General features: G+C 48.1%; 12 protein-coding genes, 1 long non-coding RNA gene and 2 pseudogenes across 16 annotated transcripts; 10 read left to right on the top strand and 5 right to left on the bottom strand.

Moving 5' to 3' along the window:
• Positions 1 to 8,405: 8,405 nt before the first annotated feature.
• LOC112896321 (NAC domain-containing protein 43-like) lies at positions 8,406 to 11,186 on the bottom strand. Its single transcript, XM_025964255.1, has 3 exons — positions 10,612 to 11,186; positions 10,024 to 10,304; positions 8,406 to 9,682 (listed from the first exon to the last, which is right to left on the bottom strand). Exons 1-3 carry the CDS (start codon positions 10,781 to 10,783, stop codon positions 8,921 to 8,923), a joined length of 1,215 nt encoding a protein of 404 aa, XP_025820040.1. The 5' UTR covers positions 10,784 to 11,186; the 3' UTR covers positions 8,406 to 8,920.
• Positions 11,187 to 52,898: 41,712 nt separating this feature from the next.
• LOC112896814 (expansin-A23-like) lies at positions 52,899 to 53,514 on the bottom strand. The gene is given in 3 exon segments (XM_025964944.1): positions 52,899 to 53,168; positions 53,170 to 53,297; positions 53,355 to 53,514. Coding segments are annotated over 3 exon segments (558 nt in total).
• Positions 53,515 to 54,958: 1,444 nt separating this feature from the next.
• On the top strand, positions 54,959 to 55,860 carry LOC112896809 (expansin-A4-like). The gene is made up of 2 exons (XM_025964940.1): positions 54,959 to 55,112; positions 55,238 to 55,860. The coding sequence occupies exons 1-2, from the start codon at positions 54,959 to 54,961 to the stop codon at positions 55,858 to 55,860; spliced, it is 777 nt and encodes a 258-aa protein (XP_025820725.1).
• Positions 55,861 to 58,798: 2,938 nt separating this feature from the next.
• Positions 58,799 to 59,158, top strand: LOC112898498 (pollen allergen Phl p 2-like). The gene has a single exon (XM_025966834.1). The coding sequence runs from the start codon at positions 58,799 to 58,801 to the stop codon at positions 59,156 to 59,158; it is 360 nt and encodes a 119-aa protein (XP_025822619.1).
• Positions 59,159 to 63,265: 4,107 nt separating this feature from the next.
• Positions 63,266 to 63,625, top strand: LOC112898038 (pollen allergen Phl p 2-like). Its single transcript, XM_025966454.1, has one exon. The coding sequence runs from the start codon at positions 63,266 to 63,268 to the stop codon at positions 63,623 to 63,625; it is 360 nt and encodes a 119-aa protein (XP_025822239.1).
• A 1,791-nt stretch (positions 63,626 to 65,416) lies between these two features.
• Positions 65,417 to 66,124, top strand: LOC112897836 (pollen allergen Phl p 2-like). Its single transcript, XM_025966228.1, has one exon. The coding sequence runs from the start codon at positions 65,442 to 65,444 to the stop codon at positions 65,943 to 65,945; it is 504 nt and encodes a 167-aa protein (XP_025822013.1). The 5' UTR covers positions 65,417 to 65,441; the 3' UTR covers positions 65,946 to 66,124.
• Positions 66,125 to 70,169: 4,045 nt separating this feature from the next.
• Positions 70,170 to 72,921, top strand: LOC112897539 (annotated as a pseudogene).
• Positions 72,922 to 77,896: 4,975 nt separating this feature from the next.
• On the bottom strand, positions 77,897 to 81,156 carry LOC112897856. Its single transcript, XR_003229780.1, has 3 exons — positions 79,575 to 81,156; positions 79,179 to 79,306; positions 77,897 to 78,636 (listed from the first exon to the last, which is right to left on the bottom strand). It is a non-coding gene; the product is annotated as an uncharacterized LOC112897856 (long non-coding RNA).
• A 5,172-nt stretch (positions 81,157 to 86,328) lies between these two features.
• Positions 86,329 to 88,846, top strand: LOC112896340 (probable L-gulonolactone oxidase 4). The gene is made up of 2 exons (XM_025964283.1): positions 86,329 to 87,207; positions 87,442 to 88,846. Exons 1-2 carry the CDS (start codon positions 86,518 to 86,520, stop codon positions 88,534 to 88,536), a joined length of 1,785 nt encoding a protein of 594 aa, XP_025820068.1. The 5' UTR covers positions 86,329 to 86,517; the 3' UTR covers positions 88,537 to 88,846.
• Positions 88,847 to 89,188: 342 nt separating this feature from the next.
• Positions 89,189 to 93,106, top strand: LOC112897136 (heterogeneous nuclear ribonucleoprotein Q-like). 3 transcript variants are annotated; one of them, XM_025965346.1, is made up of 9 exons: positions 89,189 to 89,327; positions 89,642 to 90,046; positions 90,142 to 90,258; positions 90,356 to 90,496; positions 90,582 to 90,755; positions 91,692 to 91,896; positions 92,164 to 92,327; positions 92,421 to 92,506; positions 92,598 to 93,106. In XM_025965346.1, exons 2-9 carry the CDS (start codon positions 89,657 to 89,659, stop codon positions 92,707 to 92,709), a joined length of 1,389 nt encoding a protein of 462 aa, XP_025821131.1. In that variant the 5' UTR covers positions 89,189 to 89,327; positions 89,642 to 89,656; the 3' UTR covers positions 92,710 to 93,106. The 3 variants fall into 3 exon arrangements, with proteins under 3 accessions (XP_025821131.1, XP_025821129.1, XP_025821130.1); XM_025965344.1 differs by having other exon boundaries at positions 90,576 to 90,755; XM_025965345.1 differs by having other exon boundaries at positions 89,237 to 89,497; positions 90,576 to 90,755.
• A 475-nt stretch (positions 93,107 to 93,581) lies between these two features.
• Positions 93,582 to 95,409, bottom strand: LOC112896546 (endoglucanase 19-like). The gene is made up of 2 exons (XM_025964562.1): positions 95,161 to 95,409; positions 93,582 to 95,065 (listed from the first exon to the last, which is right to left on the bottom strand). The coding sequence occupies exons 1-2, from the start codon at positions 95,368 to 95,370 to the stop codon at positions 93,788 to 93,790; spliced, it is 1,488 nt and encodes a 495-aa protein (XP_025820347.1). The 5' UTR covers positions 95,371 to 95,409; the 3' UTR covers positions 93,582 to 93,787.
• Positions 95,410 to 102,685: 7,276 nt separating this feature from the next.
• Positions 102,686 to 103,979, top strand: LOC112896806 (annotated as a pseudogene).
• Positions 103,980 to 104,609: 630 nt separating this feature from the next.
• LOC112896549 (beta-carotene isomerase D27, chloroplastic) lies at positions 104,610 to 113,169 on the top strand. The gene is made up of 5 exons (XM_025964565.1): positions 104,610 to 105,384; positions 105,481 to 105,587; positions 112,586 to 112,681; positions 112,785 to 112,936; positions 113,010 to 113,169. Exons 1-4 carry the CDS (start codon positions 104,813 to 104,815, stop codon positions 112,829 to 112,831), a joined length of 822 nt encoding a protein of 273 aa, XP_025820350.1. The 5' UTR covers positions 104,610 to 104,812; the 3' UTR covers positions 112,832 to 112,936; positions 113,010 to 113,169.
• Positions 113,170 to 113,913: 744 nt separating this feature from the next.
• Positions 113,914 to 114,866, bottom strand: LOC112896550. Its single transcript, XM_025964566.1, has one exon. The coding sequence runs from the start codon at positions 114,421 to 114,423 to the stop codon at positions 114,064 to 114,066; it is 360 nt and encodes a 119-aa protein (XP_025820351.1). The 5' UTR covers positions 114,424 to 114,866; the 3' UTR covers positions 113,914 to 114,063.
• A 431-nt stretch (positions 114,867 to 115,297) lies between these two features.
• LOC112896547 (molybdate-anion transporter) lies at positions 115,298 to 119,242 on the top strand. 2 transcript variants are annotated; one of them, XM_025964564.1, is made up of 9 exons: positions 115,298 to 115,675; positions 115,779 to 115,923; positions 116,701 to 116,869; positions 116,960 to 117,206; positions 117,715 to 117,803; positions 117,937 to 118,119; positions 118,458 to 118,543; positions 118,622 to 118,706; positions 118,791 to 119,242. In XM_025964564.1, the coding sequence occupies exons 1-9, from the start codon at positions 115,459 to 115,461 to the stop codon at positions 118,923 to 118,925; spliced, it is 1,356 nt and encodes a 451-aa protein (XP_025820349.1). In that variant the 5' UTR covers positions 115,298 to 115,458; the 3' UTR covers positions 118,926 to 119,242. The 2 variants fall into 2 exon arrangements, with proteins under 2 accessions (XP_025820349.1, XP_025820348.1); XM_025964563.1 differs by having other exon boundaries at positions 115,301 to 115,675; positions 116,951 to 117,206.
• The last annotated feature ends 18,912 nt before the right edge of the window (positions 119,243 to 138,154 follow it).

Here is a 138,154-nt window from a genome sequence, read left to right as displayed (position 1 = left end):
CCACTCCGGAGCCATGAACATATATAACCGAAAAAATAAAAGAGTAACTAAATTCAGGACGTACCTTGATTGAGCAAGGCACATGTTTCACCACTCAAGAATCTAAATGACTCTGTTGACTAGAGTTCAGATCCTAGTGAGTGCCCTCAGAGGTTTTAGCAAAGCTCATATACTTAGCCTTCCATAAAGTCCTAGAGGTGGAATGGTAAGTATTACAAGCTAGCATCCACACCAAGCTAAACTGCAACAAAGTCACCTTGAGGCCAACAAATAACCCTGAAAAAATTCATTATTTTTAGCGGATCGATTAATGAAGAAGGTGCTGGGGGACTAACCAACCTCAACTAAACCACCCAAATTAAAAGAACTCGCTATAATTCCGCGCGCATTATTTTAGGCTCTATTCAAGACCGAACAGCACGAGGTTTGTCGTAATCGATCGGACCCAGCTCTTTGAATTCCTCTCAACCTCGAAGGCTGAATTAGGTCGCAGCAGGATGCATGCATGGTGGTATGGTATGGTACTCAGAGACATCAAGGCCCTGCTTGTGGCCCACACTTTTCAGCCACAAACACAGAGAGAGAGAGAGAGAGAGAGAGAGAGAGAGAGAGAGAGAGACGACTTCGTCCAACAATGCATGCATGCTGTCAGGCAGTTTTGTCCTTGGTGTCCCCATCTATCAGAGGTAAGAGGAGCGAGAAAGAGGCGGGGCCCGGCCTGCATGTGTTTGCATTGCACAGGACAGGAGGAGGTGCTCCCAACCCTAATAACACACATACTCCATGGAGCTAGCTGCATCGGCTGGACCTATCACCGGCTTCCTTGAGACCTAAGGCTGCGAATGGAGGAGGCCAGAGAACGTACGAGCACTCGCAACATTGCAGGGCCGGCCTCCGATCGATCGCGATACGCAACACATGCAGAGACATCGATCGTACAGGCCGGGCCATTGATGGATCTATCCCTACCCGGCGGCCTATCGTCGCCTGCCCTTCCATCTCCGGCATGTGCATGCATGTGTGTGCTAATAACCCATATTCATTAGCTGGAATATTAGCAGAAATTAAAGTAGTACTACTACGTTAATCATTCCGCATCAGCTTTATTTTGCTTGTCTCGTCGATCTCAAGATGACGTTTTAATTTCCTCGTATATATATATTCTGTGTGTATCATGCATGTTCCTCATCGGTGTATATATATATAGTGATGGCCTGATTCGAGTACTCGAAGCTCCCAAAGATTTTTCCCAAATCATGAATTGCTTATTACATGCTTAACATGTCGAGTGCGTGCATGGCGAGGGTGTCTCATGCATTTGTGTGGCCTATAATTTATGATGGGTACGTACAGGAGTGGCGACGTTGGTATTATACTAAAGTTAAAAAGAGCTTTGGAACTCTATGCTTTATAATTACACTAAGTAACTCCAATTCAACTCAGCACATGAACTCCCGATGTTGAATATCTGAATCCTAAGAGTTATTATATAACAGGAGCCCCTTCCTAGCGTAATTTCCATTCCTTTTTCTTTTTCTTTGCCTAGCTCCAGCTGGTGACTAAGTTTGTTCCCGAAATTTTTCTTCCAAACTAGATATTAAGTTTGCTTCCAAATTTTTTGCTTCGAAATTTTTGTTCCCGAAATTTTTTCTCCAAAATTTGTTCTTAAATTTTGTTTTCCAAATTTTTTCTCCTGAAATTTTATTCCAGATTTTTTTTGAAGTTTCACCGAAAGTTTGCTTCAAAAATTTTCCCAATTTTTTATAACTTTTTTGTTTCTAAGCTTTTATATAATTTTTCTCTTTCTAAATTTTTATCTTTGCGATTTGATCAAACTTTATGTATATAAATATTTTTATGTATATAGTTTCTTACCAAAATAGAAAAAGAAGAGGGATACGTGAAACTAGACATGGCTGTTCGGAAATCGACCGTGTGGAGCGCTCCGTACGTCCGCCCGTAAATTAGATAGACCCCATGAACTCGTGGTTTCAGATGCTTGTTATTTCAATGGTTGGTGATGTTGTTCTCGATAGCGAGGTGCATGTGATTCGTCGATCTTAACATCTATGAATCTATTTTTGAAAGGCATTCGTATATATAGAGGTAGGTAGTATACCCGTGTGTGTATAGGTTGAGCGTATGTTTATGTATGTGGAAGTCCATGCCGCGCCTATAGTGCTTGGGGAAAAGAAAAACACCAGCCCACTATTATTTTTTTCTAGAAAAATTCTCATCTCGAATTCGTGACTAGCTACTTCACCTATATTCGATAAAAAGAGGTTAAATTGACAAAAGGGAGATACGGTAAAATCGATCGGCCAACAGAAAGGGAGAGTGCGACGTGCATGATCGGTCGATGGATCGAAGCCCCTCCACCAACTTATGATTTATTGACTAATTAACGCCAAGTGTCGAGTCAAACAAACCCAGCACACACACACAGAGTGAGTGAGAGAGAGAGAGAGAGAGAGGCCTCGATGGATCAAGTATTTTCTTGCATGCAATTATCCTGCCGCGAGAGGCTAGGGGTCGATCCCGCTTTTCGCGCGGGAACGCCGGCCGGGCCATGACGACGACACAACTAATATAATTGCCCGCGCTTTATTTTATGAGATGCCACTATTATTTGGACAAATCGTGCACCCTTTAATTGTCGGCACATGAGCCTTTTTCCGTGCAGTGTGCGCGTGTGTGCGCGTGGGCCATGCCCATTCCATGCATCTCTCTCTCTCTCTCTCTAGAGCATGCATATATGTGTATATGTAGTAGGCTCCAAATTAAAGGATCATGCATATAGATCGACCAGTCTTTCACAACTTTAAGGAAATAATAATCAAACACAGGAGACAATGGAAAAAAGAGGAGAGACAGACAGAAAGTAACTAAGAGAGATCGATCGAGATCAAGGATTCTTAATTCGTCAGCTAATCAAGCTTTGTTTATAGTCAAATGAGAGGATGGATCGGACTACCACTAGTGGCTCTAGTAGGCCTATGTGCACGACGATCGCGGGCCTCGTGTGGTGTTGATTGTTGGTGAGTCGCTGCTCTGGAGTTTGGACGACAAATCATTGAGCGATCACAATAGACTGGATTAGTTTTCACCACCAGCAAATATATGGAGAATCTTCTTTTTACTATTTTTCATCCCCAACTTTTTTTGTAAAGTGCTTCGATTGATCGACCGACTGATGACCATGAGTTCATGACATATGCATACATTATACTTGATTTATTATCCAGTCATTAGTTTTATAGTACCAACATGTTTTATTTAATTAATTTGTGTCCATGCAATGGTGTATGCACGTAGTTTTTAATATTTCACCATGCAGTAGTGGTCCAGTGGAGCTCAATGGATCTTTGTTTGCCACTACCATGGCGGGGTTAAAAGTAAACACAGTGGGGAGTGCGTATGTTGGGCCTATCTGATGCCATGCAAGCATGCTGTGTGCGCTCAGTCAGGCCTATATGATGACCAGATTATTCACGCTGTTCGTTCACTCACAAATTAAATCTTGTGGATACCAGCGGATCCATGCATGATTAAATTGCCCGCCAAAACTTGATGCTTATTCGGAAACTGACATTCGTAGCCCACTAGCTAGAGAAAGGTCGCAAAGCTAGCTCATGAGCTCACCGGAATGGCAGGTTTGTGATCAGCAATCCCTGCCACCGCTCCAATTGTTAGCAGAGTCTATAGAGTGGTTGAAATAAAGCTCTCATGGAGCTTGCGATTATGAAATCGTGGTTGAAAGTTTCTTAAATTCCTTTTTTTTAGAAAAGCGATTTTCTGTCAGTCCGTAATGTCTAAATTAATGCTCCAGATTTTCTACTAATGCTTCAAAATTAATGCTCCAGATTCCAGTAGAGAAAAACATCAAGAGGGGAAAGCAAATCAAAGTAACAAAACAAATTAAATTAATAGCTAGCGGAAACATTGAATTTAGTGAAATTTAATTTGGCAGGAACTTTAGCAAAAGGGAAATTCATATGCGAACAGCGCAAGTATATGTATGTCCATTAAACAAATCAGGAGCATTTGGTAATCGCAGACCGGAAACAATGAGAAAGAAACTTTATCTTGTCCAACATGAGGAAATAGAGAGTCAAGGACGACGAATCGGACTTGGTCGTTACATATCTGCAGTACAGTCTGGCCTTTTGGTACAGACGCACTGATGCACATGTACACTTAACTTGTAGCTTGCTAGGCTTTCTGCCCACCGTGCCCGCAGCTAGGTACGTAGCTAGGTACATCTACACGAACAGTGGGCATCCGAACCAGTGAATGATGCCCCCAATTCAATCTCCTCCCCATGGGCCACCCATAGGATGGTCACACTATCACTCTCGAAAAATAGAGTACGTATTTGTCCGATGATGTTCCATTAAAAAAAATCAGAAGCATTTTGTAATCATATATCAGAAGTAAGATTAAGGTTCTGTTTGGATGAGCTAAAGTTGGATGCTAAATTTTAGCACCTATATCCATATATTATCATTCATATTCCATGCTAAAGTTTTTGAGTTTGGAAGAGCTAGTGCTAAACTTTAGCACTTTTGCGCACATTAGCACTTGGATCCAAACACCCTTAAAAAAAATTTAACTTGCCCAACACGAGCAAATAAGATCAAGGACGACGACGGATCGGTCTCCATCGGTTACATGTCTGCAGTACACAGTCCGGCGGCCTCTTGGATCACGTAGCTATTAGGTACGCTCTTGGATCGGATCCCGGCCCCTTTGCCATCCCTTGACCCATCTGCAGGCGAAAAGGCCAGCACCGTACCGCCGTGCCAACGTACAGGACCCATCGACAATGAAGAATGCAAACGCATGAATAATACAGAGAGGAGGCAGGGCAGATACCAGTCCCATCTCTCAAGTCTCCAGCATGTCACCTGCGTAATAACTAACTGCATCGTGTCATGTATGGATACCGTACCCCAGGTAGATCTAGATGGGCACACGCCGTCGTACAAGGAACAGAGACAAGCCTTGCACGCTAGCTACACACCAGGTAGCTAGTAGCCGTGGACGCAGCAGCAGCAGCAGCTCAGCTGTCAGTGATAGATTCTAGTGGTGAAGTTAGTGTAGTGTAGTGGTAGCTCGGCTGGTACAGATCGACACACTGATGCACATGTGCAATGGTAGCTTAGCTAGCTAGGCTGGGGTCCGGCCGGTCCAATTGACGCGGGCCATGGATCGGAGCCGCCCGGCCGGCACGGCACGGCGGCGCGCGAGCATCCCCGTACGGCCGGGCAAAAGCGACCGGCCACTGTGCAGGCACACAGAACCGTCGCGCTCGGCCTCGCCGGGTCCACGGCCACGACAAACTCATCCACATATGGTCCCGATCGAGGCCGATCGATCACACTTGCTGCTGCTGGCTATGGCACCGGCGACCGGTGAGGGAGAGAGGCGCAGGCAAGATGTTTTGGCGAAGGCGGCCTACAGTACAGCTAGCCTATGTGTACTGGCGCGCGCTGCGACGAACTGCTACCTCCGATCTCGGCTTCTCTCTTTCGCTTTCGTCGAGAGCAACGCAAGCGCGGCCAGCCACCGCTATACGTTATAGGAGTTCCCAAGCTATTGCAGCACGAGCAAAGCGAGCAGGATGCGCCTGCAGCTACCTGTAGTGGATCGGAGCACTTGGTCGCCGCGCATCGTTTTCCGCCTCATGGAATTGGCGTCACCACAACTGGTGGCTTAATTCCTCGGTCCTACTCGTACAGCATGGTAACATCACCTGCAAGCTAGCTAGTGTTACCACCATAAAAAAGGTCAACAACAACAACGGGAGATTATAAGCAAGCAGGGGTAGAGTAATCCGTGTCCAAGAAATTAGTGAAAAATTAGGATATCTTTTTACTGACGAGATTGTTAGTGAAACGACATCCGAATATTTCCTCTTAAAAATTAGTAGCGATATCGTCCCTCCGTTCCAAGTTACAGGCTATTTTAGCATTTCTAGGTGCATAGCAAAATTGCTATGTATATATCCAGATGTGTATAGTATATATATCTAAGTGCATAGTAAAATTATGCATCTAGAAATACCAAAACGACCTATAATTATAATTAAGGAGGAAGTAATAAGCTACACATACTGTAGCACCGTGTACGTACATATGGGTGGTGTGGCGGCGGCCATGCATGCATGGATGCGTACGTACGAGAGGGTGGTGGTGGTACATGGAAAGGGATCGGAGGTGCGTGGAGACCAGACCAGCTGCTGCTTTTGCCGCTAAAGACGCGCACAGGAGACCCTGCTCTTCCCTGACCCCCGGGCACTACGTTCTCCGGCCACACCAAGCATGCTCTCTCTCTCTCTCTCTCTCTCTCTCTCTCTCTCTCTCTCCCCCTCCCTCCGATCCCTCCCTCCCTCCCTTTCCCTGTCACTGATATTATCTGTCAACCTTTGCGTGTTTCTCTCTCTAGAAACAGGGGAGGAGGTGGGGAGAGAGAGAGGGATAGAGAGAGAATTATTGGGGGACCAAAAGGCCACTACGACATTGCACCACGGTACGTGCGCTGGGGACAGCGGCTAGCGACTCTCGGAGCCCACGCACAGTGCCCCCTTGTCGCGGCGGCGACTACCATTTCCAGCTTTTCCACTCTGCCTGCCCGCTGGGCCCATGCCATCTCGACCTTTATTTACCATTACCTCTCGCCGTCGCCGTCACACAGCTCGTCGTCTCCCTTTTTCCTCCGTCGCGGCAATGGAGGTGACGATCGACCGACATGTGCCTCCATCAAGCACGGCGTCGTCTGCATGCTGCGCCCCCCCTCCATGAAAGACAAGCGGAGCTCTGGCGTCCAGAAATGGAGGCGGCGAAATTGACTCGTCAGCTCCTAGCCTGGCCTCCCGATCGAGATGATCGAGAAAACCCTTGCTTGCGCTTCTAGTTATGTATGGAGTGGCGAAATCCAACTTAACAATAAGCCGACATATTTCTTGCAAGTTAATTAGTGTTACCCCTCATATACGATGCTTTTCTCCACCTTCGTTTTGGAGTTGTACGTGTCTCATTTTGACCGTCACTTAATACGCGTTTGGTTTGGGTACAAGGAGGATGGTCAATCTGCATGTTTGTTGTGAGATTCCCTTTAGGGAGTATTCCCTTGAGATCATACCATTCCTGTTGGATTCCCAACCAATCACCTTTAAGAACAGGATAACCCCTACAATCCCCACTACATCCTCCCCTAAACCAAACACATACAGATACAAATAGAACACAGGTATTGTATCTGTATCGCGAAATAAAACTGGAAATTGGCCTGAGGTGGCAGGAGCCCTGTGCTTTCTTAGTTGTTATGTTAGTTCTTGGTTTGTTTGAGTTCCAGCTTTTCTTGTTTTTCTTAATTGACAAAGCAGTGCTCCTTCATTTTACTTAAAAAAAAAAAGATTCAGCTGTGGCGGTGGCGGCGGCGGCGGTATAACGTTAACAAAACTTGGAAGGCGGTATGAAAGTTTAGGTGCTTTGGCAAATGATGGAGAGGCAGAGACGGCATTACTATTTTGTGGTGGCCCAATCTGGTCCCAACGAAGGGATAATGAGATGGGATTGTCTCCTTAGCTTCTTCCTCTGATGGAGATTTGGCCTATTCCCGGTCATGGTATTGGATCCGTGCGCTATGGCAGTAATAAGTTCTACGGTGGTGGTTTCTAGGGTTTCTACAAATTTTTGTGTCTCTTTATCAGAGGTTCAAGCGGAATTGGATCCATTTTGTTTGTTGCTTTCTGGTGGCATATCGATAGCAGAAGTGATGATGAAGATGGGTAAAAAAATTAAATGTATTTCTGTAGGGAGTCTGTGCTTCTCAAAGTTTTAGCATCTCCAAAATTTCATTCGTAAAAAGTGGTACATTGCATTGACATTTTTTAAGAACTCCTAACATCTTCAATCGTTGATAACGAACTAATGACAGGGTAAAAAACACCAAAAATAAAAACTTTACCAAAGGGTATACAGATAGTATTCTTAATTTTCTCAAACATTTGGCGGTAAATACTTGTTTCACCTCCCCCGGCCCCCCAACCCATGTCCTAGCTGTGACCAGCTTGGGTGCCCAGATCTCTCTGCAAGGCCAATGAGCATGCACGCACAAGTTTTGACATGATCCCTGTAAATTCTCGCGTCCAGACCGGCCAAAAAAGTCGAGGCAGAGGCAGCAGGTACGGAGGAGGAGGAGAAGCGCACGTACGTACGGCCATCAGGTAGAGAGAGATACGTACGGAGCATACCATCTAAATTCATGCACCGTACGTCCGTACATCCATACTGGATCCATGCACGTATGGAACCAATAATAATGCATGGAGTATGTAGATACAGATACAATACCTGTGTTCTACCTACCTATCTGTCTGTCTAGGGCAGTGTACTAGTAAGTTACCAAATCACCCCTCTCTCTATCTCTCTCTTCCTTGTAATTGATGAAAATGAACGATAGATTAGCAATAATAATACAGCGAGTGACAGGTACTAATAATGTTGTATCGATCGATCTAGTTATAAGTAACAGTCTTGCTATTAATGTTGTGATTACAACCATAATCGGGGGGGGGGGGGGGTTAATTAAACGGAGATCGACAAGGAGCTGGGCGTTTGACAGTGCCACTCCAACTTACTGCCACGCACCTTTAACCCAACATCCATCGCCCATTCCTTTCTGCTCAGCTCCTTTCTCTCTCATCACTCTAATCACCTTTGAAATCACTCTCTCTCTCTAGAGATCTTTCTTTCTTTTATTTTCTTCCCTTTCTCTCTTTTCTTCTTGGTGTTGTTGTTGGTGTTGCTTGTCTCTTTACTGTACCAAGGCAGCAGGGCATGCAGCTCGCCATGTCATCACGTAGCTAGCGGGGGGCTTTACGTATGTAGTAGCTAGGCCGGCGACGGCTGGGCGGCTACAGCGACACGTGGCTCAGCCGCTCCGTCGACGTGGCGGCAGCGGCCGGAGCCGACGACCGCGTGAAGCTCCACAGGTCGTCGTCGCTGGAGCCGCCGCCAACGCCGCCGCCGCCGAGGAGCCTCGTGGTGGCGGCGGCGTAGAAGGCGAGCCCGTCCGCGTCGTCGGCGCCGGGGCCGTCGTCGAAGCAGAGCTGATGGTGGCTCGCCGGCGCGGCGGCGTCGGCCGCCTGCCCGTTGAGGTGCGACGCCACCAGCCGGTCCATCATGGCCCAGTCCGTGATCCCGCTCGCCCCGGCGCCGTGGAGGAGGTCGTCCACGGGGGGCGCCGCCGCGTCGCCGGCTGCGGCCGAGAGGTGCGGCGGCGTCAGCGCGGCCGACGGGCTTTCCAGCGGGGGCAGCTTCATGAACCCGTGCCCGCCCAGCACGGTGTCGATGGGCCGGAGGTACCTCGGCCCCGCCCGCGCCCCCGGGCCGCCGCCGCCGCCCTGCGGCGAGAGGAGCTGCTCGTGCTCCTGCTTGCACGACCTGCCCATGTACTGCAGGATCTGGTCGAGCGCGTCGTCGCTGGAGGAGTACTGCAGGCCGTGGTGCGCCGCCGCGGCGGCCTTGCCGCCGTCGCCCCCGCCGCCGCTGCCGTGCCTGCCGCCTCCGCCTCCCGACTCCTTGTGGTGGTGCTTCTTCTTGAACACCCTGCACACCACCCAGCCGTCCTCCTGGCCGGCGTCCGACGACGCGGCAGCCGCTGCCGCCGCGGCGACCTGCAGGCCATCGCCGACGAGGATGCAAAAGCGGCCAGAACGTTAATGATTGCTACCTTTTGGGGCAGATGAAGCACATGGAAAAGTTTAATTATTGTTACTGGCTCTACTGCTCTCTCCACTCCACCTCCTCAAGCAAGAAAAAAGGAAAAGGAAAAAAAAAGAGAGGTGGATCAAATCAAGGCTGGTGCCCGTACTCCTATCATTGCACCACCACCGCCATATAATTGTTTCTTACGGAAATAATTAATGGTGGCGTACGTGAATCGGTGCAGAGATCATCGATTAGCTCAGCTAGATCGAGCCAGCTAGGGGGAGAAGAAGAAGAAGAAGAAGCTTACCGTGGCGGCGGCGTCGCCGGAGGCTGCCGGGTCGTCGAGGCGGTACTCGTGCATGATCCAGTCGGACTTCTGGCCGTGCGGGGCGCGGCCCTTGTAGAAGACGAGTGTCTTGCGCATGCCGATGCGCTTGACGGCGTTGTAGATGGCCTTGTCGCGGCCGGTGGCCTTCCAGAAGCCCGCCGCCGTGGCGCGGTTCGTGCGCGTCCCCGTCGGGTACTTCTTGTCCTTGTGGCTGAAGAAGTACCAGTCGTTCTGCGGCCCGGACCCGATCTTACATTTCTCTGCACACCATACATCATCATGATGAGCAATTGAGCAGCAGCGAATTGTTCTTGTTCGTCAGCAATTCATCATCTATCTTTAGTACGATCTATCAACTACTGATGACTGATGAACGAACAGGCAGGCTGCTAGAAGATGGCTAGCAGGCAGTCGCATTCATCAGGTCAAGCGTGCGTAATGAACCGAGCAATTGGTACAATTGAGCTCGCTGGCTGATGGCCATGGCGGCACTCGTGGTCACCGGTGCAGGTGGTGCAACAAGGCATGAGAGCATGTGATCGATCAGGTGAGGTAGTCTGTACGTACCTTGGATGTCCCATGGCTCTAGCTTGTTGAGGTCGACGTCGCGGATGACGTCGAGGTCGATCTCCTGGGAGGCGACCTTCTTGCGGAGGTAGTAGTTGAGCAGCTCCTCCTCCGTGGGGTGGAACCGGAACCCCGGCGGCACGCACGACTGCCCGTTCACCGAGATGCTCATTGATCCCTCGCCGGCGCTTCTGTACCTCGATCTCTCGCTTCTTCAACACACACGGCTCAAATTGGCCGAGCTGCTAGCTAGCTACAGGTGAGGGAGGGAGGGAGACGACGACGATGAGGAGGAGGGAAGAGAGCGATGGAAGAAGAAGCTGGTGGCAGGGGAAGAAAGGCGCGCACTTTTATAGTGGGGTGTGGGGGTTGGGGTACTTGCCGCCCAGCAAGGCCGCCGAGCGAAATTAGGGGGATCTCGCCTTCGCGTCGTCCATGTATCCTGGCCATGGACGATCCATCCATATGAATCATATTGCCATCATTCCATGCTGTTGCCCCTCTCTCTCTCTCTCTCTCTCTCTCTCTCTCTCTGTCTCTGTCTGTATAGCAGCTATAGCTCTTGCTACTGCAGCTGCTACCTCCCCCTCTCTCTCTACACTGCCCTTCTTTGTTCGATAGATCTTCTAGTAGGCAGGAGTCAGTGCACTGCAGCCGGGCGCTCGCAGTGGGGTTAGTTTTGCCACCCACCCCTGAGAGAGACGCATGCAGTGCGAGAGAGAGAGAGGGAGGGAGGGAGGGAGAAAGCTAGAGAGAGAGGAAAGGCCCCTCCTCCCTGCTAGTACGAGCAGTAATAGAATTAAGAGAGAGAAAGGGAAAGGACAATCCAACGGTTTTCATCTTCCCCCATGCATTGGGTCGATTGACGTGTACGCATGTACGTCTACACGTATCCATGCATGTATATATCGGGAATTCCTAATATTTACAAAAATAATATATTGACACGCCGATCCATCGATGGATCGATTTGATCAGCCATCAGCCTGCTGCTTGGAATCTTTTGGGAGGAGATCATTATTTTTGTTCCTGCGAATACCTGATGATGGAGCTATATGCTTGTCCTTTTAATTATTCACCTCGATCTATTATTTGTGTCCTTTCTCTGTTGCTTGGAATAATTACTCCCTCCTACTGGCTACTCCGCAGTGTAAGCAGCTAGCCAGATAGCTGGGTACGAAGCTGATCAATGATGCTTCTTCCATGGATGGATGGACCAGCTGTGCTCTCATCAGCTAATGCTCGTGTCGCCCTGTCACTGGCAACAAAGTACAATCACACACTGTAGTGTACATAACAACAAATTTCTTCAGAGAAGAGCTAGTGCAGTAATTCTGCCGTTTCCGTGTACAGCAACGACAGACAAAAAGCAGATGACCATCTCTACCCTTTCCTCTGCCGATCTTATCTGGGACAGGCCGGTATTTGCAATTCTGAAAGCCATCTCTAACATGATCCAGGAAGATGCCATCATGCATCCCCACGTGTGTATGCGTATCCATGCATTTCTTTTCCATTTCGGAGAATACAACCAGGGCTAGCTCAGCGTGTCGTGTCTATACCTGTAAAGCAATGCAAGCATGCACTTCGAGGAACGGTCACATCACAGCCATCCATCCAAATCCAGTGCATGCATGGAACGGAAGCAGAAACGAGAGAAGCAGGCAGCTAGCTAGATGGTGTGCAGTCAATCTCCTCCGTTAAGTCCCCCTCTAATCTCTTTCAGTTACCCATCGTGTGTACATGGATCCCAGGTCACTTTGATCTGCCCAAAGATTAATTAAGATTATATTCCTGGATGATGAATTAATCATAACGAGACCTAGGTAAGAAGTCGTGTTTATTAGCTAGGTCACAATTCATTATCGGCATGAGCGGTCGGATTTCAGACTGTAAATTTCACGAGTCGTACTGTTGTTTTCACTTGTTGCCGAGACATATAAATATGTGATTAAATGTCGTCCGGTGAAACTTATTCAAATCGGTGTCATGTCACAACTCGCAACCGATCGATTATTGTATCCTGACCGTGACCGGTGACAATCTATCGCAGTTAGTGGTGTTCGTGGTAAATTTTCATTTCTTTGCTAACTAAATCTTCTTCCCCAAGCTGGCAAGTCACTGTTCCCGTCTTTCTTACCCGGAAACTTTTACCGATCGATCGGGAGCAGCGTCATAGTCCGACTGTGAGTACTGCATGCCGAGTAGTAATTCACCCGTTGAAATCAGAATGGAACCTATAAAAATCCGTCATGTGTAGGTAATAATCATGTCACCATTAACAGTCGGCATCAACACAATACAAACGTAAATCTCGATGAGTTTTAATTTAATCAGCCTGACATGCATGAAAAGTCTTACGCCACAAACAAAATTCAATGTTACTGTTGATGATCACTAATTGCCAGGATCCAAGATATCGCGAAAATCGCGGTGCAAAGAGGCCATTAATCGTCCCCTAATCAGGATGGGAGCATGGCGAGCGGAGTGTCCAGGCTGAAAGCGTTGTGTGCTCCTGTGTGTGATCGAGCTTGCGCAAAGGGTTTGGTGCCGGACGGGGACGTATGATGGGAAAGCTTCGTGGTAAGCTAGCTAGCTAGTACCCGCAGTGAGGTGACGAGATCGATGGCAGCGCTGCCGACTTGACTCCCGTTGATTGGCCTGCAGGGTACCACGCTCATAAGGCTCCTTTTAAACCTCTACGGTAATCATCACAGGATGGTCTAAAAAAAAGACAAAATCCTAGAAATTCTCATAAATCAGAGACAACATCATGAAAATAGTCTGAAGTAGCCCCTAAATCTATATCTAAAATGCAACCCCCTAATCTTCAGCTAAATTATTTGCCTACGCGTTATAATAAATCTATGTATAAATTAATTACCTACATATGTCGTCATAAAAATATTCCATGTACACCAATAAATGATTCTAAATTACGTATTCAAGCCATGGTTTATGGAAATTACTAATTCGAATACATCCATCATATGTGGTACTATGTAGACCATGTATACATGTATGCAAAAAGTGATGGGAAGATCGATTTTCATGTTAAACACATACCTCAAACTAATAAGGTTCAATTAAACAAGTGTCAAACATATATGGAGGTGAGAAGCAAAATGAAGATATAAAATATATGAGCATTGTGTTATAGTATTTAACGCGGGGGGGGGGGGGGTGAGATTATAGTACTTATGTCTCTTAAAATTAGTAGCACATGGGAGACGAGATGATGGATTAGTGCACATAAACGAAGCGAGTATTTACTTTAAGAAAAAAAATCAATGTGAAATGGAGAGCAGATGGTTTAGTGTATTTATTTTTCTCCTCGCAAAAAATATCTGTCTCATTTCCAGTGAGGCCTGTCAATTAAAATTTGATGTTTTCTCAGAGAGAATTTGCACACAAATATTTATTACAGTAAAAAGTGATTTTTGCCCCCAGTGAATTCAAACTGTACTACACTGTTAACCAAACAGAAGGGGTGGTTAAATTTTGTCAAATGGGCCGGACAAATACTGGTGATCATATAATAATTGTCACGAGTGATATAGTGACCTGTATCATGCAATGCATGTGCTTCATGTATGCATCAGCATCGATATCTGTGTACATACAGTGCCCGGTTGGAGAAGTTGGACCATGCACTAATCGTCGATGTTATCGGCAATCGTCATAATCGTTTTAATAAAAATTGATTAACCACAAGCACGGATGCATTATTGCTTAATGCTACTAGTACTTGATGCACGGTTCACACCATTGTTTCGTCCCATGCTTGTATCATCCCTGTCTTTGTACGCAAAAACCGTACGATGCTTAACGCCATGGTGTAGCCGGTGTTGTTGCTAGCATGTACCGTATGATTACACTCCAGTAATGCCCGAAAATACCAATCTAGTATATTCTTTTCTAAAAGAACAAAATAGGTGTCTACTATATTATACTCCTTCCGTTCCAAATTATTACTCGTTTTGGCTTTTCTAGATTTATAATTTTTGCTTTGCACCTAAATATATATTATATCTAGATGCATAGTAAAATCTACGAATCTAGTTAAAATGATTAATAATTTGGGATGGAAGAAGTATTAAATAGAAGAACGAGACCTACCTTTCAAAAAATAAGAAGAACGAGACCTAGGTAGTTTGCCGTTTGAAAACAGAGATAGACGGGAGATAGGATTATAAGGTAATTAGATGTATACTTGCTCTGATTATCGAGCTGATATATAAGTATGTCCGAGAAAACATGAACAGGAGGTAGTTCCTGCAAGAGACACGCGCAGAGATGGAGGGAGGGAGACAGGGGCATGAAGGAGACATGGTACTCTCTCCTACATGGACCATGCGTACTGGAGCGCAACAGAGCCAGCTCGGTGGTGTCCTGTCGTCTGCTGCATTGCATTGCCTGGGGTACTTGGGAGTTGGTGCCTTGTGCCCCAAAACATTTATCACTAACTAATAAGTTCATGATCCATTAGTTTACTGGTTAGTTTCATCTCCTTCACCGCTGGACTACACTGTTCCCCGTTTGTCCTGTCTCCTCTCCCTGCTCTGCTCATCTGTCCTCTGTTTTGAGTGGCATCTGGCTGGCTGGCTGGCTGGCTGGCTTCCTGATGCATGCAGGTAGCACCTTAAAATTTTGCTCATGGCTTGTCTGTCTCTCATCTAGCTCATGTCAGGGATCGAGGTAGAAAGAGAAAGAGATGCCCTCAGCAAAAAAAGAGAGATGGAGAAAGAGTTCTATGCTATGCACTGGTTGATTTTTATACACTGCATTGTTAGGTTGGGGGCAATCAGCTTGATCTTGAGATAGTTACCACTGCACCTCTACGTTTACCATGCTGCCTGCAAATCAACCTTGCTTGTGCATCTATCTACCTCTCCTTTGCTGGCAAGGATTTCATTCCTTGTCATGCAAGCGAGTTTGCTTGTGAAGCCTTTCTTTCTCTCTTCCCTTTTCTTCCACTCTGTTACCAAACAGCAAAGCTGGTGGTATAGCTAGGAAAGTGAGCTAGGCAAAGGTCTGGGGACAGTTCCAATCACGTGTTTCACTGCCTTTGAAGAACTCCTGCCTTTTTTTGAGAGAAAGAAAGTCGCTTCAAACTTCTATAAGACGCCCGGTTTAATCCCAAAGTTTGTGTGGGAGAAGCTAAAACGAGCCATGCATCATGAGCAAGGGAAGGAAGCTACTGTTTGAGCTAGCTGTGCGAGTTAAGGCTCGCAAAGCTGTTGAGCCGTACTAGCTTGGACCATTTGCTCCGATCAAATCACTCTTTATCACACCACAATTAGCTACTGATGAATGAAAGGACCTGCAGATTTCTGGACACGCATCCTAGCTAGTTGAAGAACCATGTCAAGATGCACCATATGCTTCAATAATAATAGGGTCGTGATGAATACTTTTGCAACTGAATTTAAACTTCAGTTGAAATGAGGGGCTTTAATTTGGATTGCATAAACGTTTGGACAATCCACAGCGGTACACATACACTTCCTCCATTTTTTTTCAAAAAAAACTTTTTTTGTTTGTTAGGACAAGATGTAACCAACAGTTACTATGTTAATATTTCATTTGTGTGATTCAAAATTCTAATCATAAATAAGCATTTTTAATATGAATACATAATGACATTGATTTTCTGTCATTAATAAAAGATTATGCGTACGTACCTGCGTACTAGACTACTAGACATGCACGTACGTACTGTGTTACGTGCTCTCCATTTTTCCTCTCCTTGCGCCGATCAAAATTAACTTGCTCGATTCATGCTTGGCAAGTACACTGTCGGAATCGATCGGTTTGCTTGCGTTGTACCAAGTACGTACTTGTCCAGGCATGCATGGGATGGGAGTTCGTTTGCATTGGTTCACTAGCTACTGTGTGTGTTTGTTTGCTGTGTACTTCTTTTCTGGCATTTTGTACGCTACAAAGTTGGTTGCCATGGACGATGGATTTGCACTTGGTGTCCCCATTGACTTTCTCTCGCTCCAACGCAGTGCACTATCCTTGCCCAATAGAATTGATATGATGATCAACAAGTCATTACTAACGTCGGTAGGCATTCATGCATGCATCCATCTCCAGCAATTCTTTTTCTTCTTTTTTTTTGAGCGAGAGAGAGGGACTGCGACTGCCATTCATATATAATTAAGTAGCACCAGTGGTACTATAAGAAGCTACCATCCTTTGAAATCAAAGGAGTTTATTATAATTAGCGAGAAAGAAAGAAATGGCGAAGTGAATCTAATAATTTTAATATTAGCACGGTGGTTGCTGCATTGTGATCGATCGATCAGGACCATACCTAATTGTGAAGAGAGAGACCACCCTTGCCAGGGGTGGAGCCAGAGGGCCCGTGCTGGACGTCCTGCAGCACGGGTCTAGACTAACTCGTCCATTGTAAATCTGTAGTATTTTGACTTAAAAACAATAGCATTAGGCTTAATTTTGATTACTCTAGCACTTCATCCATTGGTCAGCCCCGGGTGGGAGGTCTTTCTGGCTCCGCTCCTGACCCTCGCTGAATTTCTTGCTGCCTCATGTATGTATCATGGCTAGCTAGCTCAGACCCGGCCGATCAGCTTTTCAAGGTTCAGAACAGAGCAGCAGTTCATTAGTTTGCAGGATCTCAGATAGATCGGCGCATGTAATTAAAGAAAAAAATACAGATAAGATGCTGTCGTAGATTGATCCAGAGCTCCGGTACATACATTAATTGTTAGTTGTTGCGTACCGGATTCATACGGCCGGGCGGCGGTAATTGTGATGCTGCATGCGCCACTTTGATACAGGCGTTTGCCGTTTGGTGTGCTGTACTGCTCGTCTGCTCCTACTATACACCGTAATGCTGTTGTTAGTCTGTCCTAATCTGTACCGTGATGAACTTTAAATCCCAGTCCCCTTACTGCACCGCTAGCTGCACATTTCCTCATGCCCTATGCATGGATAGGTCTCGAGTTCACCACCAGATCGATCACTGGGCTGTCAGGCGACCGTGCAACAGGTTACTTTTGAGAGGCTAGGGATCCATGCATGCCAAGCTGCTGCCATGGGTGTGGTAACCGACGAATCGCAGAGACTGATATGCTTGCTCTTCGTCCGTACCAACTTTGTGGTGCATAATATTATCTTTGTTATTAAATCAAAGGATCATCAGAGATGAATAGAATATATGAGAAGGAACGAATATTAGTACGTAGCTGCTGGCCGATGGATTATTAGCTTAGCTAACGCTCTCGCTGACGCACATGAGCATGCAGACGCGGCCGGCCGACTAGCCGGCGGCGGCGGCAGGGCCGCAGGCCGCAGCAGCTAGCATATTTTTCTACCTTCCGTCCTTTAGAATCTCGACCGACAGAGCCACCGCCCAAACGTACTCCCTCGGTCCTTAAAAATATCTGTCATTTTCGTTTTCCAAGAAATAACTTTGACTAAATATATATTAAAAAATATTAAAATTTATGATACATAATTAGTATCATTAGAAAGATCTTTGAATCTAGTTTTTAATAAATTTATTTGGAAATACAAATGTTACATGCATTTTCTATAAAATTAACTTAAATTTGTGGTATGCACACCGACAGCGTCAGTTATTTAGGGACAGAGGGAGTATGCTTTGACTACCTCTGTTCTGTGTTCTATGTACAAACAGGAGTCACGCTACGTGCCATTAAACGTTTGTGCGTGCAGTTCAACTTTTTAATTGAAACTTTCATCACAGAATAATTAGACACGTTTATTAGTAGAACATTTATTTCAGGCCTAGCTTCTAGCTATATATAGCTTTGTGTGCCGTATTATCCTTGTCATGATATTTTTTTTTCATGATAGTTTTTTTTCTTAATCTTTCTTGATGTATGGTTACGGTTAGATACGAGTTTAGAGCATACATCATGCATGTATGTTCTAAGATAGAGCTAGCATATTTGCATCTCTCATGCGTTCGCATATTATTTTCCTTTTCCAATTTAAAGGATCCATAGCCGGCCGGATTGACCTAACCACCACAACAACTAGTCACACCAAATGTATCTATTGCACCTGCAATATAATTGTCATGTGGGAAGAAGCTAGAGCCCTCTCAAAAAGTGACAACAACAGGAGAAAAAAGATGGCCTGCGCGCCTAGCTATATATTTTCTGTCGTTCTGTTTATTTTTTTTTTCTGATGATTATTTTTCAGATATATGCATGCGAGAGGCTATATATGTGATGGAATAGTATATATTTTTTAGGCTTAATATATATCTGTTTTGCTTGGGAGCATTACTTTCTGGCATGGAAAATAAAAGAGAGGCTGCTGGCAGCTGTGCCAGGGTCTAAAGCGTTTGGTGCTGCTGCACAGCATTATTAGTAAATCGTAGTTGATGAGCCCACCTCCATCTTATCCACATGCGTATGCATGTTAAGCTTAACCATATTTTTGGTTTTTAGTTCTTTTCACAGGGGAAAACAAGCAGAGAACGGTTTTTTCTAGGGAATAGGTACATTAAAAATAGAAGGGCAAAATAGACAAGCTAGAGAGAGTCTATTTCTATTACGACCACTTTGGCATAAGGACGAGACAATTCAATATCTATTTTATGAGTGCCAGCTGGACAGATATTCACGTGGTTTGTGGTCATTCGCAGCCTTGCCTGGTATGTGGCTGATGTTGGGGCTTACTCGGAAAACCTTTAGTGTTACTTGGAGGAACGGCTACATGTTGATCTTTGTGGTTATGTAGAAATAATATGGTACTTGAAAATAAACAAACATATTTTTTGTAGGTCATCTTCTCAACTACATATTGGCTTGTACATGGGCTATTCTCCAGAAGCTTACATAGCAGGGTTCGGTTATAGCAGCTTCTCAGTGCTTGCTGCAGGTGGCCAAGGATCTTTTACCCGAGCAAATATGTAGCGGTCTAGTCCACGTACTGATAGTCGTGTTTGCTTTCATTTTTCTTATACGTAGGACTGTATGCCTCCGACGCAACGGTTGTATCATCTTGATGTGATGCTTTTAAAATTAATAAAACTTCCTATTTTTGTAAAAAAAATGGGGCCACCGTGCTCTGCAGTCCTGCACAACCCAATATGGCAATATGGGTGCCACTTTATTTGGCAACGCGGATGACAAATCATCCAATACATTTGTGTTGCCCGGGCAATCCATGGCTCCATCTACCGCATGCCTTTTTCAGTTTAACTGCCTCCGGGTTCCCTCCATGGACATTCAGTCTAATTTTCAACCCTCAACTATAAAACCATTCATCTGTTAACTGTTAACTACATACTTATTATACTTATTAACTACATACTGAAACTCTGAAATACAAGAAATTTTCAAGTTTTTAAATATTTTATACACTTTTACTGTTCAAATACTATATTTATAATTCGGCCCCGGCCACATCAACCACTCCAAATTTTAGTCAAGGTTGAGAAGCTAACGGTTTTAATAGTTGGTTTAAAACTAGACTCAGCCCATATCTAAAGGTTGTAATAAAATGGATTTTTCTCTTAAATCGATATCCGATCGACAATTAATATAACATAGTAGTGTTGCAATTTTAAGCTGTCCTCTGTAGTTTTTGGCGGTCGATCTAGAGATAAGGAGAAAATTCGGGTCAAAGCATCAGGAAACTAAAAAAATAGCAAAAATTGGATGGGATCATAGCATCTCAAACTTCTAGTTGTTTTTTTTTAAAAAAAAAAGTAGCGCCGCCGTGATCTTCGTCTGCGCGCGCCTACCGCCTAACACACCTTGCAGCTATACATGGCGAGCTATACCTCATCAACCCTGGTAAGTTTATCCATGCAAGCATGTAAATGATAAAGAGGTTTGTCGGACGTGCATGGAGACGAGTCTCGAGTCTCTCAATCGATGGATCGAACAGGCACACTTGCATGGCTGGCCAACGTACGGTCCTGCGACGATACATCGCCGGAACACATGGCGACGCCGTACGCAGCTAGCTAGCTAGGCATTGATGATGCATCGGTCAAGAACGCATGCATGTGACCAACATGCTTGCAATTGAATAACCAACAAAACATGTAATTGAATAACCAACAAACGGCACAGGATTGCCCTATGAGCTTACCAACAACTCTATGTGTGATGCTTGCATGCATGATGATCATGAATTCCGCCCATTAACTAGATGACAAATGCATATGGACAGATTACTAATCTGAGGTTTGCATGTATGATTATCTGTGTCGTTACCTGTAGCTAGCTAGGTAGGTGAAAAAAACCTGGGATATGTTGCTGATGATTGTTGTATGGATACAGTAATCATATCCTGTTTGCATGATGCAATGCATGTGAGGAGTTTGTCAAAACGACCTGAGATGATGATGATCCAAAGGATGGCTTTAGCCTTCAAGGTGCCATAGATACGGCCATATATAGCTTTTCATATATACTACATCGCCTTGCAATTTAGCGGCAAATTTAGATCTTAAACAAAGAAAAAAGATCCTAAATTAATCGGTCTTGCAATTTTTTGGATTCATGTCCAACCATGTCACGGCTCTTTGCCAAACTATGCCTAAAGTGTGGCTAATAATTTGTTTGTCGCACCTAGGAGAATTGAAAAACAGTAACAAGCCACAATTATGATAGAGAAAAACATTAACCTAAAAAACCGTGACGGGACACGTAATGGACAATAAGAACGATGAACCAAACATGCCCCTTTGTTTGAACCACTCTAACCGATATGCGGAGGAAGTAGGGATGTTTTCTACGACGACGACGACTACTACATCCAACTTGAAGGATTGAAGGATCATGAAGAAGGATAAATTACTTGGAAAGATGAAATAACTAGCGAAGACGATGATATATATGGAGAGATTATATCGATGTGGAAATATATATGGTTTACGGGTTGGAGGTGCATTGCTTTCAGTTCTCGGTCCCATCGACACTATTCTAAAACTCAGCACCCAAACATATCATAAATAAGTTGTAGCATATATGTTCATCGGTCGGCCCCATGTAATGTAACAAACTCGACAAGAAAAGGAGCAGCCATGGCCAGCACCTTCTGGCCTCCTCCTCATATAATTAAGCTAAAGCTATAGCATCATTTATGTTAAATTATCAGAGCTGATCTCACACATTATCTTTTGAATTGATTGTATGATGTTACAGCCTCGTGGGGCATGCGTGCTCTTATGCATATTCATATGAACATGTTCTATTTATCTATTATCAAATGTATCATGCACCTAGCTCATGCATGGAGGAGCGCATTCTTTGTTCTAGTATAAATTTTGATGAGACGTGTAACTTTTTTGTGTCACCTGCTGCTTGTATGCATATGGCTCCTATCTCCTTGGAGTTTCTTTTGGAGTGTATATAACAATAGATTTCTAGGTTTAGACGCAAGCATCGGTTTAAGTTACAAGATCACAAGATCTGTCAGAAAGAAAGGTCTTGCAAATTAAATTATTCATCACATTTCACCTGCATGCATTATCTTCTCTGACTAAATACGCAGCATGCATGACACACGGAATGGAAGTACATGCTTGTCCACATGCCAATCTTGTTTTCTTTTGGTAAACTAGTCGTAGCTTCTTGTTCATGGGATTGAAGCTAAGAAGCTACAAGCAGGTAAACTACTGCGTAGCTTGTTCATGGGTTTGGAGCTACGTGTGCCTGCAAAATACTGCTACAAACAATGTGCACGTATGGAAAACACAGGATGGACGTGCCAAAAGTGTTTGGTGCCATCGGCGACATGTAGCTAGCACGTTCATCATTAAATAATTTAATGGAGCTTTCGTCACAAGCTAGTAGGAGGTCGATCGTTGAGTTTGATCAATGGTCGGCATCACATGAAGAAGGGTCCCCTAATTGTGATAAATAAAGCTACCTACGTGCACTTGTGTCTCTGACTAGGTATCGATCCATCACATGTCAGACATTTATACCTGTATCAATTTCGATATGATATAATAATTTCCAATTACAGTGAGCCGATATGTGAGATATTTGTCTGGAGCAGTTGATGAAAGCTGTGGCCATCACCTCAGTATATTTGTTTATGCAATTTTGAATTTCAATCTTTGTTGACTTTTAAAATTCTCTTTGATTGACTTCATGCATTCTGAAACGACGACAAAACATATATTGGTTGTCCTTCCCAGTTTGAAACTGAAATCTTTTTTAAGAGTCAAAGGCTGTCATAATGCAAGTGAAGGACCCGATTGATTTGCTACCGCGCTAAGCCTGCACTTCTTTATTTTTAGATAGTCGCTAATTATATTTATCCACACTAAAAGTAAAAAAGTTACATGTTTGTGTAGGCATATTTATCGACGCACATTATTAGACTGTTGCTACTTCATTATTAGTTTCTTCTTCTCGCAAAATGTGTTTAATTGATTTTCTTTTCGCAAACAGCTATATAATCACTTCGTTAGTATCAATAATGGTACCTAACTAGCTAAGACTTTTTGATTTGATATGTCATCCGTGGCTAAAATTTAGCTAGCTTGGTATGCGCTATCTCTGTTTATGGTCAAATGCTTCACAACTAGTCACATCTTAATTTATACCCCATCATTGTGTTTGGTTAAATGTCGAAGTATCCAAGATTACAATTTACAACTGGGGATACTAGATTACTTGAGTTTCTTATAATACACTATTGGACAGGACATGCCGTTTTCTTTCCCTTCTTGGAAAAGGAAAGCTCATGGGTATATCCTATTACTACTCTAAAAAAGCTAAACTAATGAACTAGATTGTGCTGTCATGTTTGTACCCTTGATAAAAAATGTAATTTTTTGGTCGATGGTAAATACATAGGTTTTGCTAGCTTTATTTACATAGGATTTGACATGATGCCACGAGCTAGATTGCCTCATGAGTAGTGAATCTTTTCACGAACAGCTATATAATTACTTCGCTAGTATCAATGGTACCTAGCTAGCTACATCGTTTTGATTTGATATGGCATCCACGGCTAAAATTTAGCTAGCATGATATGCACCATCCCTGTGTATGGTCAAATGCTTTGCAAATTGCAACTCACATCTTAAGTTATGCTCATCGTTGTGTTTGGTTAAATGTCGGAATATCCGAGATTACGCTTTACAACTAGGTATACTAGATACTTGACTTTCTTAGATTACACTATTGGACTTGGACCATGCATCCTGTTTCTCTTGCCCTTCTTGGAAAAGGAAAGCTCATGGTTATCCTACTGCTACTATATATGAAAAGGCTGAACTAATGAACTTGTGCTGTCATGTTTCTAGCCATTGTATGCATCTCTCAAGAAAACAAATGCAATTTTCTCGTCGATGATACATGCATGCATGGGTGCTAAATTTATTTATTAGGATATGGCATCATGCTATATATGAGCTATATTGCTCATGAATGGCGAATTGTTTCATAACTAGTAAAAGGGTGTGCCACAGATTTTATGGCTGGATTTTAACTGCTGAAACTACTACAAAAAAGTGCAAACATTGTCGGTTCAAACGAACTGACAGAGATAATACGTGCTAGTGTGCCCTTGCCCTACTGATATACTGTGTAAAAGGTCAGGTAGAGAGAGAGAGAGAGAGAGAGAGAGAGAGAGAGAGAGAGAATCACTTGATGTATACAGTAGCTGACAAGAGGAACAGGAGAATATATCTGAGAGTATAAGTTTCTGTCGAGGTTGGTGCTAAAGTACAAAGCATGTGTATGTTATTATTTCTAGCTATGCCTACGACGAATGGGTGCATATATTTAGGTGTGTTTGGCAAGTAGCAAGAAATAAAGCACCAGAAACAGTGGACATGTTGTTTGTGTCCATGTGGAAAAGGTGACTACCCCCGAAAGTCTAGGGACACATTGCCAAAGGGAATGTTATCCAGTCCAGTAGAAGACAAGAGCATGTATATAGATTAATGCATGGGAGCTTTGAGCAGTGACAATAATCATAGGAACCTAGGTGCATTTGGCTCCTTATTCAGAGAATCAATGGATCATGAATTGAGTAGAAACGATAAATTGTCTGCTATAGCTCCATCCCTTTCTCTCACCAGGAGATGCATTATAAGTGGAGCCATTGTGCATTGATCATGTTTTGGAGTTTTCTTAAAAATAATATAATGCATGCACCAAAAATGCATATACCCAAATTTCCATTATATTTGAGGCCCAGCTTTTGTTCATTTAATTCCTGATATAAAAAAAACAGCCAGTAGCCTAGGAGACTTATCTTACTAGCTACACAAAAGATTCATCAGGTATACGGTTACATTAATAATTATCAGATAAACCGCGCGCATATATGTAGTTAGTTGATGGGAAAGGAGAAGTCTACCAATTGGCTACAAAATCCCATCAAACAGCTACCTATAGTTGCTAAGCTAGTTTGATGTGGCAATCTTCAACTGTTCGAGTGAGACTCTTGTGTTACTATGCACCAATGGTGGAGCTTGAAGAGAAGTATAGTGGGGGCAAACCAAAAGAATCATGCATACCCAATTAGCATTTTTTGTTATCGAATAAGTGGTCGAATTAAGTGCTTGCTCAAGAAACCTGAGGACAAATAAAGGAGGGGCCATGACCCCTTTAGCCCAATAGATGCTCCACCTCGAGCCACTCCTAATTCAACACTCCCCCTCAATGCAGTCTCCTCTATCCCTCAAGCAAGCAGATAGTGCATCATGCACCCGGAGGCATGCAAGAGTCAACCCCATAGGGAGGGAGGACCACAGAGAAGAGTCCATTATTAGGCTCAACGGCTTAGGGCAAGAGCCCATGAAATGGGTCGGGCCAGAGGACAAAGCTGTGCCCGCCATCACCATGCATGGCCCAACGCAACACACTAAGACTAAGCTAATCATGGTCGATCAGACCACATAGAGCATCCACTAGACCTCTCCCTTTTGCAACCACCACATGCTACCTTCATACCCTGTAAAACTTTATCAGACATATATACTGCACGCACCAGAGCTCTGAACAATTGAGCATCGTGGTGATGGCTTCCACTGAAAAGAAGAATAACAAAAAGAAGAAGAAGAAAAAGCGTTGGTGATGGCAACATGCATGGACCCCATAATTTGGTAGCTATGCCTCGTCAAGAATCCAGCTGCTTATGGGAGAAGCCAGTACAAGGAGTGGCAGCGCATATGCGTCGTCTTAGTTCACATTCCAGCTCCTACTTCAAAAAATCGCAAAAAACCAGTCGCTGTTCGAGAATGCTTCGGCTTTTTAGTGCAAGGAAGCTAGCTAACGCCGGGGTCTTGACAGAAAAAAGGATGAGCAATATGCCGTTGGGAGGTCGTTGTCATAAGAATCATGTGCAAGCAGGGTAAAAAGAAGGGTGGTAATTAAATCAGGCCAGGTAACTTTCCAGCATGATATTCGATCACGTAAAAGTAAAAAAGAAAGAGCATCACGGTAGCTTCTCTCTCTACCTCACCTAACTCCGTAGCTCTCATGCATGCATTTTCTTCTAGATGCAATTTATAACGTCGAGCCAACAAGACAATGGACATGGTACACATGGCACCTGTCCACGTACAATGTAAAGGCTCAAGCTCACGTGTACATGATAAACATTGAGTTGTATATTTCTTTTGTTCAAGTATTCTTTAGGAAGACACAAATAAAAAAATAATTTCCTAATAAGTTAGAACTAAGAACTTTTCTGAAACCTGATCGATCTCAATGCAGCTCTTGTAGGAAGTAGGCTCAGTACACTGCCAGCTGCATATGTTCGAGTAACAGGAAACAGGTCAGGCTAGGCCGTAGAGCTGTACAGTGGACGGTAGGTCAGCTGTTGAGTCATATATACACGTGTACTCGTCAGCATTTATATGCAGCGATCCACGCCGTCTTTTCACCGGATCAGAACTACGCCTGCAGAGAAGATGACTGCCGAGCTAGCAGCAGAAGCCCTTTTTTCCTTTTGTCTCTCTCCTGCTGATGATCTCTTTCTTTCCCGGCCACTTCCTCTTTTTTTTTTGGTGTTTTCCTTCTCTACCTTCCAATCAGAAGAAACCAGAGGTGCTTTTGTTGACACACGAGAAAGTGCTACATGACAAATCAGGTTATTATATATGCAATTATATATAAACTTGTATGTGTTATATGATGGATTGGAACTATGGTAGTGGGCATGACATGTACAGCGAAAAAGGGCACCATGTTTTCCTCGAGGACACTTTGCAAGGTGATGCTTGCATGGCTTGTCAAAAAGGCCCTGGCTGACAGCGCCAAAAGATGAATTCTGTCGCCATAACATGCTACCAAGCGAAGCTGCAGAGATTATTTGTTTTCTTCTTCTTCTAGCTATTATTGTGTTGGTTGCAACACAGTTCGACACAATTGTTTTTGGCCGTCATACATGCTACCAAATCTTTGTTCCATATACCTCCAATCCATGTGTGTTAATTCTTCAAGTGCGTGCTTGCTACGAGAATCACATGCAGGCTTGAGCTAAACGAGAAGAAGTGCTGCGTTCACTTGCTTCTAGATGGAATGAGCAAGAAATGTCCTCTAGTTGATGAGTATTACAGTTGTTTCATTTCTACCAGCAGAAGATATATATTACATATCTCATTTGTTTTTTGGTGTTTTGAACTTTTGATTGTCATTGTTGGGAGGTAAGGTAACTAGGAAGTAGTAGAGGTACCAAATTTTAGAGCAGGAGAAATGTAACAGTACGTCCTAGCTCGAGAATCGTGGTAGCCGTTCATTGCTCATATCCGAGGATTATAAACAGAAGGATCTTTCTCTTTTTGTGCTCCACACTAATAGAAGGACAAAGCTTTCAGCCTCTCAGAGATTGCTAAAAAAGAATGAGAGCAACGCATTCATATGGCGTGAACTTGTTGGTTAATGATCAATTTTATCGATCATTTAGTCGTCTCTTTCCTTTTCTCTGCAACTTTACTGGGTAAAACATCAATCTCTGAGCCGGTTGTGAAGGAACAACACATATATAGCTCCTTACTGGACGGACTAGTTACATCAATTCGTTTCAACCCTACTCTCAAAAAAAAAAATCGATTCACTTTATTTCTCTGATGACCCTGTCTATTGATGTTATCACTGTGTGCTCGTTGAAACAGTTACGATTCGATGCAGCCAAAACTTCGCAAATATTCTACCTGCAGACTCTGTGCCTCAACATGTGTTTTTGGGGTGCTTGCTGTTGATCGTCCTGGTAGTAACTGTGCATTTGCCTTCTCGTTCAGCTCAAGAGATCTGCTTCTAGATAGATGCAACGTGAGGGTCCAAATTCAACCCCGGCTACAGAGAACGTACGGTGAAACATCTTCAGAAAAAATGTGGCCTCCATCTGTTGCTTATTTTTACTATCTGATCGCGGGATGTTTCTTTCCATTTATTGTTTTACAACTTTAGTTATTAGTAACCAATCAAGCCATGAGCAGTTAGTTCATGACAAGTGACCTGCCTAGCTCTCCTTCCTGGAGAAACTCATCAACTCGAGCCCATCTCAATTCCTTGATCAACTTGTGCCCTTGATGCTTTTTCACTTTGTTTCTCTTTCCCCTTCCATCTCTCTCCATGGAGACATCAGACCCAAAAAATGCCGATATCAGTAATCATGCCATGAATCACTGAAAAATCAACAAGGAGTTAAACACCTACCACCTGCCATGTTTATATATATGCATCGATAATGTACAGGTACATCTACTGGAGAAGTATATGTATACATTGTTGTTGGCTGTCGCTACCATCAGGTGATCCATCGAGAAAGACCTTGTTTGGTACTCTCCAGCTTTTTAGATCCCAGAAAATGGGCAGTGAAAGAAGTGTCCCCATTGGAAAAGGGCTAAAGGCAGGCCATGTATCCCTCTTTTGAATCAATAGGCTTGTATTGTCACCATTGACTAGGAACTGGTCTCCTGATCACTAGGTGTCACAAAGAGCTTTGGTACTATCAACCGGAAAAAAGACTGACCAGCAATCCAGCATCCTTCTCACTTTAGAATGAAGTTGCAATGCAGCAGAAATAAGAGTACAATGATAAGCATGCATGGCAAAGTTAAGGAATCCATCTACTAGGAACAAAGAAGAGCTGCTTGGTTGGTAGAAGGCGCCGTAAATAGGGTAACCATATGATGGTTTCCTCCTTTCTTTTAGGATGATGGCTTCCTGACATAAATTGTTTCATAGAAGATGCTTGATCATGTTTGGTGTGGATGTAAACATAGTGTCAGTGCCTTTTTTTTTTGGCTTACTTTAACAAGTGAACGCTCGGCATTGGGCAGAGATCCATGGATTTATAAATGTAGATTTCTCATAAACTTTAATCAATTTATAGATTCGCATACATTTTGTAGGTTCCTTCATTAGGCTGGTTGTTGACAATTAAATATCTATTTAGCCACTAATTAAACCCAATCAGTGCTTCCGGTGCATGACCACCACTAGCTAGTTTCTGGCTGCTGCTAATCTATTCGATAACCACTAAGCTAGCATAATTTAAAAATGATTAAATTTGACAGACGACAGAGCCATGCATGATCGATCTAGATATGCTCCAATCCTGAACTAATCCAAGGTAGAATAGATTTTCAATACTAGATCGAACATTCTTAGAATGCACGCAGAAGCACAAATAATTTGAACTCGTATTAGAAAAAAAAACAGAAAGCACCAGAACAGATAAACAGCGCCGACGACCTAAAGCATCTGGGTGAACCCACGAGACACAAAAGGCTAGTAGAAATGCCAGGTGAACAAAGCCACTAGAGCTCTATGTCGGAGCCTAATACGCTACGGCGGAGGCTTCATTTGTCCATGCACCTCAGCTCTCCCACGGTCCCATCATCATCATTATCATCATCTTCATAAAATCTTTTTAACAGTTGACTTGGGAGCTAGTCCTCCCTGTCCTTGCATTGAATTTCCGGTAGCCAGTACAATGCTTCCTCCGTAACATCGCCGTCCTAATTTGCACAGTAATTATTCTCCATTATCAACATTGTGCAATGGAGTATATGTGTCAGTGTAGTGGTTCCCGGCCAATAGCACCTAATCTTTCAGCTAGCTAGTTCAAACAGACATTCTGAGGGCATGCAAGTACATTAGTGTCTTACATTGACATACTATAATATTTAGGCTACTTAAAATGCAACCCTTCTGATGTTATCTTTTTATTTTTTCATAGTTGCAAGAAAATGTGAACTTTGTTCAATGGTGCTAAATTTAGTCTTATTACGGTCCTAAATTTTAGCTTCTGAGGCTTTCTCTCATTGCCCTTTACAGCCTCCATATCATAGAAACTTTCATGTAGTATATATTGCATAAAACGGCCTACGAAACAGCTGTATTTACGGAAAGTTGCTAAAATAAACAGCCATTTTGTTGGAAATTAGCACCCCCCCCCTTTTTTGTTCCCATTAGTTGAAAAATCGACTGCAACCCAAAAAGAAAAATAGCTAGTGGTAGCAGCAGTAGGGCAAAGCCAGCCATGGACGCCGCCGGGATCAGCTCCGTTGAATCAATAGATCAAGCTTAGAATGTACAGTATTTTTATAAAATTCTAGCGTTTTCTCGGGGTTCCTGATGAGGTGGCCCAGCTCCGCCCCGTGCAGCTCCCAGACACTGCTCTTTTTTTTTCCTCCTCGTGGGCTGCACTGCAATTTCCTGACAATTGTTTTGTTTTTGCTTCGTAACTTTGTTTTCTAGTTTCAGCCCATACGTTGGTTTGCTTCATGTGTTTTGCCATCTTCCCTTTCAGCCCATGTGTCGGTCAATTTCGCCTCCTTGATTTAGGCCCAGCCACACAACTTCTCGCCTAGTATTCTTCTTGGGCTTCAAACTTGCTTTAGGCCCAGCTTGTGACAGATTGTTTCTATTTTCCTTGTTCACACAAAACTCCAGACACTTTAACTCCTGAGGCCGTTTTTTTGCAGATCTCTTTCTCTCTGTGTCCTCTGTAGGCCATAGCTCGCCTGGAGAAATTTTGATATTTGATGTCGATTCGCGCGCCTCACTTTTCTTTAACATCCAATTCGTGAGCTTTTCGAAATAAGTGAATTGCTTCGATTCAGGGGATTTGCTCTCATTTTCTTGATTTCGCAGTTTTTGATTTTATTTTCTTTTCACAGAGCACTTGAACTACCCGTTTTGCTCCTAACCCAATCGATTGGATTGGAATGAATCATTCCAGCCGGTCCTCTCCTCTCTCGTGCTTCTCTGTCTCAGTCTCTCTCTCGAAACTCAGTTGTGGTCGCCGCTCCTCCATGCGGAACAGGAGCTCTGCTGCCCGCTAGACCAAGCTGCTCCCCCTCCCACACGCCTCACGCGCGGCCCTCGGCCGCCGGCTGCCGGTGTTGCCCCCTCCCCGAGTCCTCCAACGCGGCCCGCGGCCAATGGCTACCGCTGCTCCCCCACCCCGACGCCTCCCACGCGGCCCTCGGCCGCAAGTTGCCGGTGTCACGACCCAAAATTTAAACCACGTGGATAAACATTAAAAAACATCATCATGAACATCATCCAAGCATCAAGGAGCATCAAATGCATCTAATTACATAGTGATCATCCATTTTCTTGTGTGATTTAAGTGTAAGTTGTGAAGCAAGTTCAAATTTTGTTATGTGACTGTGCCCAAAAAGATTTTATTCAAATACTAGATTTCAAATGGTGATTTTTAGATATTTTTCCTCAATTTATATATGTCTCTCCCGAGCCATGAAATTCTTGGAAAGTTTGAAAACTGCAGTTTTGGATAAATTATTGTGGGCTATAGTTAACGTATTTTTGAGTGTTTGTTATTGAATTATGTTTTTGGTAGTGAGATCTAGCTCTGATAAAATTTTGGTGAATTTTGAAGCCCGGGAAGTACCATTTTTAGATTTTTGAAGTTGGGATTTTCCTTTTCGGGTATTTTCCATCCCCGGCCCCACCCGTCAGCCTCTCCTCTCTCTCCCGCGCGCCCGGGCCCGCACGTCAGCCACCCCCTCCGCGTCTCCCATGCCTCCGCCCACGCCCGTTGGGCGCCCGCGCGGTGGCGCACGCCGGCGGCCACTGGCTGGGCCCGCGTGGCCGCCGTCCCTTCACCTCCCCGTGCCGCACGCTCGCCTTCTCCTCTCTCTCCCCATTCAAACGCGTCCTTTCCCCTCCCCCGGCCAAACCCGCATGCCCCCGCCTCTTCCTCTTCCTCCCACCGCCGCTTCCCCTCCTGCCGCCGCAATCCACCGCCGCCGGTAAGCCCCCACCGATTGCTCGCGCCCACACCGCCTCCCCCTCCTCCTCGCTCGGTTCTGACCGACCTCTGCCGCTTCCTCCACCCGCAGCCCCCTCCCCGGCGCTCGCCCCCTCCCGCCGCTGCCGCTCTCCATCGCATTGCCGCCCGCCGCCCCGTCCCGCTCGCTCGTGCCGCGGGCGGGCACCCTTGCCGTGTCGCGCGGCTGGTGCGCCTGCGCCCCGCCCTCGTTTGCGCCTCCCCCCTGCCGCTTCGCCGCCGTGGGACGAGCACACATCTCATTCATGCATTTTAGTGATCGAGACGCCGGAGGACGCACCCGTTGAGCCCACCGAGATCATTGAGACCGAGCCGGGAGCCGAGTGTGTGGTTGATCAAGAAGAAAACCAAGGCAAGCAGCTAAGCATGATCCCTTGACCTCTTTAACTTGATTAGACTTAGTTATCTCAATGGGTATATATATATATATATATATATATATATATATGTATGTATATTTCTATATATTTAATTATTGCATCGTCAATCCTATTTACGTGTCATGACCTTCCTTGTTTTCGCTCTCATGTCCTTGTCACATGTAGTAGTGTAACGCCCTGAAAATCCACCAAATTAAAACACGCGCTAGGGTGCTTCGTTCAGAGACCACCCGACGTCGAAACCCTAACCCTAACCAGGTCCTCCACCGCTCGGTAGCTTGTCGACGTGCGCGACCGCTTTCCTCGGTTAGCGCCAGCACGATTCGGCGCACGAATGCCGCACACGCGTGGCCGACCAGCCGCGGCCGCCGCCGCGATTGGCGCCGACGCGTCTTTCTTTTCCCTCGCTGTTTCCCCTCGCACCGCGCGCTTCCCCGCGTGGCCGACTGGCCGCGGTCACCGCCGCGACCGGCGCCGGCCCTTCTCCCTCCCTCTTTTTCTTTTCTCTCTTTTCCCCTTTCCTTTTCCTTTTCTCCCCTTTTCTTTTCTTTCTTTTCTCCCTTTCCTCCCTTTTCTTTCTCCTCCCTTCCTTCCTGTTTCCCCTTTCCCCCCCCTGCTCCCGAGCACGGCACAGCCGTGCGCCGGCCCTGTGCGCCGCGCCCGCGCTACCCCCGGCCGTGCCGCGTGCACGCGCACGCGCCCGCCCGCGCGCCCCGCGTGCCCCGCGTGCCCACGCGCCGCGCGCCGCGGCGCCCGTCGCCCGCGCCCTCGCCCCTGGCCCGCGCCACGCCGCGCCGCCCGCGCACGCGCGCGCGCCGCCCGTCGTCGGCCGCGCCGCCCGCCGCTGCCCTCTGCCGCACCCCGCGCGCGCGCCGCCCTGTGCTCGCACAGCGCCCCCCCCACGTGCCCTCGGCACCTGCACCCCGCCGCGTCGCGACGACGGCAAGCGGCCGAGGCGCCATTAATGGCGCCCCGCACCGGCCGCCGCCGCGACCACCCCTCCATCGCCTCCTCCCGGCTATAAAGTGGCCCTTCGCGCAGCCCACCTCCCCCACAACCTTCCACCGCCACCCAACCCTCGCCTCCCCGAGCCTAGCGCCGCCGCCACGCCTCGCACGGCCGCCGCCCACCGGCCTCCGTCGCCCCGCCCGCACACGCCATCCCGGCCCAAGGTGCGTGGGGGAATCGGCTCCCCTCCTCCCCCTTCCCCTTTTCCCCCTCAGCCCCGTGCCGTCCCGAGCCCCGGACGCCGGGATTAGGGGCCGGCCCGAGCTTCCCCCTCCCTCCTCTGTTTCACGGGTGAGGGGAGGGAGAAGAAGGGGTGATCTTTACCCATAGCCCCCTCCCCTTTCTTGTTTTATCCAAAGGACCCCCCCCTCCTTTAACTACTCCTTTTGCTAATAAAACCTCACTCTTTTTATTATTCCAAACCAAGTCCCTCCACCACGTAAACCTAATTACACTCGACATCTTTTAACGTGTCCTGCGTATTTTTAGAAATTGCAAATAGGCCCTTGTTCCCTCCAGATACTTACGAATAAACCCCTGGAGCCCCGTTTAAGCCCTAAAACCCGCTTTAGCGCGTCATTTTATGTGCGAAATGACCTCCGATTGACCCAAAACTTTACCACGCCCTTTCTAGCATAGTTCTAGCCATGCCATTAAGAAACCACCCAAAAATATTACCTCTACCTCCGTAACTAAATTATTTCCGATTCGAGCTCGACGATAAAAGCTTTTACTTCTTGTGCTTGATTGTATGTCTATTTGTTTGCGTCGTAGGACACGGAGTGAACGAGGAAGGTCCCGACCGTGACCAAGCAAACGAGGACCAGTACTGCGACCCCGAGCCCGAGGGGCAGTGCTACGATCAGGACTTCTCGCAAGAGTTTGACGATGGCAAGTTCAATTCCGCCCTTTGATGCATGTTTCTGTCCTAGTTTTTATAAACACAACCCAGTGGCTTGTTTTATAAAATTGCATTGTTTTGCGTGATGAAAACATGGTAGGATAGCCACCCTTGCCGTGATAGCCATACCTTGAATACCTGATTTTATAAAGAAAAATGCGTGTGTGTGGGAAAGGGTAAAGTGTGGATTTGAGAAACGAGTCGGACGGGATGGATGGCATTTCTGTGTGAATTGCCGTTGGTGTGCTCGTACCTGTGTGGTTGAGCGAGGAAGGGAGATATCCATCCTGTCACCCCTAAGGACCGAGTTGATGTGACATCTCACCTAGCTTTTTGTCGTGCGAACCACTTGACCGTTGTATGGGCAACGGCTTAGCATAAATCCCACTAGTTAGCCTGATAGCCATCAGGAGAGCTGAGAGCAACGGGAGATCAAGGAGACGGGATAAGCCCCGTGTGACTTATGCCCGGGTTAAACCTCGGTGATAGGTCGAATGACCCCTTGATGGATCCCGTGGTGGCTAGTCAGGTCTAGCTAAGGTGGGTAATGGCTTTGTTGGGATCTGCACCGGCACTAAGGTGTTCGTGCTGTGGTACCCCACCTGTGGGCAAAGTTGCACACCTCTGCAGAGTTGAAAATCTATTCGAATAGCCGTGCCCACGGTATTGGGCAAGTTATGGTGTGGTCACATAACTAGTGTTTCTCTCTGGGAATGGATGGGCTGGTGTGAGTTGTTTGGAAAGTGTCCGGCGGTTGTGCCGTATGCTACGGCGGACGGGGAGTCCGGTAGCAGTTTAAAACTTGGATCCTGTGTGGATCAAAATCGTGTGCTCCTTGGTATTTGGAAAACTTGTTGTGAAAATGTTTTCAAAACGAACCCTTGCATACAGTTGAGTTTTTCACAAAAGAACCATAACCTATCCTTGGATTATCCTGTGCATAAGATTACTGTTATACCCCCCCTCCGTAGGTGTGATTGGACTTGCTGAGTACGTTTGTACTCACCCCTCTCTTACTTTTACAGTGGAAGACCCAGACTACATCCCCGAAGACAACGAGTAGGGTTTCGTCCTGCACCCAGCCTTGCCTGTGGTTGAGGCCACCGTTGGATTCCGCATGGCGCAAGACTCTGATGATCCTTTGTTCGTCGCTAGTGTAGTTGTGTGGGTTCTGGTTGTAATCCTCGCGATAGTGGCGCTTCACTGCCCATTACCGCGTAGAGTTGTACGGTGATGTACCATCTGATGTAATAAAAGTGTTATCAGCCTCCTGGGACTGATAAATCAACACTTTTAAGTCTTCCCTGATGGGGGGGACGTTTCAGGTGGTATCAGAGCCGTAGGCTGGCCGTAGGATGTGACCCTAGGAGCGAAACCCTTTTTAAGCCCTAGGATTTGCGCTGGCTTAGCTCTTTTCTCACACAAACACTCACCACTGGTTTTTACCCTGTTCCAGATGGCTGACAATGGATGGGTCAACGGAGTCTGCTACGCAGAGCCTGGCCTCCCTAAGTTATTGTTGCTCAGCCTGGAACGCGTTGGGGTTATGGAAACGCCGGAGTACGCCTACCGAGAATACATCTCCGGTGGCACCCTTCGGTGCGACACGATGATCTTTGTGGAGAGAAGCACCCGCTACCCTGATGTGGACCCTTGGTTCGTCTCCACCACTGGCTTTCGCTTCCCCGACACGTACCGAAAAGCCGCCCGTAAAGCCTTGCGACGGCTGCGTGTGCTCTACAAGCACCACCTTCAGCGGACCCCTATGGGATTTTTCCCACCCACTAGAGGAAGAGGCCGCACTTGGATTGCCCGAATGAGAGGACTCGGACGAGAAGAAGAAGACTTAGAAGATGCGGTCTCCCACCTATCCATCTACCTTACTGGCTTGGATGCACTCTGCCGCGAACAGTCGGCACAACTGAAGAAGCTAATCCAGGGGATTGAAAAGTTAACCCAGGAGCTGGAGGAACAACGGACAAGAGCTGCAACCGCCGAGTACTCCTTAGCCGCCCTCCAAGCCCAGATGCAAGAATACGAGACCCGCAACGGAATAGGTGGATGGATAGAGGAAGAAGAAGAAGAAGAACCCATGGAGACCCATTGGGATAAGGGTACACAGACCGAAAACGAGATGGATCGGTTCCTTCCGATAAAGAAGCGCTCTATCAGGACCGAGGAAGAATCCCCATGATAGGATTAGCACCCCTAGCAAAAACTCTACCCTAATGACCACGTATCCATGAAAACTGTACCACCCTTGTTGTAATAATAAATATCATCTACTCGCTTTTGCACCTGTACCATGTTGTTTACCCTACTTCTGTTTCAGATGGCTGAGGAAGGATGGACCCAGGGCGATTGCCAAGCTGCACCTGGATTCCCCAGCCTCTTGATCAACACCCTGGAGGACCTTGGCGTTACGGAGCGCCCAAGGTACTACAGCCGAGAGTACGAGCACCATGGTACCCTCCGCTGCAGGGTGATCCTGGTCATCGCCAGGAGCAACCGCTACCCCGACATCCAGCCCTGGCGCGCGACCGCCACAGGGTTTAGGCACCAAGACACCTACCCCTTGGCCATCAGAAAAGCACTCCGTTACTTGTGCCGGATTTTTGAAGAACACCTCGCCCCTACGCCAGCGAAGTTCTTCCCGCCGGCCATCAGAACCCCAGTCTGGGAAGCACGCATGAGAAACCTGGAGCGACGTCGCCACGAAGAAGGCCCCCTGTACCAAGTAGCGACTTACCTAGCCGCCCTGGACCAACTTTTCGATGAGCAAGCCAATCTTCTAAGGGAGCAGACCCATCGAGCCGAGCAAGCAGAGCTCGCGGTGAGGATACAGCAGATCCGAGCCGCCCATGCCGAGGCGAGAGCCGCAGCCGCGGTCAGTAACGAAGCTGTCGCCCAAGAAAGCCTTAGACAGGCCCGAGACCGGCGTATGCAAGATTGGACCCAAAGTGGAACACCAGTCCCGGCGATAGGGGAAGACCACGTTCTACTCGGGACACCCGTCATAGGGTGGGGATCACTCTTCGGGAGCGCACGAGCCCCACCCGAGAACCCTGAAAGCTCTGCTGCTGCCGACGAAGGGGATGCTGCGATGCAACCCCTGACCGATGGGAACCCAGAAGACGGCGAGCAAGAACCTCTCACCCTGTCCGTCCCGGGAGAAGACACACCGCGCGAGTAGAGTGACCGACGCCATCCCAGTGATGCCCCTCCCCAGCCTTTCTATTTACGCCGTACCCTTAAGATGAGACCCTGGCCGAGTAGCACGAGACCTAGTCGTACCCCCGAGTTGTACCCCCCCTTGCAATAATAAAAAGGATTGTGTATGTTTGCGATTGTGTGCTAGCTTGTTGTGTGCTGCTTGTTTATATAAATACCGGCAGAAGGTGGATTCTGCCCTATATACGAATTAAACAACTTAAACATCACATAATCGTAACCCCGATTTACCCAATCAACAGGTGACCCCCCGGAACGTCGTGAGGGCCTCCCGTGGCCGGAACCCCGTAACCGCTAGTGTCGGAGCACACCCCGTTGAACAAGACCTTCCCCAAGGAGAGCAAGAAGTAAGCCAGAACCGAGGGGGAAGTCAAGAAGGAGAACAACTACCACCACCCCCACCCCTCGGAGACCTGGCACAAATCATCCATAACCAGACCCTCATACTGGAGACTCTGGCGAACGCCCTCATTAACCGGCAGCCACGAGGGCAGACTATGAACGACAAGCTGACGGCCTTCTTAAGGACCAAGCCACCTACCTTCGCCGGATCCTGCAACCCGTTGGATGCTGACGACTGGTTGCGAGTAATTCAGAGGAAGCTCGAACCATTCGAATGCCAGGACCGGGATAAAGTCCTACTGGCAGCCCACCAGCTCACCGGAACGGCATTATCCTGGTGGGAAAACTATTGTGCTGCAGTCGAAGATGCCTCTACCATCACCTGGGGAGAATTCGTAAGGGAGTTCCGCCGCTACCATATCCCTTCGGCCACTATGAAGCGCAAGGCGGATGAATTCCGCGCACTACAACAAGGAAACATGTCGGTGGAAGAATACACCCACCGGTTCATAGAATTGGCCCGGTACGCGCCGGAAGAGGTGAACGATGACGACAAAAAGCAAGACATGTTCAAGAAGGGGTTAAGCCCGGAGCTACGGACCTTGCTTACTCCCCAGATCTATCCGGACTTCAATACCCTAATGAACAAGGCCATCCTCACGGAAAGGGCCAAGGCCGAAGAAAGAAAGGACAACAAACGCAAGTTCTTGGAAAGTAAGGCTCGCCAACAAGACCGTTTCCAGAAGCCGAGAAATTCCAGCTATACTGCACCAGGAACTCAGGCCCCGATGCAGTATAGAACTCAGTCCCAGGTGACAGGATCACAGGCCCCGCCTAGAAGCCAGAATACCTCGAGGGCCCCACAAAGCAATGCAAGTCAGACCACCCCCGACAACAACAATGTCAGGGCCTGTTTCAACTGCCGAGAGACGGGGCACTTCATCGCCAATTGCCCCTACGCCAAGAATAAGCCGGCCACGTCAGCCTTCTCCAACACAGTGAATGGGCCCAGACCAGCCCTGACCGGTGCCAACCGAGTGCCCGTCCGCAACAACGACGGCAGCCAGCAGGGGAAGCAGCAGTCATTTGGACGAGCCCGCGTCAACCACATCGACGCGCAGGAGGCTCAAGAAGCCCAAGGCGTAGTGCTCGGTGAGTACCTAGTCAACTCAGCTCTGGCGACAGTATTATTTGATTCTGGAGCATCACACTCGTTTATATCCTCGAGCTATGTGGAGAAACACAAAATACCTACAGTACTACTAAAGACACCCCTATTAACCCGGACGCCTGGAGGCGACATCAATTGCCAATTAGGTTGTTCACGGGTAAGGATCAACTTAAGTGGGGTAGACTTTCTAGCAGATTTGGTAGTACTTAAGCCTGGGGGAATAGACGTGATCCTTGGGATGGATTGGTTAAGCCGACACAATGGTCTCATAGGCTGCACCGACAAAGTGGTACACCTAACAAACCACGAAGGGGTACAAGTAATCTGCCGAACCCGAGATAGTAAGTTTGATCCAATGGTATTTAGCGTGGAAGCCAAACCTTTAGAAGGAGTCCCGGTAGTAAATGAATACCCAGATGTGTTCCCCGAAGAGCTTCCCGGTATGCCGCCAGATAGGGATATAGAATTCGTCATAGACCTTATCCCCGGAACATCTCCGATAGCCAAGAGACCCTATAGGATGGCAGCCTCTGAATTGACAGAATTAAAGAAGCAACTAGAGGAACTGCAGAGGATTGGCTTCATCAGACCAAGCTCGTCGCCATGGGGAGCCCCAGTGCTGTTCGTCAAGAAGAAAGATGGGAGTATGAGGTTGTGCGTGGACTACCGAGCACTGAATGAGGTTACCATTAAGAACAAGTACCCTCTTCCCAGGATTGATGACCTGTTCGATCAGCTAAAGGGAGCCAAGTACTTTTCCAAGATCGATCTAAGGTCAGGATACTTCCAGCTCAAGATTAGAGAAAGTGACATCCCTAAAACAGCTTTTGTCACCCGCTACGGGCAGTTTGAGTTCACCGTAATGTCCTTCGGACTAACCAATGCACCTGCTTACTTTATGAACCTCATGAACAAGGTGTTTATGGACGAGCTGGATAAGTTTGTCGTAGTCTTTATCGACGACATACTTATCTACTCTAAGAGTATTCAGGAACATGAGCAACATCTGCGGGTAGTATTAGAAAAGCTGAGGGCACATAGGTTATATGCCAAGTTCAGCAAGTGCGAATTCTGGCTGGAGAGAGTAGCTTTTCTTGGTCACATTCTAACCGCGGAAGGAGTAGCAGTGGACCCAGAAAAGGTCGAGGCAGTATCCAATTGGCAGCAACCGACTAATGTTAGTGAAATCAGGAGTTTTCTTGGACTAGCTGGGTACTACCGGAGATTTATCGAGGGATTCTCCAGGATAGCCCGACCCATGACGGAACTTCTTAAGAAGGAGAAGAAGTTCGCCTGGTCGGAAAGTTGTGAAAGAAGCTTTCAAGAGTTGAAAAGAAGGTTGACGACCGCCCCAGTGTTAACCCTACCGGACATTCATCGGGATTTTGTCATTTATTGTGACGCATCCTGACAAGGATTAGGGTGTGTGCTGATGCAAGATGGGAAAGTTGTTGCGTATGCTTCCCGCCAACTCAGGACTCATGAGCAGAATTACCCGACCCATGACTTGGAATTAGCGGCCGTAGTACATGCTCTCAAGATTTGGAGGCATTACTTGATTGGGAATAAGTGTGAGATTTACACTGACCATAAGAGTTTGAAATACATCTTCACCCAGCCAGATTTAAACTTAAGACAAAGGAGATGGTTAGAGCTAGTTAAGGACTATAATCTGGAAATCCATTATCACCCCGGGAAAGCAAATGTGGTAGCCGACGCCTTAAGCCGGAAATCCTATGGACCCAAGGATGACAACCTGCGCGAGGAAATGGCACGATTAAATGTGCACATTGTTCCTCGAGGTGCCAGCCATGTGTTAAGCGTCCAATCAACCCTAGAGGATAGAATTAGAGAGGCTCAAAGCTCGGATCAGGAGTTAGTAAAGACCTGCAAGCAAACTGGAGAAAACAAAGCGCCAGGTTTTAGAGTGGACGATAAGGGAACATTATGGTACGAGGATAGGATTTGTGTGCCCCAGAATGGAGATTTCCGGCAATTGATCATGGACGAAGCCCATAACTCGGCCTACTCTATCCACCCAGGATCCACCAAAATGTATATGGACATAAAGCAAAAATATTGGTGGAACGGAATGAAGGCGGATATTGCAAGATTCGTGGCTCATTGTGATACCTGCCAAAGGATCAAGGCCGAGCATCAAAAACCGGCGGGATTATTGCAACCCTTGCCTATTCCGGTATGGAAATGGGATGAGATAGGCATGGACTTTGTAGTGGGACTGCCCAGAACACAGAAAGGACACGATTCCATATGGGTAATAGTGGATCGACTCACTAAATCGGCACATTTCATACCCGTAAGAACCACTTATGGTGGAGAAAAGCTGGCAAAACTTTACGTGGAAAATATCGTAAAGTTACATGGAGTGCCCAGCAGAATTGTCTCGGATAGAGGGACCCAATTTACATCTAGGTTTTGGAAAAGCCTGCACAAAACCTTGGGCACGAAGTTAGATTTTAGCTCCGCATACCACCCACAGACGGATGGTCAAACCGAAAGGGTAAATCAGATCATGGAAGATATGCTGAGAGCCTGTGTACTAACCTATGGGAATGATTGGGAACAGAGTCTGCCCTACGCGGAATTCTCGTACAATAATAGTTACCAAGCCAGCCTGGGTATGTCGCCATTCGAAGCCCTCTACGGAAGAAAGTGCAAAACTCCCTTAATGTGGTCGGAAGTCGGAGAACGTGCCCTAGAGGGACCCGACTTTATAAAAGAGGCAGAAGAAAAAGTAGCGGAGATCCGCGAGAAATTGAAAGCAGCTCAGTCCCGACAAAAGAGTTACGCAGACAGAAAAAGGCGAGAGATAAGTTTCCACCCAGGAGATTTTGTTTATCTCAAAGTCTCACCCATTCGAGGAACGCGAAGGTTTCAAGTACAAGGAAAATTGGCCCCCCGATACATTGGACCGTATCAAATTCGGAAGAAAGTCGGAGCCGTAGCATACCAACTGGAGTTGCCAAGAGAAATGTCAGATATACACCCAGTATTCCATGTATCGCAATTACGAAGGTGTTTGAGAGTACCCGAGGGAGAACACGTGCTGGCGGAAACAATAGATCTGCAGCCGGATTTGCGATACCAAGAAGTACCGGTCAAGATTCTAGACACTGTCACAAGAAGGACAAGAAACTCCGAAGTACGGATATGCAGGGTTCAATGGAGCAGACATGGAGAAGAGGAAGCAACCTGGGAACGCGAGGAGGCTCTGAAGAAGGAATTTCCCCATTTGTTTAGAAGCCAGCCGAATCTCGAGGACGAGATTCATTTAAGTGGGGTAGGTTTGTAACGCCCTGAAAATCCACCAAATTAAAACACGCGCTAGGGTGCTTCGTTCAGAGACCACCCGACGTCGAAACCCTAACCCTAACCAGGTCCTCCACCGCTCGGTAGCTTGTCGACGTGCGCGACCGCTTTCCTCGGTTAGCGCCAGCACGATTCGGCGCACGAATGCCGCACACGCGTGGCCGACCAGCCGCGGCCGCCGCCGCGATTGGCGCCGACGCGTCTTTCTTTTCCCTCGCTGTTTCCCCTCGCACCGCGCGCTTCCCCGCGTGGCCGACCGGCCGCGGTCACCGCCGCGACCGGCGCCGGCCCTTCTCCCTCCCTCTTTTTCTTTTCTCTCTTTTCCCCTTTCCTTTTTCCTTTTCTCCCCTTTTCTTTTCTTTCTTTTCTCCCTTTCCTCCCTTTTCTTTCTCCTCCCTTCCTTCCTGTTTCCCCTTTCCCCCCTGCTCCCGAGCACGGCACAGCCGTGCGCCGGCCCTGTGCGCCGCGCCCGCGCTACCCCCGGCCGTGCCGCGTGCACGCGCACGCGCCCGCCCGCGCGCCCCGCGTGCCCCGCGTGCCCACGCGCCGCGCGCCGCGGCGCCCGTCGCCCGCGCCCTCGCCCCTGGCCCGCGCCACGCCGCGCCGCCCGCGCACGCGCGCGCGCCGCCCGTCGTCGGCCGCGCCGCCCGCCGCTGCCCTCTGCCGCACCCCGCGCGCGCGCCGCCCTGTGCTCGCACAGCGCCCCCCCCACGTGCCCTCGGCACCTGCACCCCGCCGCGTCGCGACGACGGCAAGCGGCCGAGGCGCCATTAATGGCGCCCCGCACCGGCCGCCGCCGCGACCACCCCTCCATCGCCTCCTCCCGGCTATAAAGTGGCCCTTCGCGCAGCCCACCTCCCCCACAACCTTCCACCGCCACCCAACCCTCGCCTCCCCGAGCCTAGCGCCGCCGCCACGCCTCGCACGGCCGCCGCCCACCGGCCTCCGTCGCCCCGCCCGCACACGCCATCCCGGCCCAAGGTGCGTGGGGGAATCGGCTCCCCTCCTCCCCCTTCCCCTTTTCCCCCTCAGCCCCGTGCCGTCCCGAGCCCCGGACGCCGGGATTAGGGGCCGGCCCGAGCTTCCCCCTCCCTCCTCTGTTTCACGGGTGAGGGGAGGGAGAAGAAGGGGTGATCTTTACCCATAGCCCCCTCCCCTTTCTTGTTTTATCCAAAGGACCCCCCCTCCTTTAACTACTCCTTTTGCTAATAAAACCTCACTCTTTTTATTATTCCAAACCAAGTCCCTCCACCACGTAAACCTAATTACACTCGACATCTTTTAACGTGTCCTGCGTATTTTTAGAAATTGCAAATAGGCCCTTGTTCCCTCCAGATACTTACGAATAAACCCCTGGAGCCCCGTTTAAGCCCTAAAACCCGCTTTAGCGCGTCATTTTATGTGCGAAATGACCTCCGATTGACCCAAAACTTTACCACGCCCTTTCTAGCATAATTCTAGCCATGCCATTAAGAAACCACCCAAAAATATTACCTCTACCTCCGTAACTAAATTATTTCCGATTCGAGCTCGACGATAAAAGCTTTTACTTCTTGTGCTTGATTGTATGTCTATTTGTTTGCGTCGTAGGACACGGAGTGAACGAGGAAGGTCCCGACCGTGACCAAGCGAACGAGGACCAGTACTGCGACCCCGAGCCCGAGGGGCAGTGCTACGATCAGGACTTCTCGCAAGAGTTTGACGATGGCAAGTTCAATTCCGCCCTTTGATGCATGTTTCTGTCCTAGTTTTTATAAACACAACCCAGTGGCCTGTTTTATAAAATTGCATTGTTTTGCGTGATGAAAACATGGTAGGATAGCCACCCTTGCCGTGATAGCCATACCTTGAATACCTGATTTTATAAAGAAAAATGCGTGTGTGTGGGAAAGGGTAAAGTGTGGATTTGAGAAACGAGTCGGACGGGATGGATGGCATTTCTGTGTGAATTGCCGTTGGTGTGCTCGTACCTGTGTGGTTGAGCGAGGAAGGGAGATATCCATCCTGTCACCCCTAAGGACCGAGTTGATGTGACATCTCACCTAGCTTTTTGTCGTGCGAACCACTTGACCGTTGTATGGGCAACGGCTTAGCATAAATCCCACTAGTTAGCCTGATAGCCATCAGGAGAGCTGAGAGCAACGGGAGATCAAGGAGACGGGATAAGCCCTGTGTGACTTATGCCCGGGTTAAACCTCGGTGATAGGTCGAATGACCCCTTGATGGATCCCGTGGTGGCTAGTCAGGTCTAGCTAAGGTGGGTAATGGCTTTGTTGGGATCTGCACCGGCACTAAGGTGTTCGTGCTGTGGTACCCCACCTGTGGGCAAAGTTGCACACCTCTGCAGAGTTGAAAATCTATTCGAATAGCCGTGCCCACGGTATTGGGCAAGTTATGGTGTGGTCACATAACTAGTGTTTCTCTCTGGGAATGGATGGGCTGGTGTGAGTTGTTTGGAAAGTGTCCGGCGGTTGTGCCGTATGCTACGGCGGACGGGGAGTCCGGTAGCAGTTTAAAACTTGGATCCTGTGTGGATCAAAATCGTGTGCTCCTTGGTATTTGGAAAACTTGTTGTGAAAATGTTTTCAAAACGAACCCTTGCATACAGTTGAGTTTTTCACAAAAGAACCATAACCTATCCTTGGATTATCCTGTGCATAAGATTACTGTTATACCCCCCCTCCGTAGGTGTGATTGGACTTGCTGAGTACGTTTGTACTCACCCCTCTCTTACTTTTACAGTGGAAGACCCAGACTACATCCCCGAAGACAACGAGTAGGGTTTCGTCCTGCACCCAGCCTTGCCTGTGGTTGAGGCCACCGTTGGATTCCGCATGGCGCAAGACTCTGATGATCCTTTGTTCGTCGCTAGTGTAGTTGTGTGGGTTCTGGTTGTAATCCTCGCGATAGTGGCGCTTCACTGCCCATTACCGCGTAGAGTTGTACGGTGATGTACCATCTGATGTAATAAAAGTGTTATCAGCCTCCTGGGACTGATAAATCAACACTTTTAAGTCTTCCCTGATGGGGGGGACGCTTCAAGTAGCAACTAAATAATCTAGTAAGGGAGCGTATCCAGTGCAACCCGACTGGGGGTGCAATCGGTGCAACCCTTCAACGGTAGCGCTTCGATTAAAATTGAACGGACCAACTCAATCCCGCAAATGATTTTGCAATTAACCCCCCGCGCCCTGGCAATTGCTCCCAACGCGGCCCTTCCTTCCCGAGGAAGCGAACCGGTACGCTCAGGTCGATTGGAGGCAGAGGGGAACGACGCAGCGGAGAAAGAAACCGGCAGCCGCCCCCAAATCGCGCGCGCTCTCCGGCGGCCGCGCGCGCCGCAGGACTCCGGGGGCCGCGCCGCTCTCCGGCGGCCGCGCGCGCCGCAGCTCTCCGGCGGTCCGGCAGCCGCGCGCTTCGCAGCTCTCCGGGGGCCGCGCCGCTCTCCGGCGGCCGCGCGCGTCGCAGCTCTCCGGGGGCCGCGCGCGTCGCAGCTCTCCGGGCGCCGCTAGCCTTGCCGTTGTGCATCCCGAGGTTGCCCTCCGTCGAATCCACGCGCCGCCCCTAGCTAGCTGCGCGCGACGTCAAGCGCCTACAGCTTCCTCGCCGAGTGGCTCTCGGTTCGCTCGGCTCGGACCACCATCCCCTGGCGAGCCTCGCGCCTACAGCAAGAGCCAATAGTGACGTTTTTAGCTGTGGAGTCATGCTCCTGGAAGTCTTCACTGCAAGGCGACCCATAGGTCCTATGTTCACAGGAGAGCTGAGCATTAGGCAGTGGGTGCATGAAGCCCCCAAATCTCTGTAATCTCCGGCAGCCGCCCCCAAATCGCGCGCGCGAGTGACAGAAGCGAGCGACGCGCCGGCCGCCGCCTGGGCGTCCTCTTGCACCCCAAGGCTCGCCGCTGGCTCTGCCTCGACTCCCTGCGCCATGGACGACGCCTCCCATATGCCTGTGGCAGCCATAGACGACGCCTCCGATGTGCCTGTGGCAGCCATGGACGGCACCTCCGATAGGCTAACAGTAACAAATGTAATGGGCAACCGCTTGAGTTTTTCTTCAAATATTATATGTTCATTACAAAACATTTTCATCATGTTTCCTGTGTTGTTATTTTGTAGGGTTTGTCATATGTTCGCGATGTTGATTCAAGTTCAAATCCTGTGATTGGGATGACATTTGATAGCATTGAGGATGTGCAAAATTTTTACAAAGACTATGCGCATGATGCTGGCTTTTCGATTCGTATTGGTCAGCAAAGAAAAGAGAATGAGGAAATAATAGCGAAGTATTTTTATTGCTCAAGAGAAGGCTATAGGAAGGAGAGGAAAACAAAAATTGTTGATCAAGCTGGAAAAAAGAGGAAGCCACCTAGTGTGCTGGAAACAAGGTGTGGGTGTGAGGCACATATTTATGTCAAGCTTGGTACTGACAAGAAGTACCGGATAACTTCCATGGTTGAGCATCATAATCATGGTCTTGTTTCCCCAAGTAAGAGGCATTTGCTTAGATCGAACCGCCATGTTAATGAGAGGGTCAAGAGTACATTGTTCAGCTGTCATAAAGCTAGCATTGGAACCTCACAGGCATATCGACTTCTCCATGTGAGTGAGGGTGGATTTCAGAATGTTGGGTGCACATTGAGGGATTTGAAGAACTATTATCGTGACCTTAGGTCACGAATCAAGGATGCGGATGCGCAGATGTTTGTGGCTCAACTTGAAAGAAAAAAGGCAGTGAATTCTGCTTTTTTTTATGAGTTTGAGGTGGACGCGCAAGGAAGGCTGATGCGTGTGTTTTGGGCGGATCCAACGAGTAGAAAAAATTATAAGCATTTTGGTGATGTGGTATCTCTGGATTCGACGTATACCACCAACCAATACAACATGATTTTTGTACCAATCACTGGAGTCAATCATCACTTGCAAAGTGTTTTTGTAGGAGCAGCTTTCTTGTCGAATGAAAAGATCGAGTCATATGTGTGGTTGTTTGAGACTTTCCTTAAAGCCATGGGTGGAGTGCCACCTCATCTAATCATAACAGATGAAGATGCGAGCATGAAGGCCGCTATTAGTAAGATTCTACCAGATACAACCCACAGACTTTGCATGTGGCATATCATGGACAAAGTACCTGAGAAGGTCAGCCCATCTTTGACAGAGGACCGCGAATTTTGGGATAGATTGAACTCGTGTGTTTGGGGATCTGAAACTCCGGAGGAGTTTGAGAGTAGTTGGCCTTCTTTTATCAATGATTTTCAACTCACTGGAAATGAGTGGTTCTCCACAAGGTATTTGATTCGTGCATCTTGGATTCCGGCGTATTTTATGGACGTACCCCTGGCAGGAGTCCTTAGGACTACATCACGCTCAGAGAGTGCAAATTCATTTTTTAATCGTTTCATTTGTCGAAAATTGTCTTTGGTCGAGTTTTGGTTAAGGTTTGATACAGCTTTGGAGTGTCAACGTCAAGAAGAATTGATAGCTGACAACAAAAGCATGCATAGTGAGCCGACTTTGAAGACATCATGGGCCATGGAGAAGCAGTGCAGCACGATATATACACATGAAGTGTTTGCCGAATTTCAATCTCAATTGCTAGCTGCTAGAGACCATTGTTTCATTCAAGGCATTACCGACAATGAAGAGATGAAAAGTGTGATAGTTAGCAGCCATTCTAGAAAGGAACGAGTGGTTACTTTGGATAAATCAACCATGTTTTGGAAGTGCTCATGTAAATTTGAAGAGTCCTATGGCATCCCATGCCGTCATATCATACAAGCGCTAAGAACTGAGAAGAAAGATGAGATACCGGTGATTTATATTATGAAGAGATGGGAGAAACGATGTAAAAGGTACATGTCTTTTTGCCTATTTGTTATACCATTATGCCGGTGATTTATATGTAAGATTCCTGATATAGGTTTTTATTGTGTAGGAAAATTTTCTTTGATGAGGAAGGTAACATACTAGATGAAAAACCTATAGATCCTATGGAGTTGTCAATGAAGAAAAAAATTTCAGATTCCCGTAACAAGTTTGAAGATCTTCTCCAAATGGCCAAGCAATCCGAGCAAGGCTTGGACTATTTGTTTTCTAGTATGTGCAATCTACATGATCCCCTCCAAAAGATTGTCCCTCATGCAAGTACTTCCAAGCAAGATGAATTCGAAGCTTTCATTGGTACAAAGATTCCAAATGAAATCAATATACACCTTCCCAACGATGTCAAGTCCAAGGGGAGATGCAAGAGGATCAAGAAAAGCAAGGAGATGAAGCTAAGGAAATAAAAAACGCACGTGTGGAAACTGCAAGCAACTAGGCCATCATGATGCACGTACTTGCCCAAACAAAGTGATAAGCAATGCTTCATTATGAAACTGATGTATTTAGTGCTAGCAATGTTGTATTTTGTGCTAACAATGGTGTATTCTGTGCTTTATTTTGTGCTAACAATGGTATGATCAAAGATTGGTTTCACTTATCAATATTATGTGTATGTGCTGACTCTTTATCAAACATCAATTATTCAGTATTGCTGATCTCGATTTCAGGTAATCCCTTTTTATCTTCTTCAGTGTCACGACGAAGTCGACAACGTCTCATCCTTTTGTCAGCTGAATCACCTTAGCAGATCAAACCCAGCCCGAATCACTCCTTAGTCCGTACAATCTCTCTGCATCATTCTCCAGTTGTTCAGGGGCTGCATGCTTTGCTCTGCTTTCTTCAATTACCTAGAAAGGCTGATGTGCTCCTAGTCGAATATGACACAGAATCAGCACTGCTTATTGGTGTGTACTCAAGTGAATACTGAATTCTACATTTCGCAGGACACAGACTAATTTCGGACACGACCAGGAGAAGTAAAAGATAGCTGATGATGTTCTACTTCTGAAGAGATACGCCTGCAGATGAATACTTTAAGGATAATCGCAAATCGGTTCTCACAGAGTGGCGCTCTGCGTGCTTGCTGATATCAAGTTGGCGTAGTCCTTCTTGATCTTCTTCAGTGCTACCATCACATCCCTCATTGTGATCCTTTGGTTAGGTGAGTCACTTGAGAAATTGCAAACCCAGTTCAAATATCGATGAAAGAGTGACATTCAGATCACGGATAGAAAGTGCTTCAGCTTGCAGCAGTCGGTTGTCCAGAACAGAGGCAAGCTAGGCGCTTGACGTCGCGCGCAGCTAGCTAGGGGCGGCGCGTGGATTCGACGGAGGGCAACCTCGGGATGCACAACGGCGAGGCTAGCGGCGCGCGTGGCCGCCGGAGAGCGGCGCGGCCAGGAGCATGACTCCACAGCTAAAAACGTCACTCTTGGCTCTTGCTGTAGGCGCGAGGCTCGCCAGGGGATGGTGGTCCGAGCCGAGCGAACCGAGAGCCACTCGGCGAGGAAGCTGTACGTCGCGCGCAGCTAGCTAGGGGCGGCGCGTGGATTCGACGGAGGGCAACCTCGGGATGCACAACGGCAAGGCTAGCGGCGCCCGGAGAGCTGCGACGCGCGCGGCCCCCGGAGAGCTGCGATGCGCGCGGCCGCCGGAGAGCGGCGCGGCCCCCGGAGAGCTGCGAAGCGCGAGGCCGCCGGACCGCCGGAGAGCTGCGGCGCGCGCGGCCGCCGGAGAGCGGCGCGGCCCCCGGAGTCCTGCGGCGCGCGCGGCCGCCGGAGAGCGCGCGCGATTTGGGGGCGGCTGCCGGTTTCTTTCTCCGCTGCGTCGTTCCCCTCTGCCTCCAATCGATCTGAGCGTACCGGTTCGCTTCCTCGGGAAGGAAGGGCCGCGTTGGGAGCAATTGCCAGGGCGCGGGGGGTTAATTGCAAAATCATTTGCGGGATTGAGTTGGTCCGTTCAATTTTAATCGAAGCGCTACCGTTGAAGGGTTGCACCGATTGCACCCCCAGTCGGGTTGCACTGGATACGCTCCCATCTAGTAAAGGCTTAGTCATGCTTAGAGTTGTCTTTTAAACTTGCAAGATACATTGGAATAGGGCTACCTTGTTCACTACACATCTCCTAGTATATTCACGCTTTTTCGTTAATTGTCGGAAGGTTGGTTAAAAGGGGTTAACGAGTTGGTTATGTCTTGATTCGAGCGGAAGGTAGGGCCTAGGGAAAGGAGTCTCGGAGGCATAGTCCGCTCGAATTGGTTAAGGACCGTCCGTGGATGACCTCGGAAATTGAGCACTTATCGTACTACTACATATCCATTCATGGGGTGGATAAAGCGATTACCCTCTAGTTCTAATCGTTGATGCACGGTCCTAGATCCGTGGCCATAGGGCTTTGTAGAGAGGCTTAGGAGTGTCCCCGATGGATCTAGGTAACTCTCCACGCAAGTTAGGCGTGATGTTCAACGGTTACAACTTATCGAGAAAGGTTGATGCGGGTACCCCTTGCCCAACGTGATCGGTTGGGTGAGTTGCATGGTCCTTATATCATGTGGGTAAAGTTGTACACCCTTACAAGGTTAATGAATCAATTCGAATTGCCGCGCTCTCGGTTATGAGCAAGCTCTTTATCCTACGAAATCTTCGTAGAAGTTTTGGTCATGTGGTCGGGTACATGTTACCTCTCATTGAGGCTTAGGAATTGGGTTATCTAATTAACTAAAACTTGAGGTGGGTTGGGCAAGTTAATTAAAATGCTAGGAGGTTAGATGGTCGAATTAGGGAGCTCATGCTTAAATTAATATTACTTAACCTTAAAGCCATTTTGTGAGCCTTCATATGCATATTCCTTGATTTATTTATTCGCGTAAGTCTTGCGAGTACCTTTGTATTCATGTTGCTTTATTATACTAAGTTGCAGGTGAGCTGGAAGTGGTGTTTGGCTATTTCTACCCCGTCGAATCCGGCGCGGGCGAGGAATAGGCCAATATGGTCAATGGTGTCCTTGATCAAGATGCCATTATTATTTATCGTTATATTTTTCGCTGCGTATCGTACTTGGGATTATCATGATAAACATTAAACTCTATGGTTTTTATCTCTTCTATGTTATGTGTGAGCCCGAGGCTTGTATCCCTTATTTGAACCTTAAATTTCAGATTCGAAACATTTCCTTAAATTAATGTTGTAATGGTTAGTTGCTTAACTTTGTATTAAAACTTGCTCTTTGTGGATCATTGGTGATGCATGAGCTTGTCACGGTATGTGCATGTGCATGATCTTGGGCATATGTTGGAGCACGTACCGGGACTACCGGGTTTAATATTATTTTCGGCGAAAAGTTAAGTTGGTCCTTGGTAGTTTAGATGTGGGTTAACCCGTGGCGCGCTATTGGTGCGAGCGCGTGTTAACTCTCATTTTGATGATAAGAACCGATGGTTTCGTTTAAAATGATGTTAAATTAGACGGTTGTCGTAGCCGGTGCTTCCCCTCCCCTCCCGCCGGCCCTCGCAAGCTGTTTTTGCTGCCCCTCCGGTGGTGCCCCCTCCCGCCAGCCCTCGGCGGCACTGGAGGTCGCACCCATGACGCAGGGGTCGTGCTCGTCCGCGGGAGACAGTTCAGCCAGTTCAGCACTTCGAAGGGTATCATGGAATCCGTTTAGCCGGTTCCCCGAGAGCCTCGCCGGGAGACAGCTTGGGCCAGCGACAGTGGGCAGCAGAGCTCATGTTCCGCCTCCCCTTGCGTTCGAGAGAAGAAGAGAGAGACGGACACAACAGAGGAGCACGAGAGAGAGGGGCCGGGTTGGATCGATTGGATCCAATCGATTTTGATGGATTGGATCAGGGGTAAAACAAGCAATTCAGGTGCCTTGCAAAATAAGAATGAAAAAGAAAATCAAGAAATCAAGAAAAGGAGATATCCTGAATCCAAACAATTTGCGTGTGGAGGGTTATATTTGAAAAGGCTCGCGAATTGGATGTCAAAAGAAGCGAGGCGCGCGAATTCAATGTCAAACATCGAAATTTGTGAAAAAATTTAGTTTTGTTTTTGTTTCGTAACTTTGAGATGTTTGGTTCCTTAGGGTTTATTTTAAGCTCGCCACATCGAAGGTTTGGATGCCAATTAGGAGTATTAAACATAAACTAATGATAAAATAAATTCCATAACCTTTATGCTTATTCGCTAGATGAATCTATTAAACCTAATTAGTCTTTGATTAGATCATATGATGCCACAGTAAATATGCGTTAATCATGGATTAATTAGGCTTAATAGATTCATCTTGTGAATAAATCCTAGATTTATGCAATTAATTTTATAATTAATTTATATTTAGCTTTTCTAATTAGCATTGAAACATTTGATATTGCAGTGCTTAAAATAAGTCCGGAGGAAACAAAAAACCCCTTTATTTTTCTAGTTTCAGCCCATATGTTGGTTTGCTTCATGTGTTTTGCCCTTTTCCGTTTCAGCCCATGTCTTCGGTTAATTGTTCATCTCCTTGTATTCTTCTTGGGCTTCAAAATAGCTTTAGGCCCAGCTTTTGTCATGTTGTTTCTATTTCCCTTGTTCAAAAAAAAATTGAAACACTTTCTATGTAGGTAGGAAACAATGTGATTGGCTTTATGCAAAAAAAAATGTTGAGAATGAAGTTTTTACATTGAATTTTTCTGGTTCTTGCAAAATGGCATGAATCACATCATGACATTGTTTCATTGGTTAAATTTTTAGCGTAGAAACATCAATAGCCAACGTTTGATAGATGCTCCGAACATTTATCTTGTATAGTCCTAAAAAAACATTAATCTTGTGGGCACGGCGACCCACCACCGGTTCCCCTTCATCCCGAAGCGCACGCCGCCGCGCCTGACGCAGGGCGCGCGGCGGTACTGCACGGGGACGATGCCGGCGTGGAAGTCGGTGACGAGGCGGAGGAACATGGGCTTGGACAGGTCGAAGTGCCGCAGCGGCGGGTTGCACCAGTTGCCGCTGGGCTTGGAGTGGTTGGCCGAGCACAGGTTGGTCGCCGTCACCGCCACCGGCGCGCAGTAGGCGCTAGCTGCCCTGGCACGACCGCACGGCGTAGCAGCCGCCGCAGGACCAGCCCTGGTTGAAGAGCGCCACGCTCAGCGCCGTCGTGTCCAGCCCGTACCCCTGCTCGAACCGGTTGCCGTACCCGCACGCGCCGTCTGCATGCATGAGAGACCAAGGGTTGTTAGAGATCGATCAACGTGATGAGCACTTACGCACGGTCATGGCAGCTTTCTTACGCATGGTCTCGCCACCGGCTTCGTCGCCGTAGAACGTGGCGTGCGCGTCCGCCCAGTCGTCGGCGGCCGACAAGGCCGGCAGCACCAGCAGCGCCGCCGCCGCCGGAAAGCGAGACGATGACGCACTTGTATCCATGTCAACCTCTACTAGCTAATCCAACAAGATTTTGGACTGGGGTCTAGCTAGCGTTGGCCTATGGGTTCGGCTTGGCGAGCCTGCTTTACATAGAATTAAATCCGATTTATTGCTGGAGATCGTGTATATCTGCTAGCTGTGGGATCTCGATATATCCATGGGGCACAAAACTAGCTATTCACTCGAATTTGTCATGGGATGATGATGCATGCATTATTCCACCAAGTACTAGATGGGTAGCTTGTGGATCTCGGCGTGTCCTCTACTACATTCCATCCTCAAGATATTGAAGCACACCATCAATTTATTCTTGTATAAACTTATTCGACAATCTAGCAAGATATTGAATTGATTAATTAACAGGCCGTAATTTGTTTCTAAATTAACATACCTTTGGAAACAGAAACTTAGTGGGGATATATTTTATTGCAAACCGAATACCTGGCGAGGCTAATTAAGTTAAGTATTATGTTGATACCACCAAATTATTGTTAGATGTCTGCCAATTGTGCCTTTCTTTCATTTTTTTCTTTCCACTTTCCTGTTTTCCATAATTTCAGAGTAATATATGGAAATTTTTTTTGGTAAAATGTTAAAACAAAACTTTCTAGGAATTTATTTAGTAAAAATGTTATAGAAAGGTTTCTACGAAAGGTTATAAGAATAAACTTTTGTGGTTTTCCCCGAAACATTATTGTTGCAACAACTTTTCCTAAAAAATATCTGAATGACTTTTCCACTAATTTTTTAAATAACTTCTACAATAAAATTTTAAGTTATTATATTTTATCTAAAATATAATTTTAAGTTAGAAAATATGAAGCTAATACCAATTTTTCTCTAAACCTGTTGATACTCTACTTCAGCTATTTGGACCTAATTTGTTCCTGATCCTAGTTTTTTTTTTGCTTGTACTCACGTTTTTTCGCAAAAATAAATCCAAATAACTCAAAAATGATGGTCAGAGATGAGTCGATTAGCATTACTCAATTTCTCCCATACAGGTGCTGGTGGTACATATATTGGACCTGGTGGATAGGAGCTCGATCCTGCCCAATGCATCTAACGGCTGCGCACTTCTGCATTTTCCAAAACTTCACCGGAGATTGGATTTTTTTCCCCAATATTTATTGAATCTCCGCGAATTCGAATTCCTTCCTGTATCAGCAATGCTTGCTTTTTTCACGGCTCAAAAGATGGCATTATTTCACGAGAGATTTACTCCTCCAATATAATAACATTGCTGGCCTTGCCTTGCATGGATGCTAATAATTTCCTCAAATGATTTTTCGCCCTACTTATCCGCAGCCGCATACATAAAGAGCACTGCACTACCCATTTCATATACTAGTACCAGACAACATCACAGCAGCGGTCTCACAACAAGGTCAACCTCGATCCCGTCCACTGTTCCTAGCTTGGATCGAGAGCAGGTCACCATCCAATGGATCCGAGCCCGGCGTGTCCCCGTGCCGCCGCCGCCGTGGCACTGCTGCTACTCACTGTCTCTCCGGAAGCGGTCACGGCGGTCAACGCCGGCGGCTGGGAGGAGGCGCACGCCACGTTCTACGGCGACGAGACCGGAGCCGAAACCATGCGTGAGTAGCTAGAGTCCACCGGCGACATGCTTGCGCAATGTGCATGCGTTCTTCCTAGGCTTCTTCTTGCTCGATCTTGCACGTAATATAATACAATGGCGTTCCGTGTCGATGCATATAAGCAGAGGGCGCGTGCGGGTACGGCAACCTGTTCGAGCAGGGCTACGGGCTGGAAACGACGGCGCTGAGCGTGGCGCTCTTCGACGAGGGCCGGTCCTGCGGGGGCTGCTACGAGCTGCGGTGCCACGGCAGCGCCTCCTGCGCGCCCGGCGGCGCTCCGGTGACGGTGACGGCGACCAACGCGTGCCCGGCCAACTACTCCAAGCCCAACGAGAACTGGTGCAACCCGCCGCTGCGGCACTTCGACCTGTCCAAGCCCATGTTCCTTCGCCTCGTCACCGACTTCCACGCCGGCATCGTCCCCGTGCAGTACCGCCGCGCGCCCTGCGCCAGGCGCGGCGGCGTGCGCTTCGGGATGAAGGGGAACCGGTGGTGGGTCGCCGTGCTCGTCTTCAACGTCGCCGGCGCTGGGGACGTCAGAGCCGTGGCCGTGAGGGGGTCCCGGGACGCGCAGTGGGCGGACATGTCGCGCAACTGGGGGCAGATCTGGGACGGCGACGCGCGGCTCGTCGGGCAGGGACTGTCGTTCCGGGTGACCAGCGGCGACGGCCGCTCCATCGTCTTCGACGGCGTCGTGCCGCCGACGTGGACGGCCGGTCAGAGCTTCGAGGGAAAGCACCAGTTCTGATTGATCGTGAACCGATCCACGTTAGAAGAAATTCCCACAAGATTAATGTTTTTTGTAGGACTATACAAGATAAATGTTCGGAGCATCTATCAAACGTTGGCTATTGATGTTTCTACGCTAAAAAAAATTAACCAATGAAACAATGTCATGATGTGATTCATGCCATTTTGCAAGAACCAGAAAATTCAATGTAAAAACTTCATTCTCAACATTTTTTTTTTTGCATAAAGCCAATCACATTGTTTCCTACCTACATAGAAAGTGTTTGAATTTTTTTTTTGAACAAGGGAAATAGAAACAACATGACAAAAGCTGGGCCTAAAGCTATTTTGAAGCCCAAGAAGAATACAAGGAGATGAACAATTAACCGAAGACATGGGCTGAAACGGAAAAGGGCAAAACACATGAAGCAAACCAACGTATGGGCTGAAACTAGAAAAATAAAGGGGTTTTTTTTTTCCTCCGGACTTATTTTAAGCACTGCAATATCGAATGTTTCAATACTAATTAGAAAGGCTAAACATAAATTAATTATAAAATTAATTGCATAAATCTAGGGTTTATTCACAAGATGAATCTATTAAGCCTAATTAATCCATGATTAACGCATATTTACTGTGGCATCATATGATCTAATCAAAGACTAATTAGGTTTAATAGATTCATCTAGCGAATAAGCATAAGGGTTATGGAATTTATTTTATCATTAGTTTATATTTAATACTCCTAATTGGCATCCAAACCTTCGATGTGGCGAGCTTAAAATAAACCCTAAGGAACCAAACATCTCAAAGTTACGAAACAAAAACAAAACTAAATTTTTTTCACAAATTTCGATGTTTGACATCGAATTCGCGCGCCTCGCTTCTTTTGACATCCAATTCGCGAGCCTTTTCAAATATAACCCTCCACACGCAAATTGTTTGGATTCAGGATATCTCCTTTTCTTGATTTCTTGATTTTCTTTTTCATTCTTATTTTGCAAGGCACCTGAATTGCTTGCTTTACCCCTGATCCAATCCATCAAAATCGATTGGATCCAATCGATCCAACCCGGCCCCTCTCTCTCGTGCTCCTCTGTTCTGTCCGTCTCTCTCTTCTTCTCTCGAACGCAAGGGGAGGCGGACATGGCGCGCAGCTGGGGCCAGATCTGGACCGGCGGCGACGGCCGGTCCGTGGAGCTGGACGGCGTCGTGCCGCAGGGGTGGGCGTTCGGCCAGAGCTGCGAGGGAGGGGCCAGTTCTGAATTCATCACCCTCATCGATCGATCACTCCTCTAGTATGCTCTCGGTCTAGCGTAGCTAGGGCAATGTATGTACAGCTGCTACCGTCCGTCCGCGCATGTATGCGATGTAGGTATGCATGCGTGTTCGACCGGTGATTGTTCAAATTGCCGAAAATTCCTATCAAATTAAATCGTGCGGTCCGATTAGTCAAATTAAGTGACAAAATCCAAGGATTGCCTGCATTTGATGACCGGCTAATGGAGGATTTAATTTGCAAATCTCGTTTCATCGAAACTGACGATTAATTTGCCAGGTAAGAAAATCAAAGCTCCGTAATAACATGCCATTTTAACCCACCGAAAAAATGGAGTTTGAGCTTAATGAAGAAACAATTCACCGTACCTTTGGGTGCGTAGGAGAGCGGCAGTAAAAAATCAATCGAGTTAATAATATACAAGGACAAATTAAAGGTCCTCTCTCCATGTATCTCTCTTCAAAGAAAAAATATCAAACTCAAGATCCTTCCGTCGGCTATAATTAATCCACGTAATAATATCTCCGTATGTTGCTAAGATCTTAGGTGCATCCACCATGAGCGGTCTTGAGGAAGAAAGATTGAAGAAGTTCAGCGCACTGGACAACTATTACCAGGGCCTGCAGTTTTTCTTTTTCTTTTTCTAAGTAAATCAATACTTCAAATATAGGCCTATTTGTTTTCCTAATGCTGAAATCTCACTTTCAGATTCACAAAAATCCAAAAGACCCCAAAAATTGAGAAAGGCAAAAAAACAAAGTTGCATTAATAAGTACATGATCATGGGGACATTGTAACAGTGCGCCACCATGGCTTGATCAGTGATGTAGCGACTAGCGAGCGATGGAAGGTCCTTAGGAAGTACCGCTTCGTTCTACAATGTTTATCCATAATACGCTATGCGCATAGAGTGCAAAGTACTGGTGTAAAAAATTAGTCAATGTGAAATGACCACTCATTGCCGCTATTAAATTTCATAAAGCAACAAATTCTCATCAGCATTTGAGGTAGGAAATGATAATATTATAGTAAATACATCCTTGATGATATTGTGGAATTTTTTTTCTATCGAGGCCCTACGCAAACATTACAAGGGAGTACATAAATAGTCCTCACGTTCAGGAGCAGACTAAGGCTCTATTTGGATGGATTAAAGTTAAATGTTAAACTTTAGCACCTATATATTAGCACTCAAACTCCATGCTAATTTTTTTTAAGTTTTGATTAAAGTTTAGCCTATTTCATTCGCACTCATGTTTGGATAATCTAGTACTAAAGTTTAGCACTTTTAACATTAGCATTTGTATCCAAACATCCCTAAGTCAATAACCGAAGGTGATTTACATTTTTAGTCGATGAAAAAATAAGTGGTCGATGAAAGTGGAGAGGCGATGAGGACTGCATGCCAGGCGTTTTTCTCTTTTCTTTTTCTGAGGGGAGTTCATGCCCAGCGCTTGTTTTGCCTGACAGCGAGACAAGCTCGGATCTATTTGTAGCAACTGTACATGCGTTGGTCCTCAAACAAGCCGGCCAGCGATCTCCATGGCGCGCCATAGGACCATGCCCGGCTTCCCTGCCTCCGCCGCCTACAAATACGTGCCCAACTGCAACATCGATCAACACACACCCTTCCATCCCTCCTTCGATAAAAGAAACAAGCGACAGCTCGCCATCAGCAATGGCCTCCACCAGGTCCTCCGTCCTGCTCGCCGCGGCCGCGCTTGCGGCGCTGCTCGCCGTGGGCTCCTGCGCCTCCGCGCTCACCTTCAAGACTGGCCCGGGTTGCAGCGAAACCAAACTGGTCCTCATCCCCAGCGCCGCCATCTCCGAGGTGGAGGTCAAGGAGAAGGGCGCCGACGACTTCACGGCGCTCAAGGAGGGGCCGACCGGCACCTGGACCCTCGAGGGCAAAGAGGCGCTTAAGGGTCCCTTCTCCATCCGCTTCGCCGCCAAGTCCGGCGGCTACCGCGTCATCGACGACGCCATCCCCACCGGCTTCAAGTCCGACTCCGACTACAAGACCAGCATGCAGGTCTAAGCGATCGGATGTCGATCGAGCTGTCTGGCGTCCAATGGAAAACCATATTAACCTCTAAATAATTCATCAAGAACATCCAGAGCCCGCGTGCTAGCAGGCCAATTTTTTTCTTTATGTTCAGCAGATCGATCACTCATATACTATAGTCTAGGGCACGTATGATGTTTGCATGCGTGTATCGAGAGCAAGGTGGATTTGCGAATTCTGTAATTCGATTAATCAAAGTGTGATAAATAAAAAAGGAACTGTCTGCTTTTGATGACATGGGTAATTGTTGATTTTGTAAATCTTTTGTCATTGCTGACAATTAATTTGTCAAGAAAGAAACTCAGTGCTGACGTAACAACTTACCGTTTGACCCATCATAAAATTTGAAATTAACTTTTGTTATTGTACAATAGTATCCCCGCATCGGCAGAATCAATCAAGATGGGTTTGTATAGCGACAGGTGGATTTAGCGGATACTACTACAGAACCACTGGTTGGGATGTCCTTTTTTTTCTATGGGCGGGTGAAAAGATAACTCGTTCCTACAAATGGAGTAATGGTTACTGTAGCATCCTACCCGTCCAAAAAAATATTTTCAGGGGCGGATGATGTCATCACCCGCATCTGGAAATGGGTATTATTTTCAAGGGCGGGTGATGGCATCGCCCGCCTCTAAAAATAGCATTTCTAGGGGCGGGTGATGCCACCACCCGTCCTGAAAATGGTGGCATTTCTAGAAGCGGGTGATGGCGTCACCCATCCCTAAAAATGCATTTTAGGGACAGATGATGGCATGACCCGCCTCTGAAAATGGCTCAACACCAAAAAAATTTTATAATTTTTTCATATGATCTCGGATGAAGTCAAACTTTATATCAAATATGTAGAGAATGACGAGATCTAAAACTTTGTAGTTGATATCTTTTCATTTAAGGTTATTTATTTATCCAAAAAATTATTATGAATCTTTATATGGCTATGATTGTAGAGTATCTCATACAACTCAATTCATATTTTGAGGTTTCAACAATTAATCTTATCTTTATATACACTGAAATATTCTTGGTATATTTTTTATCTATAGTTCACCAAAAAACATAGTGTAGAAGTTTTATTTTTTTTAATTTATTTTGCTATATGGAAATATTGAAATGAATTTTTGAAATAAAATTGAAAAATATTTTTAGAGGCGGGTCGTGGCGTCACTCGCCCCTACTAATCAATTTCAGAGTTAATATAAAAGAAAAGCATACCCCATAGAGTCACAAATGACTGTGTAGTGTGGTGGAGAGGAAGGTACGCCCGAGGCTTGAGGTATGCGATTCAAACCCCGGTTGATGCAAGTGTGCATATTTTATCAAAAAAATTATAACCATATAGTACAGAGGCTTGTGGTGGTGGCTGGTTGTTTGCAATATTCTTTTTTTTTGCTATTTTCAATTTTTATTTTTTTATTTTTTGAAAATCAATTTCTAGCGGCGCGACCTGCCGTGATCCGCCCCTACAAATCATTTTCAGGAGCGGGCGGGTACATTTTTACCCACCCTTAAAAACTCCTTTCTGTAGTAGTGGGACTAGCAATGTGACTTGAGTTGAGACATAGCAAAGAGAACTAGGGCAAAGAAATGATGAGGAAGGCCAAAGATACAAGAAAAAGGGAGGCAGGTGAGCTTATCGGTATATCGAAGGCAAATGTTACGGCAACAATGAATAGCAGTAGAATGGGTTGGAAACAAAATCGATCATATGGTTAAAGTAATAATGGGCAAATGATGGAACTTTGGTTCTTAGATGTTCTTATGATGGTTAGGAGAAGGCAACTGAAAATCAATCAAGTCAATAATGTACAAGGACAAAAATTCTTCTCCCTATCTCTCTCCAAACAAAAAATTGCAAACTTGAATTCTGCGTTGGCGATACAGTGCGGACGGAGTACTCTTATTTTGCTATGTTTGTCCATAGCACCTTACGCGCATAGACCATAGAAATAGTGTTAAGGAAAAGTAATGTGAATTACCACCATGCCCAAATTAAATATTATAATTTAATAAACTTTTGAGCTTTTGTTAGGGGTAGGGGTGGAAATATTGCAATAAATTCTCCTCCGACGTCCTCATGGATAAAAGTTTTATAAATCCATTCCTGGTGCATATTTCATAGAGGTCTCATGCACAATAAATAGGATGACACAACAATATCTATAATGATATGGAAAGGTAACTATTAAGAGAGAGGGAAGAAGTTTCATCTGGACAAAACTATTTTCATGACTATGTAATAACATGTTGAAATTTGCATTGGGGTCTAAAGAGTTTCATTGCGTTTGATTGTGCCCAATCCTATGCCTCGTATATAAATAATACTATGGCTAGCCTATAAAACTGTGAAATTAATTTGCGTCTTGTTTCATATATGGACGCAAATATTTTTAGGTGGTCTGGTACTCTTGGAAACTGGAAAACAAAAAATCCCACTATGAATAGCAAGCTCACGACCAGCATTGTTGAGCTAAGGGCAATACTTCCTCTTTCTTGTTATTAGCAGCTGTTTGGACAAAATCCAACAGGAGTGGCACATGGATCAAAAAAGGAATCGATGATGAGAAGGGCAGCGGATGTTTTCTAATGGCACATGGACAATTTATTCAACTTCCAATGGCATACAGCACTAGTACAGAAAGCATTTATATTGGCACCTTTTTTTTTCCTGGCGGTTGCCATTGCGGATCATCAACACAAATGCTCTGTATTTGTGCTGGCGGTTAACATAAGCAACCGCTAGCACAAATCGATTTGTACTGATGGTTGGCTTAAGCGACCGCCAGCACAATTATTTTTCTTAAAATAAATATAATTTTATATGAAGTCGGATGAAGATAAATTTTATATGAAAGTTATAGAGCTCGATGAGATCTAAAATTTTGTAGTTGACAATATTTTCGTTCAAAACCTTTTAATAGGCTAAATATTCATTATCATTTCTTAAATCAAATTTTAAACATTATATCCAAGTTACAGACAACCAAAGATGAAAACAAAGCCTTATATACGAGTTTGATGAGATCTAAAATTTTGTAGTTGGCACATCTTTCGTTCAAGATCATTTACTAGGGCAAATATTAATTGAATTTTTGAATTGTTTATACAACTTCGGATGAAGATAAACTTTATACCAAGTTGTAGTGCTTGACGAGATCTAAAATTTTGTAGTTGTCAACTTTTTAATTTAAGATCGTTTAGATTGTCAAACACACAATATAAGATTCGAAAAAGTGATATCAAAAGAATAGCAATGTTTGGAAAGATAAGATGTAATATGTATGTGAGATGGTAAGAAAGAAATACGCGAAGCAAGTGAGAGGTCTTAGGTTCGAACCATGTACACTGCATGTGTTTGAAAAAATATTGAAAAAATAAGAAACTATTGTAAATGATGGGCAGTTGGTGCAGAAGCCTAGTAAAATTCGAAAATATTTTTTATTTTAGTTTTGGATTTTAAAATTTCAAAATAATTGGAATTGATTTGTGCACGCTTAAGACAACCGCCAGCACAAATATATTTATGCCGGCGGTCATGCACTCGTCAGCATAAATGTTGATTTATGCTGGTACAAGATTGCTAGCGTGCGTTAAAATCACCGGTATAAATACGTTTTAACCGTAAGTACAAAGGCTTTTTTATAGTGTAGAGAGAGACCACGGACAAACAATTTGCACACCCAACTAACTGAGTATATAAGTTAAGGCGGTTTACTCTTTTTCGTTAGAAAAAAGGAAATAAGTAGAGAGGCCATGAGAACTGCATGCCGGTGTGTTTCTTCTCTTTTCCTTTTCGGGAGGAGTGCATGTCGTGGGCTAATTTCGCGTGAGACCAAAACAATCGGGAGACTACCAATCCAAGCTCGGATCTATTTGTAGTTTGCGTTGGTCATCGTTGAACATGCCAGCCAGCGAGCTGCGTGGAGCGCCATACGTCCATGGCCGGCTTCCATGCCTCCGCCGCCCATAAAACCATACCCAGTTGAAACATCGATCGCCACACACACACATCCATCCCTCGATCGATCAGAAAACAAGGAAGCTCACGAAAATCTACAGCTCGCTAGCTCACCACCAACAATGGCCTCCAGGTCGTCCTCTATCCTCCTCGCCGCCGCGGCGCTGGCCGCGCTTCTGGTCGTTGGCTCCTGCGCCTCCGCGCTCACCTTCAAGACCGGCCCGGGCTGCAGCAAAACCAAACTGGTCCTCATCCCCAGCGCCGCTATCTCCGAGGTGGAGGTCAAGGAGAAGGGCGCCGACGACTTCACGGCGCTCAAGGAGGGGCCGACCGGCACCTGGACCCTCGAGGGCAAGGAGGCGCTCAAGGGCCCCTTCTCCATCCGCTTCGCCGCCAAGTCCGGCGGCTACCGCGTCATCGACGACGCCATCCCCACCGACTTCAAGTCCGACTCCGACTACAAGACCAGCATGCAGGTCTAAGCGATCGGACGCCCGAGGCCCGAGCTCTCTGGCGCGGAATGGAAATCGTATAAACCTCAAATAATTTTTCAAGAGAGATCAAGAGCCTGCGTGCCAGCAGGCCAATTTTTCTCTCTATGTTAGTTTATCAAAAACTCCGCTACAGTGTATCGACCATATGATGTATGCATGCGTGTAATTCGACTTATCTAAGTATAAATAAAAGGGATTGTCTGCTTTTGATGATATGGGTATTTGTCAAGAAAGAAACTCATTGCTCACGTAACAACTTACCATTTGACCTGTCATAGAATTTGAAATTGGCTTTTGTTACTGTACAATAGTATCCCCCACTACCCCTTGTGCCGACAGAAACAACGAAGAGAGGGAAGACTATGAAACATGTTGAAATTTGCATTGAAGACTGATAAGTTTAATTCTTCCTATTGCATTAATCCTATGCCTCGTAATTAAATACTATAGCTAGTCTATGAAATCTTAAAATAAAATTGTGCATTGCAGATCTTGTTTCAATTATCAACTCAAGTATTTTTAGATGATATGGTACTCTTGAAAACTGCAAAATGAACCCCACCCCACCCACCCACACCCACACCACCACCATAGTTCAGCCAAAATTAATACTATCTTCGTCCCATCCTTCCGGTATCCATTTGGATAAAATCTAACAGAAGCAGTGTACGTGGTCTAAAGACGAGATCTCTCGCTTCACACATTCGCTCCTTACCACCTCACGTATGCATTAATCTTGTCTTTCCAAAGTATTCTATTCTTTTGGTATCACCTTTTCAAATCTTATATTATATCTTTAACTTTCTAAATGAACTTTAACTAAAAATTTATCAACTACAAAATTTTAGATGTCGTCGAGCACTGCAACTTTGGTATAAAGTTCATCTTCATCCAATGTTGTTTAAAAAAATAAAAAAATTTAAATTTTCAATTTTAAAATTAGGTTTCAGAAATAATAATGAATGTTTGCCCTAATAAATGATCTTGAACGGAAAATTTGACAACTATAAAATTTTAACCTTGTCGAACTCTATAGCTTGGATATAAATATAAGATTTGTTTTCATCTTATATTATCTATAACTTGGATATAAGGTTTAAAATTTGATTTCAGAATATGGTGATGACTATTGGCATAGTAAACAGTCTTGATCCCAGATCTATAACTTTCATATAAAATTTATCTTTATCCAACTTTATATAAAATAAATATTTAACTTTTCTGAAGAAAAAGTTGATTTGTGCTGGCCGTCGATATAAGCGACCGCCAGCACAAATACCCCGTTGTGTCAGTTGCTCCAGCCAACCGCTAGCATAGATAGATTTGTGCTGGCTCTCGCATATATCGACCAACAGTATAGATATAGGGTATTTTTGCTGACAGATGGCAATGGCAATTGCCAGCAATAAAATTAAGGTGTCACCACAAATACTTTCTGCATATAGAAAATTTGTTTAACTTCCAATAGCACGCAGAGAATTGCCTCAAGTTTTTTTTTTCTACCGAGACCATGGACAAACAATTGCACACCCAACGAACTGAGTATATAAGTTAAGGTGGTTTAAGATTTTCCGTTAAAAAAGAGGAAATAAGTAGGGAGGAGGACTGCATGCCGGTGCTTTTCTTCTCTTTTCCTTTTTGGGAGGAGTGCATGCCGTGCGCTAGTTTCGCGTGAGAGCAAACCATTCGGGACAAGGGACTACGAAGCTCGGATCTATTTGTAGAAACTGTACGCGTGTTGGTCGTCGTTGAACAAGCCGGCCAACGAGCTCTGTGGGGTGCCGTACGTCCAAGCCAGGCTTCCATGCCTCCGCCGCCCATAAAAACATACCCAGCTGCACCATCGATCGCCACACACACACACACACACACACACAAAACGCAACCATCCCTCAATCGATCAGGAAACAAGCAAGAGGTCACACGAATCAACAGCTCACCACCAACAATGGCCTCCAGGTCGTCCTCTATCCTGCTCGCCGCGGCGGCGCTGGCGGCGCTTGTGTCCGTGGGCTCCTGCCTCTCCGCGCTCTCCTTCAAGACCGGCCCGGGCTGCAGCGCCACCAAACTGGTCCTCATCCCCAGCATCGCCATCTCCGAGGTGGAGGTCAAGGAGAAGGGCGCCGATGACTTCTCGGAGCTCAAGGAGGGGCCGACCGGCACCTGGACGCTCGAGGGCAAGGCGGCCCTCAAGGGTCCCTTCTCCATCCGCTTCGCCGCCAAGTCCGGCGGCTACCGCGTCGTCGACGACGCCATCCCCGCCAGCTTCAAGTCCGGCTCCGTCTACAAGACCAGCCTCCAGGTCTGAGCAACGGGATCGTACGACGCACGCGCGGACTGGCCTCGATCGAATACGAATTACATTAACCACTATAAATAACTTTTCTGGAGAGGTTGGGCCCGCGTGCCAGCGAGCCGATGTTTAATTTTCCTATGGTTAATTATTTTGTGGTATTACGCCATTTTTTAATAAACTACATGTCCTTCTGCGCCGTTGCTGCGTGTCTTTTATGGTCATGATTTTTTGTATACAAGTTTTTTTTCTTTGGAAAAGTATGATTATTGGCCTACCTTCGTTGGATGGCTCTACATGTAATTGTTTTTTTCAACTTTTTTAACCGATCTTTCCTTGCACACGTTAGTATCGGATACAATTTGATTCGGTACTAAAGCTGCCACCAAACTATTTTAGTATCCGGTCTAAATTTAAGTCTCCGTAGCTATTTTCGCACGCAGGTAGCACCCTGGTGGTGGTGCTAGGAGGAGGACGAGTCGACGACGACCAGCATACAATGTCCATCCCCGCATGGTCTCGCCGTCGTTGGTCTGGCGGAGGCAGACATGCACGCACGGATGATACAGGACCCGGCCATGCCACGACGTGCCTGTTTTAATTTCTTCGTCGCTGGCCTCCTCGCTGGCTCGCGCCATGGGAGGGACCGCTTGCTTGGAGCGACGCTGGCTGGCGCGAGGAACAGGGAAAAGAGTGAGGATTAAAGAAGACCGCGCGGCCGGCCGGGGGCCACAGCGCAGGGCGTGGCGACGGACGGTCAGCCGGTCACGGAGTGCCCGTGAATCGCTCGACTCGCTGCGGCAGCGGCAGGCGACGCGCGCGGACAGCGATGTGGATGTAGTGTGCAGTGGCACCGTCACGTCGTGCATGCAGTGGCATCGCCATCGCCATCGCCTGCCAAGGCCGGAAAGAAAAACGGCTGCACGCTGTTAACTAATTAACCTGTGTGCAGCGCAGGGTGCAGTGCAGGCGCGGCCACGCCCAATCGGGTGGCGGCGAGAACAGGAGAGGCGCACCTGCACTGCACAGCCTTGGGCAGATAAGATATTTGGCTAGGTGCATGGCTGCATGGTGGTGGTAGCTGCAGAAAGTGAGTGAGAGGGTTAGGCTTGACCGGGGATTTGACCGGATTAAGCTAAGCTGCATGGGTATGGGAGGGCGAGAAAACAATACATGCCGGCGTGCCCCGACCCCCGGAGCGCGCGGTGTCCGTTCCGTTCGGAATCCCAACGCCAGCAAACAGTGCCTGCGTCCGCGTGCACCCAGCATCAGCGTGCACTGGCCCCGACGCGCGCGCGCCAGCGCAGCGCATGATGCGTGTATTGCCGCCGTTTCCAGTTTCTACTAGCAATGCACGTACCGGCGGCGGCCATGCATGCACCGTGCCGCCGGCCGAGATGAGGACGGAATTAAACCGCGGGGGATGGCGGGAACGCCGGCACGCCATGAGTAGGTTGCCGGTTGCGCCGTCGTCGTCGAACCAGCAGGGCACATCGATGGGGCTAGCAGCTTGATAGTTGATGCATGCAGGTGTAGGGGGTGGTATGGGTGGTGCTGCTCCGTCCGAGTCCGATCCTGCCTAGCTAGCTGCGGCTTGGCATTGCTGCTCGCCGCTACGTACTACGCCACATCCATCCACGGGGCCTGCTGCCTGCGCCGGTCGACCGGTCCCCTCTCGCCTCGGTCTCCGCGACGCCCACCACCCCGACAGCCCGAGGCGAGTGGAAAAAGCAGCTCTGGCTGGACGCTCGATTTGCTTCGTTCGGTGGTGATCTCGAGCGCCCCCACCCGGCCACTAACAAAAACCCATGGAGGCGCGCCGTTCAGTCGAGGCGGTCACGGGATGGGGGATGAATGAGTAGTCAAGCACACAATCATGCAATGCAATGCTACGGCGTGCCGGTCGGCAGTGGCTCCATCCATCCAACCAACCAACAAGTACACCCATAAAATGGCTAGCTCCCGGGCAGGGCAGTGCGGGTCACGTGCCGCGGCGAGCCCGTCCTTGTCCGTCGTCTCCAGCTCAGATCATGGGGTTTGGTTCGGTTGGCTGGTGGTTAGCGGATGGGCTCATGCGCGGCGCGGCATCGCCAAATTGCTTACCGCCGGCTGCGGCCGTGCTGGCCCGCCGCCGATCGAGCTACTCAGCGACCCCGCCCGGCCCCTCCGGCCGGGCAAACCTTGGTGGCTCCAGCAGCGGCGCCGTCGGCTTGCGATCCAGCTTCCATCACTCTCCCCAGTCAAAGCGGCGGCCTTCCGTCCGTCGACGACATGCGTGGTGTCCTCGCCGGATGTGGGGCTCCGGCGGCCACGAGACCGCAATGATTGATTGCTTGCTCCGGTAGCTAGCCAGGCTAGCTACCTCACTTGCGCCGACACGATCGAGCACCAAGTCCAAACTGATCGAACCCACTTTCAATCCTGGTGGCCTCGTCAGATCGTCCCGGTCTCCCCCCACCCCAGTCATGATCAGCTCACGCATCATGCGTCCGTGTGGTCTACCTCGTTAGCACCCGCCCGTACGGCGCGTGGGCGGCAGCCACCGCAAAGAAAAGAGTTTTTACGGATGGGTAAAGTAAAAATATATTTCTAGGACACGTGCAGTACTCGTCCCTATTTTTCGCAGCTAAAATTAAATATTTGCAGGAACAGGTAACGCACTCTTCCCTGATGAAAATCCATTTTTCTGGAAGTTAGGGGCGGAAGAGGGGATCAGAAAAAATCGAAAACAGCAAATAAAATCTGAAAAAAATTCCAGCCAACTAGCCACCACGCCGCTCTACTACACAGGTACAATTTTTTTGACGAAATATGCACATTTAGGTTAATAAGACCTCACGCGTACCCTCCTTACTACCACAGTACACAGTCACTTGTGACTCTACAAGGTATACATTCTTTTTTATTAACTCTGAAATCGATTTGCAGGAGCGGGTGGCGCCATCATCCACCCCTAATTTTTTCTATTTTTTTCTAAAAATTTGTTAAAATCTTAAAATATAGCAAAATCAGTAAAAAAAATGAAACTTCTGCACTATGGTTATTGTGAACTATAGATACCGAAAAAATATATATAAAGGTTAAGATTGTGAAAACATCAAAGTATGACTTGAGTTGTATGTATGACAACAATTCAATTGTGGGTATCCTAAACGGTCTTAAATGAATAATTTATAAACTATAAATTTTAAATCTTACCACTGCAACTTATATATGGAGATACTCTACGTTTGAAAAAAATAAAACTTCTAGATTTTGAAATTAAAGAATTTATAATAATTTTTTAGACTGCTAAATTACCTTAAATTAAAATATTATCAACTACAAAAATTTAGGTCTTATCAATCTCTACAATTTTGATATAAAGTTTGACTTCATCCGAGATCATATAAAAATATTAAGAATTTATTTGTGATGAACTATTTGCAGGAGCAGTTCATGCCATCACCTGCTCCTAAAAATATTTTTTTAGGGGCGGGTGACGTCATTACCCACCCCTACAAATGCCCACCATTTTTAGAGGCGGGTGATAACGTCATCCGTCCTTAAAATCATATTTTTAAGGATAGGTCGAATGCTACAGCAACCCTGCTCCTTTGTAGGATCGAATTACCTTTTTAGACCTCTCCTAAAATAATAGGTTTTTCGAAAAATGAAATCGTGTTTTTTTATAGTGAGCGTCCGCCTGCCCTACCAATCCTGGAGGAGGACGATCCTGATAAGGCAGGACCGGTCCTACAGATGTACACGCGCCAAGGGAGGACCAGCACGCATCATCTCCGCACCGCACCACTCTAGTTAATGCCACCCATCAGCACGTCCGTACGCCCCCAAAGTGCGAACTACCACGCTCCCTCGGGAGCGAGCTGAGAGCCGCGTCCGGAAGCGCACGCACGGCACGGCAAAGCTGTCGGCAACGGAACGCAACGGAACGGCAGCCGTGGGGAGAGCGTGCAGCGCGACGGGCGATCGCGCGGATTAGACAAGCTGCTGGGGGGCGGGGCGGGCTCCTCTGTCCTCTGCCTGACTGCCTCTCCCTGCGCCCTGCCGGCTGCCTCCCAACCAAACCCTGCGGCAGCCAGCAGCCCAGCGGCAACGTTCACCCGCCCAGCCAGCCCCAGCGCAACGCAACGGAAAGCCGCAGCGCGGGCCCCGCCTCCCACGCCGGCCCCACACCACACTCCTCTTCCCACTCCTTCACTCACTAGCTCCCCTCCGTCCTCCACTGACACGGGCGAGCCCGTGCTGCTCAGCTCGCAATCAAGGTGTAGCTCCGCTCCAGCTCCATCGATCGGGTGCCCATGAAGTAAACCCCACACGCATAAAAGGAGGCGCCGTGCGGTGCAGGGGGGGCGCGTGACCAGCCAGCCACCCATCCATGGAGCTCGGCCTCCGCCCCCAGCGCCAGCTATAATACATCCCCCCCACCCGGGCCGCGCCTGCCCGCCGCCGGACATGGGCAAGAAGGGCGCCACGTCCTGGCTCACCGCCGTCAAGCGGGCCTTCCGCTCGCCCTCCAAGGACGACTCCGCCTCGCCCGCAAGGAAGGCCTCGCGACTCCGCGAGGACGCCCCCGCCGACGCCGACGAAGACAAGGTGCCTTTTTCGTTCCCATCCCGTCACCCGCTTCTCCTCTTCTTCTTCGCCAAGGCTGCGGGCTCTCGTTTCCTGTTGCGCGTCTGACTGTGCCCGCATCCAGCAGGGGAAGCGGGAGCGCAGGAGATGGCTGTTCCGGAGGTCCTCGTCCCCGTCCCCGTCGCCGGCCCCGCCTCCAGCGCCGGAGCACCCGCGCCCGCACCCTCACCCCGCCGCCCCGGCCGTGACGGAGGAGCAGCGGCACGCCATCGCGCTGGCGGTGGCGACCGCCGCCACGGCCGAGGCCGCCGTGGCCACGGCGCATGCGGCGGCGGAGGTGGTCCGCCTCACCCGCCCCGGCCACGCCAGCTCCGGCCTCGCCGTCCGCGAGCACTACGCCGCCGTCGTCATCCAGACCGCGTTCCGGGGCTACCTGGCGCGCCGCGCGCTGCGGGCGCTCAAGGGCCTCGTCAAGCTGCAGGCGCTCGTGCGCGGCCACAACGTCCGGAAGCAGGCCAACATGACGCTCCGCTGCATGCAGGCGCTGGTGCGCGTCCAGGCGCGCGTCCGGGACCAGCGGATGCGCCTCTCACAGGACTCCATGTCCTTGTCCATGTCGCTCTCCGCCGCCGGCGGCGCCGGCGCCGCGGCGCCGTGCGGGAGCAGCAAGTCGTCGTACAGCGTTGACACCTCCACGTTCTGGGACTCCAAGTACACGCACGACTTCGCCGACCGCCGCTCCGTCGTGAGTACTCATATGCCATTGCTGTTCATGCTATCTGATCTGTAGGAAATAAAAATGGAGTCTTTGCTGCGTGCATCTACTGATTGATTTGGTGGTCTGGTTGCAGGAGCGGTCGCGCGACGGCAGCAGCTTCGCCGCCGACGACTGGGACGACCGGCCGCGGACGATAGAGGAGATCCAGGCCATGCTGCAGACGAGGAAGGACGCCGCGCTCAAGCGTGAGAGGGCGCTCTCATACGCCTTCTCACATCAAGTAAGATTGTTTTTTTTTTGTTGCAAGACGAGATTTTTATCGTTTTCCGGGGTGCTTTGGCTGATAGCATGATTGTTGGTTGCTGCGATTTGAAGCTTTGGAGGAACCCGGCGGCGGCGGCGGATGAGATGGACGTGGACGGCGGCGGGCAGCAGCCGCGGTGGGCGGAGCGGTGGATGGCGTCGCGCGCGTCCTTCGACACGAACCGGAGCAGCATCCGCGGCGCGGTGGCGGCGCCCGGGCGCGCGTCCATGGACCACCGGGAGCCCGTGAAGACGCTGGAGATCGACACGGCGCGGCCCTTCTCGTACTCGACGCCGCGGCGGCAGGCGCCGTCGTCCTCGCCGATGCACCGCGCGCACCACGGGCACTCGGCCGTGACGCCGTCGCCGGGGAAGGCGCGGCCCCCGATCCAGGTCCGGTCCGCGAGCCCGCGCGTGGACCGCGGCGCGGGCGGCGGGAGCTACACGTCGAGCCTGCACTCGCAGCGCCACCACGCGGGGGCGGTGCCCAACTACATGGCGGCGACGGAGTCGGCCAAGGCGCGCGTGCGGTCCCAGAGCGCGCCGCGGCAGCGGCCCGCGACGCCTGAGCGCGACCGGCTCTCCGGTGGCGGCGGATTCGGCGCGGCGGGGGGCGGCGGGAGCGCGAAGAAGCGGCTGTCGTTCCCGGCGGTGGCCCAGGCGGCGGAGGCGTACGCGCAGTCCCTGCGGAGCCCGAGCTTCAAGAGCGCGGCGGGGCGGTTCTCGTCGGAGCAGCGGTCGACAGTGTCGTCGTCGTGCGCGGAGAGCCTCGGGGGGAGCCGGCGTCGCCGTCGTCCACCACCGACCTCCGCCGCTGGCTCCGCTGAGAACCGGTCCGGCCGGCGGCCCGTCCGTTGTAAGGCCTTTTGCCTAGGCAGACACGACCACGTGCCCCTGTAGCATCTCTCTCTGATCTCTCTCGGTGTAATTCATGGCAGCTTTTTTTGAGCGAGGGAGGGAGGGAGTGTCAGAGCTTGAGGTGTGGTGGGGGGTCCCGCGTGCCAGTAACACGCGCTCGCGCAGCAGAGGCTGGCAGGCTGGACTGGAACTGGAAAGCGTAGGCGGCAGTTTGGGGAGGCGGGAAAGGCCGGGCGGATGAATCCTTTTTACGTTTGCGGGCGGTGGGGTGGCGCCTCTCCTCCTTTCGCGCCTTTTACCTTTCCCCGTCTTCTAGGCCAGTCAGTCAGTGTCTGAGTCCGAGTCTTGAGCATGCGAGTTTGGGCCGGCGCCGTACCGGTACCGCTCGCCTCCAACCAATCCGAATCCGGGCACAGCAGCAGGACACACTAGGCACCCAACACCTGCCTTGCCTTCTCTCCAGTGCTCACTAGTTTTGTTTGTTTACCAATCCGAGAGATGCCTTGGGTTGGGGGGAATGGTAAAAGTGAAACCAAACAGCAACAGCAGGGTGACTTGCCTATTGCACTGGTTGGTGGTTGCTCCGGCGTGTGGAGTACAGTACAGGCCACTGAACACAAGCACAAGAAGTGAAGGCCGGTTACTTTACTTTTGTACGAGTACATCGAACGCCCCCGTGCCATACTCGAGACGATAGCAGGTGATGCAGGTAGACGGATGGACCGGGAGTACTTGCTGTACCATTGTTAGCGAGGCCGTACGGTGTGCCGTAGCCCTGGCTCCATGGAGCTGGAGACTCGGAGTGGACATGGCTCTTAGTTCCATGGGGACGGCCGTTGCGGGCCAGGCGCATGTGGTGGATGATGTGATCCGATGCAGGTGCACGGCGCGATGGCAGCAGTGGCTCGCTCGCTCGGGGCCCAGCGCTGCCCAGCGGCGTGGGGTTGGGTTTGACGGGGTCGCGTGCGCCGTGCCGCGCTCACGTGGCGGCGGCAGGGAAAAGCGGGGAGGCGCGGCAGCGGCGGCCGGCAGGCAGGCGGGCGTGGCGGGGCCGGCACACCGCGAGCGCGAGCGGCAGAGCGCATTGTTGGCGGGTTGCGGGCGCGGCGGCAGCGCGCACATGGCCGTGCCGTGGCCGATGCCGATGCGCGCGCCGGCGGGGTCGGGGCGGGCGCATCGCCTAGGCCTAGCTAGCTTTTCCGGGCTGGTGGTGGGTCCAGCCTTGCCATCTTTAAACAACGGCTAGCTCTAGCTGCTGGTGCTCCTCGCTTCAACTGCTACCGCGACAACGGGAGCAGAGAGAGCAGTAGGAATGTCACCACCAACAGCCTCGTGTCGTAGCGTTAGGGGTACGAGGCGGCCTGACCACCAAATGTGTAGAGCTCCGGGCTAGCTAGCCGCAGCACTGGTACGGACCAACACTTTGCAGTGTGCTCATGCTCTAAAAGCCTGCTAGGCCCTAGAGTCGTCGGTCTGGGTGCGTGCGTGCTACGCGTCGACTGCCATCGTTGATCAATCATTTTGACAAGACCGTGGGCGTCCCTCCCGAGAAGAAGTCTCAAGCAACTTTTAGTAGTACGACGTGATGGGTCTCCCGAAAGCCTATAAACCAGCTCAAGCCTGATGCAAATACAGTACACTACACGTAGGCCGCTGATGGATCTACGACCAGCGATTCAGAGCCCGTTTGGACGTGGCTCCGGCCGGCTCCGGCTATTTTACTGTAGCACGTAGGAGCTGGAGCCCTAACCGGAGGAGCCACAATTTGTGACTCTGTGGCTCCACCGGCTATGCCTTAGGAGGTGAGGAAGAGAGGAGAGAAAAATAAATTATATATGTTTTAATTTTAGAGTAGTTTTTACGTTAAATATTTAGTAGAGTTTCTTCCGAAGCCAATTTTAGAGCCGCTCGTTTGACCCCACCACAAGAGGTTCTCACCATGGGCTCTGTGGTTCTGCCATGGATGGTCCCTTGCCGAGGAACGTGCTCTATAGCATACAGGGAGGCCCACCCCGAACCGGTCTCACAGGCCACATGCCTATCCTGCTACGGCCGTTGACCGCGGTTAGATGCTTACAATTAATGATTGAAGCAGATTATTAGTATAGAATCGGATTCGGATAGCATTTTTTACCATATTTTAATTTGAATACGGATATGGATTCGGATATTCTCAAATACGAATGCAAAATGGATATTTCGGATTCGAATATTTACCCGATATATAAGATAGTGTTTAGCTATTTTTTTTATTGGTAGTTTTAGAATACAAAATTATTATACATGTGCAAACTAAAGTATAATAATATAACAACATAGATGGTCAAAAATAGCTTATTTAACAATAAATATTTTACTAAATAAATACATAAAAATAAAATTAGAAATAAAAATATATTTCAATAAATAAATAAACATTTTTATTAATATATAAATAAAAAATTATTAAAGTAATTTCACAAACAAATAGATAAAATAAAAATATTTAAAAGTAAACTTAATCTTCTTATAAAAATTAATAATATTGGTTATGAGAAATGAATATAACTCTTTTTAAATAGTTTCAATGAGAACGGATACAAATAGTGTCGAATATTATGGAATACGAATGTAAAATCGAAAAGAGAAAATCAATAAAAATCGGATTTAGATGTATCCACTTTACTACCATATTAAATTTGAATACGAATACGGATATCATGTTTAAACATATGCGGATATCGGATATTCCGGATATCCGCATTCACATTTTCATCCTTACTTGCAATATGGATGGCATTCGAGCCACCTATAGTCCTAGGCTGAATGCCTGCGGTCCAACACGTCTAGGGGTCAGTTTGGTTCCTGGGGATTAAACTTTAGTCTCATCATATCGAATATTTGGATACCAATTAGAAGTATTTAATATAGGCTAATTACAAAACCCATTGCATAAATGGAGGCTAATTCACGAGACGAATCCATTAAGCCTAATTAGTTCATAATTTGATAATGTTGTGCTACGGGATGCATGTGCTAATGATGGATTAATTAGACTTAGTAGATTCGTCTCGTGAATTAGTCTCCGTTTATGCAATTAGTTTTACAATTAGCTCATTTTTAATACCTCTAATTGGCATCAAATATCCGACCTGGACTAAAATTTAGTCGCTGAATCCAAACAGCCCTTAATTGCTCTCATCTTTCTCACAATGGAAATGATGACCGCAGCTTCGAAATAAGATGCAGCTAAACTACCAGACCAGATCGACTATACGACCTAGTACATATGACAACGGCTAAGAAAAAAACTCGAGCTCCACGCTGCGCGTATTGAACCTATCCTAAATTTGTTTGGAAAAAAGAATAGATTCACGCGGTTCGAGCAGTGTTCATTTGCACCGATTCATTGAAAGATGATATCAGTATGCATTCCGATCCTTTCTGAACTTTTCTGGTCCGTTCTCATCTTAGATGCACAATTATCTATGATGGACAGCAAGATCACCTGATCAACAGACGTTATCGATTCTCCCCATGACCAACGTTGCATTGAAAACAGACTTTCTCAATGGGAATACCTGTTTGTTCAGCTCGGTCGCCACTCAACATCAAAAGAAGACACATCCCTAAACGGTTCGTGAAAGATGTTGTACAAGAGGGATATGAGAAAATACATTTGAAAGAAAGAGGCTGCATTCTCATGACAAGAGTCTGGAAAAGACTTCTAGGTCCAGCTTCCCCTGATGGAAGCAGGAGCCACCTCCCCTGCCAACCTTCCGATCACTCGCTGAATGTAGCCACGTAGTAGAGCATCATACTTTCCACGTAACAGAATGAGCATGCACACTATGCGGTGATACGGCAAGAATACAATCAGTATAAACAATTACTCATTACGTATCAGAAAATTTCTTCAAGAATGATGAAACTTGTGATCACAAAAGATACAATTAATGGTTCAGACTTCAGAGTTCATAGAAGCCTGGTGCGTCAAGCATACTGAAGGCATTCCAAAATGAGCAACTGAAGATATCACAATCTAGCTTGTTTTGGGTAAACATTGATGACGAAAAAAAGAGAGAAAAGATTACTATCCAGATAATTTACTGTAAAAAGATTATTACTATGCAGATAATTAACTGTATCTCAACATAAACAAGAGCACATTAGCAGAATTGATAAAACTGGTGGCCTTATAAATATTTAATGCATATCAGCAGGGTATTTGCAGTCTGCAATTCTAACAACCATTATGTATCAGTAAATGAGTCAGCACCCTTCTATGCAATCTAAATCAGAAGGAATAGAAGAACATGACACCTTACATGATGAATATATTGCAATGCGTGTCAGGGGAAGTATCATCAAACGGATTAGCCAGAAGCAATCTTTCTGATATACTTGAGATCTTTCGAGAAACTGCAATGAACTTTTAACTTACCAAAAATGAAGTCTACTGCTTGGCAAGGAAAATGTACCAAATGAGGGGCAAGCTTCTCTGTGCCCAAGCAAATGCAGCATTAAGAACACTTAAATAGGTGATACTAGGACATGTAGATTACAGAAATTTACTTTGGTAAAAATGTTGTCTGATACCAATTGACAAGCTAAATTTCTACATCTCATCCTCACAGTTGAAATCTGCACAATGGAAAAGTTGAAACTACACTTCAGACATCTGAATCTTCTATTCCAATGGTAAGCTGAAACAAGCAGCAGTTAGAGTGCCTATTGTCCAAAATCTTCTGTTGTATTTTGCAGTAAACTGCAGTCTAAAGCCAGATCGGTATCTATAGAGCTCTCAAATGTTGTCAAGTTCTTTTATTTATTTTTTTAGCAGTTAACAGCAGGTGCTCTGCCTATTCATTGATAGTAGTAGCGGTGGAAAAAAAAAGTTTTACAATTACAATGAGCATCAGGATCCTGAAACTGTAAGAAAACCTAGCGAACAAAAACTGGAAAATAAGGAGAAGAAAACTCTAGTATGTGCAGCATGAAGTAAATTACTGGAGTACACCAGTTCCTGTCCGTGCAACCAGCGATCCTTCCGAAGATTGGTTCTTTCTCCATTGCCAATCTTGATATGGTGCATGCCTGAAATAACTCTCGTTCATCTTCAGTCAGCTTGGGGTCTCGTGGAGGATCTCGCGGTCGCGGAGGAACTTGAGCTCCTGGCGGAGGATCTCGCGCTTGGGGGATGGAAGGATGGGACCTTCCGCTTCCAATGGAGGAGAGGCGGGGGCGATCTGACGGCGGCGGGTTTGATGGGGAAGCGGTTGTAGTGGACCATGGCGAGTGCGGCCTTGCGCAACAGAGAGTCGATCCGCGATGAGGTGGCCGTCGCCGTCGGCGGGCAGGAGCGGGCAGCCATGGCGATCTCGGCGGAGCGGGCGGCGCGGGAGGAGTGGAGCGAAAGCGAGGGCGGAGGAGCACGATACAGAATATATCTGGGCCGCACGCTTTGGATCCATCGAGAGACATTGCCCGGAGGAATGTGGACCGCGGTCAACAATATTTACATATGGACTCCTGATTTGGGTCGCCATTATTAATCGCGATCCAAAAATTTTCATAAAATTCCTAAATCGGATCGCGATTTGTAATCGCGATCTAAATATTTTCATAAAACCCCCTAAAACGTACCCACAATTTTGCAGAAACCACCCTGGTCGGCGCATGGGCACGGTGACCACCGGAGAGAGGAACTGGACGCCGGCGGGCCGACGTAGAGGAGGCCACCAGTCCTCCGCGACGTCGAGGAAGAGGCCGAGGCCGAGGCCGATGGCAACGAGGACGAAACGGAGGGGCGCCTGGACGCCGGCGGGCCGACGTAGAGGAGGCCACCAGTCCTCCGCGACGTAGAGGAAGAGGCCGAGGCCGAGGCCGATGGCGACGAGGACGAAACGGAGGGTCGCGTTGCCGGCGGACGGGAGGAGCTCGCTCTAGAAGCGCTCCTCGTATGCGGCCGTCGGAGAACGCTGCACAGCTGCCGCTGGGGAGGGAGAGGGAGGACAGGATGGAGGGATTGTTCCTTGCTCACTGCGACGGCGCCAGCGGCCGAGAGATGGGATTCTGGCGCGCCGCCGCGGAATCGCATTCCGATTCTGACCCGACGCCGAGATGCGGATGCAGCTTGATGAAGCAGCCAAGCAGGTAGCCGAAGCCGGCAACGGCGTGCCGAAGGAAGCTCCAAGAGACGGCATCGTCTTCCATCCGGCTGATGCTCCGATCCAATCCGGGAGCGGCAGGTTTCCATCGACATTGCTGCTGCTGCACACCAATATGTGGGGTGGGATACAGTAGTTCAGACTTCAGAGTTCAAATAAGCCTGATAAGGTCAAGCATACAAGCTGGATTGTAATTCTTGACCAATGCATTCCAAATTGTGCAACTGGAGATATCACAATGTAGCTTGTTTTGAGTAAACATCGATGACGAAAATATAAAAGGGGAAAGATTACTGTGCAGATAAGTGACTGTACCTTAACAGAAACTACAGCACATTAGCAGAACACATAAACTGGAGGCTTACACATAAATATTTACTACGTAATAGCAGACAATTATTCTCAGTCTGACATTCTACATAGAAACCTTTCTGTATCCGTAAATAAGCCCCTACTGCCTAGTTTTTCATCCATAATTCAACAGTAATGAACTCAACTATCTGTACTTAGCTGAGGAAATTAAAATGGATACACTCGGCAATCATGAAGTCCGAATGGATATACTGGGCAACCATGACTGGTTTAATGAGTCAACACCCTTCTAAGAACGATATCTCAATCAGAACGAATAGAAGAACAGCTTACATGAGGGATATATTGCAATACATGGGTCAGCCAGAAGCAATCTTTCCTACGAACAACGAACTCCTCATTTCCTAACTTACAGAACAAGTACTGTGCAGACAATTGTGCCTATGTGCAGCCAACTGATCCTGAAAACCATTGAACAATATAGAAGGAACACAAATTAATATGATATTAGTGAAGGCTTACACATGCATGATGCTTATTCTATCCTGCTTGAATTGATAAACACTTGTGTATTACAGTACTGTATAATACAAGATAAGCAAGTATGATATGGCATAACAGAGTGCATAACTTGAACTAATTTTTCTTTTAGTGTCTGAACAAACAGAGTGTGTAACTTGAACTATTGCTCACAGCAATTAACCACATGGCCGCACAACTGTAACTTACCCAAAATGAACTCTACTGCTTGGTAAGAAAATGCAGCAACTGAGGGGCAAGCTTCCCTCTGCACAAGCAATTCAACATTATAGGAAAACTCAGATAGGTGATACTAGTTACATGCTGATTGTAGAAATTTATTCTGGCAAAAATGCTCCCTGATAGTTGCTGCATCTCATCGTCAGTACTGAAATCTGCACAATGGAAAATTTGAAACTACACTTCAGACAACTGAATCTCCTACTCATGTGGTAAACTGAAACACGCAGCAGGGTAAGAGTGCCTATTTCTCCAAAAATTTCTGGTGTGTTTTGCAGTATAACTGCAGTCTAAAGCCAGAACGTTATCCAACGAGCTCTCAAATGTTGTAAAGTTCATGTTTCAGTAAAATCAAGTTCATGTCTCAGTAAAATCTCAGAAACACCGACCAATCAAGTTACACTGTCACAACTTACAACAGAAGTACAGAACAGAAGCGTATAATCGTACTAGAAACCGCCACAAAATTTGAAACTTCAGCACAGAGAATCAAGTATAAGTTTCAAGAGCAGAGCCGTATCCAGCCTGAGGGACCTCTCCTGAGCACCTCGTCGACCCAACGCTCCACATCGACACCAGGCCGCTGCGGCGGCAGGTCCAGCACCTGTCGAAGAAGTTACACCGGCGGCGGCTGTTGCTGCCGGTTTCGTTGGGAGGCGATTTTAATGGACGACGGCTGCGACCTTGAGCTACCTTGAATCGAAGGGCGACGAGGAGGCGTCCGTCCCCATCGGCGGTGGCAGGCGAGAGCCCATAGGTGGCAGCCATGGCGATCTCGGCGAAGCGGGCGGCGCGGGAGGGGAGAACGAAAGCTAAGGCACGAAGAATCTATCTGGACTGTGCGATTTGAATCCAACGGCGAGATATTGCCCGGAGGAGTGCTGACACTGGTCAACAAACTTTGCATATGACCCCCTCATTCGGATCGCGATTACTAATCGCGATCCGAATATTTGCACTAAACCCCCTACAGGGGACCTGCAGTTTAACAGCCACCACCCTGGCCGGCGCATGGGCAGGGCGGGCACCGGGGAGGAGAACTGGACGTCGGCGGCGCGGAGTAGAGGATGCCAGAAACCTCGGAGAAGTACCAGTCCACCGCATCGAGGGAGAGGCCGACGGCGGCGAGGACGAAACGGAGGGGCGCATCGCCGGCGAACGGGAGGAGGTTGAGAAGAGCTCCACGTCTGCCGGCGCGTCCAGAGACAGGGAGCCGCTGGAGAACTCTGGCAGGGCGAGCGGACGAGAAGCAGGGTTACGGCGCGCCACCGCGGGGACTGAGACCTGATGCGGTGCTGGTGCAGCAGAGGCGGTGGTGAAGATCGCGGCGGAACATCAAGGACAAGAACTTCGTCGAGCATGCAGGTGGCCGGACGGCAGCCCGTCATAGCAGCAACCTCCATCCTGCCCAGAACTGTCACTAATTCGAAATGAAGTACTATTACAGTCCAAGAACTACGCACTGTGCTTCAAGAATCAAATTGCCGTTCCAAGTTGCTGCAGCGCCGGCTTGCGATCGAATTGCCATTGGAAACTGCTTTTTTTGTGTGTGTGTGTGTGTTGGCTTGATTTTTTTATTCGCCCCCGTCTTTCTGAGTCAGGGTCTCAGGGACAGCGCACCCGTTTGCATTGCTAGGGATAAAGAGGTGTACGCATGAGCCTTCATTTGTTCTTCTGGTGATGATGGTACTAGGCCGATGGTGACTTTTCTCTGAGGAAAAGGTCACGGCAAAAAGATTTGAGGTGATTTTATCACGGCAAAAAGATTTGAGGTGATTTTAAGTCCTAGAAGAAGAGAAACGGGCGTACAAGAGGAGAGCAAAAGAAAAAACAAGTGCTGGTACTGTTAAAAGCTGCTCAGATCACACCGCAAAGATTAGGTGATTAAGCATGCGTTTAATTAGGTGATCGACACTTCAACCCCCGGCCGGCCCGTTTTTTTCCCCCACGCCGCCGACAGTGCTTGCTTGTCACACCACGCACACCAACACCATCCAGATCAATTAACTTGCACCGTCAGCTAGCTAGCGGCGGCTTTCGCTCGCACCATGCATCAGATGGTTCGACGACAACGATGCGTGCGTGCTTCTTCTCTGTCCGTAGAAAAAACATTGCGCCCTACTGCTTGCAGCTTTCGTGCCCAAATCGAGGTCGACGACAGCATATTGGTGATGATCGATCAGGTCGTCGACGATGATGGCAGACCAGTGCGAATGAGTCACCGCCGTCAGTGTGAGAAACAAGCAAATGGGTATGGACATGGTTGGTGGTGGATGGCTTGATCGAGCTGCTCTCGATGCGACAGCAGCATGCAGGCTCGTTTCCGTATTATCCCGGCTAGATACTAGCTGCTGTTGCTGTTGGTGGCTTAGCTTGCTTGCTGGCATTGGGCGATCAGAGCAGATTCAGAGCGGCGTGCGAGACGAGAGAGGACAGCAGAAAAGATCAGAATATGGAGTAGACACAGAAAGCGATGGGCGCAGTGGAGTAGCTGGTGAATGGTGAGCACGAAAGAGGTCGAAATCTAGTGCGCGTTTTCTTCTGCGCTCTGCTGGCCGTACGTCTGGCTATGTGTGTGTGAGAAAGACGGAGACAGAGATGCCATCAGTATTGCCCACGGCACGTTATTTATTTATTCTTTTGAAAAATAACAATAGGCCCTTAGCTTTCACAATCTTCGTCTCAACAAAAGTTTTCTTTCTTTTTTTTTTTTTAAAAAAGGGCGCAATCTTCCGCCTAGTATAGGAAGTCATGCTCATTTAATTTCTGTTGTGAAGATTTGGACTATGACAAGCTGCACTGCATGCATATCCCGTATGGTAGTGTGTACGCACGTGTGTTATCATGAAAGAAAAGGAGTGGGCTAACAACGCAAGCTATATGTAGCGTCGTTTTTCCTCTAGCTTACCTGGTGTGGATCGAAGAAATGTATACGAGTGGTTGGATCAACTTGCCTAGTTTACGTGGTTAATAATTACTCAATAGTCCATCTGCTGGTGAGGGGACGAAAGAACTAACATCGTTCAACAAGTGCCTCGCGACTGCACGTAAGTAATTTTCAACAAGTGCGCTAGATAATTAAGGCACTAAACAAACGCAAACCTTTACGAAACACAAGAAAAGACAAGAGAGAAGTCAAGAAGGTCTTTGGATGGAAGGAAACGCAATCTCCTTTTGTACTTACCTCTGATCAGGCAGCAAATACTAGATCGAGTTGCTAGTTGAGGAGTCCTTTCCAAACACGGCGCAGACGCAGACGATCATCTATGCACGCACGTAATGACACACATCTTATCTCTATGAGCAAATTCGGAAGATTAGACCGGCTGATCTTGAATCGACCAAGTCACCACTCAAGATTAGGTATCCTTTACTGTGCTCAAATAATCCAACATAGCGAAATTATAACTAAGTAATCTCGGTGAATGAATGAGTACTACAAGGTGGTGCTAGAAAATCTTCCAGATTCAGAGTGCAAGATGATCTTTCTTCACCATTATATGTGCAAAAAAAATGGCCAAAAAAGCCTTAGCAGAACACAGGAACGACTACTATTATACAAAACTAATTGGCCTCCAATTTCCGTGTACAATATGTAAAGTTGTTCCTGGAACGCATATATATTAAACCCATACAATGCGTCAGCTCCAATCGATACCTAATATGCACTAAAAATATGTAAAACTTTACTGATGCAAAAGGGTCAAAAGAGAAGTCAAGGTATGAGGAGTAGAGGACCTAACTAATTCCTACATGTAGACAGAATACTTAGCTATAGATTTTTGGATAAGAGGAATGGCAAGCTATTTTCTGAACAAATCATTTGAGGAGCAAACGCTTGAGTTGTTCAAAGAGACCGGGTGGTAAAGGTACTAAAGGTCTATCTTCATGCCGGTACTTTTGGGTGGATCTTTGATATGTTTTCTAGTAGTTTCTAGTAGTGTTGGTAAGTTATTTGCTCTTAGCAATGGAAACTCCTGTGATGAAAACTTTTGCATAATGCATCACAAAGTTTATTGTAGCCATATCCTTGATGAGATTTTATGGGAACAAATATAAATAAAAATATCTATACGGAGAAGAAGTTCTTTTATATAAGGAGAGAAAAAGTTGAACTAGTCGGTTAACGGGTATAAATAAAAATGCATCACAAAGTATATTGTAGCTTCACATTCATCGGTTAATTGGTAAAAAGTTCCGGTCGGCGTGGCGCTCTAGCCGCCTACCACGGTGTCCTTGAAGAAGAGTATCTCACCACTAAGGCACCAACCATAAGTGGCGGATCGAGGAATGGATTAAAGGGGGCTAAGTTTCTAATAAGTAATTTAAGCTGTGTTAACTCCAAGATCAATTACCTTTTATTTTTTTATATCAGTTTCGCTCGATCGCCGCTGCGATGCCCGAAGCCGCTGCCGGAGAGGCGGAAGGCGGCTACGCCGAGCAGTGCTGGGCACCTATGCTGATGCAGCCTAGCGCCGCCGAACGCTGACAGCTGACTCGGGAAGGCCGGGAGCGTGAGGCTATCTCCAACCTCCAACCGTCGTTCTCTATATCCTTCTTTATATCCGTCATTTACAGACTTCTCTACAAAATTCTCTCCTCTATATCTCATTTCTCTCCAACAACGTTCTCTAAATCTCGTTCTCTATACATTAAACCCTATATTAGAAACGTATTTTGTTCTAAATTTTTGTACGTACGTATTTATCATACCTCAAATGCTATGGATATATTTTATTTTTATTTAATCCAGTGTTTAAAACGTAAAGAAAAAATAAAGAAGAGGAAAGAGAATCTCTATATATAGAGGAAACATGTAGCATTCTCTATTTTAGAGGACCATTTAGAGAACGTTGCTGGAGCATATACAGAACGGAATCTTCTCTATATATAGTGAAGAGAACGGTTTAGAGTCTCCCGTTGGAGACAGCTAAGCTAGAGTTGTTCCTGCTTATGTGGGCTGAAGATGAACTAGTATTACGAAAGCTATTAAGGGCTAGCTAGGTAGGACCGGGCTGCAGCCCCCCAGCCCGGGTCCTGGATCCGCCCTTGCCAACTATGGACAAGCTTCCATGCATAAGAAATGTGGATTAGATATAGATACATGTGCATATAAACAAAGGACGAGGCCACCTGTAAAAACCAGGCCACCAGTTTTTACAGATGTTTTGCCACAATTGCATAGTTTTAAATCGCCAACTAAGATGTTTAGCGGTAGGGCTGCCGTTATGGTGTTTAGCGAGCTATAGCCAATATTTAGTGGGCTGTAGCCGGTTTAGCGCATTAAATACCACAGCGACTGCTCTTCTTAGCAACTATAGTCAAGTTTAACGGAAGCTATAATCGGCTATTTAAAAAGCTTGCACTGCACAATAGTGATAAGAAAAATATATACAACTATGATGATCGCGGTATGATTCGTCGACCAGCTAGGAGTACAAATGATGGGCTGTGATGATATTTCGAGAATATTCTCTAGATCTGAATTAAAAAAAGGAAAAACGAAACCATTTCGCCGGTCCAATGCAAAGTGTTTCCTACGACTACGAGTAGAATATGACAAGTGGCATACAGGCGAGGGCAAAAAAGTCACAATCTGCAGGTGACCCCTAGTACAACAAGTCAATACCACAGAGGTTTATTTGGTACGCGGCGTATCTCAGGTCTCATGGTGTGCCTCAACGACACGATCAAACATGCCTAAAACACTAAAAAAATAATTTGTAAGGACGTTCGTTTCTTTTCTAAGAGCGGATCAAAATGTAACCCGCTCCTACAAATATAGCGCGAATAATATAGTATCCGACCCGACCCACATCTAGAAAAATATTTTTATGGGCAAATAACGCCATCACCTGTTTCTGCAAATGGGTATCATTTTTAAGAGTGGGTGCTGATATTAGGGGCGGGTGGTAGCGTTACCCGCCCCTAAAAATGCAAATTTAGGGTTAAGTGATATCATGACCCGTCCCTCCAAATGGTTTTCACGCAAAAAAAATTTATAAATTTTTCATATGATTTCGGATGAAGTCAAATTTTATATCAAAATTATAGAGAATGATGAGATCTAAAATTTTGTAGTTGATAATATTTTCATTTAATATCATTTAGTGGTTCAAAAATATATTATAATTTCTCTAATTTTAAAATATATTATATTTTCATTCAATAACCATAGTGCAGAAGTTTCACTTTTTTATTTATTTTGCTATATGTAAAGATTTAAATGAATTTTTAGAATAAAATAGAAAAGTATGTTTAGAGGCGGGTGGTGGCGTCACGCACCCCAAGAAACGGATTTTTGGTATAAAAGAATAGCATGCTCCATAGAGTCACAGGTGACTGTGTAGTGTGGTGGAGAGGAAGGTACGCGCGAGGTTTAAGGTGAAGCAAGTGTGCATATTTCGGAAAAAAAATTGTACCTCGATAGTAAAGGACTTCTAGTGGTGGCTGGTTGGCTGAAATATTTTTTATTTTTTATTTTTTTATTTTTATTTTTTTAATTTTATGGAAATGAATTTGTAGGGGTGATTTCATGCCATGATTCGGCTCTAAAAATTATTTTTAAGGGTGCACGCGTTTCTCGTGCTTAGAAATAGCATTTTTATCTGTAAGAAGTAGGAACAGGTACCGCACCTATCCCTAAAAATATATTTTTACCTTGACCTTAAAAAACTTTTTAGTAGTGAAACAAATGGGCAGTTGCGACTTGCAGCACGCGGACGTGGTCCACGATGTGTCGTCGTCGTCACCAACGCGCTTCGCTCGCCGCCGCTCGCCGTCCCTCCCGGCCCGTTGTATTAAGGCCTTCGCCTTGATGCTAGCTGAGAGGCCTCAATGCAATCCGCAGCTTGGCAGCTCATCTAAGCTTGCCCACACACACGCGAGCTGATTCCACGAGCAGCTAGCGCTCATGGCAGCCATGCAAGGGCCACGAGCGATGCGGGCCCTCTCCGTCCTCCTCCCCGTTCTCCTGCTAACGAGCCAGCTCGCCGGCGCCAGCCCCCCGCCGGATCCGGTGTCCTGCGCGCGCGGCACGTCCGACTGCACGGTCACCAGCACGTACGGATCCTTCCCGGACCGCACCATCTGCCGAGCCGCCAACGCCACGTTCCCGAGCACTGAGCAGGAGCTGGTGGCTGCCGTGGCGGCGGCTGCGGCCGCCTGGCGCAAGGTCAAGGTGGCCACCAGCCACTCCCACAGCTTCCCCAAGCTGGCCTGCCCGGGCGGCCGCGACGGCACCATCATCAGCACCGAGCGGCTGAACCGGACGGTGAGCGTCGACAAGGCCAGGCGGCTCCTCACGGTGGAGAGCGGCATGCTGCTCAGGGACTTGGTCAAGGTCGCCGCCGACGCCGGCCTGGCGCTGCCGCACTCGCCCTACTGGTACGGGCTCACCGTCGGCGGCATGCTGGCCACCGGCGCGCACGGGAGCTCGCTCTGGGGGAAGGGCAGCGCCGTGCACGAGTACGTCGTCGGGATCAGGATCGTCACGCCCGCGCCGGCCAGCCAGGGGTTCGCCGTCGTCCGGGAGCTCGGCGCCAGCGACCCCGACCTCAACGCCGCCAAGGTCTCCCTCGGCGTCCTCGGCGTCATCTCTCAGGTACTAGCTAGCTGGCTTTATTTGGTGGTCGGTCGGCGAAGATTCCTGCTCTGTCTGCACGAAACACATTTACCATGCATCCATGAACGAATTGAAGCTTCAAGTAAAACACAAGTTTGATTGACAATTACCGTGCTAATTATCCAAGATCTAATGCGTTGACATAAAAAAATAATCCAAGATCGATTGCATCTCAACGTCCGTGTTGATGCATGCATGTGCATGGGACTGCAGGTTACTCTTGAGCTGCAGCCGCAGTTCAAGCGGTCAGTGACGTTCGTGACGCGCGACGACAAGGACATGGCGGCGAAGCTGGCCTCGTGGGGCGGCCTCCACGAGTTCGGCGACGTGTCGTGGCTGCCGCGGCAACGCAAGGCCATCTACCGCGAGGACAACCGCGTCGACGTCTCCACGCCGGGCAATGGCCTCAACAACTACCTCGGCTTCCGGGCGCAGCCCACGCTGGGGCTCCTCACCGCACGGGCCGCCGAGGAGTTGCTGGAGAAGAACGGAACCGACATCGCTCGGTGCCTGGCGGCGCGGCTGCCGGCGGCGACGTTCGAGCTCCAGGCCTACGGCCTCACCAACGACGGCGTCTTCTTCACGGGGTACCCGGTGGTGGGGTTCCAGCACCGGATCCAGGCATCGGGCACGTGCATCGACAGCCGCGAGGACGCGCTGCTCTCCGCCTGCACGTGGGACTCCCGCATCCGGGGCCCTTTCTTCTACCAGTCCGGCTTCAGCGTCGCCATGCCCAAGGTGCCGGCGTTCGTCGACGACATGCAGCGGCTGCGCGACCTGAACCCGCGCGCCTTCTGCGGGATGGACGCCAAGCTGGGCGTGCTCATGCGCTACGTCAGGGCCTCGTCGGCGTACCTCGGCAAGGCGGAGGACTCGCTGGACTTCGACGTCACCTACTACCGGAGCTACACCGAGGGCGCGCCGCGCGCGCACGCCGACGTGTACGACGAGCTCGAGCAGATGGCGCTGCGCAAGTACGGCGCCATGCCGCACTGGGGCAAGAACCGCAACTTCGCCTTCGACGGCGCCATCGCCAAGTACCCCAGGGCGGCCGAGTTCCTCAAGGTCAAGGACAGGTACGACCCGGACGGCATCTTCTCCAGCGAGTGGAGCGACCAGGTGCTCGGCATCAACGGCAGCAGCCCCAACGTCGTCGGCGCCGGCTGCGCCATCGAGGGCCTCTGCGTCTGCTCCGACGACTCCCACTGCGCGCCGGAGCAGGGATACTTCTGCCGCCCGGGGATGGTGTACACGGAGGCCAGGGTCTGCAAGTTCGAACGCACGGCCCGTCTCGTCGACCAAGTGTGAGTAGAATTGTGGTTACTGTTAGAATAAACCACGCCATGTGTGTTTGTGGTCGTGGTGGCGTGCGTGTCAGGTTAGTTGGTGCACGAGTTGTGTTTGAATTCGCGTTCAGTATTGAGTCCATGCATGTCAAGTTCAGGACGACTGGGCTAGAAGAGCGCAGGATGTGTGGATTAGGCCTTGGGCTGATAGAACAATTATATAGGGGCCGACCATGACTCACTTTGTTTCTCGGCCCATAGGAGGAGGAGACAACGGTAATCCCGGCCCTATTTGGAGGAACGAATGCCCCCCCGTGATTTGGGCCTCTCTCTCTCTCTTCTTTTCCTGAGGGCAAACAAAACATGGGCTCAATTCAACCCACTACGGACGACGATCCACCAGAATTGCATGACCGGCGAAACGAATGCACATCTCTGCCCTCCTCAATTCCAAATCACACCAAAGCAATGTTTGAGATCGCGCATTTTTCACCATTTTTTATCTATCACGAATGTTGGAGATAACGCAAACGGAGGCCGCAGGACAAAACAAACAAGATTGCAAAAGTCACAGAGATATCTTCTGAGTTTCTTTCACAGTTGATACGCAGCAGCATAAACCTCCCTCTACCCGTCCATCCCCTTCACCGCCGTTGGATCCGCATCGAGGACCCCCCCACCCGCTGCTATAAAAGCCTCCCCCGCGAGCCGGGCCGCGGGGCTGACTGCTCACCGGTGGCGGAGGCGACACCCGCAGCGCAACCCCCAAAAGCCCGCAGCCAAATTCCCCAACCCACACAACTCCACTCTCCAGTAAGCTCCGCCTCCCCCCTCCTCCTCGATCTTCTCCTCCAATTCGTTCTGCTGCGGGAATCGCTTGCCGATCGATCAGATCGGATCGCTCCACCGCTAATCTATATACATACATACATACTACTGCTTGCTGCTTGTCATGCCGCGCTTAGGTTTTTTCCGGTCCAAAGGTAACCCCGTGTTTTCGATCCCCCCGCCGCTAGATCCGTTGCGCGCCTGTGCGATTCCGTCTGCCTGATGCGAGTTTATGCGATTTTCTGGGGGGTTTATGGGTGATTTATGTGATTTTTGGGGGGATCTTTTTTGTGGTCTAGGGTTAGGGTTTCGGGATGTCGGACCGGCAGCCGTCGGAGGAGCCGGAGGAGCAGGTGGACCTGGAGGGGGACGACGACGGCATGGACGACGACGACGGGTACCGCCGCCGCGGCAACCGGGACGACTCGGAGGAGCCCGAGGAGGAGGACTACAATGAGGAGCGCCAGCCCGAGGGTGACGCTGGGATGGCGGCGGAGCCGGCCGCGGGAGGGGGCAGCGGCGGCGACGACATGGGCAAGGAGGGAGCTGGCGACGGGCCCGAGGACGAGGAGGAGAAGAGGAAGTGGGAGGAGCTGCTCGCGCTGCCGCCCCACGGCTCCGAGGTCTTCATCGGCGGCCTGCCCCGCGACATCACCGAGGAGGACCTCCGCGAGCTGTGCGAGCCATTGGGTGAAATCTACGAGGTCGGTGGATGCTCACGGAAATTCCGCATTGCTTATCAGCTTGTAACGTACATGCAGCCGTGATGCGCATCTCTGCGTGACTTGTGAAATGACAGGTGAGGCTGACCAAGGATAGGGAGACAAAGGAGAACAAGGGTTTCGCCTTTGTCACGTTCACGGACAAGGACGCCGCGCAGCGTGCGATCGAGGATGTGCAAGAAAGGGAGTACAAGGTAGTGTGGCTCATCAAGATGTCGAATTTGCTGCGTAGCATGGGGTTTCTCATTCTGTCGTGTATGATGCGCTTATGTTGGATGGTTTTTGGTGCAGGGGAGGACTTTGCGGTGCTCATTGTCTCAGGCAAAGCACAGGCTATTTGTTGGGAATGTGCCCAAGGGGCTGAGTGAGGAGGAACTGAGGAATATTATCAAGGGGAAGGGGCCAGGTGTTGTCAACATTGAGATGTTTAAGGTGGGCTTTGTGATTTCGTGGTTGTTTTCACTCCGACACAAGAAGTCTCAGGTTCTCTAATAGAGAGGTTGTCTCGCAGGATCAGCATGACCCAAACCGTAACCGTGGCTTCCTCTTTGTTGAGTATTATAACCATGCCTGCGCTGACTATGCCAAGCAGAAGCTTTCATCACCAAACTTCAAGGTTGATGGAAGCCAATTGACTGTCAGCTGGGCAGAACCTAAGGGTTCAACAGATGCTTCATCTGCGGCTGCTCAGGTAAGGCACCATACATGAACCCCTCTTCCAAAAAAGAACAATTTTTTTACACGTATCAATTTGTCATACCATTGTTTAGGCCTTCTGATTTTAGAGCAGGTAGACTTGTACTGACCTGCCTGTTGTCTTGTACCAGATGAATTGGTAAATTTACTTGTGGTAAATGAAGCCTCTTGATTATGTAATCTGTTAGAAACAGATGAAGCCACTGGAAAACGGGTATAGAGAAGCATGAAGTATTGTATTTGCTGATTAGTCATTTCTCACGTGATTATTAGATTAAGGATTTAGCCTTTTTTTAATGAGGTTTTTATTTTAGTGAAACAAAGAACTAGGTGCTATATGAGCGTGGTTTCTAGTTGTAACGTCTTCCTAGACTGCCTAGATAGCTCTTGGTCTATTGGCGCTGCCTTAGGGCACTAGGTAGTTGATTTTTGAAAGTACACAGTGGGTTCGATTTAGTGGGGAAACATATGACTATATTGCCTGACATGTCATTAATCTTAGTATGGTACGCTATATTTTGAGCATATATTGAACAACAGACGTTTTAGTAAAAAAAAATACATGGATGTTTCACATGAAATTCGGTTACCATGCAGAACTAGATTGGTTATTTAACAATATTCCTTTCATAAAGTGTTCAAGCAGCCCAAACTAGACATAAATGCATTAGGAACTGTGCTTCCTTGTGGAACAGTAGGAAATGATTACTCAAAATTGCTGTTAATATATAGGTATACTTAATTGCAAGCCAATCTACCAATTGATTTGAGCAGGATTAAGTGTAGATTGCTGTATGCGTTTATGGAAACATCTCCTCTTTGTTCAAGTAAATCTTGGCCTGTCAAGTTTCATGCGCAGAAATTTACATTCAAATTCCATTCGTTTGGCTGAGACCTTGAATATTTACTAAAATTGCATTTTTATACACAGGTGAAGACTATATATGTGAAGAACCTACCTGAGAATGCTTCTAAAGAGAAGATTAAGGAACTGTTTGACAAGCATGGAGAGGTCACAAAAATCGTCCTGCCACCTGCCAAGGCTGGGCATAAGAGGGATTTTGGATTTGTTCATTTTGCTGAAAGATCCAGCGCACTGAAGGCGGTTAAAGGAAGTGAAAAATATGAAATTGATGGTAAACCTGCCTCCCTGTTATCATCCACTATGAAATTTAGTGTTCACCTGTGAGACACTTGGAAAGTTGTTCGAAGTTGAATACTTGAATGAAAGTCATATCTGTTTCTGTTGTACTGATTACATGGTATCTTTCGGTGCGTTCATCGTACCTGTTTATAGTAAGAGTAGCAGTTTAAATATCTTAGCGACGTTTATTAGTTGAGTTCTTGGTTGCTGGAACGGCTTACTGTAACATGCTAATACCCTGTGCTCACGTAAAATGCAGGTCAAGTACTGGAAGTATCCATGGCCAAACCTTTGGCAGATAAGAAACCTGATCATTCACACAGGCCTGGAGGAGGCCCTAGTTATCCTCTTCCTCCTTATGGTGGCGGCTACATGGGAGATCCGTATGGTGCATATGGTGGCGGTGGTCCTGCATACAACCAGGTAAGCCAACCTACCCATTCAGATTACATATATTACATATCTGCAAGACTGCAATGTTTTATTTTTGCTTTATTGACAATATCTTTTTTGCAGCCAATGATATATGGTAGAGGACCAGCACCGGCAGGAATGAGGATGGTACCAATGGTGCTTCCTGACGGCCGTCTTGGCTATGTCCTGTAAGACCATCCCTCCACAACCCTGTCAGAGCTCTTTATACGTGTCAGTGCATTTCTACAGTTCCTGACAGTATTTTCTTTTGTGGGACAGGCAACAGCCTGGTGGAATGCAGCCTCCACCCCCACCTCGGAGGGGTGGTGACCGGAGGGATGGTAGCAGAGGCGGTGAAGGGAGCCACAGCCGGCGATATCGCCCTTACTAGCATTTTCCCTTGGGGTGCTCGACTTCATCGCACTGTGTGATGGATTTGTTAACTTATGAGATAGGAGTCTGCGTTCTTGTTCCAGTATAAGGCCTGCAATGGCATGGGGCTTGTACCATCTGTTTTTTGGTCAACTTATTTCTGTCATGCAGTGGATGTGACTCATAAACTTGGCTGGCGCTTTGTATCCACTTGGCACCTGTAGCGGTGAGCTGAGTGTCTATGGACTCCTGGTTGGAGCTTCGTTGGCTTAGAATATGCATGTTTTTTCTGCCTTCATGAACGTGTCGGGATAAACTGATAGACCAAGTATCTGTGTTCTGTGTGAGATCCAGTTGGAGCGCTGTTGGACTTGCTTTCAGAAGAATTCTTGCTGAATTGAGCCAGTGTCTTGTTATATCTTGCAACTAATTCTTGCTTTGCCTGCTTGTATAACCTTCTGTTGACAAGGATTTGTGGATAGAATGGTACAAATTGGAGCCAGAGCCCAAAAGTGACTCAAATTCCGCCGGACTCCAAGCCCGCAATTTTAACCTTTGAAATTTCTTCTTATCAAGATTTCTGCGCAAATTGTACAAAGGGTATCACAATTCTAAACTTGAAAGTGTTTGAAGGCAGGATGACGGTAGTGATTTTGCTTCGAAAGTTGTCGTCATATCCTAGTGAGCAGAGGGGTAGACACGACGCCCATATCGTCGTGCTGATAGTGTACCGTGGCCATTTGGACCGGCCCTCTCTTTTGAGGGCCTGTTTGTAAAACTACTGCTCTTTTAACTGCTTTCTATCGGGAAAAAAAAGGCCATTTGGACCGTACGCTGCACAATAAATAGGTACGGGTACAGGCCCAACCCAACTCCAAACGGCGAAATCCATTCCACAAGCACGAGCGAATCTGCGAAATAAACGTACACCCAGTAGCCACATTCCGTACAACTGACGGGGGAGCTCGACCAAATCCTTTGCCCTGGCGCTCCCACACTGTCACGACTCCCCGAGACACCACATCAACACGACAGACGCGTGGTCACCAGCACGGCGTCCCTACACGACCGACCGGCCAACCAGCCACACCACGGCGTCAGTGCTTGGCGGTGCCGGCGAAGTAGGCGAGCGCGCCGACGAGCGGCGCGTTGATGTACGTCGCCGGCTCGGTCTGGCCGTACCCGTCGCGGTCGTCGACGAAGCCGTCGCGCGCGTCGGGCCCGCCCACCACGGCGCCGACCAGCACGTTGGCGTCCGCCGCGCCCGAGTGCAGGTACCGGAACCCCTCGTCGCAGCCGATCCGCCCCGGGTGCGCGCGCACCGACGGCATCGACGCGCCGCGGTGGTGCAGCCGCCGCGGGTACCGGTCGCCGAACCCCACCATGTAGGACGTCCCCGCCGGGTTCTTCCCCAGGATGTAGTCCACCTGGCGCCGCGCGAGTGCCACGAGCTCCGCCGGCGCCACGTCCCGGCCGCCGCACACCGCGCAGGCGCCGGCGGACCGGAGGTACCGGGCGTACGCCAGCAGCAGGAACGTCGCCGTCGTCACGTACTGCATGTTGCTGCCGCCCTGCCTGTAGATGAGCCCGCCGGGGGTGTACTGCGACGCCTGGAAGCTGCTGGTCCCGGGCACCAGCGAGCAGATGTAGCTGTCGGAGTGGGCCTTGTAGAGCTGCAGCCCCTGGAGCCTCCGGCGGAGGAAGCCCTTGGCGAGCAGCACCTTGGTGCCGATGCGCTTGTCGTCCCAGCTGAAGGAGAAGTCGTCGTCGCCGGCGCCGAGCTGCATCCCGTTGGCGTGCACGTACGACATGAAGGATGCGTTGTTGGAGGCGCGGTGCAGCCACGCCGCCGCCCACAGGAGCTCGTCCTGGTACCCGGAGTAGGAGCAGTAGAAGGGGCACACCACGCCGCTCAGCGCGCCGTCGCTGTAGGACCCGCGGTGCCGGTCCGCAAGCTCGAACACGCGCATGGCGGCGTGGAGGAGGCGGGAGGAGTAGGCCGGGTCGGCGCGGCGGAAGGCCACGGCGGACGCCGCGAGCGCGGCCGCCGTCTCGGCGGCGACGTCGGAGCCGGGGCGGTCCTTGGTGACGGCGTAGACGCTGCGGGGGGTGTCCATGTCCTCGGGCCGCTCCCAGCACCGGTGGTCCTGGTTGGCGTCGGCCACCTGGACGTAGAGCGTGTCGGGGGTGGATGTGGCGGCCTTGAGGAGGTAGTCGGCGCCCCAGCGCACGGCGGCGCGGGCGTGCGGCAGCTCGCCGCCCATGAACTTGCCGAAGTCCGCCACGCTCCACGCCAGCATGGTGGTGGTGAACGCCATGGGCAGGCCGAACTTGACGTTGTCGCCGGCGTCGTAGTACCCGCCCACCAGATCCACCTTTTTTTTTCCATTTTTAGGAGAAGGAAATAAACAGATCGAACGGCGACCGCCATTGGAGAAGAAAGAGAGAAAGTCAAGCTGCGAGTGCGTACATTGTACTGGGCGCCGTCCTTAAGGCCGGAGTCGCCGCGCCACGCCATGCGGTTGCCCGGCGGCAGCTTGCCGGAGCGCTGGCCCTCGAAGAAGATGATGGACTTGGCGAGCGCGTCGGCGTAGTTGAACGCCGCGGCGAGGCCCGGCGCGAGGAGCAGCAGGTGGAGCGCGGCGAGGACGCGCGAGCGGCCGGCGGTCTTGGGCGCCATCGCGCACTCGGCGGCTCGGCCAAGTGGACTCGCTAGTGACAGTTGGTTAGTGGACTCCCGAGCAGGAGTGTGGGTGAGGCCCTGAGGGGCCTATTTGTAGAAACGGGAGGAGACCGAGACGGTTAAGTTAGTTGGAAGCCAGCTTTCTGTCTGAGCACCGGTATCAGCTGCGAGAAATGGGGGACATGGACATGGTTCAGTGCAGGAGTTTTGCTGAGAGGAAAGGGGCCAAAGAAATCCGACAAATTCGCAAATTTTGACTGGAGTGAGTGACTTTCGGCTTTGGGATTGTTGGATTAGAACAGCACTTTGTTAAAAAAGAAAATACCAGCTGCTTTTTCTCCTGAAAACAGGCCCTGTGATTGCCCTGTTTGAGTGCCGTTTCCCTCCCCCCTGAATCCTGATTATGTTCACGTTTTGACAGTCAGCTCAGAATGCGGCATGGACTGTCATGCTTGGCCTTGTCTTCTGTGTGCAGAGAGGATCAGTGTAACCAGATGGGACCAAACAGCAAACTTGTTTGTGTGTTGCACTTGAGTAGTGTAGGCCCGGGCTCATGACTCATGAGTCTTGGCCAGTACATGAGGACTATTGTTGGATGGTGTTCGTTGCAGAGTGAGCACAAATGTAATGCTCGTCTTCCTAATCTTGCCAATGAGATGGAACACCAGGAGGTAATTGCTTGCTTCCTAATTCCGGTCTGCAGCTTCCTTTTGGGCATCCTGATGAACACCTGAACTGAACCCAAACCGTGGTACGCAGCCAAAAAGCCAAAGCCTCCGGCAATGGGGGATTGGGCGGCGCAAAGGGTAAAGCAGGCGGCGTAGGATGCGGCGGCCGCGCCCGGGGCGGGGCCGACGCAGGGTAGGGTAGGGTCCCGGCCGGCGACCGGTCGGCCGGCTTTTCTTTTCTTTTCTTTCGAAAGCAAAAGCAGAAGCAGGCACATGCGGACATGCATTTCTTGCAGACTTGCAGCTGCAGCCTTGCAGGGGGTGGGTGGCCTCTCACCCTCTCTGCTTGGGTCTGGACAGGACTCATTGCAGTTGCAGCTCGGCCAGTCTCAATGGCTGTACTTGAGTGGACTAGTTTTTTTTTTAAAAAAAAGAAAAACTACTACCGCAGTACTAAGGCTTTTTATGAAAATTAGCAGTACTGTTTTTTTTCTTCCCTCCCGTCTTGGAGGCAGGCCTTGGCCTATGGCCTCCCTCTGGTGTCAGTAGTCTCCATTGAGTGAGCGAGTCAGCTTGAGCTTGGACCTAGGAGTACAATACATGCCTGGGTCGACTAATGATGGCCCCGGCTGGCAAGCAAGCATGCTCCTCATCAACCGCGTGCGTGCATGACGCTAATGCCCACTTTCACTTTGTACAATGCTGTCTGCCGATGGCGTTGCTTCGTGTTGTTTACTACTGACCAGCCGTGGCGATGGAGCACGAGCAAAGCGCAAAGGCACCTCGATCACCTGGGGAATGCCATGCCATGGCATCCGGGTGGCGAACTACTGTAGTCAAATGAACACTCCGAGCTCACCTGTTCATCCTGCATTCCTGCCATGGGAAAGGGAGCTCGAGGCAGGCACCCACCTTGTCACCTTCGCCATTCTCGAGCCCCGTCCTGTCCTGTCCGACACCTTGCGACACGGCTGCGTTGGGTCGGGTTGGGTTTCAGCAAATCACGGGCGCGCGATGCGGTGCCGCTGCGTGCTCTCGTCGTCCTCCCCCACTCCCCTTCACGCCTGCACGGCGGAGACGGACTGGGGAAGACTACTGAGACCGAGGGCGAGCGCGGCCGGCCGGCTAGGTAGCGCCACCGCCACAGCACAGGCTGTTGCCCGACTGACTGAGCTCATGGGATGGGCGGCGTCGGATCGTTGGACGCCGTCCATGTTGGCATCCATTATTACGGTTCAAGAGAGGATCATGGATGTTCATCAGTTGGCACAAGAGCAAAGCAACACCACGAGCATCGAACAGGTCCAAGCCATGTCGATTGCGATGTAGAACATGACAGGGTGAGTGAGGTAACAGCACAGGACAGGACCGGTCAAGCGGTCAAAACCTACTGGCACACACCATGCATGCAGCACGCTTTGCTGCTCTGCTGCCTCTGCATGCCGCCTCCACTGCACTCAGCACAGCACACACAGCAGGAGAGGTGTCAGGCTTCAGCAGCGAGGCACAGGGAATCCTAGGGGAAACAAAGAGAGTCAACGGAGGAGTATGTACTGTATGAAATATATATTTTTTTTTTGGCACGCATGCACAGAAATATTTCCCACGCCGCAGTGAAGTGCTGGTATGCGTGTGCGCTTGTGTAGCCGCAGGAGGCAAAGTTTTTTTGCAAATAAAAAGATTTAAAACACAACACATCGCGGGGAAGAGTCCATGGGCCATGGGCGCCAGTGGGCTGTTTGGGCCGCCCGATTTGCTGGTTGGGTTTCGTCCCTTGTTGCTTGCGGGGAGAACTTTCCCGATGCGCCCTCTGCTTGCGGCGGCGATTCCTTTCGCGCCTTGTAGGAATGCCTCGAATCGAAATCGAGTTCAAGACCCAGGCAAGAACAGCGTGGCTAGGGTTTGGAAGACAGGCAGAAGAGTGCGGAAGGGAATTGCAGTGATTTCTCGGCGTGATCCGCCGGGGAAGGAGGTATCGTCGTCTGCTTCAGCCACCATAGTTGCAGCCACCAAGTAGATTTTGAATATTCTATATACAAGGATTCATTTACGAATGAAATAACGTTCTCACCTCTTTTCTCCATGATCATCTTTAAGTATTTGTGACAGTTCTTCTTGTAGTGACCCCTTTCTTTGCAGTAGAGACACTGATCTTTATCTACGAGAGCCTGTCCCTGCTGCGGTCTGTGTTGTTGAGAGTTTTTACCTTTAGAGGAGGTTGAAGAAGAAGATGAAAAATTGCCTTTAAAGTTGGCATGCTTCTTCTTGTTCACATAGTTTAAGGATCCTCCAGTGGTGGACCTGATCCTTTCCTCCTCCTGAACACACATCGCAATAGTCTTTTCTATGTCCCAAGTTTGTGGTTGGGTGTTGTAATTGACAACAAAAGTGTCAAACTCTTTTGGTAACGAAGCAAAAACCAGATGGACAATGTGATCCTCCTTGAAGGCAAGGTCCAATGACTTTAGCTTGTTGTTCAGATTGACCATGCGATGAATGTGTTCTCTAATGCCACCGCCAGTGTATCTCTCTGAAACTAGTTGTTTTATCAACTGGGTTGCATAAGTCTTTGAAGAACCAGTGTATTGGTTCTTTAATTTTTCAAGATATTCTATGACGGTGGCACAATCTGGGATTGAGCCCATAATTGCAGGCTCAATCGTGTTCTTTACCACTGCCAAACACTTCTTGTTGGCAGGGAACCATTTTGCATAAAGCCTCTCATAATCTGCTCTTGCTTTCTTATAAGCAAGCTCTGTTTGCTTCCAAGAAGCATCTGTGTCTGTGTCCTCTCTCTCAGGAAGCACAGGCTCTGTAGGAGTCGGTGTAGCTAGGACCCAATCTAATTCACCCATGATGAAATAGAGATCCAGCTTTCTATACCATTCATTGTAATTATCTCCCTTTAATATTGGAATATCGTTGATGGAAAACATCATTGATACTCCTCCTGAAAAATATCCATGAGTGGTGAAAACATTAAATTAAGTTCAAATAAAATTTATTGCATATGTAAAATACGACGTTGGTCATAAATTTAAAATATGCAATAACCTTGTGTATTAAAACTAAAACACCGTTGGGCAGAATTAGAATTAATACATAAAAAATTATCTATTAAAATTAAAGCATAATCTCTTTTGTATTAAATCTAGAATACCGTTGGGCATAAATAGATATAATACAGGAAAAATATCTATGAAAAGTAATTCAGTAAAAAATTGCAATATTATCACTTGTTAACGTTGGTCAAAAGATAATAATATTACAATTCAGAAAAATATCTATTTGCCTCGAAGAATTTAAATTATTCCGTTGGTTCAAATTTAAATTTCATGGCAATTAAACAAGAAACATATAAAGAAGTTTTAATCTTTGCAGCGGAAAACTGTAATTCTATCAAAAAATGTCTAAATTTATCTTTTATAAACAGTGCATCAAGGTTCACTCAAGTTTGAATTTGAAATGCATCAAATTCAATCAAATTCTATTGGAAAAACTGATTCTGGAAATTGGAAAAACGCACTGTTGTTCGCTTTGCAAAACCGGCCCGGCCGGCCCACTCACTCGCGCGCAGCCCAGCTTGAAAAACCGGGCGCCTTCTCGCGTGCGCGGCCTGCTAAGGCCCGGCCCGCGACCCCTCGCGCACCCCCGCGCGGGCGCTTGCGCTCGGGCCAAGGCAACCTGGGCCCGGGCCGCGCATTCCCCTCCCCGCCTGGGCCAAAAGCGGCCCATTCGAGCGCGGGACGACGGGAGCCGCCCGATCAAGATCGACGGCTACGCGTTGATCTCGGGCGATCAAAACCCCCTTCGCCGGCCCTCCCCGAAACCCTAGCCCCATTTCCTCTCTTCTCGCCGACGCCTCCTTCTTCTCCACTCACCCGAGCGAGAGCGAGCGACCGGCGGGCGGCAGCAGCCGCGGTGGCGGCGCCACGGCGAGCCCGCTCGCCGGCGCGCGCGTCCACCGCTGGGTGGGCGCGCCGCCGTCGAGCGGCTTCTCTGTGGTGCCCGGCGAGCGGCCCGAAGACAGCTCGCGCGAGCTCTGTCCTCGCTGGGCCAAAAGCCTCGCGGGCGATCTGGTCGGCGACGGTGGGCCGTGTTCGCCGACGGTGGGCGGCGCAAGAAGGGCCAGGTAAGTAGCCCCTTTGCCTCCGCCCCTGTTCTGCTCAGATCTAGGGTTAGGGTTAGGCATTCGGGGTTGTTCTCTGGGGATCTTTTAAGGGGATTTCTTTTGGTGTTTTTCTCTGTTGTCTCCTAGATCTAATCAACGCTAGAAGCTAGAGGCGACTGATACCAATGTTAAATATAAGGATCTGCTACTGCGCTAATTAGACTAGAAAACCTCCCTTGCTTTTGCTTAATCGGGATACAGAGAGAGAGATTGAGAGAGACACAGAGAGGAGAACGGCAATACCTTCGTGCCCTTGGGCAGAAGCGGATGCCGATGTGCCCGCCATAGTGGTGAAGCGCGGGGATCTCGGTGCAGCCCGGCCGTAGGTGTTCTCTCTTGCGGTGGTCGACGTCGAGGTCGAGGACGCGTCAGAGAGCTCGGGGCCGAAGCAGGGACGTCGAGGGCGATGCCGGAGGTGCTTCCCGCCGCTTACCGCGCTCAAGGTAGATCGGCTACGCTGACTGTGGGTGGGGTGGCGGCGGCCGGTCAACCTCGTGATGCGAGCCGCTGGCCCCCACCCCCTTTTTATATTGCGCGGCGCGACGGGGGCCCACCAGCTAGGGTTGAGCTGGGGCGCCCCCGATCAGGGCGCTTCGGTGAGGTAGCCCATCGGCCCGTTAGGGTCCGATGGGCTAGGAGATCAACCTAACATCGTCGTCTGCTTCAGCCACCATGGGGCTGCTGGCGCTGCAGCGGCTCACGCCCCTGCGGCGTGACCGGCAGCGGCGTCGACGGCGAAACCGACCCCTCAGTAAGCCCCTCTCTCAGCGTTTCAATTCTGGGATAGGCTATTCATAACCTTCCTTGTTGGATTTTGCAGATGGATCGATTGCTGCAGTGGATAAAAGAAAGGGCTTGCCCTGTCAACAAGATGGCCATGGTGATTCCAAAGCTGCCAAAAGAATGAAGTGTTCAATCCCAGCGCTTCCAGAGGTAGTAATCTGGCATGAATTTTGATGATGGTAGGTTTCAAGCACAATATCGCCATGGCAGCTCTAGCCACACAAATTCTTTGAACTATGATTAGCCAAATATTATCAATGAACAGAGAACAGAGCTCCTAGCGCTGCAATTAATTGTTCGCAGTCCTGCACTCCTAATTTAGGTGCAGTTTGGATTGTACCAATACCAGCCTTGCCAATCTATTGACTCTTTACTCTATATAATGGAACCCATATCCATCTACTGAATAATAAAAAAGATCAGTTCCATCTACATTTCCTGTCTCTAGTGTGTGTTCCTCGTGTGCTGTTCCTAGGATCGGGAGGGAGACGGGTGATCTACCATCTTCTTCAGGCCTCATCCGCTGTCGGGAAGGGAACGCGGATCCGGGGATTCGCAACGATATCTACAACTTAACACGTTATCAGCAGCTCTACCACTCAGGGTATGTCGTTCGTGATCCCTACCGGATTCTCCTCAGTAGATGAATTCTGGTGGCCGGTAGAACATATTCTTGTTTAATAGATGCGTTCCTGTTTATCGCTGGATGTTGATCAGCAGCAAGTTCTAGGCTGTTTCCGTTGTTGTTGGTTTTGCATAGATTAAATCTAGTTTGCTGATCCCGCTGTTGGTTCTCGTAAGCATCTGTTTGTAGCATCTAGATTCTTTATTTCATCTAGCATGTTTAGAACCCTATTGGTTCCCATAAGCAGTTTTTGCTTCAATCCTAGATTCAATCTAGTATGGTTTTGTTTAATCGGTAGATGCATTTAATCAAGGAACGCGCTGTTTCATGCGGCAGCCGCCGGCTAACCCATCACGTTACACGCGTATGCTGGCAGCATGAAACCTCGTGGCGCCGGCCATCCCAACATGCATGCCCTTTGGGCCCCTGCGTGCACGCCGGCGACCTTGCTAGCATGATCTTGTGTCTAGCAAACTAGCATGTTTAGGTAGCTTTTGCGATCAGCAAACTAGTATATAAACTACAATCGATGGATTGATTTCATGACCAGTGTTACTCAGTTTTTTCCCCCTGATAAACTGGTTTCGGCACTGGCTACCCCATTGCATAGATTGGAATTCCAATCTATGCATACGCCGGTGTGTATTTTTTTTCTTTTGCAGTACTGCCCCTTGCATTGCATACACATGTGTGTCACCGTAGACCACTGTCGATAGCTGCGTCCGTTGCCAGCTTTGCCGATAAGGATGCACTACTGCGTGCCTTCGTGCACCTCTGTGATCTGCGCCCTGATGAGCGCGTTTAGGTGACTCATGGTGTTTGTGGCTGGTCGTTTCCCTGTTCTTTTTGCTCGCTTAGGCTCGATAAGTTACGTGAGTGGCCTCCTGCATGTTTTTTTTCCTAGAAGCTATCTCTTTTTCCTTGCATTTAAGGCTTCATATATATTTATACCTTGCTATGATCGTTGAATGCGTGGAACAACTAGGAAATTACATATGCCCATTAAACTGACTAAGTTGTGTTCATGTATACTTACCTGAAGTGCGTTGCATGATCATATAGGCAATGGGTGACGTCGCGCCAAGGCAATTTGAATGCCTCATGTTGAATGGCAAGAACTACCAGACCTGGGTTGTGGACTGTCGTTTCCACCTGGCGGCCATGCAGTTAACTCACACGATTACTCCACGTGCTGAAGGTGTTGCTGCTGTACCTGAGCATGAGATTGCGAAGGCTTTGATGCTCTCGAGGCACCACATCCACAAAGATATTCAAGCTTGAAAGTATTTACGATGCCTGTAATTATCTCGACAGTTGGCTTCAGATCGCTGTCACACCAGGGATTGAAGAGCTCACCCTTAAGCTATGTAATGGAGACAATATGAAGTACAACGTCCCATGCACACTTTTATCTGATGGGGTTCAAAACTCTATCCGGTGTCTTCAACTTTCATTGTGTGCCTTCCATCCCGCAGCTGAACTTGGTCCCATGAGAAAGCTAACGAGTCTGTGCCTGCATTCTGTGCATATTTTGGGGGATGAGTTAGAGTACTTTCTTTCCAACTCTCCTGCTTTGAAGCAGTTAGACCTGATTGCCTGCCGGGAGATAATATGCCTGAAGATACCTTGCGTGCTGCTGCAGCTCCAGTGCTTGAAGGTTTCTCTTTGCTGGAAGCTGCGGGTTGATAGAGAGCAAAGCTCGGAATCTCTCCAGTTTTATCCTTGAAACAGGACCGAGGGTAACAAAAGTCTCACTTGGAGAAACATTGCAAATGAAGAACCTGAGCATGTTCCGTTCAAACTTCATCTGTTATGCCCGTGCCGAATCGCCATCCAATATGCCAAAACTTGAAACTCTTTCCATCCTATTCCTCAAGCACCTGTCAATTTCTCCGCCATCCTATGATTATTTTCTCTCGTTTCTTTTCTTGACGCTTCTCCCTCCTTGAAGACTTGGCTGTTGGATGTACGGCAGTTTTCATTCGATCCTGCAACTATGGAGCATGAGTCGATTTTCGGAGGCTCGTCACAGCTGAGGCAGATGCCTGAACAGCACCATGGCTGCCTCAAGAGCATGGAGATCAAAGGTTTCTACTCAGCCAAGAGCTTGGTTGAGCTAACGTGCTATATTCTCAAGAACGCCAAGTCACTTGATTGCCTTAGACTGGACACCACTCTCGGTGATCCCAAGTGTGACACCCAACCGCCCGGCGGCCTGTGCACTGAGATGGATAAGGATTTTGTCATGGAAGCTCGTAGAGGCGCCGCGGCTATCAGAACATACATCCAGGATAAAGTTCCGCCTACGGTTAAGCTGACTGTCGTGGAGCACTGCAGGCAGTGCCATCCGTGCTCATAGTTTATCTGCATAATAGGTGCATGCAGTGCTCTCTTCATAATCCAACTCGCCTCTTATATATTTCTAGCTTAACTTAAAATTATATTAGATTAGAACCTGGCTCTTAGATTGTCTAGCCTAAAATTTAAAATCTTTTACCACCCCTAGATGAAGGTAGCGTGTTATAATCTTTAGCTTAGCCTTGTTGGATGAACCATGATTTGTTTCTTGGATTGCAGGGCCAGTTCAATGTTTTATATATCACAGTAAGTAGGTGCAGCGTGTAACAGCATGTTTAGAGATGGATGAACCATGCTTTGTTTCTAGTGTTACTGAGTTTCTTTGGTATCTAGCATTGCATACATGTGGATTTTTGTTTCTAGAGATATAGAAGCTGAAATGTACAAATAGAAAGATATATGTCGCGGTTTGTTTCTCAAGAGATATATGGGCCTGACAATAACCCTTCTTCCTCGAAAACCAGCTTCGGTCCCAATCTGGCCCATTTTATCTCTTCTCCTGGGCTCCTGGGCCCTGGCCGTGCCCGTGGCCGTGGACACCACACGCCAGTCGGATTCGTCGCCGACTCGTCTCTGCCCATCGATGGCACGATATCCAAACCCCGCGCTAATTGTTGTGGCCGTCGTGCCACCTGCAGAGGCCCTCGTCGGGGCCACACACACCCGGAAGAGCTCACCAGGCACCACCGGCCGCCGCCACGACCACGGTGTCGCCCTCGCAGCCTCACAGCGCGGCAATCCACCTTGGCACTGCCAACAAGGCGAGAACACCGGCCAGCGCAGGCGCAGTGACAACTGGTGCAGCAACTCCGGCAGATTACGGCCGATCGATCGATGGCAGCAGCAACAGCAAGGCCCATGGAGCTCTGCTTCGCCTCGCGCGCCGCGACGCCGACGCCGGCCGGGAGGGCGCCAGCAAGGCCGAAGAAGCGGCGCGCCGGCACCACCGTGCGGTGCGCGGCGACGGCACCGGCGCCGATGGGGGAGAAGACGGAGTACCGCGACGGGCCGCTGGAGCGCGCGTTCATGGGGTTGTTCGCGCGCAAGATGGAGAAGTACGCGGCCGGCGGCGGCGGCAGGAAGAAGCCGCAGCCGGCGGAGGAGGAGAAGGAGAAGGCGGTGTGGGAGTGGGACTACGAGAGCTTCGTGGACGTGTCGCGGCGCGTGATGGTGGGGCGGACGCGCGCGCAGCAGCAGGAGGCCGTGCGCGAGGTGCTCCTCTCCATGCTCCCCCCCGGCGCGCCGGAGCAGTTCCGGAAGCTCTTCCCGCCAACGCGCTGGGCGTGCGAGTTCAACGCCGCGCTCACCGTGCCCTTCTTCCACTGGCTCGTCGGCCCCTCGGAGGTCATCGAGGTGGAGGTCAACGGCGTCAAGCAGAAGAGCGGGGTGCTCATCAAGAAATGCAGGTAAATGAATCTCAATCTCTTGCCGCGGCAACTAACCTGTAGATAGATAGATGTCAGAGTGAGATCCTAATGGAAAGAAGAACTGAAAACGAGCAGGTACCTGGAGAACAGCGGGTGCGTCGGGATGTGCGTCAACATGTGCAAGATCCCGACGCAGGACTTCTTCACCAACGAGTTCGGACTCCCCCTCACCATGAATCCAAGTAATAAGTGTTAAATATAAGGATCTGCTACTGCGCTAATTAGACTAGAAAACCTCCCTTGCTTTTGCTTAATCGGGATACAGAGAGAGAGATTGAGAGAGACACAGAGAGGAGAACGGCAATACCTTCGTGCCCTTGGGCAGAAGCGGATGCCGATGTGCCCGCCATAGTGGTGAAGCGCGGGGATCTCGGTGCAGCCCGGCCGTAGGTGTTCTCTCTTGCGGTGGTCGACGTCGAGGTCGAGGATGCGTCAGAGAGCTCGGGGCCGAAGCAGGGACGTCGAGGGCGATGCCGGAGGTGCTTCCCGCCGCTTACCGCGCTCAAGGTAGATCGGCTACGCTGACTGTGGGTGGGGTGGCGGCGGCCGGTCAACCTCGTGATGCGAGCCGCTGGCCCCCACCCCCTTTTTATATTGCGCGGCGCGACGGGGGCCCACCAGCTAGGGTTGAGCTGGGGCGCCCCCGATCAGGGCGCTTCGGTGAGGTAGCCCATCGGCCCGTTAGGGTCCGATGGGCTAGGAGATCAACCTAACAGTCTCCCCCTTGATCTCACCCTGTCCTTTTCTTTTACTTTTACTTTTTCGCGTTTCGTCATGGATTTGTGTATAGAGCATGCCTCATCGTTCACGATCAACTGTCGATAGATTTAGCAGCTACAATCCACGCCTCCATTCAGAGACGGAATCTTTAACCTTTTGGACCCTTGTAGTCCGAAGATCACAGGCTATCCCTTAGCCCCATGCCAGCTACGTGTTCCTTGAACACGTTGGGTGGTAAGCCTTTCGTTAGCGGATCCGCAAGCATTTTCACTGTGCTTATATGTTCAAGATTTATGATCTGATCTCGGACTTTATCTTTCACAACATAATACTTTATGTCTATGTGTTTGGCAGCACCACTTGTCTTGTTGTTGTGAGCGTACATTACTGCGGGCTCGTTATCGCAGTACAACTGTAATGGTTTAGATATATTATCTACCATTCTCAGACCAGGTACGAACTTCTTTAGCTAGTTCACCTGCCCTGTGGCCTCATAACACGCAACAAACTCGGCATACATTGTGGACGATGTAGTGACGGTTTGTTTGCAACTTTTCCACGATATTGCTCCCCCGGCTAGGGTGAACACATATCCTGACGTGGATTTTCTGTCATCTCCTGCGTAATCGGAATCTGAGTATCCTACGATACGCAGAGATTCTGTTCTCTTGTACGTTAACATGAGGCCTTTTGTTCCTTGCAAATAGCGCAGAACTTTCTTTACCAATTTCCAGTGTTCTGGTCCTGGATTACTCTGGAATCTGCCAAGCAACCCGGTAACATAAGCTATGTCAGGGCGTGTGCACACTTGTGCATACTGTAAGCTTCCCACAGCGGAAGCGTATGGTACCATTTTCATTTGATCAATCTCATATTGAGTCTTGGGGCACTGAAATTCCCCATATCTGTCGCCCTTAACTATAGGTGCAGGTGAGGCACTGCATTTGTGCATGTTGAATTTCTTTAGGACCTTTTCTATATATGTCTTTTGCGACAATCCTAATACCCCTTTCAATCTGTCTCGGTGAATCTCGATTCCTAGGACGAATCTTGCTTCACCGAGATCTTTCATCTCGAAATGCGAGGATAAAAACTTTTTCGTTTCTAGCAGTAGACTAACATCACTACTTGCCAGTAGAATGTCGTCCACATACAAAATTAGGAAGACGTACTTCCCATTCTTGAACTTTGCGTAAACGCAATTGTCCTCGACATTTTCTTTAAACCCGAATTCTTTTATTGTCTTATCAAACTTCAAGTACCACTGTCTTGAAGCTTGCTTTAGTCCATAAATCGATTTTCTCAGACGGCATCCCAATTTTTCTTTGCCTTCCACGACAAAACCTTTTGGCTGTGCCATGTAGACGGTTTCATCTAAGTCCCCGTTAAGGAATGCTGTCTTCACATCCATCTGATGTAATTCTAGATCGTAATGAGCTATAAGAGCCATTACGATTCTGAAAGAATCTTTACAAGAGACTGGGGAAAACGTCTCGTTGTAATCAATTCCTTCTCTTTGTGTGTATCCTTTAGCCACGAGTCGTGCTTTAAACTTATCTATATTCCCTTGGGAGTCATATTTAGTTTTGTAGACCCATTTGCAGCCTACTGTTTTGGCTCCTTTAGGAATCTCCTCTAGATCCCACACCTTGTTGGTACTCATCGATTTTATTTCATCTTCCATAGCGTCAAGCCATTTTGACGAATGTTCACTTCTCATGGCCTCTTCAAATGAAGTGGGATCATCCTCCATTTGAACTTCCTCGCTATTATAGACTTCGTAGTCATTAGAAATAGCGCGTTTTCTTATTCTTTGAGGTCTCCCGTGAGCCTGAGCCTGCGGTGCCTCATCTATTTGGGGCTGCTGGGGCTCCTCTTCTTGTGCGGCAACTGGCTCGTCAGGAGCCTGAGGAATGGGTTCCTCTTCTTCATTCATCGTCACCACAGAAGGAGTCATTACAGGTATCGGCATCGCAGTGACTTGCACTGGCGGTGCAGATACAACGGGCAGCGAGAAAAAAGATTCCTGAATCACGGGATTGGGTGTATACACCCTCTTCTCCTCAAGATCAATTTTCCTTGCTGTGCCGCTCCCCCGGATCATTTGATCCTCAAGAAAAACTGCATGCCTCGTTTCTACAAATTTCGTCGATCTGTCTGGGCAGTAGAAACGAAACCCCTTTGATCTTTCTGGATAGCCAATGAAATGGCAAGATACCGTTCTTGAATCTAGTTTTGCAATGGTCGGGTTAAACACTTTTGCCTCAGCAGGACTCCCCCACACCCGCAGGTGATTTAGTGAGGGTACTTTTCCTGTCCACATTTCATACGGCGTTTTCGGCACCGATTTACTCGGAACTCTGTTGAGAATGTGAATGGCGGTTTTCAGTGCCTCCATCCATAAACTCACTGGCAACGTAGAGTAACTGATTATGCTTCGCACCATATCCATTAGGGTGCGATTGCGTCTTTCAGCCACTCCGTTCTGCTGAGGCTCGCCCGGCATCGAGTACTGGGCTACTATGCCTTGTTCCATCAGGAACTTCGCAAAAGGTCCTGGAACTTGGCCATATTGGGTATGTCGACCGTAGTATTCCCCTCCACGATCGGATCTTACGATTTTAATCTTTAAATCGTGTTGGTTTTCTACTTCGGCCTTGAATATTTTAAACTTATCCAAAGCCTCTGATCTTTCTTTAATTGGATAAATGTATCCATAACGGGAATAATCGTCTGTGAATGTTATGAACGAGTCATAACCATCCACACTCTTTACATTAAACGGACCACAGATATCTGTGTGAATTATTTCTAATACACTTGTGCTCCTCTTAGCATTTTTCTTTATTTTCTTAACAAATTTGCCTTTTATGCATTCAATGCATTGTTCTAAGTCAGAGAACTCTAATGGAGGAAGAATTTCGTTTTTAATTAATCTTTCTATTCTCCCCCTCGAAATATGGCCTAAACGACAGTGCCATAATTTCGACGACGTATCGTGAGTTCTCTTACGTTTTCTATTCGCGAGTGTAGGCGAGGATACATTCGCACTGTTATCGCATACGGAATTAACACTTTCGCGTAACGATATCAAATAAAGATCATTCTTTCTAAATGCAGTGGAGATTACTGTATCATTACATTCGATCAAACATTTCCCATCTCCAAATAGACAAGAATAACCATCTGTATCCAGGCGAGACACACTAATTAAGTTTCTGTGTAAAGAAGGAACAAATAAAACATCTCTAAGTACGATAATGAAGCCAGTGTCGAGTTCCAAATGAACGTCTCCTACTGCTTCAACGTCTGCCTGATCTCCATTCGCCACTCTAACTTGCTTTTCGCTTCTTTGAGTGGTTCTCGTCGAACGGAATCCCTGTAAAGAATTTGCAACATGAACAGTTGCTCCTGAGTCAATCCACCAAGTAGATTTTGAATATTCTATATACAAGGATTCATTTACGAATGAAATAACGTTCTCACCTCTTTTCTCCATGATCATCTTTAAGTATTTGTGACAGTTCTTCTTGTAGTGACCCCTTTCTTTGCAGTAGAGACACTGATCTTTATCTACGAGAGCCTGTCCCTGCTGCGGTCTGTGTTGTTGAGAGTTTTTACCTTTAGAGGAGGTTGAAGAAGAAGATGAAAAATTGCCTTTAAAGTTGGCATGCTTCTTCTTGTTCACATAGTTTAAGGATCCTCCAGTGGTGGACCTGATCCTTTCCTCCTCCTGAACACACATCGCAATAGTCTTTTCTATGTCCCAAGTTTGTGGTTGGGTGTTGTAATTGACAACAAAAGTGTCAAACTCTTTTGGTAACGAAGCAAAAACCAGATGGACAATGTGATCCTCCTTGAAGGCAAGGTCCAATGACTTTAGCTTGTTGTTCAGATTGACCATGCGATGAATGTGTTCTCTAATGCCACCGCCAGTGTATCTCTCTGAAACTAGTTGTTTTATCAACTGGGTTGCATAAGTCTTTGAAGAACCAGTGTATTGGTTCTTTAATTTTTCAAGATATTCTATGACGGTGGCACAATCTGGGATTGAGCCCATAATTGCAGGCTCAATCGTGTTCTTTACCACTGCCAAACACTTCTTGTTGGCAGGGAACCATTTTGCATAAAGCCTCTCATAATCTGCTCTTGCTTTCTTATAAGCAAGCTCTGTTTGCTTCCAAGAAGCATCTGTGTCTGTGTCCTCTCTCTCAGGAAGCACAGGCTCTGTAGGAGTCGGTGTAGCTAGGACCCAATCTAATTCACCCATGATGAAATAGAGATCCAGCTTTCTGTACCATTCATTGTAATTATCTCCCTTTAATATTGGAATATCGTTGATGGAAAACATCATTGATACTCCTCCTGAAAAATATCCATGAGTGGTGAAAACATTAAATTAAGTTCAAATAAAATTTATTGCATATGTAAAATACGACGTTGGTCATAAATTTAAAATATGCAATAACCTTGTGTATTAAAACTAAAACACCGTTGGGCAGAATTAGAATTAATACATAAAAAATTATCTATTAAAATTAAAGCATAATCTCTTTTGTATTAAATCTAGAATACCGTTGGGCATAAATAGATATAATACAGGAAAAATATCTATGAAAAGTAATTCAGTAAAAAATTGCAATATTATCACTTGTTAACGTTGGTCAAAAGATAATAATATTACAATTCAGAAAAATATCTATTTGCCTCGAAGAATTTAAATTATTCCGTTGGTTCAAATTTAAATTTCATGGCAATTAAACAAGAAACATATAAAGAAGTTTTAATCTTTGCAGCGGAAAACTGTAATTCTATCAAAAAATGTCTAAATTTATCTTTTATAAACAGTGCATCAAGGTTCACTCAAGTTTGAATTTGAAATGCATCAAATTCAATCAAATTCTATTGGAAAAACTGATTCTGGAAATTGGAAAAACGCACTGTTGTTCGCTTTGCAAAACCGGCCCGGCCGGCCCACTCACTCGCGCGCAGCCCAGCTTGAAAAACCGGGCGCCTTCTCGCGTGCGCGGCCTGCTAAGGCCCGGCCCGCGACCCCTCGCGCACCCCCGCGCGGGCGCTTGCGCTCGGGCCAAGGCAACCTGGGCCCGGGCCGCGCATTCCCCTCCCCGCCTGGGCCAAAAGCGGCCCATTCGAGCGCGGGACGACGGGAGCCGCCCGATCAAGATCGACGGCTACGCGTTGATCTCGGGCGATCAAAACCCCCTTCGCCGGCCCTCCCCGAAACCCTAGCCCCATTTCCTCTCTTCTCGCCGACGCCTCCTTCTTCTCCACTCACCCGAGCGAGAGCGAGCGACCGGCGGGCGGCAGCAGCCGCGGTGGCGGCGCCACGGCGAGCCCGCTCGCCGGCGCGCGCGTCCACCGCTGGGTGGGCGCGCCGCCGTCGAGCGGCTTCTCTGTGGTGCCCGGCGAGCGGCCCGAAGACAGCTCGCGCGAGCTCTGTCCTCGCTGGGCCAAAAGCCTCGCGGGCGATCTGGTCGGCGACGGTGGGCCGTGTTCGCCGACGGTGGGCGGCGCAAGAAGGGCCAGGTAAGTAGCCCCTTTGCCTCCGCCCCTGTTCTGCTCAGATCTAGGGTTAGGGTTAGGCATTCGGGGTTGTTCTCTGGGGATCTTTTAAGGGGATTTCTTTTGGTGTTTTTCTCTGTTGTCTCCTAGATCTAATCAACGCTAGAAGCTAGAGGCGACTGATACCAATGTTAAATATAAGGATCTGCTACTGCGCTAATTAGACTAGAAAACCTCCCTTGCTTTTGCTTAATCGGGATACAGAGAGAGAGATTGAGAGAGACACAGAGAGGAGAACGGCAATACCTTCGTGCCCTTGGGCAGAAGCGGATGCCGATGTGCCCGCCATAGTGGTGAAGCGCGGGGATCTCGGTGCAGCCCGGCCGTAGGTGTTCTCTCTTGCGGTGGTCGACGTCGAGGTCGAGGACGCGTCAGAGAGCTCGGGGCCGAAGCAGGGACGTCGAGGGCGATGCCGGAGGTGCTTCCCGCCGCTTACCGCGCTCAAGATAGATCGGCTACGCTGACTGTGGGTGGGGTGGCGGCGGCCGGTCAACCTCGTGATGCGAGCCGCTGGCCCCCACCCCCTTTTTATATTGCGCGGCGCGACGGGGGCCCACCAGCTAGGGTTGAGCTGGGGCGCCCCCGATCAGGGCGCTTCGGTGAGGTAGCCCATCGGCCCGTTAGGGTCCGATGGGCTAGGAGATCAACCTAACAATAAGCTCTCCCTTGGTGACACTAATTTCATTTCATTCAGTTTTCACTTCACTGCCTGAGAGTGCAGAAATGGCCTTGTTCATTCAGTTTTCAGTTCACCTGACATCCATATCAGCCCATGCTGTGTTAAGGCGAACCGTTGGCCTTTCTTTTTTCCTTTCAGAATCATCATTCTAGCTTGCTGATCATAGCTCGCACATTACTGACCCACCATACTCTGCAGATTTTGAAGACATGAGCTGCGAGATGATATACGGTCAGGTGCCACCTCCCTTGGAAGAGGATCCAGCCTCAAAGCAACCTTGCTACCCAAACCTCTGTGAGTGCTTCCAAATCCACCAACATGCTGACACCCAACACTGAAGGGCTGCACTTGTAAAACGGTTGAATACTTATACTTGTTGCTCCTTCTGTTGCTTCAGGTTCCATGTCCACGCCCTCTGCCCCAGTCTGCCCCAAACTTCAGTAGACGAGGAGCTCATCGCCGAGTCGAGTTCAGGTCCAGCGCGCATTCAGTTTTGTCAGAGCAACTTCAGAGAAACCGGACCTGAAACTTCATAGTGCATAGTAACAGGTAAGGATCGGTTCGATTGCGCTTTGTTCGTGCTGCGCTGCACTCTGATTCCCTTTGTTACCCTTACTTGCAGACCGTTCGTAGGAAGCTGTTGGTTTGAGATCGAGAAAATTTGCACATGAGCATTGGATTGGTGCGGCGGTAACATTAATTTCTATACAGAATGTACATAGCGTAGCTTGTAAGTACAGTTACAGAGTTGTTCTGATTCTGAACCAGTACAGAGCAGATTATATATGCATGTGTGTAATTACAGTTAAAAGGGTTGGTTGCTGTGCATTGGTGTGACTGTGAACCAAAATGAATAAGATGATGCTTTTTATCATGCAATGCATCAGTTTTTTTGAAACGGGTCTTGATTCTTGAAATTACCATGCATGCATCAGTTTTGTTACAGCTGCTTGATTAAGCCGCCAAAGCCACGGTCTAGTTTGGTCTCGCCCAGATGAGACCGGCACGGGGGCTTCAATGCCCACATGAGCCGCCACTGGTGACTGCCTAATCATATCGGCCTCACATCAAAGATGAGCAGAGCACAAACGCAGCGAACTGCCAAGTGATCTACTACTTAGGAAAGGGAACAATTGAAGCTAGGAACCTTCCATTTTTCTCTTCTTCTTGAGCCCACCATGGACGAGGACGCAAAAGGCCGCGACTCTTTTATTCTTTTGGCAAAACTGCCAATTAGATCTTTCAACTTTTGCCTCGGGCTCAAATTCGTCCCTCAAAACCAATTTCGTCCTCATACCTTCTTTTTGAGCTCAATTTCATCCTTATCCTTCGTGGCATGCCATGTTGGCATGCCTAGTCAACAATTGGTGTTGTAAAAGTGATACAGTAGATATAAATAGACTCTTTTACCTCTAATTTTTCATATACACCCTCCGTGCCATGAAAGTGCAATTCTAACATTTGGAAAAAAAGATCCATAAAAGAGTACCAAAGTACAAATCCCATAAAAAATCACATAATTTATTTTTTCAAACCAAAGCCATCTATATTTCTGTACATATTTCCAGTCCACTGAAATATCAAGTTATGCAACATATATATACACTCCCAACCCCAAGTGAAATTAATATAGAAGTACTCCGTATAATACATGATGCGCACAGCACGCGCACGCGCTACGTTTGGACGACCACAGCGGCCAGCGGCGGCGGCGGCGCGGCCGCGGAGCCGCCTTTCCCCGTCGGCAAGCTCGAGCTCCCGGCGTCGCCGGAGAAGCGGAGCGCGAGGCAGACGATGGGCGGGGTGCACGCGAGCACGAGGCCGACCGGCACCATCCAGAGGTGGGCGTAGGCGGGGTGGAACGCGACGGCCCACCACGCCAGCAGCGCGGCGCCGGCCACGGCCGCCGCCGCGAGGCACACGTCCACGGCGGCCCCGGCGACGATGACGACCGCCTCCTCCCGGCCTGCCGGCGGCTGCGGCACCGCCTTGCTGCTTCCCTGGTGGTGGTGGTGCGTCCGCGCCGGCGGAAGCATGCCGTCGACCGATCAAGGAACGGCTAGCGAGGGAGGGCGCCGACGGTGAGTCCAGACCAGGCAGCAGGATGGTGATATATTGGGCGGCGACACCTGGGGCTTGCATCATGCAGTGTAGGTAGCACATATATCTACTGCGTTGTTGCGTATCAACTTTTTTTTTTCTCAAAAAAGTTTTTTGTACCGTCGGATCGGACGGCTCCGTCGCGTTTCTTCCTCGCCTGACAGTGAAGCGCGGCCTGTCCACGACCAACTAACTAACCAGCACGCAGCCGATGAGAAACTAAACACGGCCCGTTGTGTCTAGCCCTTGCTGCCTTGGTGAAAGCTAGACGACAGGAACAGCTGCTGAGAATGTCTACACATTCTGCTGGTCGAGCACGCGTGGTACAGGCCGGCCATCTCCATCAAAGATAGCGCACGGGCATAACGGCACCGTCTTCGTCTTCCTCCGGCCGCGTGCCGTGTTGGATGGGTCGACCGATCGCAGATGATGTGACGAGACGTACGCTTGGTCATGCATGGGTGAAAAAACCATCCAGGCACCGTATGTATGGAATCTATTCAACTTCCTACGTACCACTACGGGTATTACTGTATCTGAACCGGCATGTACGTTCTTATTACGTACTTTAAATAGACTGAGTTCGTAGGAAGCAAAACATGACACCATCAACTCTTTTTTTTTTTGAAAAAAAAGGAATAGGCCCGATCATAATCAACACAGACGCAGCAGGCTGTCGTGAACTCGTCTTGTAAGCTGGTAACCCCAGCAAAACAATCTTTGCTTTCAATTATTAAAGCAGGGGCATCAGCGAAGATGGGCTGAGAATGCAAAAGCTGGCACAAGCCCATCAGCGATCTTGGCCCACGCAGCCCAACTTCTCGTAGTTTCGCCCCACTCCCACCATTTCCTCTCCCCGTCTTCCCCCGTCGATCTCGTCGGCGACACCCACCACTACCCCGCCGTCCGGCCCCTCCCGGCGCCCCACGCCTGCGACCCAGCCACGGATCCCGAGGAGGCGGAGCCCCGCGATGGGGGTGGTGATCGAGCGCGAGGAGTGGGCGCTCACCCCGCTCGCCTACCCGCTGCTCTCCGCCGCTGGCCTCGCCGCCGTGCTCCTCCTCCCCTACTTCTCCGCGAGGGCCGCGGCGCACGCGGCCGGGCCCTCCCCTTCGCCCTTCGACGCGGGTGCCGGCCCCTTCCTCCGGTTCCGCCGCGCCTTCCTCCTCCTCTTCGCCCTCGCGTCCGGTGAGCAGCTACCGCGCCGCGCCCCCTCCGGTATCCTGCCCTTTTGTCGCGCCGGCGTGCCGCGCCCCCTAATGGCGTGGTGCTGGTTGTTGTTGTCGTGCAGTGGTCGAGGGGATCCAGTCCGTGTTCGGGGAGGATGAGTTCGTGCGGTGTGGGCTTGGCAGGGAGCAGATGGCCGCGCGCCTTGCCGCTACCGCTGCAGCTGCGCTATTCCCCGGCGCCATTTCTGGTGTCATCTCGGACAAAATGTAAGCTTTGGGGACGAATGATTTTGCTCAGTTTTCTGAGGACGACGAGTCTTCATCTTGAGTTTAGTTTAGCTGGTGTAGCATTTTGCATACCTAGTTCGGTTACCCCCATATTGGTTGGTGCGATATAGTAATGCGTACCAAAACGGTCTTCTTTACCTGATTCCGGTGTTTAAACAGAGAAACTGACTAGCTTGGTGCTGTTTATGAGCGTCAGTTTTTGGTTTGAAGCCAGGCCATGAATAGTATAGGTGCCTATTCTGTTTACAAACGTTTGCTTGAACTAGTTCGAATGTCGGCTGATCAACTGCAGTCTAGAGATCTATTCTATGGTCCTGTACAAGAATTGCCATTTTGTGACAAGAAGTGGTTGGCAACCGATATCTGCCCCTGTATTTCTGAATCCAGCAATGGCATATGTTTCCTGTTATACCACCTAGTTCATTAGCTATTAATTTTCTGTATCGTAAGGCCTTCATGTCTCAACTAAAACTATGGGTACATAAAATTGTTTTCTGGGTACACCATAAAAATCCTGAAGTCATAAACCTAGGCGTGTGCCTCATTATGAAGTTTGGATGATATATATATATAGGTCAGGTAGGATTTGTGGAGAATAATATACACCTTGGCATACTTAAGTTTGTGTGTGTAGATTCTTTTTCCCTGTCAACTGCACTTAATCCTTCGGTCCTGCAGTACTGTTATGTAGTACAGATGTCTATGCTTTTATCCTTCCAATAGTAGCTATAACAATTCTTTCTCCGATGTTTATAGAGGACCACGGAGTGCTTGCATATTTTACTGGGTACTTCAGCTTGCAGTGGGTGCCTTAAAGAGTTTCAGTGCGCTTCGTTGTGGATGGATCAACAATTTCATTCTGGCTCTTGCCTCTTCAGTGTTCTCTTTCTGTTTTGAGACATGGCTTGTGGTGGAGCATGAGAAGGTTTGTGTGCTTGAAACGCTGTGTGCTATTACTGAGTTATTTATTTTGTACGAATTTAACTGCTTTACCCTGCCTTTTCAGCAAGATCAGAAGCAAGATTTGCTGTTTGATACCTTCTGGCTGATGACATTCTTTGAATCAGTGTCCCTTATTGGAAGTCAAGAAATCACAAATGTCTTGGTTAGTAATGGTGACAATGGATTCTTGCTTCCCTATGCATTTGCAGCCACACTATCAATAGTGGGGATTCTGTATATCAGAAATGCATCAAGTACCACTCAGCATGCATCTGCCATTGGGAGCTACCAAAAATCATTTTTTGCTCATGTCCTCAGAGGTGAGTGGTGAGTCATCTTGCTTGCTCCAGTGCTTTCTTTCTCATTTCTGTTGATGCAGCTCTATTTATAATTGATAAATAAGGTCATGAATATATAGATGATGCGACTAAGAAATATAAGTTGGCCAATGTTTGATGGCGTTGTATTTGAAACTTTTGAGCCTTCTGTACTAGACTTTACAATTTCATCATATCGCATATGACTTGGTGAATATTGCCAATGAATATTTTATAGCATGAGATATAGTTGTAAATAAATATGATCCAATACTCTGTTGGTGCACTGCCACATATTTATGGGTTTGTCAAAATAAATTTAGCATATCAGGAATTGCATTAGTCAATTTATAAGAGCTTTCTGTGATATGAAAAATGCATCAAGGGATGCAGCCTTTCCATCTCTCACAATATGAACTAGTGAATCATGATTGTTACTTCTGTTGCAGGTCAAGTTTTTCAGTGCTTACATGTTCCATTAAAATTTCTGACCGCAATCATTGTGTTTCAGACAAAAGAGTACTGATCCTGGTCTTAGCTCAAGCAAGCATCCATTTTGCTGTCTCAGCCTTTTGGTTTCTCTGGGCACCAACCATAGTGGTATTAGTCTGAACCGATGTTCTATTCCTGCTAGGTTTCTCCTTGTTGTTCTGTGTGATTAGTTTTCCCAGAAACTCTAGGCTGAAGCTGTGATATCGTACTCAACTACTCATAGATCTGTTGATTGGCACAGGCTGATGGAAGGTATGCTCAACTATCAGTAATTTACCCCTGTTTCTTGGCATCAAGAATGCTTGGAAGCGCTGGTTTTCCATGGTTTTATGGAGCCACAGCTCCTTTCCAGAATGAGGACAGCCTGACAATAGCTTACATTGGTGCTGGACTCGCATTGTCTATTGTAGCTTATGATTACCAGGTATGCCACACATATCTCTAAGGCAACATTTAGTTGAAATTTGTTGGTTTCTGAAGTCTGATAAGAAGTGTTGTTGTTAGGGGCAAAGCCCCTTGACCAAAACATAGGAGAGAGGGGTAGAACTTCTTGATTCATTCATTACCAATCTCCTCATACATATATAGAGGAGTTGACTTGCCCCCTAAGTTACCTATTAGATTGGTTCTTTATAGATAGAATCCAATCTAATTACAATTCATCGTAAGATTCCTAATCTACTATTATTCCTACCTGCCACCTGGTGCTTTTTCCTATTTCACTGATAGGTCCTGCGACCATAACATTTGTTATTTTAACAGGAGATTGGAACATTGGTGATACTCTTCTGCATCTTCCATGCATGTGTAGGCTTTATTTTACCTTCACTAGCGAGATTGAGAACAATGTGAGTTGCTGGTCCAAGTACACTCGAGTTTAAGTTACCACTTGCTACGTTCTGTTTACAAAGCTGTCATCATTGCAGGTACCTGCCGAATGAGCTGCGTGGGGGCATGATGAGCTTTTCGCTGTCATTAGCAAATGCTGCTATCTTCGTTTTCCTATTACAGGTAGCCATCTAGAGTCCTTGTCAGTGAAGATTTTCGGTGCCCAGATGTCCACGCAGTGCTGACAGCCATTCCTTTCCCCTGCAGGACGCCCACCGTCGAAACATTGAAAATTCAACCATTCTGGGTCTTGCATCCTGTGGCCTGTTAGGAGCTGGGGGCTGCATTCACATGCTGAGGCGGTGGAGGAAGCACACTCGCCAGAATGCCCGGAGCTTGTAGGCGCTCTGGGGCATTCAAGACTCCAGGACATGTACAACTTACGGGCGATTTTGTAGCATGCTAGTACCTCACATTTTCGTCACCTCCCCCCACGTCTGGAAACTGATGGTAACACCATCGGTCAGTGATCACTTGTGCAGCGTATCGGGAAGGTAGGTGCAGGACATGGTGTTGTGCTCAGAGAAATGATTCGGTTTGACGGTCGACACATTCTGTATACTTGTGATGTAGCCAGAAAGTTTTCTTTCAATATACCGTGACCGCCTGACCGGGGATGTAAAATTTAGTTTGACAATACATTTTTTTTACCTTGTAAATACCAAATTGTTCTTCACTTTTTTTTGAGAAAACAAAATTAAATGTTGTTCATTTTTGGGCTGCCACTGCCAGTGATACGATGCTTGGATAGGCTTAAGAAATGTGAGCACCTTCTCACAGTCACGCCCCTATGTTGTTGCTAACAAGCTGTTTATTCGCGCTGCAAGTCTGCAGCTGCAATGCGATGCATTTTGTTGCAGCTATGGGCACCAGCTTCAGGTCGCTCTGCCGTCGCTGCAGACTGTACAACAGCGTCAGGTTTCTGCACATGCGAGCATCATGAAGATGCGATGGTGCTTCTGCAGTAGGGTAATTGCAGCTCATATGTTTTCATGTAACTTGCATCCTGCCATTCTTTCACATCCGGGGTCCCAACCAAGCCGCCTACGCGTGCACGTCGTGGCGTCGCCGCGCTCAGACCGCCTCCTGCATCCTCCAGCTTCTTCCTCACCGAGCCCTCGTAACCAGCTATCACCGTGCCGTGGATGAACATGGACCTGAACAGCTGCCGTGCATACCGATGACAGCCGCGGCAGGTTTTTCTTTTTCCTCGGACGCCGCCCCGGCGCGGCGAGCTTCTGCCGCCGCCAGTCAGTCAGCGCGGCGTGTGCGGGCCGCGTCTGTGAATAGTCTCTCCGCGATCTCGCGCAGGCCGCGAGAAAAGCATCGACCAGCCCCTGGTGACGGCCAGGAACGCGGTGACCGCGCCGCCCTCTTCTCCCCCCGGAGGCCCGGCCAACGTGCGAGGCTGCAACCGCTCTTCACCCTCCCCAACCATGGCGACCGCACCTGCCGCGCCCTTCCGGCGTTCGAATCAAGCGAGGCGCCGACGGCCGTGCGGACGCAGCCCTGCGGCTCCGCCGCGGGACCTTCCATCTCCGGCTCAAGGTACGGTGTGTCCGAGCCGGCGGAGCGCCACGCCCGCAGCGTCGTCCGAGCTGGGCGAGGCAGCCCGACTCCGCGGATCCACCCGATCTGAGCCGCACGAAGCCAATCGGACGGGCCTCAGGAACCCAAGGGGTGGACGGTGTTTCAAATACCGTCCTCCCGGTCGGTATCTGAAACACCGTCCATCACCGGGATCGCAGGAGACGCCGCCGCCGGTTCACGCCGCGGCGCGCCGGAGCTCCTCCGCGCTCAGGCCGTGCCTACCTTCCCTCCCCGTCGTCCTCACGGCCTTGCCGCCGCCGCCACAGAACTGACGAACACGAGTTTGAGACGACGGCCACCCCTAGGGGTGAATAAAAGCACGCCGGCGCTTCATGGCACGCCTCCACCGGCACCGGAGCGTCGCGCGTTCCGGCGAGCTCCGCTTCCTCCCGGGGACCTCACGCCTGTCCCGGCACGCGTCAAAGGCCAGAACGCTTAGCTTCCGTTGCTGGAAGCCTGAAACGGAAACCCGCAGTGCGTTTACTTGAATTTCAAGACGTCTGTTCACATCGACACGCGCCGCTTCTCCGAAGATCACGAGCAGGTGCCGATCACGGACCAGCGCTGCCCGCCTACACAGCAGAGGAGTAAGGGCACTGCCCTGGGAAGTGGGGAGGAAGTGTTAACAGGCGGCAGCTCTCGATCGATCACGCCCGGTCTTGACGATCCAATCCTCCACGGTGTCCAACGCCAGAGTTTTTTTTTAAAAAAAAGGCTTAAAAAAATTCTAAAAAGGGTTGCTGGTTGGAAAAAATTGGAAAAATGGGTACCTCCCGCCCATTGATCGGGCGGGAGGTTCCAAAACTATTAAGAGGCCCCTCCCGAGGGTCGCGAAGAGGCCCTGAGGCATCCCGCCCGTCCAGTGGGCGGGAGGCATCCCGTCCGCCCGTCGGGCGGGAGGTGCCCATCTCTTATTTTTTATTATTTTTTGTTCGAATTTATGTTTTACAAACTATTTAAAATTCATACTTTTTTCAAATATAAGATTTATTTGCCATACTCTTTTGTATACATAAAAAAAATTAGTTCAATTTTACAAAGAAGATTACGGTATCTAAAACGCGTATGAAGATGGTTAAGCGATAACGTTTTATAACGTAGAATCCAAATATTACGATAGTACGATACATGAAGCCATTAAAAATAAAATAGTATGATCTGTTAAAAGTCAATACGGCAAATATTACAAATACACATAATGGTCTATTAAAATTACAAATACACATCCAGGTCTGATACAAACTCAACGCGGCAAATATTACACATGAGCAAACAACATTCAAATAAAATTACAACTAAACGATGCCTGATGTCGTAGTAGCACTCGATCGGCGACGTCTCCCACTCCTTAATGCAACTGGAGGTCTTCCATCTGTAGCATCACCTGTAGGACCAGCTTCAGCAGAACTGGGCCCCAACATCATTGTTTGGACAACGTTTATACGTGTGTCCACTCTGATTACATGCACTGCAGCGCTGTATCCTCGGACGGAGCTCTGACTCATCCATGTTATTACGAATACGCCGTGTCTGATGGATATATATAACAGCATTCGCTGTCTCAGTGAACGATCCAACCATACGGAATCCATAGATCTCATACTGCCAGGTGCTGGCAATTGTCTCCTTTCTGAAGTAATGGGAAACATATATATCGATAGAATGTCGAATATCCGCACAAGCAGCCATTACATGAGAACAAGGTATGTGCAACAACTTTGGCCTCATGCGTGAGCAACAACAAGTTCCATCAAACTTGAGGATGCACTCCTTTACAGGAGTTTGACGTCTCATGCCACGTCGTGCTCTGTATTTGGGAGCTACCTCAAACTTGAGCTCCTGTGTACCACATTGCTGCACGTGGTGTAGCTGGACGCTAGCTGCCTTCTTAGTCATATTCTGTCATCATTCTCCTAAAATATCTGTCAGGATCTTGCATGTATGCCTGATTTTTAGTGAACCGATCCCTCAAATAATCGGTACACCCGCGGACGATGAATTTCATAATTGCAATCAGTAGAAGCCCACGAACATCTCGCAGCACCCAATTGTAAATCTCGGCGAAGTTGGTGGTCATTATACCGTACCTTGCACCATCGGTATCGTAAAGCAACGCTCACTTCTTCTTCGGTTCATTCTCAATCCATTCAGAAAAGGTTTTCACCGCTGACCCAGACCTTCTGCGAGCACGTGCAGTATTTGTTGGCAAAGGACACAAAGCCTCTGCTTCATCCTGTGCAGTTCTGGTTTTTCTGCGTCCTTACTTCTTTTCTTCCTGGACAGTTCATCAAGTTTCTGCCACTGCTTGTTAAATTTTTGTTGATTTGTTTCCTTGCATAGCCTCTTGAACATATCCATAAGGTGCTTATTCTTGAATTGCCTGAAAAAATTTGCACCGATGTGTCTCATGCACCACCTACTGCGAACATCACGCCACTTGGGCGGCTCTCGGGTCTCCACACACCCCTCCTGCAAATCTAGTATTGCCCATAGTATGCCGGCGTGATGATCATGAATGAGGCAGACATCTTCCCTATCCCGAACGACTGCAAGCTTAACCCGTTCCAGGAACCAATACCAACTGTTTGTGTTCTCACTCTCAACAAAAGCAAAAGCAACAGGAAGCAATTGATTGTTTCCATCTACTCCAATAGCTGTCAGCATTTGCAATCTATACTTTCCTGTAAGAAAGGTCCCATCGATGCATAGGAGAGGCCGGCAGTGTTTAATGCGTTAATGCATGGACCCAAGCTGAAAAAGACCCGCTGCAATATGTAGGGCGGACCTTCTTCTCTGTTTAGACTTTTCAGGTCATAATAGCTTTCAGGATTTCTCTTACATAGGACGGCCAGCTGTGGCAGAACCGTCTGAATTATTCCGGTTCAAGTGCACTAGTCATCATTTACAAAGACATGATGATCTCAAATGCACTTCAAACGGAATAACCCATGGGTCTGTCGGATCACCACCCGCTGCAACCACGGTTACACAGGATCGGAGTAGGTCATACACATACAAGAAGAACTCCAGGTATATCACAGCGCAAGCCTTTATTACAGAGTAAGCAGTATTATTACAAACCAGTTTTCTCCAGCCCTGACTGGAGCAACATAAACAAAGGGTTATTAAAAGCAACGGGTAAACACCCGTTGTCCAAAGTCATAGTGAAAAGATAACGCGACTAACAGCGTCGCCATCAGCAGCACCATGCGTAGCCCAGTCGATCCTCGTGAGAGGCGGACGATCCGGACCGAATTTCAACCTTGCAAGGTAAACCTAACACACACGCTTGGAACATCCAACGATGATTCCAAAGCAACCGTTTGCCTTTCATTCCGGGTCGTGGATCAGGGCCACCACAAGCGACTGCAGGACCATACACACACCCAATGTGTGCAGGACGTACGGCTGTAGCGCGACTACAAACCCGTACTCCTGGTTGCCCTTGCAACACGTATTCCCACATGTCGAATCGAGTAACAAGAAAAACCAAAATACGAGTGGTGGGAGGTATGTCCACTTGCCGGGCCGATTGGTTACTAGGCTTACCGCTTACCATATTTCACGGCATGTGGCTAGTACTTTCAAACGCTTAGCCACAACTACCACACATTTCGACCTTAAAGCTTTTATCAAAACAGACAGGGTAAACTTCCAGGTCATGATATAACACATGACCCTGTCCGTCATCCTTATAGTGGTTGCAGAATTGTAAACAAGCAACTCCTATATCGCGCGAGTGACAGGAAATCACTCGACTTTTACCGGTCCTATTTAGCAGAGCATCTAAGCGATAAGGACTTGGGTACAACACATTGGTTTCCTATGATATCATGCAACTAGGGTTTCATCTCAACTCCTAGACGTAATGCAAAATATATAATGTAATACTGAATTTGTAATAGCTTGAAAATATTGGGATGTGCACCGGGGCTTGCCTTCCGAAGTGAAGCTAGGGTCAGATGAGTTAAAAACTTCCGAACGTCGGTTCGGGGCTTCAGTCACTTCTTCAGTAACTTGGACGGAGTCTTCAGATAGCCCAGGTTCGGGTTCCAAGATTAACTCGTAGACTCCGTCTTCAAGCGTTGACGAGTCTACATGATATGCAAGGATTGATTTTTAGTAACAAATATGTTAAATCTTTCCTTCACGATAAAGTTGTAATTTAACAGATCAATACACACTCAGCATCAACAATAAAATGACAAAATCAACAAACAACTAAGATCACAAAACTAAAGCAATTTGTTCCTAATCATATGTTCAAACACATTTGGTAGTAATTATACTTAAATCTTAGTTGTTTGAACTTATTTTAACCAATCTTGAAATTACTCAATTTACAAACTTGTACTGGTCTTGGACATTTCCTGCAAAACTAACACTACTTAAGCTAACTAATGACCAAGATTTGCAGGAAATAAACTTAAATCACATAAGTTATAAACAAAAGATCTCTTTTTGAAAACATTTAAATAACTTCAAAACTAGTTGATTTCAAACTACACCTTAGTAACAAAAGTGATAGATCTCATTTTTATGAACACAACAGAACTAGTTTTACCATTTTTGGATTTTTCTACAATTTCTTATGAATTTTCAAAGTTGGCTGAAATGGAAAAGAAGAAGGATACTGATTCTTTACAAACAGGCCCCTGTAAAGTTTTAAAACAAAGCAATCGAGTCCCTGGCCGGCTTTCCTCTCGGGGTCAGATCGACGGCGAGCGATTCCGGCAAGATAGCTCATCGGCGGTGAGGGGAAAGGGAGGGGAAATGCTCAGGGGCTTACAGCGGCCACGTGGGTGGCCGGAGTTGGGTGGGGAAGGGGCTGTAGTGGCGGAACGACGGTGGACAGAGGCGGCGGCGGCGGCTGGAAACTTGGCGGCGACGTTCCGGTGGCTGGAGGGTCGGAAAGTAGTCGAGGAGTGCCTGGAGAGCTTCGTGAGGTTGATGTGGTGGTGTTGCTCCACTTGGCAGGGGTTAGGGGGCGGCGGAGCAGTGGACGGCGATGAGGCTGAGCTGCGGCGGCGGAGGAGCGGCGGTGTGCTCGTGGGCAGGCGTCTCCGGTGGGGAAATTGGAAAATGGACAGCACGATGAGCATCAGAAGGATGAGGTGGTGCTGGTGGAGGTCAGGGTCGAGCGTGGGAGGCTCTGGAGGAGGCTGCCGACGGCGAGGCCGAACGGCGGCGCAATGGCGGACGGCGGCGAGGCGCGGGAGAAGGAAGCCGGGGTGGAGTTGGGCTCGGGGAGGTGGTAAAAGAACTCGAGCAGGAGGCCACGGAGCTACTTTTACACTTGGGGAGGCTTTGGAGGGCGGCGAGCAGGAGCTGGACGCCGGCGACATCGTGGCGGCCGTGGCGCGCTCGGGGATGGCGTGGCGGCTCGGGAAAACGGCCACCAAGGCCTGGCAAGCGGCGGGGCAGGTGCGTTGGAGGTGGAGGTGGCACTGGCGAGCGGCGCGGGGCAGGTGGCGGCTCGGCAGCTCACCGGAATTAAGCGACGGCGGCAGCAGCTCACGGGCAGAGCAGAGCAGCTGGAGGTGGACGTCGAGGACCCGGTTGCAATTGTTCAAAAGTTCAGGGGGCTCACTGTAAAGCTTGAGTAACTTTTAAACTAGAGCTTAAATGAAAATGCTCCAAAAACCAAAAGTGTAGAGAATAAAAAGTTCTACAACTTTGCTTTAGGGTTCGACTTCATGAGGGTTGAGGATTCAAAGTTATTTTAAAAACCATACAACTAGCCAAATTTCTTTTAAAACCTATTTAAATTTTACATTTCAAACAACTCCTTGATTTGTTTTCACTCTTTACAGTGGGTTTAAAGTAAAAGCATCTTTTGCAGAACAGCCCTTCCTATATTTCAAAATTATCCACTCCCACACACATTTTGCACATTAAACCCTATATTTTGCTAAAATTACAGAAAACACCCTAAAATCTTGTCCTTAAATAGCACACAAGAGTACATCCTACACACAATGCACTAAGTCTGGCTCCCATATACCTGAGGTGTCACACCAGCAATCGAGAAATATTATCATATGCAGCCTCGAACGTCCCAAACATCATCTCCAACACCTTTTGTTTTGCACTCCACTCCTTGCTGTACGAGATGGTATACTTGTACTTTTCCTGAATATGCCTGATAATAGACTTTGGTTCAAATGACATGTTCTTTACTATCATCCTGATGTCTTCCCATTTTCAAGAGGGAATGGGCAATGGTTGCAAGACACCAGCAGGTTTGAGATGACTGGCTTTGACCCTCTGGCAGATATCGCATCCAGCAACATACTTTGCTATCTCTCTTTTCATGCGAGTCCACCAGAAGTTCTGTCTCAAGTCCTGGTACATTTTAGTACTACCAGGGTGTATAGAGAACTTGGACAGATGGGCTTCATCTAGAATTTGCTTTCGGAGTTGCAGGTCTTTTGGTACAACAATCCGTTCCTTAAACCAGAGTACTCCTAAAGGATCTATCTGAAAGCATTTATATTTCTCCTCTCCTTTGATAAGATTCTGCTTAATGATCTTTATCCCATCATCATGTTGTTGGGCCGTAATGATTCTATCTTTTAATGGAACTTCCTCTGAAAGATGATTCAAACTACCTTGGGATATAATTTCAAGGTTAAGCTTTCTCATCTCACAACAGAGGATTTCATTCGGAGCTTCTACTGATAAACAAGAGCAATGTGCTTTTCGGCTCAGGGCATCTGCAACCACGTTGGCCTTGCCTGGATGATAATGGACTTCCAGGTCAAAATCTTTGATTAGTTCCAGCCAACGGCGTTGTCTCATATTCAAATCTGCTTGGGTGAATATGTATTTGAGGCTCTTGTGATCAGTGTAGATATTACACTTGGTTCCCATGAGATGGTGTCTCCAAATCTTGAGCGCATGAATCACAGCTTCCAGCTCAAGATCATGGGTAGGATAGTTTTGTTCATGGGGCCGGAGTGCTCGAGAAGCATAAGCAATGACGCGGTTGTTTTGCATGAGTACACAACCGAGTCCGATGCGTGAAGCATCGCAATAGACATCGAAGGGTTTAGAGTTGTCCGGTTGAGCCAATACTGGGGCAGTAGTGAGATGGGCTCTTAGGGTGTGAAATGCTTCTTCGCATTTCTCACTCCAGACAAATTTGATTCCCTTTTTCAGTAGCTCGGTCATAGGTTTGGCTATTCTGGAGAAATCAGGAATGAACCGACGATAATAGCCAGCCAAACCTAGAAAGCTACGGATCTGATGAACAGAAGTAGGAGGCTTCCAATCCATTACCTCCTGAACCTTGCTGGGGTCCACAGATATGCCCTGGCTAGAAACAGTGTGGCCTAGGAATATTACTGTATCAATCCAAAATTCACACTTGGAGAATTTGGCATACAGACGATGATCTCTTAATTTCTGAAGAACTATTCGGAGGTGTTTAACATGATCTTCAGAGTTTTTAGAATAGATAAGGATATCATCAATGAATACCACGACAAATTTATCTAGCTCCGTCATGAAAACTGAATTCATAAGATACATGAAATAAGCTGGAGCATTGGTAAGACCAAAGGACATAACCAGATATTCGTACAGTCCATATCTGGTAGAGAAAGCTGTTTTTGGAATGTCACAAGGTCTTATCTTGATTTGATGGTATCCAGAGAGAAGGTCAATTTTTGAAAACACCAAGGCTCTGGCTAGCTGATCAAAAAGAATGTCAATGCGGGGCAGAGGATATTTGTTTTTTATTGTCACCGCATTGAGAGGGCGATAGTCTACGCACATTCGTAGGCTATTGTCCTTCTTTTTCACGAATAGAGCTGGGCATCCCCATGGTGAAGCACTTGGACGAATATAACCCTTATCAAGAAGATCTTGAAGTTGGGTTTTTAGTTCTGCCAGTTCATTAGGTGGCATACGGTAGGGCCTTTTGGAGATAGGTGCCGTACCTGGCTGTAATTCGATAATGAACTCAACATCCCTATCTGGAGGCATTCCTGGCAGATCGTCTGGGAAAACATCCGGATATTCACACACAATCGGGATGGCCTCGAGTTTAATCCCTTCTGCCGCATAGGCACAAGAGTTGATACACCCTCTGTGTGATAGATAAAGGGTGGTGGTTCCTTGATACGGTGAGTCTATCTCCACTATTCTAGACGAGATATCTAGTGAGACATGGTGTTCCGACATCCAATCCATACCTAACAAAACATCCATCCCTTCTAGATCCAGCAAAAGCAAATCTGTCTTCACCAGATTGCTGCCCAACTGGATTGGCACATTTCTACATATTTGATTGGATGCAACTCTACCACCCGGGGTTGCAATCAAATAACTTCCATTAACCGGATACAATTCTAAGCCTAGTTTGGCTCCAAATTTTGAACTGATAAAGCTATGAGTTGCACCGGAATCAAAAAGTATAATGGCGGGTTGAGAGTGGATAGTGAAAGTACCCGTCATTATAGGAGCGCCCTCGGGAAGTTCGGAGACGGCGGTGAAGTTCACCCTGCCTTGGCGAACTTGTACCATCTGGTTCTTCCCTTTGCCTTTATTGTTTGTGTTGGAGGGCTGCCCTTGGAATGATCTCCTAGGTTGCGGACAGTTCTTGATGAAGTGCGAGGGGCTGCCACAATTGAAACAACGGTTGCCGTTGTTTCCTTGACTAACAGGAGGGAAGGTGGGCCTGAGGCCTTGCTGCTGTTGCTGCTGTTGAGGAGGCGCTGACTGTCGATTAAACTGGGACTGCTGTGGGGGTCTGGCCACCCATCTCCCTGGTAAATTGGCGCGAGGTGGGGGTCGCGTCGCTGACTGCGGCACCAACCTAAACCTTGATTGTTGGGTGCCGGAGGGACCAGGGGTAATCTTTCTCTTCTTCTCAGCCCGATGGGCTGAGATACAGTCCTCTTGAGTGATGGCCATGTTGACCAATTCATTGAAGGTGTTGGCTCGGGCTAAGTTCAGTCGTTCCCGGAGCTTAGTGTTGAGACCGCGACGAAAACGGTCTCTCTTCTTGGCGTCAGTGTCTGCATGATAGCTCGCATATTGGCACAGATGATTAAACACCTGTGCATATTGCATGACAGTGCGAGTGCCCTGGGTTAATGCCAAGAATTCATTGAGCTTGCGCTCAATCAAGCCTTCAGGAATATGATGGGCACGGAATGCGGCCTTGAATTCTTCCCAAGATACCACATGACCATCTGGTTGCATCGCCGAATAGTGGTCCCACCATATACGGGCAGTACCACGGAGTTGTTGTGCTGCAAAGAGAGCCTTGTTCGCCTCCGAGCATGGAGCCGACAGTAGAGCAAACTTGGACTCCACAGTACGGAGCCATGCGTCCGCATCTAGAGGTTCCTCTGTCTTGTGAAATAACGGGGGCTGGGTACCGAAGAAATCCTGATACCCTGCTGAGGCATTTTCCTCGCGGTTTCTGGATTGGTGATGGAAGTGTCCCAGCTGTGCCCTCACTAGCTGGTTCAGTAGTTCAGTTTGCTGGGCCATTACCTCCACTAGATTGGGTGGCGGAGGTGGCGGTTGTTGCGAACCGCTGGCCTGGTCGGGCCGGAAACCTTCAGGGGTTCCACGTGTTGCTCCAACCATCTGAAACAAAAGGAAAAATCCATCATATTCACTCACGCTTATTTCCTTTTGTTATCAGGCATACATATCATATGTTCAGTTGGTCCATCGCATGCAAATATGGAGACAAAGTATGCAGCAATAGGACATTAAACTTAAACTCCATAACTGAACATGCGGTTCAACATATAGTACAACACAACTTCCACAACTCCCAGTACAAGGCACACCACGTTATATTACATCCAAGTGGTTCTTAGTCTATACAACTGCTTATTCTACCCACCAGATCATCCTACTCTACACTAGACATATCCATTACAGCGAAGAGAGCGATGAGCTAATAGTCGTCGAGGTTTCCCACCGACGACAGACTTCCGGAAGATGAGTGATTAGATTGGGGATTTGGGGCGGGATCACCGTGCTCGGAGTCAAGACTTGACTCTCCTTCTATTTCCTCTGGATCTTCTTCTTCTTCCTCACTCTCATTTTCTTCTGGCACTACAGGTGGTACGGGCTGCTCATGAAATTCGTTGATATGGTTGACGGCATCATCAAGCTCAATAGTGAGATCTTGAACTTGATCCTGGAGAAACTCAATAATGGTATTGCGCTGGGTAATAACCGTCTCCCTCTTATGGATCTGGTTCTCCAGGTTGTTGATGATCACATCACGCTGGGCCAACAAATCGACCTGAGCATTCTTGATAGTGTGAAGCTCATTCAGCTCATCAAGCTGCTGGGTGATAGTTCCATGGTGAGCTTGAGCTAAGGTGGACAACTGGTTCATGCCCTGACGTTGCAAAAACTGGTAATGATGCTGCACGTTCATGAACCGGATAAGAGTCTGCAGTGTCTCGAGAGACAGATCTCCCAATAAATGACTGCAGCAAGAGATCCTGAAGGTCCACTCGGGGTCACGAGAGTCTGTGGCTGGGAACAATCCGATCGGGTAGGCTGCCACTTCCTCGGGGTGCTTGTCACAGAAGATGTGAATAGCTTCAAGTGCTGTAGACTCAAAGGTATCCACAAGACGGTGACCAGTGATGCAAATTGTGACAGGTTGCCATAAATAGCGAGAGGGATGCTGCGGAATGGTCATCTTCACCCTACATCGAGGAACACCTGCTTCCACAAACTCATATCCGTCGTAACACGGGGGTGTGTCATAGCCGAAAATCTGAAGTGATTCCCACAAGAGACGGGGAAAACCCTCCCAATGCAAGGCATTGGTATGAGCATGTCCTTCGTGATCCCAACGAATATTTGGAGTCTCAGCCATCTGAAGCAAGATTTCAAATAGTGAGATACAAGGTACAGCGACACAGAGCAAGAATCTAATGAAATGATGGATTGGCTAGAATACATCTGTTCTACAGATGAATTCACAAGATAGCTGTATTGAGATAACTGATTTGGATAATAATAATGACTGGAAATCAGAAAGACATCCTAGTTTTCGGAAATAGATAAACAATGGGGAGATACTAAACTCAGTGGTTGTCTGAAGGATCGTGACAAGTTTGTATCTGGGATAGACCACTCTTCCACAGTCCTTAGCCAAGCACTCACACAAGACATTCGAATAGGTTTATTATGCATGCACGATTCTACTCGACCTCACCAACACACAATTGCCAAAGAAACTTTGGACTTACGAGGTTAATTTCGGTGACATATTCATACGTCTCTCCCTATATAACTAGTCGTTCATCCTATTCGCAAGCCTATTACTCGTGGTTAGTGTACCTACAGAAAATCACAGTAGAATAATGAACCTTTCATGCCAGCACGTCATGAAAGCGTCCCCAAACATTACTGTTCACTATAGAAACAGCATCTGTACAATTACCGCCGTACAGACAACGTTAACATACGTTATTAAATAATGTATTCACGGGGGTACCGCAAAATGCGGGGGTATGAACAGCGATCGCCATACCTTGCGCCGAACCATATACTCCCAATGTAGTCAACCGAAGTTGGTACATTGGCAACATTTCAAGTAGGCCACTGCTTGAGAAACAGCGTTCGGTTCGTATCACCGACAGGAAGGCCAAGCTACCTCAGTTGGCTGAGGATCCTTACCTTCTTACCTTACGCTCGAAGGTGTCGTTACAGAATATAAGGTTAAATTGTACATGAATTTAAGTTTTTGCAGAAAATAGTGCTGGAAGTCAGAAACCTAGTATAATAACTAGTAGTCACCTGGTAGTTTCCCCAACCTAACCCTTAGGGCTCTACGAACTACACACAACCTTAGCGAATCCAACGCCTTTTTGTAAATTCCTTTGTTATACCAAATTTTATTCTGAAATCATTTTTAAGCACTGTACTATCCCTGGATTTCTCCTGTATCCTGTCTAGAGTGTAGGTGAACCTACAGCTCTGATACCAGCTGTGGCAGAACCGTCTGAATTATTCCGGTTCAAGTGCACTAGTCATCATTTACAAAGACATGATGATCTCAAATGCACTTCAAACGGAATAACCCATGGGTCTTTCGGGTCACCGCCCGCTGCAACCACGGTTACACAGGATCGGAGTAGGTCATACTCATACAAGAAGAACTCCAGGTATATCACAGCGCAAGCCTTTATTACAGAGTAAGCAGTATTATTACAAACCAGTTTTCTCCAGCCCTGACTGGAGCAACATAAACAAAGGGTTATTAAAAGCAACGGGTAAACACCCGTTGTCCAAAGTCATAGTGAAAAGATAACGCGACTAACAGCGTCGCCATCAGCAGCACCATGCGTAGCCCAGTCGATGGTGTCACTCCAAGGGGTCAATGCTGTCCGGGGACGGATCCCATTCTACGGACCAACCAGGTGGAACAGCAAAGGGGCAGGACGCATTATCAACCTGGTTCTCAACCGGCATACCTGAAAGCAATTCTAGCAAGGCTGAGTATACTAATACTCAGCAAGGCTTACCCGGGTTGGGTATACGTTAGCCCATAACTAGACTTATGAAGGTATGGTAAGGTTCTGGGTTTATTTTCAGCTGAAAAGCAACAGAGAGTATAATCTACTTCAAGTTTTAGCTTTTAGATTCTAGCTTGATTAACCATTCTAGGTAAGCACTTATACTAAACAAGCACGATAGAGATTATCAATCAACAAGATTCTTTCATCATCACTTACACTTTTTTACTCTATGTGGTAAAAGGAATAAGCAGTCTCGATCCTCGTGAGAGGCGGACGATCCGGACCGAATTTCAACCTTGCAAGGTAAACCTAACACACACGCTTGGAACATCCAACGATGATTCCAAAGCAACCGTTTGCCTTTCATTCCGGGTCGTGGATCAGGGCCACCACAAGCGACTGCAGGACCATACACACACCCAATGTGTGCAGGACGTACGGCTGTAGCGCGACTACAAACCCGTACTCCTGGTTGCCCTTGCAACACGTATTCCCACATGTCGAATCGAGTAACAAGAAAAACCAAAATACGAGTGGTGGGAGGTATGTCCACTTGCCGGGCCGATTGGTTACTAGGCTTACCGCTTACCATATTTCACGGCATGTGGCTAGTACTTTCAAACGCTTAGCCACAACTACCACACATTTCGACCTTAAAGCTTTTATCAAAACAGACAGGGTAAACTTCCAGGTCATGATATAACACATGACCCTGTCCGTCATCCTTATAGTGGTTGCAGAATTGTAAACAAGCAACTCCTATATCGCGCGAGTGACAGGAAATCACTCGACTTTTACCGGTCCTATTTAGCAGAGCATCTAAGCGATAAGGACTTGGGTACAACACATTGGTTTCCTATGATATCATGCAACTAGGGTTTCATCTCAACTCCTAGACGTAATGCAAAATATATAATGTAATACTGAATTTGTAATAGCTTGAAAATATTGGGATGTGCACCGGGGCTTGCCTTCCGAAGTGAAGCTAGGGTCAGATGAGTTAAAAACTTCCGAACGTCGGTTCGGGGCTTCAGTCACTTCTTCAGTAACTTGGACGGAGTCTTCAGATAGCCCAGGTTCGGGTTCCAAGATTAACTCGTAGACTCCGTCTTCAAGCGTTGACGAGTCTACATGATATGCAAGGATTGATTTTTAGTAACAAATATGTTAAATCTTTCCTTCACGATAAAGTTGTAATTTAACAGATCAATACACACTCAGCATCAACAATAAAATGACAAAATCAACAAACAACTAAGATCACAAAACTAAAGCAATTTGTTCCTAATCATATGTTCAAACACATTTGGTAGTAATTATACTTAAATCTTAGTTGTTTGAACTTATTTTAACCAATCTTGAAATTACTCAATTTACAAACTTGTACTGGTCTTGGACATTTCCTGCAAAACTAACACTACTTAAGCTAACTAATGACCAAGATTTGCAGGAAATAAACTTAAATCACATAAGTTATAAACAAAAGATCTCTTTTTGAAAACATTTAAATAACTTCAAAACTAGTTGATTTCAAACTACACCTTAGTAACAAAAGTGATAGATCTCATTTTTATGAACACAACAGAACTGGTTTTACCATTTTTGGATTTTTCTACAATTTCTTATGAATTCTCAAAGTTGGCTGAAATGGAAAAGAAGAAGGATACTGATTCTTTACAAACAGGCCCCTGTAAAGTTTTAAAACAAAGCAATCGAGTCCCTGGCCGGCTTTCCTCTCGGGGTCAGATCGACGGCGAGCGATTCCGGCGAGATAGCTCGTCGGCGGTGAGGGGAAAGGAAGGGGAAATGCTCAGGGGCTTACAGCGGTCACGTGGGTGGCCGGAGTTGGGCGGGGAAGGGGCTGTAGTGGCGGAACGACGGTGGACAGAGGCGGCGGCGGCGGCGGCTGGAAACTTGGCGGCGACGTTCCGGTGGCTGGAGGGTTGGAAAGTAGTCGAGGAGTGCCTGGAGAGCTTCGTGAGGTTGATGTGGTGGTGTTGCTCCACTTGGCAGGGGTTAGGGGGCGGCGGAGCAGTGGGACGGCGATGAGGCTGAGCTGCGGCGGCGGAGGAGCGGCGGTGTGCTCGTGGGCAGGCGTCTCCGGTGGGGAAATTGGAAAATGGACGGCACGATGAGCTTCAGAAGGATGAGGTGGTGCTGGTGGAGGTCAGGGTCGAGCGTGGGAGGCTCTGGAGGAGGCTGCCGACGGCGAGGCCGAACGGCGGCGCAATGGCGGACGGCGGCGAGGCGCGGGAGAAGGAAGCCGGGGTGGAGTTGGGCTCGGGGAGGTGGTAAAAGAACTCGAGCAGGAGGCCACGGAGCTACTTTTACACTTGGGGAGGCTTTGGAGGGCGGCGAGCAGGAGCTGGACACCGGCGACATCGTGGCGGCCGTGGCGCGCTTGGGGATGGCGTGGCGGCTCGGGAAAACGGCCACCAAGGCCTGGCAAGCGGCGGGGCAGGTGCGTTGGAGGTGGAGGTGGCACTGGCGAGCGGCGCGGGGCAGGTGGCGGCTGGGCAGCTCACCGGAATTAAGCGGCGGCGGCAGCAGCTCACGGGCAGAGCAGAGCAGCTGGAGGTGGACGACGAGGACCCGGTTGCAATTGTTCAAAAGTTCAGGGGGCTCACTGTAAAGCTTGAGTAACTTTTAAACTAGAGCTTAAATGAAAATGCTCCAAAAACCAAAAGTGTAGAGAATAAAAAGTTCTACAACTTTGCTTTAGTGTTCGACTTCATGGGGGTTGAGGATTCAAAGTTATTTTAAAAACCATACAACTAGCCAAATTTCTTTTAAAACCTATTTAAATTTTACATTTCAAACAACTCCTTGATTTGTTTTCACTCTTTACAGTGGGTTTAAAGTAAAAGCATCTTTTGCAGAACAGCCCTTCCTATATTTCAAAATTATCCACTCCCACACACATTTTGCACATTAAACCCTATATTTTGCTAAAATTACAGAAAACACCCTAAAATCTTGTCCTTAAATAGCACACAAGAGTACATCCTACACACAATGCACTAAGTCTGGCTCCCATATACCTGAGGTGTCACACCAGCAATCGAGAAATATTATCATATGCAGCCTCGAACGTCCCAAACATCATCTCCAACACCTTTTGTTTTGCACTCCACTCCTTGCTGTACGAGATGGTATACTTGTACTTTTCCTGAATATGCCTGATAATAGACTTTGGTTCAAATGACATGTTCTTTACTATGATCCTGTACATCTCATTTGCGATGTAAGATTGCGATGGGTCTTCTGCACCCCCGGCAAATGACAAGTGTACTGAGTGACAATTGAGCATTCCCAATAATCTTTCCATTTACCCTTATAGGCATGCACCCGCTACGGACCGCCCTCCTTCGCACATACCACATCGTACTTACGAGATTTGCACTCGACTGTTTTGAACTCTCGCATAAGAGAGAGACCAACACTTAATAGCTTCCTTCACCTCATCAATTGAGTGGTACCTCGCACCCTGGACAACTTCGTTCTCCCTGCAATCCGAAGGCACGCTAGATCCCTCATCTACGACAAGATGACTGAAGTCGCTGCTTACCCATTCTTCAGGCACATCCTCATCATCATCAGATGAATCGGCATTCATTGTTTCATCCAATTCACGTTCTTCGTCTTGCAGCTGTTCAAAAATAAAGGGTACATTCTCCCCCTCATCAGCCACACATTAAGGTGCTGCGGTGCCACCTGCCTCAATGTTTGGCTACTCAACTTCTTCATCAATATTTTCATCCCCCGGAGCAGCTTCAATGTTTATCAAAGGGTTCTGTTGCACACTGATAAGGAGTACCAGTGGCCATTGCCAATGACTTGCATTTTGCAGATAAGTTAACTAGTCCTTATTGCTTGCAAGTGGCATCAGCTCCCAGATCAAAGCATGAGTGGTACGATTTATGACGCACTGAACACTCACAGTGTGTGTCTCCTAATTAATCCTTAATCCCCTCATTAACTAGTTGCATAGCGATTCAAATGTCATCTCGTGCGGTCTGGTAATTACTCTGACCGCACAGTTGAATTCACTTAAATCTATCTCATTCGGCCCATAAATCACATACCTTCTTCGTAATATATAGTGAAAATACCCTTCTCGGAAGACATATCTGTCAATCATTAATAAACTAGTTATACTATATATTAATACACAACGACCCTAAATTTCAGCGATTCCCAGATTATTTTCCAGATTCTAAAATATTCAGAATATAAATTATACTAAAAATAATTGAAAATACTAAAAACTATTCAAAACATAACTACCCTAAGAAATATTTCCTAGATTATAGTTATTTTCAAGTAATTATACGACTAGAATGAGAATATACCACCAAATCGACGTGTGAACAGGGCTTCACCGCTTCCTCTTCTCTCTTCCTCTCCTTCCTTTCTTTTTTTCCTGATTTTTGCTGAATAAAATGGAAATTTAGGGGCAGGTGGGGCTTATATAGCGGCGGCCGGGGGGGGGGGGACCGCCCGCCCGCCCAACGGGCGAGATGCCCCTCGGCACCACCTCCCGCCCGTTTGATGGGCGGGACACCCCCGCGGGGATCTCTTTGCGAATAAAAAAACTTTTTTATTCGCGAAGAGGTCCTCGGGAAACCTCCCGCCCGATGGGTGGGCGGGAGGTCCCCGGCCCCACGTCTCCCGCCCGATCAACGGGCGGGAGGTACCCATTTTTCCAATTTTCTAACCGGCACCTCTTTTCCGAATTTTTTTAAACCTTTTTTTTAAAAAAAGTGTGCAACGCCAAGTACTTCGGCCCGGAGTGAACCAACTGATCGATGGAGCTCAATAGCATGGTTAGCAATGATGGGCCTGAATTCGGCCCACTGAGTTGAGCGACTGTTTGGCAGCATATCCTTCTTTTCTTTTTGCGCGGCCTGTTCAATCACTCACTCGCGCTGCACTGCATGCTACAGTAGAGTAGAGTGCCCTCCTTTCTGCCCGTGTCTGACCGTTGATGCCTTCACGTCGACTTGGTAACCAAACCACTTTGCGTTGTGAACACGAGGGACGTTGTATTGTATACTACAGCTCGAAGAAATTTTTAATTGTCTTTGTTGCCTTCCTAAAAGGATTGCGTTGGGCCTGCAGAAAGAATCTTCTGAGCAGCACAACTGGTGTCCAAATATTCGATGGGATGAAATTAAAGGTGCGTTCGTTCTCCCCTCTAAAATTTAGATCCGTCACATCAAAGAGAATTTTGCTATTTAAAAATATTAAATAAAATCTGTTTATAAAATTTTTTCACAAATGGGTGCTAATTTGCGAGACAAATTTAATAAGCCTAATTAATCTATAATTTTCCACAGTGATGCTACAGTAATCATCCACTAATCATGGACTAATATACCTCATTAGATTCGTCTCGCGAATTAGCCCTGAGATTCTGCAATTAGTTTTGTAATTAGATTTTATTTAATACTTTTAAATGATAATAAG

Source organism: Panicum hallii, chromosome 6, assembly GCF_002211085.1.
Source record: "Panicum hallii strain FIL2 chromosome 6, PHallii_v3.1, whole genome shotgun sequence".
Taxonomy (NCBI): Eukaryota; Viridiplantae; Streptophyta; class Magnoliopsida; order Poales; family Poaceae; genus Panicum; species Panicum hallii.
This window is presented reverse-complemented; position numbering and strand designations above follow the sequence as displayed.

What these genes read in the sequence shown, in the direction of transcription:
- LOC112898038 (XM_025966454.1), top strand. Translation starts at nt 63,266, where the DNA reads ATGGCCTCCAGGTCGTCCTCTATCCTCCTCGCCGCCGCGGCGCTGGCC.
- LOC112896550 (XM_025964566.1), bottom strand. Translation starts at nt 114,423, where the DNA reads ATGCTTCCGCCGGCGCGGACGCACCACCACCACCAGGGAAGCAGCAAG.
- LOC112898498 (XM_025966834.1), top strand. Translation starts at nt 58,799, where the DNA reads ATGGCCTCCACCAGGTCCTCCGTCCTGCTCGCCGCGGCCGCGCTTGCG.
- LOC112896809 (XM_025964940.1), top strand. Translation starts at nt 54,959, where the DNA reads ATGGATCCGAGCCCGGCGTGTCCCCGTGCCGCCGCCGCCGTGGCACTG. An exon ending in GACCGGAGCCGAAACCATGC is followed by an intron (nt 55,113 to 55,237) that starts GTGAGTAGCTAG and finishes GCATATAAGCAG; the next exon opens with AGGGCGCGTGCGGGTACGGC.
- LOC112897136 (XM_025965344.1), top strand. Translation starts at nt 89,657, where the DNA reads ATGTCGGACCGGCAGCCGTCGGAGGAGCCGGAGGAGCAGGTGGACCTG. An exon ending in CATTGGGTGAAATCTACGAG is followed by an intron (nt 90,047 to 90,141) that starts GTCGGTGGATGC and finishes GTGAAATGACAG; the next exon opens with GTGAGGCTGACCAAGGATAG. An exon ending in TGCAAGAAAGGGAGTACAAG is followed by an intron (nt 90,259 to 90,355) that starts GTAGTGTGGCTC and finishes TTTTTGGTGCAG; the next exon opens with GGGAGGACTTTGCGGTGCTC.
- LOC112897836 (XM_025966228.1), top strand. Translation starts at nt 65,442, where the DNA reads ATGCCTCCGCCGCCCATAAAAACATACCCAGCTGCACCATCGATCGCC.
- LOC112896549 (XM_025964565.1), top strand. Translation starts at nt 104,813, where the DNA reads ATGGCAGCAGCAACAGCAAGGCCCATGGAGCTCTGCTTCGCCTCGCGC. An exon ending in GTGCTCATCAAGAAATGCAG is followed by an intron (nt 105,385 to 105,480) that starts GTAAATGAATCT and finishes GAAAACGAGCAG; the next exon opens with GTACCTGGAGAACAGCGGGT. An exon ending in ACCTTGCTACCCAAACCTCT is followed by an intron (nt 112,682 to 112,784) that starts GTGAGTGCTTCC and finishes CTGTTGCTTCAG; the next exon opens with GTTCCATGTCCACGCCCTCT.
- LOC112896321 (XM_025964255.1), bottom strand. Translation starts at nt 10,783, where the DNA reads ATGAGCATCTCGGTGAACGGGCAGTCGTGCGTGCCGCCGGGGTTCCGG. An exon ending in AGAGCCATGGGACATCCAAG is followed by an intron (nt 10,305 to 10,611) that starts GTACGTACAGAC and finishes TATGGTGTGCAG; the next exon opens with AGAAATGTAAGATCGGGTCC. An exon ending in CCGGCGACGCCGCCGCCACG is followed by an intron (nt 9,683 to 10,023) that starts GTAAGCTTCTTC and finishes GATGGCCTGCAG; the next exon opens with GTCGCCGCGGCGGCAGCGGC.
- LOC112896547 (XM_025964563.1), top strand. Translation starts at nt 115,459, where the DNA reads ATGGGGGTGGTGATCGAGCGCGAGGAGTGGGCGCTCACCCCGCTCGCC. An exon ending in TTTTGCTCATGTCCTCAGAG is followed by an intron (nt 117,207 to 117,714) that starts GTGAGTGGTGAG and finishes ATTGTGTTTCAG; the next exon opens with ACAAAAGAGTACTGATCCTG. An exon ending in TCTTCGTTTTCCTATTACAG is followed by an intron (nt 118,707 to 118,790) that starts GTAGCCATCTAG and finishes TTTCCCCTGCAG; the next exon opens with GACGCCCACCGTCGAAACAT.
- LOC112896340 (XM_025964283.1), top strand. Translation starts at nt 86,518, where the DNA reads ATGGCAGCCATGCAAGGGCCACGAGCGATGCGGGCCCTCTCCGTCCTC. An exon ending in TCCTCGGCGTCATCTCTCAG is followed by an intron (nt 87,208 to 87,441) that starts GTACTAGCTAGC and finishes ATGGGACTGCAG; the next exon opens with GTTACTCTTGAGCTGCAGCC.
- LOC112896546 (XM_025964562.1), bottom strand. Translation starts at nt 95,370, where the DNA reads ATGGCGCCCAAGACCGCCGGCCGCTCGCGCGTCCTCGCCGCGCTCCAC. An exon ending in AGGACGGCGCCCAGTACAAT is followed by an intron (nt 95,066 to 95,160) that starts GTACGCACTCGC and finishes GGAAAAAAAAAG; the next exon opens with GTGGATCTGGTGGGCGGGTA.